Here is a 144179-nt window from a genome sequence, read left to right as displayed (position 1 = left end):
AACACAACATTGTAAATTAACTATATCTCAATAATGATAATAAAAAAAGAAACAGTGGTGGTTTGGACCAGGGTGGCCGGAAGTTATCAGACTGGGAATGCACTTTGAAGGAACAGCTCTGGACGCTACTCAGAGTTTACTGAAGCCATGGCACTAAAATATGGGAGAAAGGGGGGATTCCAGGGCAATGTCAATGTCTACAACCAGAGCAAGGAGAGAAGAGAGGCACTTACATGCCAACAGCGTAGCTGAGGACCTCCTATGAACCGGACACCGTTAGGTGCCAAGGACACGGGAAGAAGAAAACAAAATCACTGCCCTCCTTGGCACTTACACTTGAAGGGGGAAGGAAACTGACAGATAAGCCAACAGATTAGTAAGTCATTTCGGATCACAAGAAGCCCCCTGAAGAAAATAAAAAAGGTTGATGCGATAGAGAGGGGGTTACTTGGTACAGGGTAGTCGGGAGTTCTCTGAAAAGCTGACATCTGAAGGACTAAAGGTCTGGGGTGAAGGCACACCAGGCAGAGGGCACTGGAGGCAGAATGTGCATGGCATGTTTGCACAGGGCATGTTTACAGAACTGCAGGCAGACCAGTGCTGCTGGAGCGACAGGGCGCTGGACAGGCAGGTTGGGGCGCAAACTCGGAAGGTCCTCTGGCCACACAAGAGTTCAGATTTCACGTCCAGGGTAGTTGGCTGCCATTCGTGGTTTTAGGCAAAGAACAGTATCAGCTGATCTTTGGACATCTTCCAAGGATGTCTCTTGGCTGCCACGGGGGAAGGGACCGTGGGGGCATCAGGGAAAGCGGGGAGACCCCCAGGGAGGCTGTGCAGGTATCAGGAGAGGGGATTCCCTCTCAGGACCTGGGAGTCAGATGGGCTTGCATGATATAAAGAAGAAAATGCCACCAGCCAGGCTGGGGCCTCCTCCGCGCCCTTGCTGGGGTCACGTGGGTGTGTTCAGGCAGTGACCAGGCCCCGCTACAAGGCGTCTCGCTCCAGGCGGGCTCACTGGGAGCAGTGGCTCAGAAGCCCATGGCCTGGGGGTCGGCCCTGCCCTGTCCACCAGACCCCGGTCAGTTCTGTGAGTTGCAACAGCCATGGTGCAGTGGTGGGGTATCCCCAGAGCTGTGATCAGGCAGGCTCAGATTAGGGTCCTGATCCCGCCAGCCACACGCTCTAGCTCCCTCCCCTGTAATAATGGAAATAGGACCTGCCTCAGGGAGCCCAGCGTCTACAAAGTACTCAGCCCAGAGCAAGTACCCAGGAAATCACAGCAATGATCATCTGTGTGGGTGCTGAGATTCGGCCTTATGATTTATGTGTGCTGCCCACCCTCTTTCAGTTAAGAAACATGAGACCGGCAGAAGAAGGGGGCAGACGGGAAGGATAGACGATGGGTCTGTGTCCCTAGAGCTAGGATGCCTGGGTTGGGACCTGACTGAGGGCTCTTACGCAACTCATTTGAAATTGATGAACCTCAGTTTTCTCATCTGCAAAGTGGGAATAACGCGGCAACTACAGTCATACCTCATCTTACTGCACTTCATAGATATTACGTTTGCTGAGACAAATTGAAGATTAGTGGCAGCTCTGCATTTAGCAAGTCTATCGGTGCCATGTTTAGCAACATCATTTGATCACTTCGTGTCTGTGTCAGTTTGGTAATTCTCGCAATATTTCAAACTTTCATTGTTATTATTATCATTGTTATTTCATTATTATTGCTTGCCATGGTGACACGTGGTCAGCGATCTTTGATGTTACTATTGCAAAAAGACTACAGCTTACCGAAGGCTCAGGTGATAGTTAGCATTCGGTAACAAATAAAGTCCTTTTAAATTAAGGTATGCACACTGTCTTTTCAGACACACTGCTGCACACTTACTAGACTACAGTATAGGGTAAACATAACTTTTATATGTGCTGGGAAACCACAAAATTCATGTGACTCGCTTTATTATGACATTTGCTTTATTGCAGTGGTCTGGAACCAAACCCGCAATATCTGAGGTCTGCCTGTACTTCCAGGGTTGATGAGAGCCCTTCGTGAGGGGAAGCACAAAAGATGCTTAGCACTGCACCTGGCCATTAATAAAAAAATTATGAGGATGAAAGGCAATGATACTCTGTAAACTGTAGAGTCCTAATCCACATATTGGAATAGACTGGAATATGCTATTTCCATTTCCAGAAATACTGTTCTTATTTTTCTTATTCTGGACACTAAGACAGTACTCTAAGGGCAAGCCCCAAACTGACAGCATCAGCATCACCTGGGAGGCAGCGCCGGCTTCATAGACGTGCTTATGCAGTCATCCAGGCCCTACGCTCCGAAGGGCCCCCTGCTTGGTTTCATGTCCTGCTGTCACCATCTTGAGACTCTTAAACAAGGCACCATGTAAACTATGTAGCTGGGCCTTCCTGGAAGCTAGAGACGCAAACTCTCGGTTCCCACTCCAGACCTACTGAATCAAACCCTGGGCAGGGGCCCCGCCAGCTGTGTTTAATAAGCGTCATGTGCTTCACCATCTGTGGTAAGCAAGCAACAAGGCATCTTCCCGACCGCCTACGTAAGCCACGCAGAATTTCTCCACTGGGGCAAAACCACGGGCCAACTGGTGGGTTGAAGGGTCCTGTGCTTTCTGCTTCCAGCATCTACCTTCCCTCTGCCGACATTGAGAGCTGTCCATCCAGAGACAAACTTAACACGAGGCTAAGGATGTTTCAGCTTCCCTCACTGGCAAGGGCCCCTTCTGAAACCCAGTAACTGATTTTACATCTGTGATTCCGCCATCTTTTCTTAAAGAGGCCCACCAAATCGTACAAGCTTCAGGCCCTGGAGCACCCAGACCTGCTGTGGTCTAGACAGGCGGGTGGAATTATCTGAGCTGTGACATTTCAGTTGCTAAGTAACTAGGTGACACTGCTTCTCAGACGTCCTGTGCATCAGCATCACCTGGAGGGTTTGTTAAAATCCAGATGGCTGGGCCCCACCCTCAGTTTGTCAGGAGGCCTGGGTGGGGCTCGAGAATGTGCATTTCTAACAATCTCCGGGGCGATGCTGCGACTGCTGATCCGGGGACCACACTTTGAGAATCAGCATCTTTGAGGATTCTTCCCACCTCCACCTTGATTTCTGCCTCCGAGGGGCCAACCCCTGCTTGTCTACCCCCCTCCAGGAAACCCTCCCTCTCCTCCCAGGCTGGGCTTGGGGTGCCGTCTTTGGGCAGCCCTAGCCCTTTTCTCTCAAGCTATCTTGGGATGGTCAGTTGCCACCACCAGACCATGAAAATCTGTCCTTTAACTGGATTCTCTGTGCCCACCTCCACGCCTGCAGATGAACGGGAAGGCGCCACTCTTGGACTTATGGTACCCACTTCCTGCCCAGGGCCCTGCTCCATCCCCAGCTAGGCTGCTGCGTGAAGCCTCAGCCTCCTCCTGGGAGGACCTCCCAGTCAAGGAGAGAGAGGGGAGCCAGGTGGAGACACAGGTGCTGCAGGAGCTAGGGACGTAGAAACTGTGTCCCCCAGGCTGAGTTATTACCTGGGAGGGGGCAGCTGCTCCCAGCACAGCAATCTCAGCTGCTTCCTAATTAGGTCGCAGCCAGTGCAGGGGACAAAGGGACAGGGCTGCTGCTCTCTTTTCCGTGCACCCCTCCTCTCTCTCCAACAACAGGGCCCAGAGTGCGGAGCTTACGGTTTAAAAAGCCTTCATATCCAGCATGGGGCCTCCGGTCCCTCCTCCCTCTCCCAGCAATTCTGTCACTGCCTGTCCCTGCAGTGTCACAGGTGCCAGGGGTTCTCCTCTGCTTAGCCGTCACCGGCACAGGCTAGCCTTTGTCCCCTCGGCCACCCCACCACACCCGTCTTCCCCTCTCCTCCCTACCCTCCAGCAGTGAGTTGCGTCCGGAAGTTGAGTGAAAGCTCAGAGGCCTGGCCCAAGGCCGGGTCTCCGGGGTCACAGACACACGTCTTAGGTCCACGGAGCTGCCCCAGCCCCATCCGTGTCCCCCTGTGGATGGAGGGGTGGGGGGCTACTCACCTCTCTGGCTTCCAGGGACATCCTCCAGGGCCTGCGGGAGATCCGGAAGGCCCAGCCACAACCGGCTCGGGTCACGTGGGCTTTAAGCCTAGCCGGGTAATATGGCCCACACCTGGCGGAGCCCCGGGCCGACCCTCGGGCCAACTCGCGGCTGGCTTCTCAAGCCCCAGGGCCCGATCTCCATCACCTGGGTCAGATTCACCCGATTCCCGGCCACGCCCCCGCCCCCACCCCAGACCCACCGAGTCACGGCCGCTGCTGGTGGGGACTGGGGGCCCGCATTGTCACAAGCAACCCGACACACTCAGGGAACTCAGGACCACTGTTCTGAGATCTCCAGCATTAGGTGCCTGTTTTCAGGCTCTTTACTACCAGGCCATCTGAGGGGCCTCGGCTGTGAGGGGTGGGGGGTGGGGGGGGTTTCTTCTTTCTTCAGGTTTTATTTATTTGCATTGTCTTAATGAGCAAAGGTGGGGAATGGCATCAGCTCTTACCAGGAGCCAGAGGCTTCACAGACAAAGAAGCAAAGCTTTATTATTACAAACCACCCCTTTTAAAAATAGTGGTTCCCTCTGTTTATTCAAGTCTTGTACATCTTGCAAATTACATCAAATTATAAAAATAAAATGATAGTCACCTGTAATCCCACTAGCTACAGATACCAACATCATTTTGATATATTTCCATCCAGTATTTTTCCTAATGCCTGTATTTTAACATAATGGAGAGTTTACCAAATAACATTTTTCTTAAAAAAAAAAAAGCTCGATCAAGGTAAATTAACATATAATAAACCGCACATATTTAATGCGTATAATTTAAAATGTTTTCACATGTGTATACACACATGGAACCACCACCACAAAGAAGATAATGAACAGATCCATCACTCCCAATTTTTTAAATGGAGTTTTTATTTTGGAATTCTTTTAGATTTACAGAAAAGTTGCTAAGATAGTATAGAGAGTTCCGGTATAGCCCAGGCCCAGTTCCCCCTAATATTAATATCCTACATACCATGATACATTTATTAAAACCAAGAATTTAATATTGGTACACCGTTATTAACTCAACTACAGACTTTATCTGAATTTCACCAGCTCTTCCACTGACATCATTTTTCTGTTCTAGGATCCAAGTTAGGATACCAAATTGCATTTAGCCAAATGTAGTTTGATAACTTAGCTTTCATTACTTAGCATTCGGTGGTGAATATCTCTTGAAAAACTTGCTTTAAATGAATGCCTCATATTTCTTGATATCAATTTACTATAGTGCTTGACTTTCCAATTTTGCTCTTATTAACAATGTTGCCATGAAAATCTTTGTACCCAAATCTTTGTTCACATCTTATATTGCTTCCTTGAGATATTTTCCCTTTTTCTCCCCCAGCTTTATTGAGATATAATTGACATACAGCACGATTTTCCTTGAAATATAACTAGTAGGTCAAGGACTTCCCTGGTGGCGCAGTGGTTAAGAATCAGCCTGCCAATGCAGGGGATACTGGTTTGAGCCCTGGTCCAGGAAGATCCCACATGCCGCGGAGCAACTAAGCCCGTATGCCACAACTACTGAAGCCTGCGCTCTAGAGCCCGCAAGCCACAACTACTGAGCCCGCACGCCAAAACAACTGAAGCCCCTGTGCCCTAAGGCCCGCGTGCCACAATTACTGCACTTGTGTGCTGCAACTACGGAAGCCTGCGCCACCTAGAGCCCATGCTCCGCAGCAAGAGAAGCCACCGCAACGAGAGGCCCGCGCACTGCAACGAATAGTAGGCCCTGCTCACTGCAACTAGAGAAAGCCCACACACAGCTACAAAGACCCAATGCAGTCAAAATAAATAAATAAATTTGTTAAAGAAAATAACTAGTAGGTCAAGTCCTTTGATATATACTTGCTTTTAATCCTTTCAACAATGAGGTAAGATTTGGCAACCAGCATAATACTTGTTTCAGTGGAGAACTGTCAGTGGAAGCTAAAATGAAAGAGTGAAAGTTTGATAAGGAAAAGGATAGTCATATGGTCTCAAAATAACTCCCCACAGATTCCTGGTTGGTTACAAAGGCAGGAGTAGCCCACTCGACGGTGGAGAAAACCAGCAGGCACCACCTAAATTGGGCGATCAAAGTTAAGGACATCAGGATGAGACGAACCACACCGTGAGTCTCCTCCTCTGACCTGCAAAGAAAAACACAAGATCAGGTTGGGGCATTCCTGCCAAAGCTGCATTACCTGAATCTAACAATGAGAAAACGTCAGGCAAACCCAAATCGAGGAACATTCTACACGATAATTGGCTTGTACTCTGCAAAATGTCAGGGTCCTGAAAAGCAAAGAAAGGCTGAGGAACATTCTAGATGAAAGGCGATTAAAGAGGCATGACCACCAAATGCAATATATAATCCTGGGTTGGATCCTGAATGAGAAAATACAATTTAAAAATTTGTATGTAGGGCTTCCCTGGTGGTGCAGTGGTTGAGAGTCCGCCTGCCGATGCAGGAGACATGGGTTCGTGCCCCGGTCCGGGAAGATCCCACATGCTGTGGAGCGGCTGGGCCCGTGAGCCATGGCCGCTGAGCCTGTGCGTCCGGAGCCTGTGCTCCGCAACGGGAGAGGCCAGAGCAGTGAGAGGCCCGCGTACCGCAAAAAAGAAAAAAAAAAATTTGTATGTAAAAGACATTATTGGGAAAATTGATCCATGGATTGAATAATGGTACCACATCAATGTTAATTTCCTGACTTTGATAAATATTTTTTATGGCGGAAGATTCATGGACTTCCATCAATAAGGTATTCCAGAAAGACCCAATATTAGACTTTTTTTTTTAAGTATGGAGGCATATTATGATGCTTTAGAATTCAAGCTACAGAAAAGCTTTATTATCTCACCAAGGTGATGGTGAGATGCTTCCATAAAGTCTTGGAGTTTTCAACTTACATAAAAGTTGCACAATTATAACAAAGAACTCCCATACGCCTCTCACCCTTTGTGCACGTCTTGATAATTGCCCCGATGATGTTCTTTACGGCAAACCCATCCAATCCAGGATCAGGTATTATAACCAAGTTTCACACCCTTCTAGTCTTTTTCAATCTAGGATGAATCAGGAAGGAAGGAAAGAGTGGAGGGAGGGAGAAATGGTGGGTACAGATTTTTAGAGCATCCTTTTATCTTCTGAACATCACAGTTTCTGAGTTGGAAATTTTGGAAAACACAGCAAAGCACCAAGAAGAAACTAGCTCAGACTCACTCCACCCAGAGATAAGCATTGTTCAGTCTTTGATGAACCCCATTTTTTGTTCTTTGATAATATTTGAGATTATAGTGGATATATAACATCTTAAGAATGTACAGCATCTCTTGGTGAGCTTGTTAAAAATACAGATTTTTGGCCCTGGCCCTATCGCAAGTCTACTGAGTCAGGACCTGTAGGGCTGGGGTCCTGATGTCTGTATTTTTAACTAGATCCCAGGGATGCTGATACAGACCCGAGTTTAAGAATCACTCTTGGCATTCTATATTTGCTATTTACTATTATGTTGTAAACATGTCCCTTCACTGTTAGGAGGTCTTTTCAATCACTGATATGAGCATGCATTATTTATATTATCCAAATGATATTTTAAAAAAATCTTTTAAAGGCCAGCCTGCCTCATAATCCTGGTTAATAACTTGTGTTAGAGGATCTAGGTAGAGGTGGACACCTAGCAGGGGCTGAGGGAACGTTTGTGGAATCTCAAAGAGACAAGTTGGACCCACATATTAGGAAATGGAGTGAAGTGGATCCTGCCCCAGAGACTCTCACACATTTTGGGGAAAGAGTGAGTTGGTGCCATTGCATTGCGTGGTGATATCTACTGAAATTAAAAATACACTTAGCCATTGACCCAGCATTTCCACGACTAGGAATTGGTTTCCTATGGATATTCTGACATCAATCAAAGACGGATGATCTAAAGAGCTCATTGAAGCATCACTTGTAATAACAAATGATCGGGCAAAACATAAATATCATCAGATGACCTGGAAATCAAGAAGTCATGGGGTGCTGGGCAGCCATGAAAAGAATGTAACAGCTCGTCATGTGGTGTTATTCGGAGATGTCCAAAATGCCTTATGAACTGGGAAAAATTGTGTGTATGTGGTTTTTTTTTTTTTTTTTTGCTACACCAGGTCTTAGTTGCAGCACTCGGGCTCCTGTGTATATGTTTTTAAAAATTGGTGACAATAACATTTGCACATTTGTGTATGCATAAGACATTTCTGGAAGGACACACAAGAAACTTAAAACAGCCATGGCTTGGGAGGAGGTGGCCTCAGAGGTCTGGCGTGAAAGGGGGATCTACTTTTTGTCATATATCTTCTTGTGCTGTTTGACAATTTTACCATGTGGCTGTATTATCTGCTTGATTCAAAAAAATTACAGGGAACTATATTCAATATCTTGTAATAACTTATAATGGAAATGAATCTGAAAAAGAATATATATATAACTGAGTCACTTTGCTGTACACCTGAAGCTAACATAACATTGTAAATCAACTACACTTCAATAAAAAAAATAAAAATGATTAATACTTAAAAAAATACTAGCAATAAAGGAATGAATGCATGAATGAATAAATGTTGATGAAACACTAGCTGGGGTGGGAAGGCAGAGTTTTGGAGCGTGCATAGGTGCTGGTCCCAGCATGGAATTCCCAGGTGATCCTAATGGGTCTTGACACCTCCTCCTAATTAAAGTGGGTGAGCAAGGGGTGTCTGCTGGGTCCCGATACATCTGTCACCAGCCTCCATTGCAGGGGGTGGTTTGCGTGATGAGCGTGTAGAAGGCAGAGCCCCTGCCCTGCCAACTCGGAAGCGCAGGTCCAATCCGGAAGTTTCCAGATCAGCTCCCAGATCACTTGGCTTCTTCCCGCCACCTCCATGTAGCCCACTTGTCCTTTCAAACTCTTGACTCCTCCTCCTGGTTTGGGAAGTCACTCCCGTGCCTTGAAGCCGACCCCGTGTCCAGTCTAATGTGGTGGTTATAGGTATAAGCACAGAGGGCAGAGACAGCAGGGTTTAAGGCCTGCTTCCACCACTTACTGTATGACTTTGGGAAAGTGACCCAGCTTCTCTGAGCCTTCCTTTCCTCATCTGTAAGATGGCATTAATACTAATATCTATCTGAGTTCCCTGGTGGCCTAGTGGTTAGGATTCGGCACTTTCACTGCCGTGGTCCAGGTTCAATCCCTGATCGGGGAACTGAGATCCTGCTAGCCACTAGGCGTGGCCAAAAAAAAAAAAAAATTATAATATCTATCTGTCTTAAGGGGCTGTAAGTATTAAATGAGATAATCTCTAATAAGAGCTCACCAAATATCAACTATTTATTTCATTAACAAACATTTATCAAGCACCCTAGCCTGTGCCAAATCCTTTGCTAAGAACTGGGGATTAAAACAATTTTTAAGGTGAAATGCTCTTTGCTCACAGTTTAACAGGAACAGGGCCATACATAATTTTTAATAGCTTTTTTTTTTCAAAATGCTTCCAGATTTATCTTCTTTAATTTTGATTACAATCCTATGAGGTAGCTCTGATTATTCATATTTTATGGATGAGGAAATGAAGGCTCAGAGAGGACCCGAGCAGTGGGCTGGGATGAAGAGGAGGCTTCTGGAAAAAGCACCACTGCGTTTCTCCCCTGCTCCCTCACTGCTACCACATTTTGCTTCTAACACCAGATGTGTGGGTTTTTCACGTATCAGGCAATTCTCTGCAACACCGGCTAGGTATGCTACAATCCACTTCTGACACTACTCAGAGTTAGTGCAGACCCTACAGATTGAAGGATCCATCCCACATGACTGTCCCCAACAACTTCAGACAACAATCAAAAGTAGTACGTCCCCAGGTTACCCACAAAGTCTGTCCGACTTGGCTGCAAATAGGAGGTTCCCATAACCCCTTCCTTGGGTTCCATCATTTGCTAGAATAGTTCACAAAACTCAAACAACAGATCACAGGTGGCATCACAGAACACAGCTCGTTTGCAGGCTAAGAGATGCTGCAGTGTGTAGGGGCCAGGTACACGTGACCCTATGATCTCGCAAAGCTTCCTCTCTGCCTGGACCAAGTTCTGAGTCATGGGCTTTTCTGAGTGGGAGGGCTGCTGAGGGCATTGGCTTGGTAGTCAGGCACCCAGCTGTTTGTTTCCCCTTGGCCAGTCCTCCAATTCTCTTCTGAAAAAACGGTGCAATACTTTTGGGCTGCAAGTAACAGAATGCCTGGCTAAAAGTGGCCCAAACAACAAAGACATTTATTCTGTCCTTGAATGACCAGCCTGGGGGTAGGTGGTTCCAAAGTGCTTCATTCAGCCCTTTGACGATATCCACACGGACTCTGCGGTAGTTTCCCTGCAATTTTTGTTTTCTTTTGTTTTACCTCCCTCCGAGGATTGCACAAACGCCACAGCCTCATGAGGCCCAAAAGCAGGCAGGGAGGGAGGGGTTCCCTTGGAACACATCCTTCCTTTTAACCAAGGAGGAAACTCTTTCCCCAGAGCCCCTGCAGAATTCACCTTACAACTCATTGGCCAGAACTGGGTCACATGCCCCAGGCCTCAAAATTTCACCCTAAGCTTCTTTGCTGTAGATATCTTTGCCTCAACCATTTTTGCTGCAAACATTTCACCACATAACTAAATGGCCATCAGGCAATTTTGCCACCAAAGATAAAATAACTGGTTGACAGTGTGTTTTGACAGTTTGGTTATCAACTGGTTGAAATGTTTTAGCACTTCTTCCATCAGTGACGTTATTGATGGCGTTACTGAGCTGACTGATGATGAGGATTTGCCCAAGAGTTGGTTTCTTATTTTGAAATACACACATCAAAGAAGAAAGAGACTGAGGGCCTTTGAAGGACCAGAGTTGAACCCGCATGTCCCACAGAACTATGGAATGTCTATCGATGAATATATGACCATACGCCAAGAACACAAACAGTGTAGAAGGTTTTTGTGTTGCATTACAAATATGCATCCTAGTATTGGGAAACTGATACTTCTCAATGAAGGAAGAAATTTTAGCAAAAATGCATGATGCTGCATAAGGAAACAAATCAACAAACAAACAAACAAAAAAAAGCATAATATTACGAACAAAAGACTTGGAAGACAGCTGCTTTGGTACAACCCACAAAAAAATCAGTTTTTTTGCACATTTGCCATGAATCCACGCACATTTTAAATGTATTCAAATATTTTGTAGTTCATGATAAAGTCTTTTTAATTTTGTTAATCATTTCTCATGTTTCATCATGTCCTCTTTAATGTCCCTCTTTTATTTTTCATTATTTTATCTTTTACAGCAAAATTGCCTTACAGTCAATTGGTTACTCGGCAAAAATGTTTATGGAAAAATTGCTGCAGCAAAGGTGTCTATGGCAAAGATTCTTATGGCCAAAGTACCTAGAACCCACATGCCCGTGCCTGGACCAATCACTGGGTGCTGCCCGCCTCATCAAATGCCACTATTCCCATGGTGTTCCTTGCATGACATGGTTCCCTCCTGCTATAGGACCTCCTCAGTCCCTGTGTTTGGAGTGGTCTCCCCTGTTAATACCAATGCACCCTTCATATCACAATTAAGTTTTTCAAGGAATTTACTGAACCTCTCTATGCCTCACTTTCCTCCTCAGTAAAATGCATTCCCATTATTTGCTTATCTGTGGGGAGGCTGTGCTCAGCTGGGTGGTTCTTCAGCTGCTCTCACCTGGTCTCATGCAGTTGCAGTGCAATGGCGGCTATGGTGGTTCTGACAAGATGACCTCACTCGCGCGTGTGGTGCCTTGGAGGGGACAGCTGGAGGGCTGGCACTTTTCTCTCTCTCCTCATGTGGTCCTTTTCATATGACTTGGGCTTCTTGGATCCAGAACTGGCATGCTGTTACTTCTGCCATATTTCACGTGGTTAAAATGAGTCACAGGACCACCCCTGGTAGGAGTAAATGTCTGGCACGGGTGTGAGAGGGGAGATGATGGAAAGAGTGCCCCTTACTGGCCATTGCTAAACTAGATTTTCTTACAGGGTCTTCCTCGCTCTAACATTCCAGAATTATACATTCTTCCCTAAACCTTCAGCAGAACTTAGTGCCCACTTAATGATCTAACTCACGACACAATGGAAATATTTGTCTCTGTGTTCCTTTTAAAACCTTGTACCGTCTACTTCTTTCCTGATAAATGTAGAGACTATTGACTAGAGGGATTAACTTTAAAGCATTTACCCACATCTACGTGCATTTGTCCCGAAACTAATGATTTCAGGCTTGTGAGATGTGAGTCACCTTCTCTTCTTCTCCGGAAAGACACCGAAAAGCCACCTCTTGAGAGGCAGGGGGTCATTACCAACGGGAAAGGGAAGGACCCCTCTGTTTAATGTGTGGATAAAAGTGGGATGCTGGAAATAGCTTTTTAATATGTGACTGCAGAGGTGGGACAGGCTGTCACAGGCTTCAGCTGTCTTGGAGAGGAAGCCAAAGGTGCCACTGTGGGGAAGGGAAGCAGGGTGTGGAGCGGCATCCTCCCCAGAGCACCAGGAAGGCTGACAGCTCTCCCCCAGCTCTCCCCCAGTGTCCCTGCCGGGAATGGAGGGACGGGTCATGGGGCTGACCCCGGCTGCCATTTCTGACAGCTTTATAATTACACCATCTGTTCGTTAAATTACTGGTAACCTTTTGATCCTCTCACTGGGGAGCCTGTGTGTTTTTGATGTGTCTTTTATCTTAGTCTGATAGTCTAATCCTTGTTTTCTTTTTTTTTTTTCTCTCTCTTATCTTCTATATCATGTGGACCACAACCCTGGATTCTCAGGGCCCACTTGGCTTCTCTTTCCTTCTGCTTTTTCCTATTGTTGAATTACCTTGAATAAGCCTCATCACCTCTCTGAAGTCAGTTTCCCATTAATGAAATAAAATATTTTGATTGGATCATAAGAATTGGTGATATAGAACATCTGACTCGGCCTGCCATGTCTCTGTCCAAGTCCTCATCCTCTGTCATAGGTGGGACCATTGTCCGAACATCCCCAGATGGCATCCCCATGGGCATTTGAGCTCTGCCCCGCCCCCCCGAATCCAGTCTCCACCTGAGCCAGAGTGATCTTTTCAAACTGCAAATTGGATCATTTCACTCTCCCACACCATCCTCATACTTTCCAAGACCAACCTCCCTAACGTGTTCTCGGAGGCCCCACGTGGTCCAGCATCTGCCCACCTCTCCTACCTATTCCATGTCACTTCCTCTCTGTCCTCCAGCCATCCCAGCCTTTCAGGTCCCCTATCCTAGAACAGGGGTTCTCAAACGTGGCTGCACATTACAATCAATATGGAAAGTTAAAAAAAAAATCCCGATGCCCAGGCTTCACTTCCAAAGACCTTTTAGAGTCTTTGGAGGTACATTCTTGTCATCAGTACTTTTAACATCTCCTCAGATGACTCCAGTGAGCAGCCAAGATGGAGAATGAATGGTCTGGGGCACCTTGTTTCCTTTCTCCATTTCTCTTACTAATCATCTCCTGCCATCCCAGAGGCCGTTGTCAAAGTGCCACCCCTGACCCCCACCTATGTCTGAGTTAGACCTCATGTTATTCCTTTCACAAAACCAGGGTCTGTACTTTCAGAGCACACACCTCAGTTTTCAACTGTATATTCATCAGTGTGATATTTGATTACTGTCACCACGACTGTGGTGGCCAGCCTCCAAGACAGCCTCCAATACTCTCAACTTCCTGGTATTCACACCTTGTGGGGTCTATTCCCACAAGGTACCAGGATTGGATTCTGTGACCAATAGCATATGGCAGAAGTGATGGTAGGCCACCTTCAAGATTAGGTTTTAAAAGACTAAGGCTTCCCTCTTGGGGATTCTCTTTCTCTTGGGCCACTTACTTTGGGGGGTGCCAGCCACCCTGTCAAAAGGACCCTCCAGACAGCCTATGGAGAGACCCATGTGTTGAGGACTAGAGCCTCTGACCAACAGCCAGCAAAAAGTTGAGGCCTGGTGCTTCCCTGGTGGTGCAGTGGTTAAGAATCCGCCTGCCAATGCAGGGGACATAGGTTCGAGCCCTCGTCCGGGAAGATCCCACATGCTACGGAGTAGCTAAGCCCATGCACCACAGCTACTGAGCCTGCACTCTAGAGCCGGCGAGCCACAGCTACTGAAGCCCGCGTGCCACAGCTACTGAAGCCCACATGCCTAGAGCCCGGGCTCCGCAACAAGAGAAGCCACTGCGATGAGAAGCCCACGCACCACAACCAAGAGTAGCTCCCGCTCGCCGCAACTAGAGAAAGCCCATGCGTAGCAACAAAGATCCAGCACAGCCAAAAATTTAAAAATAAATAAATAAATTTGTAAAAAAAAGTTGAGGCCTGCCAAGAGCCACATGAGTGAGCTTGGAAGCAGATTCCGCAGCATTCAGATAACTGCTGTCCCAGACAACAGCTTGACAACAACCTCATGACAGACTGAGCCAGAACCACTCAGCAGGGGACTTCCCTGGTGGTCCAGTGGTTAAGAATCCACCTTCCAATGCAGGGGACAAGCTTTCAATCCCTGGACAGGGAACTAAGGCCATGAACCCATTAGTCTTGTGTGTAAAATGATGTGCAGATGTGCCTTGGAAGATGGAGGGATTCTACATGGCATCAAATTCTTGAAAGGAAGGCTAAGGACAACTGGCCTAGATGAATGTTACAGGTGAGTGCTGTGGACTGAATGTTTGTGTCTCCCCTACCCTTGCAAATCCCTATGTTGAAGTCCTAACCCCCAAGGTGATGGTATTTGATGATGGAGCCATTGGGAGGTGATTAGATCGCTAGGGTGGAGCCCTCATGATTGGGATAAGTGCCCTTACAAAGAGATAGGAGAGAGCCTGCTTCCTCTCTCTGCTCTCTGCCATGTGAGGACACAACGAAAAGGTAGCCATCCACAAACTAGCAAGCGGTCCCTCATCAGACACCAGATCTGCCAGCACCTTGATCTTAGACTTTCCAGACTCCAGAACTATGAGAACTAAATGTCTGTTGTTTAAGCCACCCAGTCAGTGGTAATTGGTTACAGCAGCCAAAACTAAGACAGTGAGGCAGGTGGTGACCTTCCAGTGCAGCCAGTTCCTATTCTTGTTGTGGGCAGAAGAACAGAATGGGGAGAAAACTGGACTTTAAATATTTGCTCTGACATCCACCATCTGCAGACTCTGGACAAGTTATCATCTAAAGCCTCGGTTTCTGCACCTGTAAGCTGCGTATAAGAGCAATGGCTTCATAAGGTTCTTATGAAAATGAAATAGGATGTGTATGTAAAGTCAGAGCCCAGAGCCTGCTGTCTAGCAAATGCTTTCTGACAGCTGTTAAGTTCCTTAATGGGGTGAAAGAGATTTGGGTTCTGATACCTTTTTTCTCAATATTTTTAAATGAAAAAATTTTCAAATATATCTTCTTTATCCATTCATCTGTTGATGGACATTTAGGTTGTTTCCATGTCCTGGCTATTATAAATACTGCTGCAATGAATATTAATCAGCCATAAAAAGAAATGAAATTGGGTCATTTGTAGAGACGTGGATGGACCTAGAGTCTGTCATACAGGGTGAAGTAAGTCAGAAAGAGAAAAACAAATACCGTATATTAATGCATATATGTGGAATCTAGAAAAATGGTACAGATGAACCTATCTGCAGGGTAGGAATACAAAGGCAGACATAGAGAATGGACGTGTGGACCCGGCGGGTAGAGGAGGGTGGGATGAACTGGGAGATTAGGATGGACATAAATACACTACCATGTGTAAAATAGATAGCTAGTGGGAACCTGCTGTATAGCACAGGGAACTCAGCTCAGTGCTCTGTGATGACCTAGATGTGGGGGATGGGGGGTGAGGTCCAAGAAGGAGGACATGTGGGTATGTGTATGGCTGATTCACTTCGCTGTGCGGCAGAAACTAACACAACATTGTAAAGCAATTATACTCCAATAAAAAAAAATTTCAAATATAATGAAATGTTGTAAAGGTTTTGCAGTGAACATGAACATACCCACCACATAGGTTCTGCCATTAAAGTTTTGCTGTATTTGCTTTATTCCATATCTATCCGCTGCTGTCTAGTAGACAGTGCTATTGCCAGACTGATGTTCTCAGACTGTAGTTAACTTTGATAAAAATCCTTACTCCTTCAAAACGCAGTGGAACCCTGCCACAGGGGAATTCAAATGAGTCCCCTGCTCTTTTTCAAAGAAAAGCACATTGTGAAATTTATCAGTATCAATTACTATTTGTACATGCTCTAATCCTTTAGGTGTTGGACGGGTTTCCTTTCTGCTGGGTTCAATTTCATGACGATAAATGGTACCCAGGGGCACGATGATTGCATTGGTGGTTTGATCCGAATTTCTGATGCTTGGCAAAATTCACCCCAAAGCAGACAATTGGTGTTAGAGCCCGTGAAGGACCCAACCTGAGCCAAGATCGGTGAGGTGTCCAGGACAGAGAAGCAGAGATGAGCTCCTAATTTCTAGTTCTCCAGGATCTGGTGTTATCACCTTCAGAAAAACACATCATGCACTGAAAGAGTGTTACAATTACCAGCCCTGTTGGGGAGATGGTGCTGAACTGTCTACACAGCATCAAAAAGCTTGTTTTCTTCAATGATAATTAGAGCATCTCCATAGGAGAGCTAGTTCATAAAGACGCTCCCTATGACATTGCTCCCTGCACACAAACAAGCCAGATGGGAAACTGCGACCAGGAGGGCAGAGGCCGCCACTAATTAGTCGTGACATCAGCATTTAGACTTTGCTGGCCAATTACGTCGGGAGAAGTGAATAAAGCTAATGAAACTTTCATCTGCGCCAGGAGCTGCAGCGTCTCCATAGGTGAGTGGGGTTGGCCCAGAAACCCCCTCTGCTGGAGATCTTTGGGGGAATGTGTGACCTTATTGCTAGAATTTGTTGGAGAGAGGAAAAAAATACCTAACTAAATCAAACAGTTAAATGGATAAACTTGGTTCCATGTGTCAGAGGAGACATAATTTTAGCATGGAAAGAATTTGCTTTCCAAGCTGACTCCAAGATAAGCCAGAAGGACTTGCACGTCCGAGGACAGGCTGGGGTCCTGTTTGGTAACACGGTCCTCCTTCCACTGCAGGGGGCTGGAGGCTTGCCCCCCTGCCAGCCCCCGGAGGACCACTTTGAGACCTGGGACAGTGTAGGGGTCATGGGTTCCGGAAACACACGGCTGGGTTTTGGTTCCCAGCTCCGCCACTTATGAGCTGTGTGATCCTGGGCAAGTTCCTTAATGTTTCTGTGCTTTCACTTCCTTTTCTGTAAAATGGGGATAATAAAAGTACTTACTTTAGTAGGGCTGTTTCCAGCATTCAGTGAGCTCGGGCACATTAAGCGATTAGAAGAGTGTTAGAAGAGTGATGGGCCACTTAGCTGGCGTCCCCCTGCCTCGGCTCTCCCCTCCCCTACCGACCAGAGGGCACTTTCTTTTTTCCTTTCGAGGCTGAATTGTAAAAACACCGACTGCTGCTCTGCTAGTCATTGCACTTGCCTTCCCTCTGCCCTTCCCCAGTGCCATGTCCATCCTCACTGCCTGTTGTAATGATCACCAACGATGTTATCCTGGGAATTCAGGAATATAAATCTATTTTTATTTTATTTATTATTACTTTTAAAATTATTTATTTTATTGGTTTATTTTTGGCTGCGTTGGGTCTTTGTTGCTGCGCGTGGGCCGTCTCTAGTTGCAGTGAGAGGGGGCTCCTGTTCGTTGCTGTGCGCAGGCTTCTCATTGCGGTGGCTTCTCTTGTTGCGGAGCACGGGCTCTAGGCGTGTGGGCTTCAGTAGTTGTGGCTCAAGTGCTCTACAGCGCAGCTCAGTAGTTGTGGCACGTGGGCTTAGCTGCTCCACAGCATGTGGGATCTTCCCGGACCAGGGATTGGACCCGTGTCCCCTGCACTGGCAGGCGGATTCTTAACCACTGCGCCACCAGGGAAGCCCCTATAAATCTGTTTTTAAGCAGTCACTCTAGGAGGCGCAGCCCAGGAGGGGCTGGGGTGGTGTGGGCCCTTCGTGGTGCACTTCTGGGCTGTATGCTGGGGTCGGGGTGGGGAGTCAAACTGTGAAGTCTGATGTTGATTAGCATCCTCGTTACTCTCTACAGGCGCACATTCTGCATCTCATAGGCTAACACATTGAAGAATAAGCTCATTTCATCTTTATGGGGAAGGTACTATATTGTACCCATTTTAAAGATAAAGGAACTAAGTTCCCCAAACAGGACCTTACCTGTCCAAGGCCACAGAGAGTGAGTGGCAGAGCCAGGACTCAAGCCCAGATGTGCTGACTCTGTCCCATTAACACGTTTTCCTCCCTGGCCTGGGAAGACATACTGGAGGCAGGGAGATGGGCTGGGAGGCTGCGGCCATGGTTCAGTGACCTGGATGGAAGCCGTGGCTATGGGGATGCCATTCACTGAATGCCCACTCTGTGCCTGCCACGAGCTTGACATGCATTGTTTCACTTAATCCTCACCCACATACTAGTATTATCCTACAGATAAGGATGTGAAGGTTTGCAGGGGCTTAAAACACCCAAAGTTGGGCAACCACTAGTGGCCCAGATGAGATGTGGATTCAGTCTGCCTTCAGGGCTGTCAACCACTGCGCCGAGGATCTGGGGGGGGGCACTGGGGTGTTGGGAGTCGTGAGAGATTGGACACAGGGCAGATGGAGAGGGAGAAGCTGGGTTCCTGATTCACGGCAGAGGGTGGGGGTGTTGGCGCCTGTCAAAACAGGGAACAACAGAAGAGAAAGTGGTTTCAGAAAGGAGATGGATTCAGTTCTGGAGATGGCGTGCCTGAGCCCTCTCTGGGTCTCTGTTATGCTGTCCGCTTGGCATTTGGAGGATGTGACTCATGGGCTTAGAAGTCGTCTCATCTTAGAAATGGCTTATGTGGGAATTGTCATCACAAAAGTGGCAACTGATGCTATTGGCGCTTATGCTTCCCAAGGACAGAAGGGAGCAGAGAGGGCTGCCCGGGATGCAGGAAACATCAATATTTAAACTGTCTCACTGCTCTCCATTCAGCGGCCAACAAGAGGCCGTCCTGTCCCCAGGGGCTCATGATCTTTTCTGACAAACAGCAAGGTGCAGGTCTACATGGTAAGTACCGTACAGTATCATTTACATGGCTTTTCAGGTAATCTGTGACAGGGAAAATAGGTGGTTTAGGGATACAATGCTCCAGTTTGGTAGTTTCCACAAAAAGCAAATCCAGTCTTTCGAAGACATTCTATAAGAGATGAAATGGATGAATTTCTCCATGAAATCTTGAAAGAACATCTTCAGAGCCCAAGGGGGAGACTTTGATAGGCCCGGGAGTAAGCCGCACCCTGAATGTGCTCTCCTTCAATGTCTAAGACACATCCCATAGGATCTACCCAGGGCAGAGATTCTGTGAAAGCCAGATGGTCACCAGTCTATGCAGACGGTGGTCTTTTCCTGACAAGACAGAGAGGTGAACTGAGCATAAATCCAGAAAGTCTCACCTCTTCACAATGAAGCACAAGCACAGAGCACCTCTGAGAAACGCATTCTCGGGGCTCGGAATATGCCTGTCAATCAAGCAACCAACCAGTCCATCAACCAACCAACCCCAAGGCTCCTCCACTCTTAGGGTCACCACCCTCTCCATCCTCCTCCCTCCTGTCTCACGGCCAAGGCTGTGCTCCTCTTCCAATGAATATCCCCGTTCCATCAGTAATTTCCTTTCCCATGTCCGTTTTCACCCTCCTTCTCTTGATGGCTGCTTCCTCTGTTAACATGCTCAACTCACACCTTCTCCACTTTGCTCTCAGTCTACTCCCCTCCCGAGGTCCCTGGAATAACTGGTCTTTGTGGATTCCCTTTTCTTTCTCACTATTCATTTTTTCAGCAACTTGTGGTGTGGCATCCATGTACTCAGTGAGGCGAGCGTTCATAGTCACCAACGGTCCTTATCCTCCCCGTATTTTTTGTGATCAGCGACGGCTGTTGGGTTGTATTGTTGGCATTTCTGGTTCTGGCCAAGGGGACCTATGGAGACTTTGTTGGGGTCTCCAGGAGATACTTTCCTCTCAGATAGAAAAAAGCAACTCTGTAGGTAAAGACCCACCTCATCAGCCCTGTCTTCCTGTCTTTGAACACAGTTCTATAGGGATGTGATGCTTGGAGCTGGGCAGCCACCTTGTCAATAGGCATCACGACGGCATCCTCGACATACAGACCTGACAGGTTGAGCTGATGGAACATCTCAAAACCACCGACTTCAGTTCCCTTTTAATGCTGAATAGTATCCCATTGTAGGAATGTACCACATTTTACTCATTCATTCAGTTATTGATGGACATTTGGGTTGTTTCTAGTTTGGGGTTATTATTACAAATAAGCTGCTATGGACAAATTTTTGGTGGAAATAGCCTACATTCTTCCTGGGTCAATACCTAGGAGTGGAACTGCTGGGTCATATGGTGGACTTTCATTTTTAAGAAATTGTCAAACTCTTTTCTAACGTTGTTGTACCATTTAATATTCTTGCCAAGAATGTATATTAGTTAGTGGACAGGAAAAAGGCTGGTTTTTCTTTACTCACCATTCACAGAATACTTCACTTCTGGTATTTAGGCTCACCATACGTGTGGGTTTCTTTTCCCCACACCAAGCAATTCTGCAACACGGGCTGGGTGTACTACAAGGTACCTCAACTCTGAGATTATCTACCTAGAGATCACATCAGATCCCAAAGGTTAAGGGTTCAGTCCCACAAGATTGCCCCATGCCCCACTTTAGATGCAAGTCCAGGTTGTCATGTGTGCTTCTGACTCCTCAGCTCTAAAGTGGAGGTTCCCACAATGCCCTTGTAGGGTTAAATGAATTTGGTAGAGAGCTCACAGAACTCAGGGAAACATTTTAGTTACTAGATCATCGGTTTATTACAAAAGGATATAACTCAGGAACAGCCAGACGAACAGATGCATAGGGCAATCTACAGCTATACTACCCTGAACCCGCCTAATCTCATCTGATCTTGGAATTTACAAAAGGTCAGGCTGGTTAGTACTTGGATGAGAGAGGCACAGGGCATGGTGTGTGGGAAGGGGCAGAGCGTCCATGCTCTCTCCAGATGTGCCACTTCCAGCACCATCACCCTGGAAGCTCCAGGAATCCCATCCTTCGGATTTTTATGGAAACTTTGTTACGTGGCATGATTGCTTAAATCATCATTTGCTGGTGATTAATTCAATTTCCAGCCTCTTGGCCCTCCCCTGAGGATGGGCAATGGGCCTGAAAGTTCCAACCCTCTAATCTGGTTCCATTAACATAAATTCAGGTGTGGTAGAAAGGGGTTTCTTAGGAATAACAAAAGGCATCCTCATCTCTCTTCCCGTTTAGGAAATTCCAAGGGTTTTAAGAACTCTGCCAGGGACAGGGATGAGACCAAATACATATTTCTTATTATGAATCGCAATATCACAGAGTTGTACCAAATTCTAACATTTGGTATTACTCTTTTCCATTTTAGCCATTTGGGTGAGTGACAGATGGCATCTCATTGTAGTTTTAATTTGCACTTGCATGTTGGCTGTGATGATGAGCATTTTTCATGTGTTTGTTGGCCATATATTTTCTTTTGCTAAGTGTCTGTTCAAATATTTTCCCCATCTTTTTCATTAGCCTTTTAAAAATTGAGTTGTAAGAGTTCTTTACATACTCTGGACACAAGCCTTTTATGTGATAAATGTGTTGTCAATATATCCTTCCCCCCTGTGGCTTGCCTACCATTTTCTTAGCGATGTCTTTTGAAGAGCAGAAGCTTTTATAAAGTCCAATTTGGCAATATTTTATGGCTCATGTTTTCTGTGTTTGCTGAGCAGCTGGAATTTGTAAACTTTTGTCTTTTACCAAATATGGGAAGTGGTTGGCTTTAGTTTCTCCACATAATTTTCTGCTCCATGATTCCTTTCTTTTGGGGGACTCATACTAGCTGTATATTAGACATTTTGACATTGTCCCAAAGGCCCCTGAGGCTTAATTTTTTTCCAACCCCTTTTCTCTTTCTCTTTAAACTGGTTGGTGTCTATTCCTCTATCTTCATGTTCACCCATCCCCATTGTGATATTAAACCCATCCAGGGGATTTTTCAAGTTCAGATATTGTATTTTTCAGTTCTGAAATTTCCATTTGATTGTTATTATTATTGTGTGTTTTTTTTTGCGGTGGTTCGCGGGCCTCTCACTGTTGTGGCCTCTCCCATTGCAGAGCACAGGCTCCGGACGCGCAGGCTCAGCGGCCATGGCTCACGGGCCCAGCCGCTCCACGGCATGTGGGATCTTCCCGGACCGGGGCACGAACCCGTGTCCCCTGCATCGGCAGGCGGACTCCCAACCACTGCGCCACCAGGGAAGCCCATCCATTTGATTATTTTTATACATTCTATTTCTCATGTGAGAGATCCTTTATATTCATTCATTTAAAGCATGTTTTTTAACTTTATCTCATTGAGCATTGTTATCATAGCTGCTTTACTACCCTAGTGTGATAATTCCAACATCTGGGGTATCTTGAGGTTGACTGTCTTTTCCTTTGTGAGTGAATCAAATTTTCTTTTGTTTTTTTTGTACATCAAGTGATTTGGATTGTATCCTGGGAATCGTGCACGTCATATTGTGGAGAATTGGAATTCTGTTATACTCCCCTGAATGTTGAGGTTTTTGCTTTAGCAGGAAGTTAACTTGATTACTTAAGTTGTAAGTTCTCTGTTGCTTGCCTTAAGCAGTAGTTCAAATCTCAGTTCAATTCTTTAAGCTTTTGCTGCTCTATCCTGCTCATGTACACTTAGAGGTAAGCCAGAGATTTGTGTGAAGTTCACATAGAAAATCAGGGGATTTCCATTCCCACCTCTCTGGGATTCCTCACTCTCCAGTGACCTGGGCTTCTTCCCTGGCTTCTCTGGGCAAAGAGATGGTGGGTTTTGGGGAAACACTTTATCCATCCCAGTTGTGTTGCTCTACAACTGTGGTTTGCTCTCAGGACAAAGTGGAACAGAGAGAGGGGAAGTTTCGAGCTCCTGGTTTTTGTTCACTCTCCAAATCACCAAGTAGGCTTTTTGAGTCTATAGTTATCTGCAGCAGTGCTGGTCTGCAGGGGAAAAGCACTCAGCGCCGAGTGGAGCCCATTCCTTTTTCTGTTTACTCAGTGTGCACCAGTTTCAACTTTTCAGAAAGATTCCCCTTCACTCCTTCCATGGCTTCCATCTTTCTCTTCTAGTGCTGAAACGAAGATGTTCCCTAAAGGTCTATTTCAAGGTTCTGTCCTTAGGTCTCTTCCAGTGCTGCTAAATTTTCTCAGGAATCTCATTCATTCACGTAGTCTCTCTGGGTATCACTTCCAAGGTGTATTTTTCACTTCTGAGTCCCACACTTGTATTTCCAGCCATCTCCTTTATATATTCCCATATAACCTTTAGTCTAAAATCAGTCCCTTCTCTGGGCTCACCTGCTTTGGTTACTGGCACAGCATTCATTCAGTGAGCAGGGCTTAGAATTACTAAGAGTCAAGAACACTTCTCTCTTTATCCCCAATTTCTTCACTGTGAGTGGAGAACCAAAGATAACACTGATGCTGTTATTTACTGACCTGTTGACAATACCTAACTTTGAGGACGATTCCCAAAGAACTACCACAAGGCTTAGGAATGTGGCCTCTTTCCCTTCCCTGTATTGTGTTAATGTTGATAATTAGTATTGCTATCTATCTTTACTTATTTATTCCACATTCATGGTATAAGTATTCATTGAGCAGCTCCTCTGTCCCAGGCAGGGTTCTAGGCATTGGGAAGAATGGCCGATGAGACAGACAAGGTCCCTGCTGTTCCGAAGCTTGCATTCGGGGGTGGGCGTGGGGGGGGATATAAAGATCAAGAAAAACAAGTAAATTTCTTAGTGACATGCTATGAAGAAAGTAAACAAGGGAGTGGGGAGGTGATGCCTGGGGCTGAGGAACATAACCACAGACAGGTGGGGAAGGATACTCTGAGGAATTCTGAGCTGAGGTCAAAATGATAGGAAGCCAATTCCCATCAGAGGAAACAGGAAGTGCACAGGGCAGTGGGACGGTCAGCAAGGGCAGGGTGGCAGAGCCGATGCTGAGAGACACGGGCGGGGCTGGGGCAGAGTGGGCGGGGCCTGGGAGGTCGTAGGAAGGAGTCTGGACTTTGTTGTAAGTGAGATGCAAAGCCCCATTAATGAAGAAAATTACTTTTTAAAGACAAATATCAGAACAGAATAATAAAAGGTAACTTGTGAATATTCACATTCAATACAATTTATTTACATAGGTTTTTTACTTACATTGTTGTTTTAGGTGTTATCTAAAGAAAAAAACCAATCTGTATATATTTGTGTGTGTATGTGTATAGTCACTAACGTTAAAATAAAAAAAAGGAAATAAAATACATTGAAGGCAAAAGATAATTTAGTCAGTAAAATGTTTTCTAGAAAGATGCTGGAAATCATTTATTATTCCAAGAAAAAAATCCTCCATTGTGCCTATATATAAATATACCTAAGAGCTCTCCAATGGTGTAAGACAGTATTTTATGAAATTATTAAAAAGATCAGTATTACCTGTCAAGTACTATCTCTTGCACGTGCAACCAAAACTGCTAAGGTTATCTGAACAAGAAATCCCTGGTGTCTATTACAGAGAGCTTTTAATAGAACTTGCCTTGACAATTTATTCCTAAATCTTCTTTTTTCCCCTTAGCTCAATACTATATTGCTACTTAATTTCATGACTGCACAAAACTGTTTTAGACACTACTTGGGGAATAAGTATTAAGAGTTCAAGTAAATGCAAATGATGTTTTTGCTACCTTTTCTCAAAAGATTTCACATTAGAAGACAGGCTATAATATTAAACTGTATTATGTGTATGTAGATTCTACAGTTATATGTAACTCAGTATCTTTTGCAGGTACATACGGTAAATGGTCCTAGTGTTTTTTTGTTTATTTTTTATAGTGCTGCTATGAACATAGGGGTGCATGTACCTTTTCTGTTTTTAATAGATCTTTACTGGAGTATAATTGCTTCACTATACTGTGTTAGTTTCTGTTGCACGAGGCTTATCAGCCATATGCACACACGTGTTCCCATACCCCCTCCCTTTTGAGCCTCCCTCCCACCCTCCCTATCCCACCTCCCTAAGTCATCACAAAGCACCGAGCCGATCTCCCTGTGCTATGCTGCTGCTTCCCACCAGCCAACTATTTTACATTGGGTAGTGCATATATGTCGATGCTACTCTCACTTCACCCCAGCTTTGCCCTCCCACCCCATGTCAAGTTCATTTTCTATGTCTACCTCCTTATTCCTGCCCTGCAACTACGTTCATCAGTACCTTTTTTTTTTAGATTCCATATAAATAAATAAATATATATATATATATATACTTTTAATAGAACTGTTAGCGTAGCTCTATTTTTAGTTTTTTAAGGAACCTCCATACTGTAATTTTTATTGGAGTCTAGTTGATTTGCAGTGTTGTGTTAGTTTCTGCTGTACAGCAAAGTGAATCAGTTATAGATATACATATATCCACTCTTTTTTAGATTATTTTCCCAGTCCTAGTGTCATCAGTCAGGCTTAAAACTAGTGTTTGCTTCATAACCCTCTCTTAGGGACTGACTAACTAGCAATGCTGAAAAATCAAAATATTATGAAATGTTCTGTTTGTTAGTGCCATGAAGTTTACATTTTCCCCCCCTGTTCTCCAACTTGAGGGGAAACATGACTGAAGACTTGAGATAAACTTACTCATTGTAAAAACCAAATGCAGTTAGATGATCATCTCCCCACCTGCTATCCACAAACCCACCCTTGAGTCCTGACAGTCCAGTTCTAGATCACTTTAAATAAGCTTCCTCCATTAGCAGCCCCTTATTTTTTTCCCAATTAAAATGATTAATTGGAGGGGGGGAGCATTAGGTGGCCCTCTCTGCCCTGAGAGAGATGCTGGCTTCCTACCTGCTGGGGTGAAAACTATAAACAAGGAAGGAAGCTTCATCTGATGAAGTGTTTACTGTTGTGGCCAGAGCTGTGTCCTGCGGCCCATTACGGTTCAATTCAGCTTTTCAATCTCCTCCAGTGAAAATTCTCTGCCTGGAACGACCTGCTCCTTGGACAGGCTTTTGCCACCGTGAACCTGGTGTCAGAGAAGGGGCTTCTGGGCCTTGCCTAGGCTTTACAAACGCTGGGATGAAGTCCCAGGGCCTCCAGCTAACTGGGTGCCGTGTTGGCAAGAGCGGGTACGAACCTCTCACCTGTGAAAAACGTTTTCCGGGAAAGAGGATAATGTCAGGGAGCGTAGGCTCAACAGCTGGACTGTTTGTATCTCAATCCTTCGCTCCTCACTGATGAGGTGGGTGACCTTGGCCAAGCGGCCCCACCTCTCTGAGCCAAAGGACTTAAAACAGTACTTAGCACCTAACAAACATTCGAAACCATAGCACTTATGATCATGGTGTGTTTTATTGTTTATCTCAGTATAAGGCACTTTAAAAAAAATATGTCTTTTTTTTTTTTTTTAAAGAAAAAGGACTCATAAGTGAACGCATTGGTAATTATTATCAGAATGATACACTATCATTTCCTAACTGCTTTCTGAACCTATCACCATTGGGGAATACTGCTGTTTGGTTACTTTAAAAATGGTGAGAATTTCATAGGATTCCCTATTCGTAGCATATTCTTGCTGTGTTTTGAATCAATTATCTTCCTTATTAGGTTTTTGGAGAAGGAGATTTAGAAGTTTCATTTCAATTACTTTTAATTATTCCCATATCCTTCCCCAAACCCAAGTGCCACAGTCTAGAGCATTTTGCACAGGTGACGTGACAAAGAGAGCTCCAGTCCGCGGTGATTAAACTCTCCCCGTTTCCCCCAGGAGACCCACATCCACACTGATGGTCCTGGTTCACACTGCTCACGTCCGATTCTGAAGTTACCACATCCCAGGCCTCAAACGCATGGCTTATTCGTTACGCCTCTTACTGAATTCCCCTTCTTGATCTCTTCTATCCCCATCTGTTGCAAAGAAAGAGGAATGCGAAGCAAGAATGCAGCAGAACTCTAAAACAGGAGCATTCTGATTTTGAAAATTTTTAATTTCTTGCCACATTAACAATGAGCTATGGTGTGTCACCGATCTGTAGTAAAATTAACTTCTTGTCTTTTGTTCCTTATGAATTTATATATCCAGTTATCTTTCTATTTAATTTCACATGGTTTTGCTACACTGACTGAAGCTTTTTAACATGAAAGTCTTTTAATTTAATGGACTTTGCAGTTCATTTGCAACCAGTTTTTTGTGTTTTTGTTTTGTTTTGTTAGAATGACTGAATGCTACTGCATAACGCTGTGAAGTTTTCCTGGCAGGATGGCGAGTACCCAGGCTCCCTGTCCACCAGGATGACTGCTGGAAAAGGTGACATGGATAAAATTACGCAGTGGTCAGGAGCCGCAGAGAAGCTGCAGCGAGGTAGATTCAACAAAGACAATGCTGATTTTAACCCATCCACGCTCCTTGGTCAAGGGATCCTGCACCAGCGCATCTAATCAAAATTGGTGCCAATTTAGATAACGTGGCTGAAAGCACTGTTTTTGCCCCACAGGAATTTCTGCTTGGTTTCTGAAGAACTCTGCATCAATTCCCATGTTTTCTGTCAAAGTAGACAGAGCTAAGAGTCTCATAAACGGAGGATGATTCCGATCACACGAGAACATCCACCTGCGGAGGGAGCTGCTGCAGCAGCGCATGCAAACGTGAGTGAATCAGACGTGCTTGCCTATGACTGCAGAGGCGGTCTTTTAGGGCTTCGGTTCTAGTCTCCGGGATGAGGTTTTTGAATATGGACGATTTATGTGCAAAGGTGACTTTTCTAGCCGCCATGAAGGTAAACTCGAGCTTTGACTTGTATCCGCTTCATCATCGGCCATAACAGATGTCCCAGACTTTAATAGTAAATGTTGGCTACTCAGCTCCTCAGCCAGATGAGTTTCTGGCTCTGGTAACGGAACACAATTATTTGTTTTGTTAGGAAGGAAAGGAGATGATCTTCGTTTTGCCTAGCATTTGGGGAGTTGTGACCACGGTTTACTATAATCAGATGAATTTTGTTCAAAGAATCATCAGAGATCACACTTGGATATCAGGGTGTGACTGAGATCGACAGGTTGACATTTACCATACGATGCCAGAAAACCATCTGATTCAGAGCAGAGTTGAGAGACACATCATTAGGAGAACTTATTCAATCACCCATGCAGAGAGATTCTAATAATATCATTTATTCTTTCATTCCCAGGCTCCTCCCCTCTCTTTTGCATAGGGAGGGCAGTTCTATTTTAAGTATCATTTACGACAGGGCCTAGCTCTCTGACTGAAGCGCAAGGACATAAACTCACAAATCTGCCTGGTACACTTTTTTATTTCAATATGGGGTTGTGTGCAGCTACTGTTCTTCCAAAATGAAAAAACAGTAGAAGTGAAAAGTGAATAAATCATAATCGGCAATCATTTTTTCTTCAACAAATCCATCAGATCGTCTTCTATTCCCTTCTCACTCAGCTCATCTAAACTGTAGTATCGATGGACGATCTTCTCAGCGGTGACCACCACGACTCGGAGCCCGTGGGTGTCTTTGCCCAGCTGGCATCCGATGGCAGATGATACCACCATGTCGAGGTCCTGGTAGGTGCCCCCGGCATTTCTGTGGTAGTGGCCTGAGAACACAGCTTTGATACCTGCAGGGAAGGGAAAAAACATTAGGGGGCCAAGGATTTCCATTTAGGTAACTTGGGGGTTCCAGTGGTTTCTTCTGTGAAGAACACATATTATTATAGTAAATGCATAATATTATTCAGCATATGATAAATAAGGAGGCAGCATACGTGACATCCACAATCTTTTCGAGGATAACTCATATATATATAATACATTATTAACCTGTTTCTTGTAACTCATACAGGAAAGTACTAGGGGACAAGGAGAGAAGGGAGAAAAGGTGAATGACCTTGGGAGAGATGAAGGAAATATTTTGAGGCCTATATAACAGCCATAGAGTAGAAGGTACATGTCTATGAAAAATAATGTTTATCAGAAATATAGATCAATGGAACAGGATAGAAAGCCCAGAGATAAACCCACACACATATGGTCACCTTATCTTTCATAAAGGCATAAAAGAAGGTTCTGAAGAACCTAGGGGCAGGACAGCAATAAAGACGCAGACACAGAGAATGGACTTGAGGACACGGGGAGGGGGAAGGGTAAGCTGGGATGAAGTGAGAGAGTGGCATGGACTTATATACACTACCAAATGTAAAATAGATAGCTAGTGGGAAGCAGCCGCATAGCACAGGGAGATCAGCTCGGTGCTTTGTGTCCACCTAGAGGGGTGGGATAGAGAGGGTGGGAGGGAGACGCAAGAGGGAGGAGATATGGGAACGTATGTATACGTATAGCTGATTCACATTGTGATACAGCAGAAATTAACACACCATTGTGAAGCAATTATACTCCAGTAAAGATGCTAAAAAAATAAATAAAGGAATAGCTGGATGGAAGGAGAAAAAGGTTTGAAATAGGAGAAGGGATAAGGAGGTGGACTTGTCCCTCTCTTTTAAACAGATACTTTTTACTCATTAATTCCTTCATATTTCTCAGGAATCCCTGAGTCCAGGAGCCAAAGACAGGGCCAGTGAAATAAGAAAACGTGAAGACATGTATGCAGCAAGGAGAAGGTACACGTTCCACACCACGAGAGAACAAGCTATTTACAAGCACTCCTTCAAATCTCTATAATTGACACCCAATTCAAATTCCCACTGTTATTCACTGTTCATAGGGTACAGCTTTATTTTGGAAGCTGCCGTGTTCTCATTGTGAAAACGGAGATGGGATTTAATAGGCAACATCTTCTCTGTTTTAAATGTCCTTCTGGTATTTTGCATGTGTAAAGCTGTTCTTACCCCCATCCAGGAGTCCTGACTCTAGGAGAAGCTGTTTTAACTTATCATTGGTTGCTTAGTGTCGCAGAGATCAGCCACCCAGGACTGGACTTGCTGGTTAGCCAACAGGCATCTAAAGGACTTTTGGTGTATCTTATTCATCTTAGGACGTGGAAAGTACACCTCAAAGAATTTTTAAAAGTGTAAATCATATACTATGGTATATGTAATCATTTGTTGTCTAGCATCAAGATTACTGACAGCTATATTAAAATCTTTTTGAAAAAAAATGTTTATGGAGTTCTAGTCAAGATAGCACAGCATGGTCAACATTTAATGTACCTCCTCCTCTCCAAACTTAGATCTATGATGGATAAAATATTTTTTAAAAACCCAAAGGACAGAGATAGCTTCAATACCAAAATAAATAGCTCTATGGACCAGGAAAAAAGCAGGAAGGCAGAGTAATGAGTGGGAGTTGAGCTCTTACAAGATAATCAAGATTGAAAGCACTTTCTCTGAGATGAGGCAATAAAGGCTGGCTCCCGGCTGGAAACAGGGGTGGTGTTAATAATACCTCCGTTTATGGAAGGAGACTGAAGAAAACCACCACTGCCCTGTTCCAGGGTGGTGGTGGGCTGGTACACCCTGGTACAAGCACTCCAGAAAAAAAAAAAAAGGACCTGATTTGTAATGTTTACTCATTTCCATGGAGTTAACATTCTCACGATGGCCGATTTCAAATGACCAACGTGATGTCACTGAACCAGAGTGGTCAAGAGATGCCCAGGAGCACACCCACCACCACGGAGTGTTCCCAACACACATACGAGAGCTGTACGCAGCCAAAGAGCAGGGGTGAGAATAATACGGAGCAAGATAATTAGAAAATGGTTAAGTGTCGAGTATGAGTATTTATTACCTTTGCGTCTTAATATAATTTACTTAATGATGAGTTTGTATAATTAAATTCTAACAATGGCTGTTTAACAACCAACTCACACAATTCTCTAACACTTAATCATTGGTTTTCATGTGTTGGTAGGAGCTGTCTCCAGCACAGCACTGGGTGAAGGCTTATAGCAACCCACGGGTCTAGGGAGGAAGGACAGACACAGGTTCAAGTCATGAAACTGAAACACGGTTTCGCAGGATGACTGGAGGGCTAGGACTCTAAAGCACTATCGTGAGGCCTGGTCCCCGATGGGGGCCGAAACCCCTGCACAGGGAGAAGTCGGTCAAGAGGAAAATTGAGGGAAAAACCACCGCCTCCCCCGCTGCAAATACCCCTTACCCAAACTGAACCTGAAATAAAAAATTCCACCATCCGTGAAAATTTCATGCTAAGTAAGACAGTCTTCAAACTCTTCAATCAGGAATATGAATTCACTTCAGGGGAAATCAATGATATAAACTGTCTGAGAAATACTTAAAATAAATGTTTAGGATATCAAACGTACTCAATAAAGGACAAATATCCATTAAAAAGAACAAGATGTTGTGAAACGAAACGGGCATGAATTGAATGAGAAGGGTTGGTAATGGAAATTTAGAAATGGTGGACATAAAACCTATGAATTAAAATTTTAAAACAAAACCCTCAATAAATGGGATAAATTCTAGACTAGACACGAATCAGACAGGGAATTAGTGAATGAAAAGGTAGAAATGTGGAGCTGAATCAGAAAACACAGACACCCAGACGTAAGCAATAAGAATGAGAAGTTCAAAGAACCCAAAGGATGGGTTATTTGGAATTTTCCAGAAAGGAGGAATATATGGGTCTTCAAATGAAAAGTACTAATAGGATAAATAAAAATCAATTTATACTGACATATGCCATGGTAAAATTATGGAGCATCAGAAAGAAAAGTCTTAAAAAGATATCATGGTGGGACTTCCCTGGTGGTGCAGTGGTTAAGAATCTGCCTGCCAATGCAGGGGACACGGGTTCAAGCCCTGGTCTGGGAAGATCCCACATGCCGCGGAGCAGCTGGGCCCGTGAGCCACAGCTGCTGAGCCTGCGTTCCAGAGCCCACGAGCCACAGCTGCTGAGCACGTGTGCCACAACTGCTGAGGCCCGTGCGCCTAGAACCCGTGCTCCGCAGCAGGAGAAGCCACAGCAATGAGAAGCCCGCACACTGCAACGAAGACCCAACACAGCCAAAAAAAAAAAAAAAAAAGATATCATGGCAAAAGTACTATAAAGGGATGACAATTAGACAGGTAGCAGGCATCTCAGCCATAAAAGAATCAGGGAGTAATACTTTCAAAATGCTGAAGGCAAGTACTTGTGAACCTCAAATTTTGTACCTAGCTAAACCATCATTCAAGTTTAAGGGCAAAACAGATACATGTTTGGACATATAAAGACTAAGAGTTTACCACTTCTCGAAACATTATGCCGAGTTAAAGAAGTCAGATGCAGAAGGCCACATATTGTATGGTTCCATTTGTAAGAAATGTCCCGAATGGGCAAATCCATAGCGAAAGAACGTATATTAGTGGTTGCTGGGTGAAGAGGGGAAAGAGAGAGTGAGAATGACTGCTAATGAGCACAGGGTTTCTTTGCAGAATGGTAAAAATGGTCTGGAATTAGACAGTGGCAATGGTTGCACAGTCCTGTGAATATATTAAAGCCACTGAATTTTGGAGTAAATTGTACGGTATGTGAATTATACAGCTCAATAAAAAAAGGTTGTTTTTTTTTTTTAAACCCGTATGGGAAGGGGAGGAGGCTAGAATGATCCATGTGGTAATGGATTAGAGTTGGAGACATCAGTATGAACTTGTGTTTACCTTAACGTGTAAACCCTGCTGACATCTGGAAATATATATAGATGTGTATGTACACAGGTTAGTAGAGAGACACACATTTCTTGCTCTGTCAGGTGCAAGTGCCTAGGAGCAAGGACACATGCTAGCAGGGAGCACACGTAGCAGCCACATCTTGGTTTCTACTTCTATTCTCCAACAAAAGGAACTATGGATCCTTGGAGAAATGGGTGTCTGTAAGACTGGGGCAGGAAATGTATTTAAAAAGCCACGAGTCTATACTAATACAAATAACTGACTAAATATATGTGGGGAAAAGAGACAAACATCCCATACAGAAGACTAACGGATAATTTATGTGGAAATTCCTCCTTTAAGGAGGTGGAGTATAACTCCCTACCCCTTAGGTATGGGTTGTGCATAGCGACTTCCTTCAAAGAGTGAAGAATAAAGAGGGGTTTGTTGTTTTTTTTTTTAAAAAATAACTTTACAGGGGAGAAACTGACGAACATCAACAGTGATGATATGTCAGGTTGATGGTATGTACCTTGATATGACTGGGATTAAAACAGTAATTGACCTGTGTGGTCTTCCTCCCTTAAACCCATAATTCTGGCATGAAAAAGACATCAGACAGATCCCAATAGACATTCTATAAAATACCTGACCAGTACTTCTCAAAACTGTAAAGGTCGTCAAAAATAAGCAAAGTCTAAGAAATGGTCACAGTCAAGAGGCACCCACACCAATGCAATACTGCTCAGCAGTAAAAAGGAATCAACTATTGACACATGCCACATCTTGAGTGGGTATCAAGGAGATTACGCTGATTTTAAAAAGCCAACTCAAAAGGTTCCATACAGTATGATGCCACTTACATAACATTCTTAAAGTGACAAAAATTATATAGTTGCTAGGAGTTAGGGACAGGAATGAAGGGGGCTGGGAGTGGGTGTGGCTACAGGAGGGACCCTCATGGTGAGAGAACTGTTCTGCATTTGACAATGATTCAAAAAAGGTATGAAGGAAATACGATCAAATTGTTTAACCCTTCTTGTTAGTAGGGTTCTGGGAGACTTTGAACGGAGCTCTGGAGACTACAGCCACTCTCCAGCAGCAAGAACTGAGACCCACCTGCGGGCAGGTGTGGGTCTGCCAGCCCTGGACCATGGCTAGGGATGGAAAGGAAGGTGACCCAGGTTTCCCTACTTAAAACAGCCAAGGGTGGAGAGAAACAGCTATTTCCGTCGACTGTTATTAGGATGCAAACAGATACAACTCATTTCAGAGGGTAATTAGGTGCTATTAGGTTCTGACATTTTGCTGTGCGTTCCCCTTGACCCAACACCACCATTTTCATATAAATTTATCCTTCCGAGATACCCAGAGAAGAGCCCACAGATGTAGGTGTGTTTGTGGGGACAAATAAACAGTGCTCACAGAGGCACTGTTTGTAATATTCGTTTATGGGAGACTGGATAAATTATAGTATGCGTACTAAAAAAAAAAAAAAAAGAGGTTGATTTACATGTACCGGCACTGAAAGGCACCCAATATATTATTAAGTATGAACAGCAAGATGTAAAAAGAAGTGTTGTGTGATCCTGCCTTTGTAAAATTAAGATAACGCCCATATAAGAGGGTGTGTGCTTGAGTTTGTACCCCCAGCTGAATGGGGGAGAAACAGACACTAAACTCACACAGGTGATTTCACCACCAGGGTGGTGGGGTGGGATTAGCAAGGGCGGGCATCACTTTCTATGTTTTTATTACTATAATGTTTGCAGTGATCATGCATTGATTTGGCGATCACAAACAAACATCAAGGTGACGTGGACTGGGAAAGAATGATGACAGGAGGGATGGAGGTGCTGCCACACCAGGGCCGGAGCTGTGTGGCTAAAAGCTGCAGCTGGAACCGCTGGGTTGGGTGTATCGCCGTTAAGTTGGGGAAGTGAACAGCTCCTGATCACTCAGGCTGCAGGGCCGTGAAAATGACTGCTTCCTCCACTGCCTTCCTGGGGTTTCCGAGCCTTACGGCCTGTGCCGTCAGACGCCCAAATGGGAGAGTGTGCGACTAGACCCACCTCGGGGACCTGCTAACGGCCGGTCGGAAAGCACTTAGTATTATTATTTGGTTGTATGCTAAATTATGTTTATGAAATTTGGCTCTTTAGGCCTAATTCATAGTTGCAAAATGTACTATTCTGGAAGGAATGTTTGGCAATTTTGAAAGTTGCTCGCATTAGCCGTAATTAGCTGTGAAAACTCATTTATGTTTAGACTTCACGCCGTTATTTGTTGGCATTCGCAGAGACAGGAGTGTTAACGGGGACTGTGCAAGTGACTGGCAGACCTTTCAGAAGGGGTCTCAGTGGACTGTGGAGAGCTGGGCTTCTCTGCCATCAGCGTGTCCCATCCATTTCCCGTCCCAGGTCCCCGGGGGCTCATCATTTACTGATAATGTCCCAAGTCACAGAAATGTGACCAAATGAGGATTTTTAGATGAGCAAAGAAGCCTAAAGAGGACTAGAAATAAAGATGAAAGAGCTGTCGGCAAGCAGAGCTGTTGTGTTCAGAATCTTCTTGCTTCTGGTAAAAGAGATCCCCACCTCCCCCCTGCCCAGTACAATGAGGAACTTGACATTTCGGAGTCCTGAACAGGAAATCAGGCAATGACCATGTGATAAACTTACAACGGGATGGTCAGGCAGGAGGCTAAAGTCTGTCTCAAAGCAGGGACGTATGAAAGACTCTCCACTCTCCTGGGTTCTGGTGCAGAGTTCAAGGCTCTGAGATATTCCCAGTTGGCACAGGGAAAAGCAAAACACAGGGATGAGACTCAGGTGGTAAGTGAGGGAGCCTCTTCTTGGGTTGGAACCGGACCCAGGAGCCTGGTATTTGGTAGTGGGAGTTTCTACTTCCCACCTCCTGGGAAGTCCAGGAGTTCTGAACCCCAAAAATGTCTCCTGATTCTGTCCCAAAGAAGGGCAAACACTGAGGCAGAGTGAGTCGAGGGCAGCAGCAGCAGCAGGACCCTAAGAATTTTTTATTTATTTATTTTTGCAGTACGCGGGCCTCTCACTGCTGTGGCCTCTCCCGTTGCGGAGCACGGGCTCCGGACGCGCAGGCTCAGCGGCCATGGCTCACGGGCCCAGCCACTCCGCGGCATGTGGGATCCTCCCGGACTGGGGCACGAACCCGTGTCCCCTGCATCGGCAGGCGGACTCTCAACCACTGCGCCACCAGGGAAGCCCCCTGAGGACTTTTTAATCCACCATCTCCTGAATCCTCCCAATAGAACTTTGTCCTAGGGACACAGGAGTCATCTCCATTTTACAGATGAGAAGACTAGGCACGGAGAAGTTAAGGAACCAAGGCAAAGTTACTCAGTTAGAAATCAGGGCAGCCAGGATCAGAACCATGGTACTCGGATGTAAGAGCTCAGGTTCTTGCAGACTCAGGTTCTGTCCTTTGGGACCTTGGGCAGGTTACTGACCTTTGTGAACCTCGACTTCCTCATTTGTAAGACAATAATAATACCTGTCTCACGGGTGGCAGAGAGGTTTGGATGACAGCTCGGATGCTGGCAACGTGTGCCCAGTAAACAGCAGGTGCTCATCATGCCCCGAGGCTCCCCTGCTGGAGTGGGACGCAGACATGACCAGCTGGCCTTGCAACGTTCAGGCCCTGCCACCAGGACTTGCAAGAAGTTTTACTTATGTTGGTTTTCTACTAGCTTTTTAAAAAATAATTAATTTCATTTTTGGCTCTGTTGGGTCTTCGTTGCTGCGCGTGGGTTTTCTCTAGTTGCGGCGCGCGGGGGCTACTCTTCGTTGTGGTGCGCGGGCTCCTCACCGCGGTGGCTTCTCTTGTTGTGGAGCACGGGCTCTAGGCACACGGGCTTCAGTAGTTGTGACACGTGGACTCAGTAGTTGTGGCTTGCCGACTCGGTAGTTGTGGCTCACAGCCTCTAGAGCACAGGCTCAGTAGCTGTGGCGCACAGGCTTAGTTGCTCCGCGGCACGTGGGATCTTCCCGGACCAGGGCTCGAACCCGTGTCCCCTGCATTGGCAGGCGGATTCTTAACCACTGCGCCACAAGGGAAGTCCTCTACTTGGGGACGCATTGATTCACAACTCGATAGCGGTAGAGAATATATTAATAAATCATGGTTTTCCTGACGGGGGATTGATTTTAGTGGTGTTTAGTGGTGTTTTTAAGAGTTGTGCAGAATTTCCATTCGGACTGTTCATCAGTCATCTGTGGCCGACATGCCTCTATGGTGCCTTAATTGAGTATCACGTATAGATTGTTTTTAAATTATGAACTGCTGTAAGGAGGTGACAAGCATCTCCTTAAATTACCACCAGGAAAATCCGCAGCAGAGACAGCCCCTGCATCAAGAGGACGCCCTCGTGGCATTAGCTTCATATTTATTTCTCCATGGTATCAAGTCATAAAGATGCTATAAAAGCAATTTTTAAGCTGCCCTGATTCAAATTCATTTCAAATCAATCAGAGGATTGGGATACAATCTCCATATAACTTAATACTCTAATATCAGAAATGTGCCTCAAATCAACCAGGAAATCGGGATGCACGCCGGTACAATTTGGGGCTTAAAAACTAATGTCCTTAATGTCTTTAGTGTTACTTAGGCTTGGAAAGTGTGAGCAGATTCTAACTGGGCAGTTTTTTCTTTTATCCCACCTGAGTATACACTTATGAAAATGCTTGGCATCTTTACATTGCCAGCTGTAACAGTGAAACTTGTGTCACAAATCATTAGTCACACTCAATTTATTCTGTCTCAGTGGTAAGGAAAAATATGGGACTCATAAAAGAGAAAAAGAAAAGGAAAATTTTAAAAAGGAAAAGGTTGGTGTGAACACACAGAAAGCAGGCATAAATAATCTCTCCTGCAGGTAAGGAATTTCCTCAGCAGGCAGCCAAGAGGCAGGCCTGGAGACGGTGATCCCTGCTGGCGGCCAGTGGCCTGGGATGGCTGTGAGGCAAAGGGGGAGAAGCAGATGTTTCTTAGGCAGGGCTGGAACGTCAGCTGCCGATCCAACATTGGGGTTAAGGCCCACCTGACTCATTCAGTATGACATTCTTCATATTAAATTACGATTTTGAGTTGCCAATTTGGGAGTTATAGATTCCAGTATAATCACGCTCAGAATTTTACTGGCAGGTATCTTTCCAGATGCCTAAGTGTCCACGGCCCGTGGCTGCCAGGGACTGTGGAGAAAGGCAACGGCCTGCTCCCCGTTCTTCGGCTGAGGCAGGATGCTGTTTCTTCAGCCAATTCGAGGCAATAAACATTTGCAGAGCTCCCTCCCGATGCCAGGTGTTGGTGGAGCCTAGCAGGGCACCCAGATCAACCATTCCTAGCAATCAAGAGCTTAAAGTCTACAGCTGCGTAGTACTGTAAAGTGCTTTCATAATAAAATGCAGAAAGTAAAAATAACACAGTTTAGCGGTGTTTTATTTACAGAATATCTGCTCTGAGCTGAGCACTTTGCACGTGCATCATCTCAGGTCAGCCTCATAAGGACCCCCACGAGGAAGATACTGTCCCCTTTTACAGATGATGGGATCAGGCACAGAGAGGTTAAGTAACTTGTCCAGGGTCACACAGCTAGGATTTGTTACCAGGATCAGACTGACTCAGAAGTAGATGCTCTGTCTACCACCCTGGAGGTCCAAAGTGCCACGGATCACAGATGATGCGGGGGCCCAGTAAGAAGGCTTCCTGGAGAGGGTGGCTTCGACCTAAACACACCCTCAGCTTCTTCCAGTTCTTTGCTTGTGCCTGACCTGGGACTTGAAGGGAGGTCATGATTAGGGTAGTAATAATAACAAGCAGCAGCAGCATCACTTATATGGAGTGTGCACTATCTGCCGGACATTGTTCTGAGCTACTTTACATGTTTTGTTTTTTTTTTTTTTGCGGTACACGGGCCTCTCTCACTATTGTGGCCTCTCCCGGAGGCCACAGGCTCCGGACGTGCAGGTTCAGCGGCCATGGTTCACGGGCCCAGCCGCTCCGTGGCATGTGGGATCTTCCCGGACCGGGACACGAACCTGTGTCCCCTGCATCGGCAGGCGGACTCTCAACCACTGCGCCACCAGGGAAGCCCCATGGACCTCCTTTTGAGGATCACCTGTAACTTAATTGACCCGGGGTCTGCCAACCTTTTCCTTAAAGGGCCAGATAGTAAATATTTTAGGCTCTTCAGTCTCTGTCGCAACTACTCAACTCTGCCTTCCTTTGTGACATGGAAGCAGCCGTAGAAAGTGTGTGAACACGTGTGTGATCCAATAAAACTTTATTTACAAAACTAGAAGGAGGGCCACCCCCAGTAATGGGGGAAAAGTATACCAACTCAAAAAATACATTTGGGTGATCAAAGGTCAGTCACGATTTCTTGATTCTTCAAAAACTGGAAGCTTCTGTGCTTCTCCCAGATAAAGTAAACAACAAAGGACAAAGTAATCTGTAGTTTAGTTTATAAAAATATGGATGCCATTCCAACCAGAAGACACCAGCATATTTGCCCAAAAGAGAACACTGATTTAAAGAACACAAAACTGGTCAATTATTCTATAAACAGGAGCACTTGTCCTGATGGTCAGAGACTTCTGTATCTACCTTAAACTAAGAGTGTTCACATCCTTCCATCTAAAAAAGTAATCCAGACCTGAAATATGGAAAAAATTGTTTGCTGACAATTTTTGCTTGAAATTAAGCAGCTAATGGACTTACAGAGTAAACAAATGTACCAATAAGGGAAACTATAAAATTTAACCAGCATACATTTTATACTCAATAAATATAAATATATGCTGTTGAATTAACCTCCTAGTTGTCTCTCACATAGACAACATGATGTGGAAAGAGCTCTGAGGTGGCACTGGTCAAAAAGAAGTGTAATGTGAGCCTCACCTGTAATTTTTGAATTTCCTAGCAACTCCATTAAAAAAAGTAAAAAAATAACAGGCGAAATTAATTTTAGTTATGTATTTTATTTAACCCAATGTATCTAAAATATTATCATTTCAACATCTATTCAGTATATAAAATATTACTAATTTTACATCCTTACTTCCACATTAAGTTCTTGAAAATTCAGTGTGTGTTTTACACTTAGAGCCCATCTCAAGTTCTTGAAAATTCACTGTGCATTTTACATTTAGAGCCTATATTGAACAGTGTGGGGCAGATGTGGAAATCCAATTCCAGCATTGGTACTTTTTAACTGAATGGCCTTAGTTTCATCATCTATAAAATGGGGATAATAACAGCTACTCTGCAAAGCTGCTATTGTGAGAAACAGCTCTGCTGTGCCTGGCACACAGTAGGCACCAAATGAATGAAAGCCATTTTTATATTAATTAATTAAAGCACTGACTATTTCTTTAATAGAAGTTCTTAATTATGAATATCATACAACAAGGCACAAATCCAACAAGGCACTTTTGCAGAGCAAAAATGATAACTACACCACATATACAAGTAGACAGAAAAGGCTGGCTCCAGGGTCATCAGTTTCCAAAGTTTACAAGGAGGTTGAACTGCTGGGTCAAAACACACCTCCCCCTTTTGGGTACAGCTTAAGGTATAACTGAAGAACCATAAACTGTGCATATTGGATCAGTTTTAACATATGTACACTCCTGGAAACCATCACCAAGATCAAGGTCATGAATGCACCCATCACTGCCAGTTTCCTGATGCTCCTCTGGAGTCACTCCCTCCCTCCATCCCTGTCCCAGACAACCACCAACTTGATTTTTGTTCCTATAGATTAATTTGGATTTTATATACATGTAATCGCACAGTATGCACCTTTTGGGGGGGGGTGGTTCTGGTGTCTTTCATCCAGCATACTTTTTAAAGATTTCATGAAAGAATCATGGAAGCATTAATTTTGAAAGATTCATCCATGTATCAACAGTTCATTTTTTCATTGCTGAGAACTATTCCATTGTATAGATATCCCATAATTTGTTTACCCATTCAACTGTTGATGGACACTGGAAGTTGTTTCCAGAACTGCCTCAGCACTTTTGATGAAAACTGATTAACCATATAAATTTGGGTCTATTTCTGAACTCTCTTTTCTGTTGCACTGATCCACTTATCTTTTAATACCAAATGCCTAACAGTCTTGAGCACTGTAGGTTCATAGTTAATCTTGAAATCAGATAGGATAGGTCTTTCAACTTTGTTCTTCTTTTTCAAAACTGTTCTTCTATTATAGGTACTTTGCATTTCCATAGATATTTTAGAATCAGCTTGTGGATTTCTACCCAAAATAAAACTGCAGGAATTCTGATTGGTATTATGTTGACTCTATAGATCAACTTGGGGAAAATGCCGTATTAACAAGTCTTCTGATCCATGAACGTGGTCCATCTTTTCATTTACTTAGGTCTTTAATTACTCTCTGTAATGTTTTATAATTTTTAGGGTAGAGAACTTAAGATATTTTTTGTTATTCCTAGGCATTTTATGGTTTTTGGTGCTACTGTAAATTGAATTATTTTTACAATTTCACTTGACAATTGTTTGCTGCTAGTATATATTGTACATAATTGTATTAAGAATACAACTGATTTTTGTCTATTAAGTTTATATCTGGGGACCTTGTTAAATTCATTTTTTAGTTCTAGAGATTGTTTTGTAGATTCCTACGATATTCTAAGTAAACAATCATATCATCTGCAATGATATGATATGACAGCTTTACTTCTTCTTTTGAACCTTATGCTTTTTCTTGCTTTTTGTAATGGCTGGAACCTCCAATAAGATGTAAAACAGGAGTCCTGATCTTAGGGGAATCATTTAGTCTTTCATATTCCCATAGTTTCGGCTTTTGAAATAACTGTCAAATGATCCTTCAGAAAATGAACCGATTAAAATTCCCACCAAGGGTGTGAGAGTTTGGTCACCGAGATTCCATTCCCTGCTTGATCTTTCGAGGAAGAGCCTTGAAGAGGCTAAAAAGGGACCCTGCCCAGGACAACATACGTTTCTGTTTACCCAGAACTTCTGAGTAACTGCTGCTGTTATTCTATTATGCTGGGTAATCCCTTTCATTTCACTCTTAACGAAGCCCATTCACACGATTTACTCTGCGGGACTCTAATGGCATCCCCACTAGGCTCCTTCACAGGCTGGTGTGTCCGTCCGCCAGTTGCTGGGCAGGTTGGCTGCTAATGGCTCACAGCTGCCCTTCTCTGGAGACCCGAATGACTGAACCAAAGCCACGGCACGCAAGTGGTGACCTCCCCTTGAGGGCTGAGGGTGGGGGAGCGGCACAGCCCACGACGGAACAACAGGAGCGTGCAAAAGGCCAGCCCCCAAACCATACATCGTATGACTCCATTTACACGACATGTCCAGAACCGGCACATCTACAGAGGCAGAAAGCAGATTTCTAGGGCAGGGAGGGAGGAAGGGGTTGGGGAGGAAATGGGGCAGTGACCGCTAATGGGATAGGATTTCTTTATAGGGTCATGAAAATGTTTTAAGATTGACTCTGGTGGTGGATGCACAGCTTTGTGGATATACTAAAGACCACTGACTGGACATCTTAAATAAGTGAATTGTATGTTAATGGTATGGTATGTCAATAGAGCTGTCATGAAAAAATAAAAGGAAAAAAGGGAAGAATGACTATAATAGTATTAGCTATCATTTGCTGAAGATCTACTACAGGCCAAGCACCAGGAACAAGACCCATTATATGCATTAATTTGAACTCTTCGACATTCTCAAAGTACATTACCGTATATGGGGGATGGGGGAGTCCCCACCACCACCACTCAAGGTGGGACCACCTCTGGTGAGATCCCTGCTCTGGAGCTCCCGCTGGATCAGGCTGAAGTCTGACTCCAGCTGAGCACATATCCTTCTTAGCTCTGTCGCCTGCCCTGTCCCGTTGTTACTTCCTTGTTCCCTCACATGTCCTCCAATCCCAGTCTCAGGCTCTGCCTCCAGAGACCCCGACCTAAGAGAGTTACTTCGTGTGGACCCCTTGCCATCACTATGGCTCTATTTGTGAGGCTCAAGGGCTCACCAGCCACCTGGCTTCTCCCATGGTCCCACCCACTTTAAAAATGACAGACTTTCTATTAGAGCCTCAGCTTGCTCTCTTCAGTGGTTTTAAATTTTCCATTTCACTAGTTATCTTTGTTTTTCTGCTTTCAAAAGTAATGCATGCCTGGGCTTCCCTGGTGGCGCAGTGGTTGAGAATCTGCCTGCTAATGCAGGGGACACGGGTTCGAGCCCTGGTCTGGGAGGATCCCACATGCCGCAGAACAACTAGGCCCGTGAGCCACAACTACTGAGCCTGCGCATCTGGAGCCTGTGCTCCACAACAAGAGAGGCCGCGATAGTGAGAGGCCCGCACACCGCGATGAAGAGTGGCCCCAGCTTGCCACAACTAGAGAAAGCCCTCGTACAGAAACGAAGACCCAACATAGCAAAAATAAATTAATTAATTAAAAGTAATGCATGCCTTAGGAGAGCAGTTGAACAAACTGTGGTACACTCACAGTTGTAAACAAACAAACCGAGGAAGATATCCATAAACTGATACTGAATGATTGCAAAGAAAAATGTGAATAATGTACAGGAAAGCATATATAGGAGCCTACCTTTTGTGTAAGGAAGGGAAAATAAAACACACATTGATGCATGCAACGTACCCTCAAATAGATCAGAAAAATATACTTGCAATATCTATTGCAAACAATAAAAAAATCAAGCAATTGGGGTAAAATGCCAGATAAATTCGGGTAAAGGGTATATAGGTGTTCTTTTTACTTGCAACTTCTCTGTAAGTTTGAAAATATTTCTGGACAAAAAGGTTTTTTTTCAAAAAACAAGGCATGCTTGCTAAAAATAAAATCAAATATTATAAAAATACAAGGCACTTTAAAAAAGGAGGAGGGAAATCTCTTGAAATCTCTCTTTCCATTTTAGGAGTTCCGTGTGTCTTGTCCAGATAATTTGAATGGCTGTACTAACAAAAAACAGATGTAAGATATAGGTCTATAGAAATACACACATACAAAAATACATATAATTTCACAAAAATGGGAGATGCTATCTGTGAATTTGATCCTTGCTTTTATTCACTCAACAATCTGTCTTTTAATTGTTCCCCTCAGGACATACGGCTCTATCTCAGAGCTGCCGTATAAAACCCTGAAAACTGTATCTGCAGTGTGTACAATCTAGGCTGTCAGATGATCATTCTATACTTTAAACTGGGAGGTCGGGACATTCAGAGCCTTTCGGCCCTCCAGGGACTGTTCAGGTACTTGGGGACACTCAGTGCAGCTTCTCAGAGAGCCTCGGGGGCCCTGGGTCAGTGACCCCGCAGGGAGGAAGGTGCCCATTTGCCCAGCCCCAATGGCCAGCTCTCCAGGGAGGGGCCCATCCATTCCTGTTTGCTGCAGGATCAAGAGCGCAAGGAAAGACTCTCTCAGGTTAAAAAGCACCCAAGCCAGGCAGCCCTGCCTCTGTACCACTCGACCTGGGGTAGGGGTTTGGGGGGCTAGCTGCTGTGGGAGTTGAACCCCAATCTTCTGAAGGGCATGAGCAGCCACAGAAGGCTGGAGATGACTTCACTGCCAGGGGCTCAGGTGCTCCCGGGCTGGGCCTCCACTGGAAGCCTGCGTGGGGTTCATGCCACCCTTTCTTTTGTGGGTGCTATGCAACACACAAACATCTGGCCACCTCAGGCATTTGCTCAGATGTCTGGTCCACATGCTGCGTGAAGCATCTGGCTTGTCCTGAGGATTCATAGCCTCCTCTTGGGATTTCTCCTCTCTCTCTTTTTTTGTTTTGCTTGGGTTGAAAGTAATGGCCCAGCTATTGAAATGACCCTTCACCCGAGGCCAAGAGATTTCTTTTCTCTATAGAGTAGGAGCTGGTGTTAGGCGAAGAGATTTCTTTTGTTTTAAATTTTCTCCCCAGTTTCGTCTCCTAAAAAAATAGCCATGTAAATTCCACTTTTACCTCCCCTAGATAATCATCAACAAAATGATACTCTTCCCTTCCCAAGGCTCCTACAAGAAGGTGGGAGGGTGGGGGGATGAAACCACAATTCTCAGTGGCAGAGAAGTAGCTCAGAGAACACCGAGGGGCTGTGCATTTCCAGCTCAATCAGGAAGGGAGTGGTTTTGCTGAAAAAGTTCCCAAGAAGAGAGGGTGGAGAGAGATCCACTGATCCGTCATCATGCCCACACGGGAGGCGGTGGGGAGGGCCCCGCTCCTGTTTGTCACACGCATCTCCACCTTCACCACCACACCCCCTCACGGATGTCAAGGCCTGCACTCCCGCCTTGGGAGAACGTGAGCTCCCAGTCCCGGGCACAGAGCGGTGCTGCTGGGACATAATTCCGCTCGGGGGCTGGAGATGCCTGGCTGCCCTCATGCGTGCAAAGCCTCCAGAGTCTGCAGTGAAGCATCGCTTCTCCACCTGGAGTTGAGGATTAATTATGCTCCTACCACCTTCAGACTCACTCCCCTTTATTCTTCTTCTACATGGGAAGTATGAACAACTTTTTAATTTTCCCCTTTCCTGATGACCTGGAAATTCAAAACCTGTGTGTAGTATGCAAGAGGAGAGCTGTATTTTCTTAATATTAATATTTGGTGGCTAGAAAAGCAGTGGCAGCTTGGGGCAGGGGTTCAGGAGATGAAGGCTTGAACCCCAGCCTGCCACTGCCAAGCTGTGAGCGTGGCATGTGCGTCCACCTCTCTGAGCCTCGGTTTCCCCCACTTGGAAGGTAGGACTAATGCCAACCACCCCCAGGTTCAGAGCTGTGCCCAAGGTCACACGGCAGGAAGCTGCATGTGACGTACTCAGGCGACGCTCAATAATTATACCTTCCTCTCATCCTTCTCTAAGATTCTGATCAGAAGATCTTTTTTTTCATTTGCACAAATTACATCTTTTTCGCTATTCACAATTTCCTCTTTATTTTTAAAAGAAGATGGCAGGCTTGTGTGTGAGCTGGAGCGTGGGGCACACAGTAAGGTTTCAATCCAGAATGGACAATTTTCTAGATTTCCATTACCCAGTTTCCATGCCCTATCTTAAACACAGCTGTCAGGACAAGAGGCTCATTAAAAAAGATTGTTTTGACTGACGGCATGCTCATGTATCAAATTGGAAATCCGTCCAAAAATACTGGAGGGAGGTAGACAGAGGTGGCAGCAAGCCACGGAAGGGAGATGTTGAGCAGCGTGGCTGAAGATGAAACTTACTCGGGAAAAGGGGCTCTAGCTCGGACCAGGTAGGTCCACGAGGGGAGCTCTGCACCATCGAAATATCAGGACCTTGGGAGAGTCAGCTTCTGTTTTAATAACCGGGGAAAGAAAGATTCCAATCAGGCAGAGATGCCTTAAAGAACACAGCATTTGCCTAATTAGCGTGCTTTTCCATGAGCCCTTTAGATAGCAGCCTTCCCTGGGCTCTGCCCATGCCCTTCTCTGCTCACTGGATGACCACAGCCTGTCGTGACCTCAGTCACCCCACCTGCTGACGACCCCGAATCATTTCCCGGCCCAGACTTAGTTCTCCCACTGCTCGGAGGACCTCTCTTCCTGATGTCCCTGCAAGTTCTGCAAACTCACTCTTTCCGCCCCATGCCTGCTCCTCCTTGTGGGCTTCCCTGGGCCAGCCCACAGCCACCTGCTCCAGGGATGCAGGCTGTGCATCCCATTGGTTTTTCTGCCTGAACATGCTCACAGCCCTTTCTGGTCTCCATCCTCAGGGCGGTCTTTGCGGCCACCTGCTCTTCCCTCCTTTCTGCCCCCAGGTGTGTCAGGATGACATTCAGCTGTCAGCGGCTTAAACAAGCAAAGGGTGTGCTTGTATTTACCTCTGATCTGTCCATCAGACAGGAGGTGGGCAGTCAGGGTGGGTGCAGCTGCTCAACAATTTCACTAAGAATCCAGGCCCCTTCTGTCCTGCTCTGCCATCCCCCGCTTGTGGCTTTGTCCTCAAGACTGCAAGATGGCTGCAGGGCTTCCAGGCATTATGTCCAAGTTCCAAGCAGGAAGAAGAGGGAAGGGCCAACGAACGCTTTCCAGGAAGCCCCACTTGCTAAATTCCAGGACTGGGACATGTAGCCACACTAGGTGTAAGGGGGGCTATAGGTGTTTCCAGCCTGTCATACGGTGCCCTGAATAAAACTAGGGAAAGAAGGAAGAAAAATGCATCCTGGACAGACCAGGCAAGGTTGTCTTTCTCAAACGCAAAACCCGATTGTGCCACTTCTCCACCTAAAACCTTTCCATGCTTCTCCATCACCTTGGGGCCGGATCCGGCTCCTGTTCCGTGTCATCCAACACCTGAGCCACACTCTGGTCACCAAGCAGCTCCAGTGCCAGGCCCAGTTCATGCCCGGCTGTTCTGTGGCTCCGGCCTCAGCTCATGCTCTGCCCTGTGTCTTGAGTGCCCACTTCCTGCCCACATCTGCCTGCTGAACTCTCACTCGTCCTTTACGACCCTGCCTGCTCCTCTCCGCGGGGAAAACATCCCTGGCCAAGGTGGACTGGGCTGATTCTCCTTCCTCCCGTGCTTTGCACATTCCTCTACTTTTGTCCTGAGGTTTCTTGCTCCCATCCTGGTGTCCCCTGCTGGCCTGTGAGGACAGAGACCAAGGCTATCTAACTAAATATCCATCCCTAGAATGAAGATAACAGGGCTGCTGCTCTATAAATGACTGTTGAAGGATGGATGGATGGATGGATAGAGAACGAATATATCAAATTTGTGGCAACTCATAAGCTGCATTTTAGTAGGTGTCCTGGAGGAGAAACTCAAATCTCCCCTCTGCTAATATTATCTAAGGAAAAGCAGAGTACCAGTATTTACTGATACTAAAAAAGAATTGCCATGTTCCTTATAAACGTCCGCTTCCCCAATTTTAAAAAGGGAGTGTTAACAGATCCCTCACAGAGTTGCTGTGAGTTTCAGAGATGATGTGTTTGAGCCCCAGCGCGGGCTCACTAACGCGCCCTGTGGACACAACACTTTTCGGTCCTGTTTCTGAAATAAAGTGTAAATGTGGGTCCGTCCTTCCTCGCTGTGGGAAGCAGTGCTGGTTGCCTCCCGATATCCATGCCTTTCCTTTTCCTCTTTGCTAAGAGGATCCTGATTCTGCTCTGGCAGGTCATGGGCTGCATCTGCAGAACCAGGATGGAGGCAGTTCTCTTCCTACGACCACCCACGGGGCTAGGAAAGGGTGTGTGGCCAGGTCTCGGTATGCCGCTGTGGAAGGATACCTGCTGAGGGTCCATCCTGGGAAAGGTGTTGCTTCTTTTTTTTTTAAAGCCCACTTTTCTGCCTCTTGGGGGTTGTTAAGTCTGAACGTTATGCCCAGAACTACAGCAGCCATCTGAGAAGGTCCAAACTAAAGAAAGGGCCACACTGGGTGTGTGTGTGCAAGGGGGGCGGTGGCGGGGACAGGACAGCAGAATCACAGTAAGATCCTGGTCCCTAAGTTAGACTTGTCTGAGAGCCTGAACCACACGAGATAATAAACTTCCTTACTCTCTGAGCTGGGCAGGTTGGAGTTTCCGATTACGTACAGCCAAAAGGAGCGAATACTATCCTATCCTTTTTAGAACAGTAACTCGTCTTTTGGAGTGACCAGTAATCTGCTTTTAGACACGACATAAGTTGGCCTTTGGAAGCTCTTACAAGATAATACAAAACATCCCAGGATGTTTCCTTCATAGGGTGGGGTTCAACAGGACTCCAGCAGAGTGTTGTTTTTTCATAGAAGTTGTGGCTCGCAGGCTCTAGAGCGCAGGCTCAGTAGTTGCGGCACACAGGCTTAGCTGCTCCGCGGCACGTGGGATCTTCCCGGACCAGGGCTCGAACACTTGTCCCCTGCATTAGCAGGCGGATTCTTAACCACTGCGCCACCAGGGAAGCCCCTGTCAGGGATCTGCTTGACATGCTTTCTAAGCCTTGTGAAACTGCTTTCTCAAGCATCAAGCACTCAACAGGACCCAAGGCACAGACCCAAGGCAGTGCCTGGCACAGAGGAGGGGGCAGGGCTCTGGGTAACCTTCAGCCATGTCTATATGACAACTTGGAGGCAATTTGGAAGTGAGAACCAGACAACACACCACAGAGTCAGAGTGTGCTATTATTAAAAGACCCAAAACATAGTCAGCTATAAAGAAAATCTCCTCCTCCCTTAGATTTTAGTCTTTCACTTGTGGGTAGAAGATATGAAGTGTGGAAAATGCTAAGTGGCATAATCTTTTGAAAATAATTGATGGCTCTGTAACTATTATCCTTAAATACAAGTGTCAGTGGAGATTGATCTTAAGTTTCCAGACCAGGGGCTGGGAAACCACAGCTCATTGTCTATTAGCTTTTAAGGGGTGTGAACTAAGAACGCTTCCCATATTTTTAAATGGCTCCATTTAGGTTTATATAAGCCCCTCTGTATTCTCTTCAGTTTTGCCTCTTGGCCCACAGGGCCTAAGATATTTACTATCTGGCCCTTTACAGAAACAGTCTGCCAACCCCTGACCCTGACTTCATTACAGGGATTCTTTTATTATTCTTTTTTCATTTTTTGAGAAACTTAGAAGATTCAGATGAGGAAAAAAAATAATGTAACATTTATATTCTCACCACCCACAAATAATAAATATTAACATCTTGTAAGATCTCCTTTTACAGTTTTTAAGAAAAAAAATTATAATTATATAGCTTGTATAAAATTATAACCCATGTCCCCTTTGACCAGCCCCTGCTGTCCCAGAGGCACCTGGCTTCACCTCTAAGGAATGGGCACCTTTGGCCAGAGGGTCAGTAGTTTCAACAAGGTTGAGAGCAGCTGTCCTATAACCTTGATCAGAAGATAGGAAACAGGGACACTAATCACAATGCTTCTGGACGTTGACGTATCGATCACACAGAAAGGTTTCTTTTCCTTGACAGCACTCTTTGCCATGATACGCAGGCTCAGCACAGGGTAGGTAAACTCCAATCTACTGGATTAACTGAATGAGTGCCCCCAAAGCAAACATTTCATGGAGCAACTTCATGAAGACACAGCCGTGAAGTAAAGGTTGTTATGAATTAAAGTAAAGGAAGGCAGCGGGGCGGGGGCAGGCAATGAAGGAAGAAGGAGAAAGGAAATGCAATGCAACTCACACAATCTTAAGGGAAACCACGCCCCTATCAAATAGGTAGCAAGCAAAGTACATACATATCTTTAAATGTGACTTATGGAGAGAGGAATTTAAATATTAAAAACAAATCTCTCATGTGTCAGGAAGTACCCACTCTAAGGCTTCCACATTGGTTGTAATTCTCTGGTTCCCTCCCAACTTTGCCCCTAGGATTGAGCTTAAGCTTAAGCTAGGATTGATCTTCTTGAGGGTAAGACCAAAGCTTACTCATCTTTGTTCCCCTAGTTTCCAAATGCAGAGAACATGTGCAATGTGTTCAAAAGGCAAAGATGAATGTGACCATAAGCAGTACGCAATGCCAGGGTCAAGAGCTCCATAACTCTTCCAGTCAGAGTGTCGAACCTCTTCAGCAAAACGTGACTCCAGGTCACGCCTGGCCTTACCATGACCAATTTCAGGCATTCGTTTCATAAATAAAAAACATGTAAGCGTACTTATTTTAAGATTTGGGCCTGTTTCTGCACAAAGAACTTCATAACAGTAGTATTTATCACAGAGAAAAATCAAACACAACTTAAGTGTCCAATAGTGGCAAAAGAGTTCAATGAACATGGTATGTCTACATGGTATAAAGCATCTGTGGTCTGGAGAATATTTTTAATGACACGAGATAATGCTCTGTATGACATAATCTTATGCTTCTAAAATGCTATGATCTTAGCTGTATGAAAAGAGAACTTCTTAGTAACAAGAAAACATTAATGAATGGATTACTTATAAACCAAGCCCCTACTAAACCCCACCCCCCAACCTGTACAACCAGGCAGAGGAAGCTTTCTGTTAAACCACAAAGACACAGGACTTTATATAAAGCCAGTGAAAAGTGGCACCAGGGAACTGCCTGAATCACAGGGGAAGTCATTAACAAACAAGGCTCTGGCAGAACACACACACACACACACACACTCAAGCGCAAACACGTTCCAGAGAAGGGCAATGACTGGACTACTGATAGATTCAGAAAAAGACCCTTGAGAAAACTGACGAAACCTGAAAATATTTTTTTCTCTTATAAAAATGACCCTCAATTATGCTATTGCCAATGTCAAATGCAGGATGCTGTCAAACAATTATTTCAGACAATTTAGGCCAAGGAAACCAAATCCCCACTTGATTCATTCTTTGTTCATCCTAAGAGTTGGTGCATATTTGCAATAACAACTAACATTTTATCAAACACAAGTTGAAATAAACTGATTGCCATAATTTGTCTCTTTTCTCAAGATAGTATCTCAAACCAACCTTTATTTTTATTTTATCACTATTTTCTATGAGCTACAGCTGCCATTTTTAAAATAAGCTTTTTCTGGTGCCCATAATCCTCTGATAGGAGCCCACTTGCACTTGTATCCCAGGGGAGCCAGTCAGAGTCTGCGAGGGGTGGGGGGTGGGTAGGGCGGGGTGTACAGATCCCTTCCTGTTTCAAGCAGCATCTCTGTCTGCAGAAGGCACAGTCCACCCACTCTAGATGAGAGGATGAGGTGAGGGGCTTACTCTGAAAAAAGATTGCTGTTTGCTGAGGCCAGAGAGGAATTCCACACCCTGAGTGGACTCCCTGGACCCTCACCCAGCAGGACCCCTTCAGATGTTGTGATTCTAAGCCTCCATGGCTGGCTGGACCAGCTCCTTCCCCGGGGCAGCCCATGAAGGAGCGCAGGTAGAGAGAGGAAGTGGTTTGCAAGCAGGTGGAAATCGTCCCAACACAAGCTGGCCTGGCTCTTCTCACCTTGCCCAAAGTGCATTCCACTCATTACCCTGAAAGCATGATTAACAGGCCAGGGGTCAGGGCCAGAGCCCTGGGACCGGAGCCGAGCTGTGTGAAGCTGGGTAAGCTGAGGTGTCTCTCTGTGCCTCAGTTTCCTTATCTATAAAATCAGAGCAACAGTACCTGTAGCATAGTAGTTAATACGTGGGAAATATTATTAGTATGTGAATGTAAAGTTAATTGTGTTTTAAATGGCTTATAAAGTAAAACTGATAGTCAAGGAAGTTGGTTACCGTGGGGTCTTTAGCACCCACAGGTGGCACATGGTGGGGCTGACTCAGGGACGTGGGACCCTGGTGTGGTGGGCAGAGAAGTAGAAGGAACAGTGTCAGAAAGACTTGGGTTCCAACTTCGGCAACACTCTAGCCACCAGCAGTGGGTGAGAGGTGTGAACTTGTGCAAGGGAGAAAATAGGTTCCTTACACATCAACTTCTCTGATGTTAGGTCACCTAAAATATTTTTATGATAATAATGAAAACGATGGTAGTAAGATGGATAATACTAAGAGCACCATCATCATTGAACACTTAACAGGAACCAGATACTGTGTCAAGGTACTGGATTATCTTATCTGATGCGCACAAAGAACAGAGATATTCTATCCCTGCTTCCTAGCTTTGTGACCTGAAGAAGTGATTCAGCCTCCAGGACTTTGCTTGTCAGTAAAATGGCAAGAACGCCAACACCTTGAGGGGCGCTGTGTAGCCTACGGTGACAACGTGAGCAGCCGCTGACAATAATGTGAGGAATAAAAAAACTGAATATTGGGCTTCCCTGGTGGTGCAGTGGATAAGAATCCGCCTGCCAATGCGGGGGACACGGATTCGAGCCCTGGTCCGGGAAGATCCCACATGCTGCGGAGCAACTAAGCCCGTGTGCCACAACTACTGATCCTGTGCTCTAGAGCCCACGAGCCACAACGACTGAAGTCCGTGCGCCTAGAGCCCGTGCTCTGAAACAAGATAAACCACTGCAATGAGAAGCCCGCGCACTGCAATGAGGAGTAGCCCCCACTCACCGCAACTAGAGAAGGCCCGCGCAGAGCAACGAAGACCCAACACAGCCAAAAATAAATAAATTAATGAATAAAACAAAACAAAACAAAAAACTGAATATTAGCCATGGCTCTCAATAAGCTTGTTCATCTTCTGCCTTTTTCAGGAGAAAAAAACTGCTCTATTAGGTGCCTTCAGTGGCATCCCAGAGGAAGTGAGGTTAGGAAGTGAGGTTACAGTCCCCCAAGGGAGAGGGACCACAAGGCCCCACCCAGCAGGTGGCCCGGCAGGAGGCTGGTTGCTGAGGCAGCATCACACCAGTCAGGACTCGGCCCCTTCCACCTAGGCAGCGGTGCTGCAGGGACTCCTCACCTGCACTTCTACCAGTGCGTAGGGGAGGGCCTTGCATATAGGAGACATATAAGAGAAGTTCTTTTCCTTCCTCTCGTGTGTCTGTAATTTAAATCTGAAATGGACTCAGGTTTCTCACTGCTGTGTGCTCAGGCTCCTCACCTGGACTGCAGACACCTGTACTCACAGGACCCTGGGTTGTGACGACAGGGCACATAGGAGGCTTTACCCAAATGGGTGCCGTTCTTTTACTTCCAAATGAGTCATCAATATGCAAACATTTCTGTTAAGTAAAACTGTAAAACAAAACTAAAGCAATTTCCAGCTTATTTTACGTAGCAATATTCTAAATTTTCATGTACAGTGTTAACCATCGTCGGGGCAAGTGCCTTTTAAGTGACAAGTCCAGTAAATAAAAGAATACTTGAACTAGTATAGGAAGTAAGAGTGTTTAGCACCAGAGGGCAGACAGCAGAAGAAAGAAGAACTACGATCCTGCAGCCTGTGGAACAAAAACCACATTCACAGAAAGAGAGACAAGATGAAAAGGCAGAGGGCTATATACCAGATGAAGGAACAAGATAAAATCCCAGAAAAACAACGAAATGAAGTGGAGATAGGCAACCTTCCAGAAAAAGAATTCAGAATAATGATAGTGAAGATGATCCAGGACCTTGGAAAAAGAATGGAGGCAAAGGTCGAGACGATGCAAGAAATGTTTAACAAAGACCTAGGAGAATTAAAGAACAATTTAGCCAGACTCATCAAGAAAAAGAGGGAGAGGACTCAAACCAATAAAATTAGAAATGAAAAAGGAGAAGTTACAACAGACACCGTAGAAATACAACGCATCCTAAGAGACTACTACAAGCAACTCTATGCCAATAAAATGGACAAACTGGAAGAAATGGACAAATTCTTAGAAAGGTATAACCTTTCAAGGCTGAACCAGGAAGAAACAGAATATATGAACAGACCAAGCAAAAGTAATGAAATTGAAACTGTGATTAAAAATCTTCCAACAAACAAAAATCCAGGTCCAGATGGCTTCACAGGTGAATTCTATCAAACATTTAGAGAAGAGCTAACATCCATCCTTCTCAAACTCTTCCAAAAAATTGCAGAGGAAGGAACACTCCCAAACTCATTGTACGAGGCCACCATCACCCTGACACCAAAACCAGACAAAGATACTATAAAAAAACAAAATTACAGACCAATATCACTGATGAACATAGGTGCAATAATCCTCGACAAAATACTAGCAAACAGAATCCAACAGCACATTAAAAGGATCATACACCATGATCAAGTGGGGTTTATCCCAGGAATGCAAGGATTCTTCAATATATGCAAATCAATCAATGTGATACACCATATTAACAAATTGAAGAATAAAAACCATATGATCATCTCAATAGATGCAGAAAAAGCTTTTGACAAAATTCAACACCCATTTATGATAAAAACTCTCCAGAAAGTGGGCACAGAGGGAACCTACCTCAACATAATAAAGGCCATATACAACAAACCCACAGCAAACATCATTCTCAATGTTGAAAAACTGAAAGCATTTCCTCAAAGATCAGGAACGAGACAAGGATGTCAACTCTCACCACTATCATTCAACATAGTTTTGGAAGTCCTAGCCACGGCAATCAGAGAAGAAAAAGAAATAAAAGGAATACAAGTTGGAAAAGAAGAAGTAAAACTGTCACTGTTTGCAGATGACATGATACTATACATAGAGAATCCTAAAAATGTCACCAGAAAACTCCTAGAGGTAATCAATAAATTTCGTAAAGTAGCAGGACACAAAATTAATGTATGTATGGACACCAAGGCGGGAAAGCGGCAGGGGGGGTGGGGATGGTGGTGTGATGAATTGGGCGATTGGGATTGACATGTATACACTGATGTGTATAAAACTGATGACTAATAAGAACATGCAGTATAAAAAAAGACCAAAAAAAAGAGAAAAAACAAACACACACAAAAAAAGAGTGTTTAGCTGAGCGAGGGATATTTCAATTTTACAAAGGAATCCCACCGCTCATTTGAAAATGACAGGAATTGCTATTTTTAAAACGTGACCTAGAAAGAAAAGATATAATATTTTGACTTCACACACTTAAACAGACATTGCTGTTTCCCATGTACTTGTGGCTCCTTTTTGAAATGCTGCAGTGGGATTTTTCAACAAGATTTTGAGTTTTTAGTTTGAGGGTGACCTACAATACTCTGTTTTGTGCGTTGCTGCCCTGGGTGCCCAGCACAGGGCCCAGGCTATTTGTTGAATGGATAAATGCTGACTTAACTTTGGGAACAGGCAGCACACAGATACACACGCCAGATTCCCAATTTATAAATAGTTACTATCAGGACTTGATTTTAACTTTAATTAGCCCAACTGTTAAGGATACGTCCAAAGTTAGAAATGTAATCCATCACTTCGCACCAGATGTAGCTTCCATAGTTGGTCTTTTATCTTGGTTTACAGTGAATGAAACACAGACATAAAATGACTAAAGCATGATGTTTTATGGTGAACTGATTGAAACATACAGCAGACCAAACCTGGAAGATGAATTCAAGACCAAATGTAAATTAAAGAGGGTAAAATTCCTCAAGCTGACATGCCCCCAGAAACTCTGAATTCTACAGATGCTCAAAAAAAGGACTGTTTGTTGAGTCCTCACTTGGAAGTCAGTTAAAAAAAGAACCAATGAGATAGATTTTTTAGTGTGCTTTAAACAGAGAGCATTGGGACTTCCCTGGCAGTCCCTATGCGCTTCCACTGCAGGGGGCGCGGGTTCCATCCCTGGTCAGGGAACTAGGATTCCCACATTGCCTGTGGCCAAAAACAAACAAAGAAACAAACAAAGGGTGTTGTCTGATGACAGCCACTGCCTTGTGGACCCACTTGCTGGATTCAGAAAAATCTGACTATGAGATTACGCATTCCAAAGTGTGTTTATTAGCACATTAATTGGTGAGGTGTGTGCTTTAAAAAAATAAATGCAGAGTCAAATCCTCTAAGTTCCATAGGAATTTTCCATCTAGTTCAATGTTTCCCAACCTTTTAAACTAATACCCCTTTCGGCAAAACTGAAAATAGTGTACATTCCTCATTCACCCCGAAAAACCTCAGACTCTGAGGCACAGTCTATCTTCCTGCGTAGCCCAGAAGCCAAGAGGTTTCTTGTCTAGCTTCACTTCCTTAGTTTGTATTCTAAAAAGAATTGCTAATTCCTCTCCCTTTTTCAATATATAAAGTTATGTTAGCAAACTGCAGGCACGTCCCCAGACTCGACGTGCCTCTCCGTGCTTTGTGCCCCCTCACGTACACCCTCCCAAGAAGACGCTGCCTGCTCCGGGCAGCACCAGGAGTGAGAAGCGCTGCTCTCATGAAAGGAAGCCAGACCCCGGGTAAAGCTAACTTGCCAGTTGTGGGCCCGCACCACGGTCCAGGGCCAGGTGACGACAAACCACCCTTCATCAAGCACGTGCCACGCCCCAGGCATGGGGCTAAGTGCTCTTATACACGCCTCCCTTTACTTGATTCTCACACCAACACTATGGGGTTGGGACGAGTACCCTCCTTTAACAAGTGAGTAAACTAAGGCAGAAAGATGTTCAGCATATTACAGGAAGCCGCTTCACCGGGGAGTAGCACCAAAGGATTTGAATCCAGGTCTGTCTGAAGCCAAGCCCACCTGCTGACCTGTGACCGTAAACGGTCTTATAGCCCACCCTCATGAGCATGGCACCCCTTGTACCACCATCACAAGTTCGGCCTTACCCGCACACCACCCATGCTACCTGTCGTTTATTATTTTTCTTTCACTTGATGAGCTAGTTATAGTTTTTTTTCTAACACATGTTAAACACCCAAGCATTTGATTTTCAGTGCCCCAGGAGCCCTCCCACCTTCACCACATCATGGGCCTCCAGCGGGATGAGCTGTACCCAGGCATGCTCTCCACTGAGGAACCCGGGGCCCCTTCTGGGCAGACCTTCGGTGAGTCGGCAGTTGTGACAGGGGGGTCATCAGAAGCAGCCTGGAATTAGACGTGTGCATGTTGTCTCACGGGAGAGAAAGAGCCTCCCGCTGTATTAGGAACGTCTCTTTGAGCCAAGGATGGGAAAACTATGGCCTGAAGGCCCACCACCTGTTAGTGTAAAGTTTTACCAGAACCCAGTCACACCCACTTGCTGACGTACCATTTGTGGCTATTTTCATGCTACAGAGGCCAAGTTGAGCAGTCGCTACAGAGACCACAGCCCAAAACGTTCACTGCCTGACCCTTTGCAGGGAAAGTTTGCTGACCCCTGCTCTAGGTGATGCATTTCCCATCCAAAAGTCAGCTGGTAAATACCAATCCAGAGGTAACATGGACATTACCTGTGATTCTGCTGATTAGTAGATATGAATCAAGTTTAACTCAATTCCATATTTATTTATTGAGAGGCTACTATATGATAGTCTAGGCTAGGGGCTGGGTTTACAGAGGTGAACAAAGCTGGGAATCCATTTCCTGGAGGAATCAGGATGGAAACAAATAATTTCAATACAACTCAATATTAGATGTCAGAGTAGGATTTGATGTTTCATTCTTCCTGTGAAGTAGACCCTGGAAACCTGACCTTTTTGTTCTTTAAAACTTTGAAATTCTAAAACCATAACGGTACATGGGCTAAGATCTCTTTCTAGTTTTTTTTTAAAAAGCATAAATAGAGGTGAAACTATAATTCTGTGAAATTACTCATTAGCTTTTACAGGAAAGATCAACTTACTGGAATTTTTCATAATTGCCAAATTCACTCTGGGCTTTCTACTACACAGTTCTAATCTCTATGTTGAGAATGGAAAAAAGAAAAGGTATCGAGACATCAAGGGAAACAGGGTCAGTTAAAGAGCTAGACTTTTGTTTTTTAAGTTGAGTTTTTAAATTGAAATCTGTATTAACTGGGTCACATATTAACCTTCTGCTGAAAAAGGCATGAGGGATACAGACAATGGCCAGGAGGTTCGACCAAGATTTCATTATCTACTGTCTTTGTAACTCCAACTAGGTATCAGGTGAATTAAGGGGAAAACCAATTTCTGCATCCCGTGGATGTGATGAAATTGATTATCCTCAGGCAGAGCAAAGAAGACGGAAAATAACTGTGCCGCTTCACATCTGTGCATCTGTCCTGCCCCGATAACTGTTTATTTGTACTGGCTATTGACAACATTTTCGCATCATACAGAGAAGGTTTTTTCATTGAGCTTCAAAAGGAGAAACAGAATGCATCTGTTTCTAGGGAAACCTGAGCTCGGAGGCTGGAGGCTTTGATTCAAAGAACGCATCCCTACACACATGGTGGCCCACTGTATAGTAACAGCCCTCCTCCTCATTTACCTCATCCCGTTTAGAAAATTAATGCCACAATGTGAGATGATTGTTGATGCTCATTATTAAATCATTTATTCATCCCACACAATGATTCAGAATTATTCATTAAGCTTGCTGGAAGGAAGCTGGGTGTTACCTCCATGGTGGTTTGAGGAGGGATGTGCTCTTTAAAAGGATATTTTATAACAACACAATTATCATAATTAAAAGCTACCCTGATATTCTGATAAGTTTTTGACATATTTTTGAGTACTGGCATTTTAGCACAAGGAGATAAATGAGACTAAAATAGTATTAGGGAATAATATTGCTGTGGGGAAAAAAAGCTGGAGGCAGTATTAAATACCATCTGCCATCATCACCCCCAATTTGATCATGGTCTTTAAGTTAATGAATTTCACAGAATGTCACCTGAACTTCTGGCTTTCCAAAATGAGTTCAAGAACTACATGGCTGTGACCTGAGCGATCTCTGGCATTACTGAGTCGTGGGGGCCTGCATGCCCCATGAGAGCCCACCAACCTGTGCTCCCAAACCAAGCTGGCCCCTCAGGCTGCCACGGAGCTGTGACTGCATCTGATCCCGATATCTTCCCAACGCTGCCGATGCTTTGTTCTGAGTTTGAAAGGCCATTAAGCAAAGGGCCTGGTTTGGGAAGCCACTCAAACTGACAGGTGACTGCAGGAAGGGCACTCTTCTCTCTGCTTTTGCCTGGTCAATCAGGTCTAAGGGAAGATCCTAAAGCCAGTGACCAAGAAGAGAACACCTGCCTATAAGTGAAGGTGGTACCTGATGGGAACAGCAGGGGGCCACTTGGGAAGAGAGCAACTGACTGCTGGGTGAGCCTGGAAAGTCAGCATGTGGGTCAGAGCAGAGTCACACGCATGGCCTGACCCAAAACCGAAGGACCAGGAGGCTGCATGATGTGTGCCCGACACTGGGAACACACCACGCAGAGGCTGTGCCCAGGAGTTCCACCGAGTGGGACCTGGTCTGCTCTGTGCCAGGTGCACAGTGGGTGCTAAACAGAGAAATGAGCTGGGCTGGTTGGCCACCGAGGGAAGGAGCCTGCATCAGAGGTTCATCCTTCACTCATTCCACAAACACTGATGAAGCATTTATTATAGGCTAAGACCCGAGCCAGGCCTCCCCTGCACTCAAGGAGCTGAGAGTCTAGGGCGGCTTCAGACAGCTTGACACTTACAAATGCACTGGGAGCAAGGGAAGCTGAGGAAGAATCTGGCGGGGCAGGGCTGGGGGCACCTCATACAGAAAGTTGAGGCGGCGTTGGCCAGATGAAATGGAAGAGGCAGAGACAGTGACAAAGGGTGAGGACAGCCTTATCCTATGTATGAAGGGGCCTCAGAAGGGTAGATGCTGTTGGGCTACATACACCTCTGGATGTAGTGGAGAATGGACCAGAATGGGGCAAGAGTGGGGCAGGGGGACCAAGTCAAAGCTGTTGCTACCACCCAGCTGAGAGGCAATGGTGGCCTAAAGAAGTGGACAGGCTGGAGAGCTATTAAAGAGGTAGAATTAAAGGCACATGAAGTATCAATCTTCCTGGGCAAGGAGGCCCTACTGGAGAAGAATCCATCAGAGTTCCAGAACCAGAGGCCATTAAGAGCTGATAAGATTATTTACAGTAGCCAAGACATGGAAGCAACTCAAGTGCCCATCAATAGACAACTGGATTAAGAAGATGTGATACACACATACACACACACACACACACACACACACACACACACACACAAGAATATTACCCAGCCATAAAAAAGAAGGAATACTGCCATCTGCAGCAACACGTATGGACCTAAAGACTATTATGCCCAGTGACATAAGTCAGACAGAGAAAGACAAATACTATATGATATCACTTATATGTGGAATCTAAAAAATAATGCCAATGAATGTATATGCAAAACAGAAACAGACTTACAGACACAGAAAACAAACTTGTGGTTATCAAAGGGGAGAGGGAAGGGAGAAGGGACAAATTAGGGGTATGGAATTAACAGATACCAACCACTATATATAAAATGCATAAGTAACAAGGATATACTGTACAACACAGGGCATTATACCCAATATCTTGTAATAATTTATAATGGAGCATAATCTGCAAAAATACTCAATCACTATGTTGTATACTTGAAACTAACACAATATTGTAAATCAAGTATACTTCTGTTGAAAAATAAAGAGCAGATAAGAAAACTAGTCCCTCTGCTCTGTCTCATGCTCGGCAAGCAACCTCCTGATTATAACTGGGCCTCCCACGCTGTTTTGCCTACGGGAAGAGACTGCACTGCTAGGGTTAAGGGGAGGATTTCAGCCTTGCTCTAAATTAATAAAATGTAAAATAGATAGCCAATGGGAAGCAGCTGCACAGCAGAGCGAGATCAGCCTGGTGCTTGGTGACTACCTAGAGGGGTGGGATAGGGAGGGTGGGAGGGAGATGCGAGAGGGAGGAGATATGGGGATATGCGTATATGCATAGCTGATTCACTTTGTTATAAAGCAGAAACTAACTCACCAATGTAAAGCAATTATACTCCAATAAAGATGTTTTTAAAAATTTTTTTTTAAATTAATAAAATACCATTCTGGTGGTAGATATCAGTCTCTGTGAGCTGGGGCAATTGGAGCCCACCTCCGAGACACAGACCAGCTCTGGGGGTGCCGACAAATCCTCCCTGAGCTTATAGGGCTGCAGGCCTGACGGGGGAGGTGGCTGGTGCATCCCAGATGCGATGTCATCCTCTGGGGTTCCTGGTGGGTGGGCAGCAGGATTCCCCCGAGGATGCGCTGTTAGAGCGGGGATCACCCTCTTTATAAACATCTCCAGGTCTCAGTATCTGGGGCTGCTCCTGGACTGCATGTGCTCCGTCCTACAGTGGGAAACCCAGAACCCCATGCCACTCAAGGATGTGGCTGACAACAAAGAGCAGCCACGGGGATGGCACTTGCATCATTTAACAACTGATATAAAAGGAATCATTTCAGTGGCACTAAGTGTTCTCTCCAGCATTATTCTCTGTTACAAAATAGTCTCTGTGGTGGTGCTGATGCCATCTTGACACTTCATTTCCTTGTCAACAAAAACAAAAAAAGTTGGTTTTCTGCACCAACTCAAGCATGGCATAAAATTTCAAAGGCTTTGATAAAAGTTTTCCAATTTCATCTCCATGGAACAGTTGGAAAACGTCTCCAATTATGCAAGCTTTTTGTAAAATGTCTCGAAAATACAGAAGGGCCTATTGTACTTTTCACAAGTAAATGTGAACACATTTAATGATCAAAGGTGAAAAGAGTGCCAGGATTTTTTTTAATGAATGCTTGCTACTTATTGGGTCAGTCCCTCTCCCTCTCCCTACCCCCTAACAAATAAAAGAATGCATTTATATTTTAGAGGCGTCTGATGAAGTACACTCTGGAAAGATCTGAAAGGAGGCATTAGGACCAAAACAAGAGACACAGCAGCCGTCAAAACTGGAATCCTGCCAAGGCAGTGGTAACGCAGGGAACCGGCTGAGAACGCACCATTTCTCGTGCGAGGAAAGCTGCAGGTGCTCCCAGGAGGAGAAATGAGGTGTGTGGGCTGGCGGTGCACACAGCGCCACCGGAATTGAGATCTCTAGAAATTGAGTGTCCTCATTGTGTGTGTGTGTGTGTGTGTGCTCACGTATGTGTCATATGTATGATTAGCTTAAAATTCACAGTAGGGTTAAGGTCAGACTAAACAGATTTCTCCTCTTACTTCTGGAGGAGGACTCAGTCCACCTCACTAAAGGAACACTGATGAGGCTCCAGGACCTGCCCTATAGCCACGTTCCAGGATTTCCCGGGTTACATCTAATACTGGTAGGGTTTGGCTCTTAAATATCATCTGCCCTTGGGCAAGTTCCTGCTTCCCAGAGGAAAGCAGGGGCACATACAGCCACACTCAGACCAGACCCGCCCGGCCCCCCCACCCCCCAATAACCCCCAACCTGCAGGGTCCCCATCCTCAGCTGTGAGCAGCTATGACTTCAGTACTCAGCTTGGGGCTGTTCTAATCCTGTCCAGGCCCCTTCTCACTGAATCCTCACAGCCACCCCACGAGAGAGCTGCTTCTGCTACTCCTACTTCACAGACGAGGAAGCTGAGGCTCAGAGGGCAAGGCAGCTCATCTAAGGCCACACAGCCATGAGTGCCAGAGCTGGGATTAGAATCCAGTCCTGCCCAAAGCCCCATCCTCTCTCCCCTTTGCCAGGCCGCAGAGGGGCAGGAGAAGGATCTGGACACCTCCTCTCCAGATCACCCAGACACCTGGGGTCCCAGGCCTACCTGCTCGGGAGAACTTGTCTGCCATCTCCTTCCGCACCAACTTGGTGAGGTTGAAGTAGTTGTCGTCCTCGTCGATGCTCTGCAGGAAGAGCGGGATGTGCTGGAAGACGATGGCGTGCTGGCACTTCCGCTGCCCTGCGATGCTCAGCTGCTGGTCCAGCCACTGGTCCTGGGCCTGCTTCAAGGCAGGGCACATGGAGGCATCGTATAAGAACTGGGAGTTGAGGACGAGGAACAGGACGCCCCCAACCCAGAAGCTGAAATAGTCATCTCCCCAAGTCCGCTGGAACTCCGCGATGGTCTCGGGGGTGGGGACATTGCCCACGTCATGGTTGCCGCTGACAAGGACCAGTGGGATCTCGCTGTCCACGGTCCTGAGCACCCGCTGCAGGTCCTCCGTCTGCTCCTTCCGCCAGGGCGTCCCTGGAAGAGTGAGGGTCATGTCCTGAAACGGCTGAGGCTGTTTGTGCCTTTATAATATCGAATTAGAGAATAATCTAGAAATCCACTCAACTGGACACATGGAAACTGCAAAAAGCAGTCATATGTTAAAAACAAATCAACAAGTGAGATGGGAACTTCTGTCCTCCTTCCCCTGGAAATTCAGTGTCTAACTGGCCATCTGACCCAAAACTGCTGATTGAGCGATGGTGTAGAGTCATTCTAATTGTAAATATTAGTGAAGCTGAATTTCTATCTTTTATTTAGAAAATAAATATAAATAGTTGTGACTTTTCTGCCCTGTTTCAAGGGGTCATCAAATGCACCCCTGAGGTGTATGGACCCAGCTCTGAATGCTAACCTCAAACGACAGCTATTTAAGATTTTCTTGCCATACACACGACTGTGCAGACTGTGTGACCACTTTTATGGGAAAAATTCTTAGAGTCCAAACGGCTACATCAACTGGCACGTGTATCTTGCCAAACCTTCCCCATACAGCGGAAGAGGCATTTTATATTCTACTAGCAGTGTGTTAGAGAGCAGGGGCTCAATGCCTTAATATGAAGCACATTCCCCCTGGCACTCAGGAGTCAGTGTGGAGATGATTATTTGGACAAACAGTGGGTTCCCTCCTCCCTCAGATTCCTGGCTTAAACGCTTCCTGTAATAATGTATTAAAACCTTAATAAATGGGCTTTGAGATGACCAATTTAATTCCAGATCTGGTTTTTTTTTTTTGGTGCTAATTTATTCAACAAATATTTATCGAGTACTGACTACGTATAAGGTACTGATTTAGCTACCAGGGTCAGCTGTGAGTCAAAGAGACACAAACCGTTCCTTTCAAACTAGTGAGTCAGACAATCTGTCAAGTAAATTATAGAAGCACACCCATCTGTATCAGATGTTATTAAGCATGATTGAGAAAAGCAAAGCGGGGAAAGGACATGATTCCTGATAGTCCTGCGGAATAAGCTCAGCATCCTGCAAAGACAGCATATGAAAAATGATGAAAGAGAGAAGCCCACCGTCACGAGGGATGATAAAATTTCACCTGAAAAATGCTGCCATGAGCAGACGAAAATCAGACCCCACATTTCATTTCCATCATGAATTAAAAAGAAAGCAGCCAAGTCTTTACAAAGCAATTACAGCTAAGAAAGAAGAACATAAAGCAGAAATAAAGGAATTCAGTTTAGATGGTCAGAAAATAGGCAGATGTGAAATAGGAACTGGTAGAACTAACTCAGGAAAGACAGAGAGGGAAATGACAAAGCCACTTCAGAAATTACAACCACAAGATTAGCAGTGAGATTTCCTTTACAGCAAGTATATGCCTGCTTTTCTAAACATCCCATGAGACTGTGTACAGAATGTGCACTCTGTTGAATACAGAGTCCCTCATATTTCCACTCAATCCAACTCGTTAATGGGGTGATTCAAACCTCCTATGTCATTATTCTTTGCTTTTGGCCTATTGACCTGCATCAGTTTCTGAAAGACCTGGTTAGGTCATCACTCTAATTATGGATCGATTGATTTCTCTTGGTAATTCTGCCAAGTTTGGTGTTCACTTACTTTTAGCTTTGTTGTTAGACACTTAAGAGTTCAGAACACCCATATCTCACTGATATATTTTTATATTTAATCCTAATAAAATAAATAAATGAAGAGAAAATAAAGAGGTAGATCTGCACGGATGTTCTGGAAAGATCTGTAATATATATTAAATTAAAAAGGTAAGACATGGAGGAGTAAAAATCACACATAAATTTTAAGAAGGCTTACACATATTCATATATTATGGATAGAACTTCTCCAAAGATACAAAGGAAACTATCAACTCTGCTTAAATCTGGGAAACAGAAGCGGGGAGTGAAGGAGACTTTCACATTTGGTTTAAAACCTTTTATACTATATTTTTAAAGCTCCTTCCTTTCTTCCTCACTTTTTCCAAGCTTATGTATCAGTTTCATTTTAAAAAAGAATTAAATTTTAAAAAGCTTATGTATTATTTTCAGTTTTTAAAAAAGAATTTAAAAAAAAATCCTTAGCCTCAGGATCCTAAGGATTAAAGAAAATTTAGGGGAGGCCAGTCAGGTGGCTACATTTCCAGTAGACCCCAATCTCGGGGGTGAGTGGAATTTACTGGGGAAAGGCTGGCTGATCCCCACAGAAAGAGCTCAGGCGAGGGGAGAAGCAGGTTCTGCCTAGCACTGGGGACCAGGAAGCCTCTCCCTCGGTGGTGCTGGGGATTTGCCTACAGACAGCATCTGCTTCCTCACTGGTCTGGGCTGGCCCTGGGGCTCCTGGTTTGAAGAGGCCATTGACTGATGTTGCCTCCTTAGCTGAACTTGGACTGTGGGTATCTGTGTTGACTCTAAACCCCTCTAAGACCCCACTGGTCTGTTCTTTTCCCATTGGAGAACTTGAACTTGGTGCTCCAGCTCAGAGTGCTGCCTCTCATTACAGTGTCCTGGTCACAGTGTATTATGAAGTCCTGATTCACAGGACAAGGACTTTATAACACACTGGGGTGCAGAGTGTCTCCCATTCTTGATTTTCAAAAGACACTTCATCACAATGCTTCATACACTGACTGAGGAAGACACAAAGAATGTTCAAGTAGCTAATGACCATACACAGAAAAGTTAAAAATGAGCACCTCAAAAGACAGACTCAGGGGCTTCCCTGGTGGTGCAGGGGTTGAGAGTCCACCTGCCGATGCAGGGGACACGGGTTCGTGCCCCGGTCCAGGAAGACCCCACATGCCGCGGAGCGGCTGGGCCCGTGAGCCATGGCCGCTGAGCCTGCGCGTCCGGAGCCTGTGCTCCGCAACGGGAGAGGCCACAACAGTGAGAGGCCCGCATACCGCAAAAAAATAAATAAATAAATAAAAAATAAACACATATAACTAACTGCATGTATATTAATTACACATACATCACACTGCGTGTACGCACACACACACGTTTATGTTTCTAATCAGAAAGTCATTAGAACTGAACAAAACTGGATGACTTTACATAGATGCTGGACAGGCCCAGACGTCTTTGCAAGGCTCATCATCTTCAAGGGATGTGCAGTAGGTTTGGTGAGTACCTGGCATCATTTTTCTCCCCAAGGGATGGCACCCCAGAGAGACTGATCAGAGCAGTGTGGGACCAGGCTTTTCTTATCTGTGGCTTTTTCCACTGTGGAGAAGGAAGCCTGTGCCCTTAAAAAACAAATATTGGATTCTCTTCCGTATTCTTCTTAACTGTCCCTGATATCAGACACCTATGTGTGGCTTGGCTTCAGTTGCTAGCAAGCCTTTCTCAAAGAGCTGTTCAGGGTCTGTGTTCTCAGCGTTCTCTCCCAGGGATTTGTGTTGCAGCTAAAGAACCTTCTTCTTCTCGGAACTTCTGACATTAACTTGGGTTTTCAATTTTATACAGGTCTATCAAAGCTTAGTTTACAGTTCAACATGATTAAACAAAATTGTATGTTGTTACTAGGATAAAACTCCCATGCCCGGTTCATTTATTCCACAATTAAACTCTTGCGGGCATGACACATTAAAAGTAAATATCAGAATGTACCTGGGATGGCTATTCGTGGAATATTGCCATAATATTTCAGAAGCAATGGTAAAACCCTTGGAAGGATGAGATGAACTCTTGGCCATGTAGCTTTTCTTAGGATTGTAACGCATTGCAATTTATTGTTTATTGAGAACCCAAGTGGTTATTTCATCTCCAAGAACAGAGGTGTCCATGTTATTGCCATTTTCCACCCCCAGACTAGGGCTCCAACTCCTGAAGGGAAAATAACCACCACGCGTGGTGAGATAAAAGTATATCTCAACCAGAAGTGCAGGCAGCTACTGCAGAAATTTTTGTGCGTACCTGCCAAGCACAAAACATCATGATAATACACATTTGTTTCCCCCTTTGGGGGTAAAGGAAAACAGAAGCTGCTGCAAAGCACCGGAGAATATAGCCTGGTTACAGAAAAGATAGAACAAGAGACAAGCATTGAACTCACGTGCTTCCATTTCCCTTGAACCACCCACCCCAGCCAGCAACACGTAGTGATGCAAAATCTCACCAGCAGATTACTTACAAGAACCATCCACCTCTGAGACCTTCACAGCATTTTCTCTCCCCTGTGGAGGTCGTCTAAAGAAGAGATACTGCGAAATGATTTCAACAGGGTTATGAATCTATTCGCTGTTTTAGTAAGAAGTTTTTCTTCCTTTTTTAAATACAAACAAGGAAACCAACGTTCTCTGCAGCAAAGTGACAAGAAAGGATGTTGCTTAGTTAATGAAAATAAGACCTCTATATTCCCCAGTCCCTGAAGGCACAAGAACTCAAACGAGAACTGATGATAACACACTCAACCACTGGCAGGAAAAGTTGAATGAAATAGTGGAAGAGTAGAGAAACAGTCAGGTGAGGTAATGGGTTACTCATTCAGGGGGATCTAGAGTGGACTTCCCAGTTCAATACCAGCAGCAGCGAAAAGAACAACAAAATCAATGCGGCCCTGGAGTAAGCCCATGCTGAGCAGTTACTTGCAAATCAAACGACTTCTCCAGCTGAGGCAGGCGCAGGGGAGGCAGGTGACTCAGCCTGTGATGGGGAAGGATTTCCTGGCAGAGAGACCCTGCTGCTGCACTCTGTCAAATCCTTTCACACCCACAGAGCCTCCTGCCTGCCCCAGCTCCTAGGTGTACCCTCCCACCTGGGACCTCACACAGACCCTGGCTTCCCCACAGCACCCTCAGGCTGGGCTGTTAAGTGATGGGTGGTCTCCAGCAGCATTTTCTTTGCACAGTGAAGATGCTTGGTAGATATGTGTATGGATTTGGTCTAATTTGACTGAATACAGAAATTAATAGGAGGGACTTCCCTAGAGGTCCAGTGGTTAAGACTTAGCCTTCCAACGCAGGGGGTGCGGCTTTGATCCCTGGTGGGGGAGCTAAGATCCCACATGCCTCAGGGCCGAAGAATCAAAACATAAAACAGAAGGAATATTGTAACAAATTCAGTAAAGACTTAAAAAAGAAATGGTGTACATCAAAAAATCTTAAAAAAAAAAAGAAATTAATAGGAAGATACTGGGATATGCACGGAACACCCATTTCTCATCCCTCCTCTTCCTAATTTCAGCAGCAGGTTATTGGCGGGGCAGCCTTAGAACCCTTGCTCCTCAGTCCAGGCCTTCTGACAAGAACAGAAGTCCAGCAGCTTCTCTACCCAGTTGCAAACCAACTTCTACACACACACACTGTTCCTCTGGTCTTCTAAAGTCTCTTTTCCTAACGGAGTTGTGGCCAATCTTTAGGCAATTGAAGGCATGACGTATGGCTTCCTGCAATCTGCGAAGCTGTAAACAGGTAGCGGCATCTGCCCCCTATGGACCGAATTGCTCCCACACCCCCCAAATTCATACACTGAAATCCTAACCCCCTGTCCAGGAAAGCTAACCCTTTCTCCTCTACTTACATTCCTCTCTACCCATCCTTTCTGCATCCTAGAACCGGCAAGACCATGTTTCCTCTCCCCTGGTTACAGCTCACTGCCCAGAGGACCGCAATACCCTCCTGACCGGCCCATCTGCCACGAGCACCCCTGGACAAGGTGTTCTCACACGGCCATCGGCATGAGTTTTTTTTTTTCAGCCAGGCCACCAGCGTGTTGAATCATTCACCTCTCCCGATCACAAACTATTCAAAGTTTCATAAACTTAATCTCATCTTCTTATACTTTATCCCATCTGATCCTCACATTGTCCCTTTGGTGGCCCAATGGATGGCCTTGTGGCACCTTACGCAAGAGACATCTTCTGAAAACCTTGCCCAGTTCACAACTTGCATATTTCCAGACTACGCCTGAAACAGAATGGTCCTTCTTACCAGCTGAAGTGTCCCTGCCACTTTGCAAAAGCAACCAAGAGTTTTGTACTTACAGTAAGTCCCCTACATGTGAACCTTCAAGTTGTGAACTTTCAAACATGCTAACATGTGTTCGCATGTCCAATCACATAAGTTAGCTCACGTGTCTGGCGCACATTGTCACGAGCGTGTATCCTCTACGAGTGGTTGTGCTTTTGTGTACTTTACTGTATAGCAGTGTATAGAGTATAGTAGTATAGTATCCTTATTTCAAGTCCAAGATGTCCAGAAGCAAGCATAAAAGCAGTGGTGATGTAGCTGGTAGTGCTAAGAAGTGCCAAGCAATAACGATGGAAACAAAAGTGAAAATAATTAAGGGAGTGGAGTGACAAGAGGAAAAAGAAGTAACTGCAGCACTGAAGAGATTCATGACGCAGGAAATGGCAAGGGGACTTTCTTTATTTGAGGAGGCACTGTTAGTTCTTGAGGCACAGGACCCGAACACAGAACGGTACATGAAGGTGGCAGCAGCCGTTCAGAACGCAATCCAGTGCTACCGTGTCATCTGTGACGAGAAAAAAAGAGCTACGACCCAGGCGTCACTGGATCATTTCTTCAAGAGAGTCAACAGAACTGAATCCACCAAGGGACCAGACCTGTGCCATCAACGTCAGGTGTGAGTGGAACTGCAGCTTGCCCTCCGTCTCCTACTGCTGAGGATCCTTCAGCTCTACCATCTCCCACCTCCTCTCCCTCCTGCAGTCAGTAGCTCTTCTTGCCTGTTCACTCGATGCCAGCCCCCGTGTGCCAGCTGTTGTACTGTACTTTTCAAGGTGCTGTACTGGAAGATTAAAAATGTCTTCTTTATTTTTTGTGTGTGTTTGCTTTTGATGTATTATTTGTGCGAAAAGTTTTATAAACTTATTACAGTACAGCACTATAGAGCCGACTGTGTTAGGCTAACTTTGTTCGACTCACGAACAAACTGGACTTAACGGACGCGCTCTTGGAATGGAACTCGTTCATACGCAGGGGACTTCCTGTAATCATCAACAGCTTCACCAGCTCTAAAATGGCACAGTTCTTGACAAAGGTTTGATTTGAAGGGATTTGTATTACTTCAAAGCTAAAGCATAAAGAGAGGCTTTTTTTTTTTTTTTGGTATCACACTATTTGGGGTTCACATAGCATCCATCCCATTGTTCTGTTACCACTGTTTACAGGCAAGCAAAACCAAGGCTTACTGCAGTCACAGGGGGAGGGGACAGGGCGTGAGGACTCAGAGCTGAGCTACATGGAGCCGGGGCTCAGCCATGGAGGACTGGCCTGGGAATGGGACCATCAGTGGGGCTCACTGCTGGGGACTCAGGGAGTGGGGAGACTCGGTTCTAAATCTCACTCTGTGACCAACTGGCTGTGCTCTTTTGGCAACAATCAATCATAAACATGGCCCTTGCTATCATCAGTGAGGGTTTCTACCTGCCAGGGCACCAAGGAAAGCACTTCACACATAATATTTCATCATGACAACAGTCCTGTCACCATGACACCACTTCTTACTTAACTGTGTGCTGCCCTCATTTCTCCAGGTATAAAGTAGCAACAGGAAACCTGCTGTATCTACTCTCAATGAATGGGAAAAAACAAAAAACAATGACATGGGACTTCCCTGGCAATCCAGTGGTTAAGACTTCGCACTTCCACTGCAAGGGGCACGGGTGCGATCCCTGGTTGGGGAACAAGATCCTGTATGACGAGCAGTGTGGCCAAAAAACGCACACAAGATAACCGATGACATAATGTGTACACAGCTAGGTGGCCTGGATAGTGTGAGGAATGAGATGGACACAGTCCCTTTCCTCATGAAGCTCAGCGTGTGTACACAAGGTTATGCTGGAGCCATCCGGAGGAGGACACTCCTTCCACTTGGTGCTGAGAACCATCCTCGTAGCACCGATCAAGGAACCATCGATTCAGTAATAAAGAACAAATAGCTTTCAGGCTTTCAGCCATAAACAACTTGACCCCTGGGTTTATGAGGTATGGTTAGTACATCCAAATGTGTGCCAAATATAGGGGGATTCTAGACATTCTTGAAATATATCCATTTAATCTGTTTAATCATTCAGACAGGCACTGCAGGTCGTGGTAATAGGGAATATAGAGTAGCAAATCCTTTGACCAAAGCATCAAATCTGCCAAAGGGAGGTCGCTGGAATTGTAGGGGAGATTCTGGGTATCAAAACCAATCTTTTTAAGCATTCCATTCTGATGGAGTAATGTCATTTCTCCAAATAAAGATGAGGCTCTACAGTTTCTGAATTCATCATAATTCTGTACTTATGAACATTATAGTATGCATTTACTAACTTGCAAAGTTTATACATTATCCCCTTTGTAGCATCCAGCAGTATTAAAAGAAAAGGGGAAGACACTAGAATTATAAAACTTTTTTTTTTTTTTGCGGTAACCAGGCCTCTCACTGTCATGACCTCTCCCGTTGCGGAGCACAGGCTCCAGACGCGCAGGCTCAGCGGCCACGGCTCACGGGCCCAGCCACTCCGCGGCATGTGGGATCCTCCTGGACCGGGGCACGAACCCGTGTTCCCTGCATCAGCAGGCGGACTCTCAACCACTGCGCCACCAGGGAAGCCCTATAAAACTTTTTTTAACCTCTTAGAGTGGTCTTCATTTTAAAAATGTACTGTGGGGGGACTTACCTGGTGGCACAGTGGTTAAGACTCTGCACTCCCAACGCAGGGGGCCCAGGTTTGTTCCCTGGTCAGGGAACTAGATCCTACATGCACACCGCAACTAAGAGTTTGCATGCCACAACTAAAGAGCCCACATGCTGCAACTAAGGAGGCTGCCTGCCACAACTAAGACCCAGCACAACCAAATAAATAAATTAAATAAATAAATATATATTTTTAAAATGTACTTTGGGGACTTCCCTGGTGGCGCGGTGGTTAAGACTCTGCAGTCCCAATGCAGGGGCCCAGGTTCGATCCCTGGTCCGGGAACTAGATCCCACAGGCATGCCACAACTAAGAGTTCGCATGCCACAACTAAGGAGCCCGCCAGCCACAACTAAGACTGGGAGCAAGCAAATAAATAAATAAAATAAACAAAATAAATATTAAAGAAAAATGTATTGTATGCAGAAGTTCGTTCATAAACTGGCTGTTTGAAATGTAACTAGGGTTTGTCACAGAAATAACACTGTAATTGGTGATTAGATCTCAGGCCAAATCACAAAAACCTAGTTTTTTTCATCACAACACGGATGAATGTATTAATTCAACTACATAAGAGTTATAATCAAGCTTTTCTCCCTAGCCACTCTGTTTACTTTCTAGTAAAACATTTGAGATTTCTGTTTTTGTTGCCAGATTCTGTGTCTTTTCTGCCCTTCAAAATTCTCTTACCAGCTAGCATAGGAAACTAACCACTATTTATACCCATAGGTAACAATGATCATAAGAGAATTTAATATACTAGATGAGAGAAATGTATTATGTAAGGTAGTAAGTATATTAAATGCATCTGATTAGAGGGTCGATAAAGGTATAATCGTGGTTGTTTATACTTCGACATATTATTTGTTACATTAGAAGTAAGCTGTATGAAATCAGTGGTTTTGGGATAACATATCTCTGATATATGATGAAGCAGGGAAGATAAAGATAAAGGGTCTGCAGGCTGATTATATTCCTGAAACTCTGAAGAAAGAGGTAAGCCAAGGTCACTATTTGAGTTTGACCAAGTGAAGCATATAACTCTCCTGGTTACTCAAAAGCTCACTCTATAAGAAGCACTAACAAACATCATATCAGCTCTCATTCATGGAATTCTAACCATGTGCTAATTAGCACCTGCATGACTGCACCCCGACAGGCCTGTTACTTTACTACAACACGCGACACATCTGGTTGACCAGCTGACTGGGGCCCCTCCTCATGCTAATACTATTCTAATGAGTAAAACCATATCAGATGAAGTGAACTGTAACCAGGGGATAAGAAACATGGTCGTGCCAGTTCTGTGATGCAGGAGGGATGGATAAAGAGGAATTTAAGCACAGGACAAAGGGTTAGCTCTCCTGAGGAAGAGCCTGAGTGGTAAATGGACGGGGACATCCAGAGTCTGGGAGCTTGGGAGCACCTCAGGCACTGAAGGTGCCTGTCACCTTGTCTGCCTCATGGTCACCACCACTGTCAGCAAAGATGTCTGGGACTCCTTGCTGCCATCCTGCCCTGCCAGTTGCCATCTCTGCATAGGAAGGAGGCCCCACAGGGGGCCCAGAGGGTCAGTGGGGGTCAACATACACCACTGGTTCTTTGGGATAACATGATCTGACTCCCAATTCACGGCTCTAGGAGTTCCACTGTGCCTCCTGGTCCTGGTGTACAAACAAAAATGGTGAAGAAGTTTCAAGGGCAATGGGAACACCTGGGACACACGCTTGGGATATTACAAGATTAAATGTTGGGATGCTACAAGGTTAAATGTTGGGATGCTGCAAGGTTAAATGCTGTGATACTACAAGGTTAATGTTCGGATACCACAAAGTTAAATGTTGGGATGTTACAAGGTTAAATGTTGGGTTATTGCAAGGTTAAATACTGGGATACTGCAAGGTTAAATGTTAGGATGCTACAAGGTTAAATTCTGGGATGCTACAGGTTAAATGTTGGGATATTACGAGATTAAATATTGGGATATTACAAGGTTGAATGTTATAGTATTTGGATTTGCCTGGACATGGACATTATCTGATCAGCTTAAAAATCCTAAATACAATAGTATACTCAGAGTTTTACAAACTGAAGAAAAAAATTTAAGGGAAAGAATCCTAACAGACTATACCTTCAGTTTGTGTTCGTTATTAATCACTATATATGATAAAGACATGGAATCATAATGATCTTATTATTGTGTTCACAATGCAGAACGCAGAAAATAATGTCTACAGTAGCTGTGAAAGGCTGAGAGTCACAAAACCACGTTTTTATAAAACCATTAAGCAGAAATGACTCAGAAAAAACACAGGGATAATTATGCTTGGTGAGACTGAGAGAGCTAAAAGCCATCTCAAAATCACAACAGAGGGGCTTCCCTCGTGGCACAGTGGTTAAGAATCTGCCTGCCAATGCAGGGGACATGGGTTCGATCCCTGGTCCGGGAAGATCCCACACGCCGAGGAGCAGATAAGCCCGTGCACCAAAACTACTGAGCCTAAGCTCTAGAGCCCACGAGCCACAACCACTGAAGCCCACGTGCCTAGAGCCTGTGCTCCGCAACAAGAGAAGCCACCGCAATGAGAAGCCCGTGCACCACAAGGAAGAGTAACGCCTGCTTGCCGCAACTAGACAAAGCCCAGGCGCAGTAACGAAGACCCAACGCAGCCAAAAATAAATAAAATGAATTTTTAAAAATTAAAAAAAAAAATCACAACAGAGGCTTCCAGTTAAAGATGGTGGATTGAAAACACACACGTAGCTCTGTTCCTTCCACAAACCCTACTGCAAAGACAGTAAATTTCCCAGGACAGAGATAACAGGGGAAGAGAAAACAGCCACAGATATTTGGAAACCAGAAAGCAGATGGACAAGTGGTAATGGGCTTAGCCGATTTATAAAGTTAAATATTCATCTGGCAGTGGGAAAGGTCAAGAAGCAAATGGCTTGGTACAACCACTTTGGAAAACACTTTGGTGGTATTTACCAAAGCTAAACCTACATCTTCCTGATGGCCCAGCAATTCCACTCCCATGAATACACTCAAAGAAAATGAGTGCACAGGTCTATTAAAAGACATGAACAAGAATGTTTATGGCAGCTTTATTCATAGGAGTCCCAAAAGAGAAATGACCCAGATAACCGTATCAACAGTGGAATGAGTAAATAAGCTATGATATAATAACTAGATGGATACTATATAGCAATAACAAAGAACTAATTGCTGCTACATGCAATAACATGGATGAATCTTCGACATTATGTACAGTAGAAGCCAGAAGAGTACATACTGTATGGTTCTGTTTTTATTAAGTTCAAGAACAGGCAAAACCAATTGGTAGTGACAGAAAGGTTATTGATAGAGAAGAGACACGAGGGAGGATTCTGGCATGTGGCAAATGTTCTCCATCTCTGAATGGTGGCTAAGGGTGGACTCACATTTTCAAGCTCTTCACTTCGCATTGATTGCATTTCACTTTATTTATACTAAATCTCAAATTTTTAAAAAAAGTAAAGAAAATGAATGAAAAGAAAAAACTTTGCTTTGGGATGTCCCTGGTGGCACAGTGGTTAAGAATCCGCCTGCCAATGCAGGGGACACGGGTTCGAACCCTGGTCCGGGAAGATCCCACATGCCGCCAAGCAACTAAGCCCGTGTGCCACAACTATTGAGCCTGCATTCTAGAGCCTGCAAGCCACAACTACTGAAGCCCGTGCACCCTAGAGCCCACACACCTCAACTACTGAGCCTACACACCACAACTACTGAAGCTCACACGCTCTAGGGCCCGCGAGCCACAACTATTGAGCCTGCGTGCTGCAACTACTGAAGCCCACACGCCTAGAGCCCATGCTCCAAATAAGAGAAGCCACTGCAATGAGAAGCCCGTGCACCGCAACGAAGAGTAACCCCCCGCTCACTGCAACCAGAAAAAGCCCGCATGCAGCAATGAAGACCCAATGCAGCCAAAAAAATAATAAATTAAAAGAAAAAAAGGCAATAAAGTTAATCAGCCCCTAATACCTTGGTGCACTGATGAGGAGGACACAGGTAATTATAAAAACAAAACAAGGAAAAACAAACAAAAGAACTCTGCTTTACATTACAGAAACCTCACAGGCCCAGGAATTTGTGGTGACAGGTATTCTTGGAAATGGGAGTAAAAGAGCCAAAAAAGAAAGACCTACAGACACCGATACTGGGGACAGGGGGAGCCTTCACTATGGTGAAGATCATGGAATACAAGCCCTCCTACAAAAAGGGTCCAATCAGCTTTCTAGTGCTGCACTGGTTTTGTGTGTGTGCTACACCCTTAAACTAGCAGGCAGCCAGGTCAACAAGACACCTAAGGAAAGTGTACAACAAACAACCAAAATGGGAGGAAACAGACTATTTGGAGAAAAAATAAAACTATCATTAATATTCTCAGAGAGGGAAAAGAAGATATTGCCTCCACTAAACAATGTGGTAGGATGCATTTTTTTTTTTTTTTTGCTGTACGCAGGCCTCTCACTGTTGTGGCCTCTCCCCTTGCGGAGCACAGGCTCCGGACGCGCAGGCTCAGCAGCCATGGCTCACGGGCCCAGCCGATCCGCGGCATGTGGGATCTTCCCGGACCGGGGCATGAACCCCTGTCCCCTGCATCGGCAGGCAGACTCTCAACCACTGCGCCACCAGGGAAGCCCCATAGGATGCTATTTTTAAAAGGCATTTAATGACCAAAAAAGCTCTTGGAAATAAAAACTATGGTAGCAGAAATGAAAATCTCAGTAGAAAGCTTAAAAGATAAAGTTGAGGAAATATCTCAGAAAGTACAATATGCAAGGAAATGGAAAAACAGGAAAGAATATTTGAGGACAAGTATAGGAAGTGCAACATCCGAAGAATTCAAGTACCAGAGACTATAGAAAAAAATCACAGAGTGAAAATCATCAATGAAATAATTCAAAAAGATTTCAGAACCAAAGGCATGACTTTAAACAGAATAAGCAGATTCACACAAGGTACATCACAGCGTTATTTTAGAATCCTGGATACAAAGAGAAGATCCTACCTGTTGCCAATGCCACATAAAGGATCAAGAATCAGAACAGAATCAAACATCTTAATATCCATACTGAGCGAGCAAAGGCAAGGAAGCAAAGCTTTTGAAATTCTGAGAGAATGATGACTCCTTACCTAACATTCTATACCCAGCCTAACTACCAATTTAATGTGAGGGTAGATTGAAGATATTTTCAGATATAATTTCTTCTCCAGAAGCTGCAAGAGGATATAATCCATCTACAAAGGAAAGAAAAGAGGATCCAACATGAGAGAGAGGTAGTCAGTCCCTCGAATAGGAATGGAAATCCTAAGATGACAGCTGTTAGAGAATAACCGGTGAGGAAACAGAGGGCTTTAGGAGAAATTTCTCCAAGAAGCTGAAACTGATAGAATGCCTAATATTTTTTTAATGTATTGACATATCTTCCAAAGGTATGTGCACTTAAACCTTTTGAAGGAGAGATTGAGGTTGATCCAGTACATTTAAAAAACTAAGAAATTTTATTTTAAAAATGCAAATAAAATTTGCAGGAGAAATAATCATGGCTTATTAAATGGCTCAGCTGTGAGTAGTGTTTAAAATACTGTACATATAGATGAACTATTAGAAACACTAAATACCAGTATAACCAAAATTAGGATTTAGCAAAGATGCAAATTCAATAAACAACAATAAGGAGATCCAGAAATAGCAGCATAAACATGTTATTTAGAATTATGTATGTGATTGTAAACAAAATTAGCTAAAATCATTGATAGTGGTGGCCTCTGGGAAGTGATCAATGGGCAGGTGAGAAGTCGTAAGCTATGCTTCTCACCACATCCTGTGTACGATTTGACTCATTAATCTGTGTGCATATATAACACTGACAAAGATGAAAAACTAAATCAATAAAAGCAAAACTTTCTATTATAACTCTATTTTTGTTTTCTATAAAATAGCAAGTCTATAACCTACATAAACCACTACACAATAATTTTTATAATTAAAAAAATCACTTTCCTGTCCCGGAAGGCATGTAAATGTCTGGCTCCACAAGGTAGTTCAACTCCCCGAAGTGTCTGTAGGGTCCCCATGACCCCTCATCAGAGCAGATGAGGAAAGCGGCGGAAGCTGAACACAGGGGGTCACAAATCACAGTGGGCACCCCATGAAGACCACAAAGCAAGTGAGCCTCTGGGCAAACAGAGATCAGCCAGGGCCTGAGATGAAAGGGCTCCTCTGTCTTACCTGTGCTCAACCACTCTCCTGCACCCAGCACCAGACTTCAGAGAGCAGTCAAGGCAGGGAAATGCAGGATGTGGGGTGAGCCCTGCCAACAGGCAGAGAAGTGGGGTCTTCTGAATGTCTGAAGACTAGAGTCACTGCCATCACAGGTATACAGATGTCTGGGAGACCCTGGGTTCAACTCCTTTTCATGGGCCTGAAAATCTGCTTCTCTGACGCACTCCATGGAACGATGATTATTTTTCCCTTTTCATCTCTTGGGAAAAGAGAGGGGATGAGCAGCCTATGACCACAAAGCAATTTGCACCAAGATCCAGGTGCCCCTTCCCCAAAGATAAATTACACGCAGTGTAGCATTATGTCTAATTATACTGCCTGCTTCATAGGACTGTTACGAAGATGAAGTGAGTTCATCCTGGCAAAGCACTTAGAACAATGCCTGGCACCTAGCAAGCTGTATAAATGTTAGTTATATAAATAAAATAAAATGAGGGAAGAGAATATGGCGTGTTTGCAAAGGTGTTATGAGAAGTCTCCATCCACAGGCTGATGAAGTGTTTCTATAAGAGTTTAAACAGGGCCTGCCCCCTCAGGGCCCCAGTGAGCAGAGAAAGTTATACTTGGATTAAACCAAATGGTGGAAGAGAGGTAGGCCTGGATAACATTATGGGCCACCGTTTCAGCCCTAGGGGGAGGTATAAGTACAGCAGACCACTTCCCAGCTTCGAAACAAGAGCCCCTGGGCCCTTGGTGCCTGACTGAAGACTTCTGTGTTCTAACTTTGTTGCACTGAGGTAGGCATGGGAGAGTGGGGGCTGGGAGGGGGCCCCTACGTCCAGGGTGGCTTTGACCTTCAGAGAACCATCTTCCCAATCAGTGGGCTACATATCCCAATATTGCTTAGCACTGTCCACAGATGAGGGGAAGCCTTAAATACCTTTGGATTCTGGCTCTTGTGGTCTAGAAACTTCCAGTGTTTAAAAGAATCAAAGTAAATACCCAGAGAGAAGACTACATACAAAGAAAATGGAGGAGTGACTTAGATTTAATACTCCCCCATCAGCTTAATAAAAATTTACTAAACGACTACTCTGGACCCAGCACTATGCTAGGCCCAAAAACAGAGATGAAAACAGAACAAAGGAAAATTCTTGCCCTCTTGGAACTTACACAATAGTGGAGAGAGAGCGAGACTATCAGTACAGTTAATAGGGACTTCCCTGGTGGCACAGTGGTTAAGAATCCGCCTACCAATGCAGGGGTCCGGGAAGATCCCACATGCCGTGGAGCAACTAAGCCCGTGCGCCTGCACTCTAGAGCCCGCGTGCCACAACTACTGAAGCCCGTGCTTCGCAACAAAAGAAGCAACTGCAATGAGAAGCCCGCGCACCACAACGAAGAGTAGCCCCCGGCCCCGCTCGCTGCAACCAGAAAACCCACGTGCAGCAATAAAGACCCAATGCAGCCAAAAAAAATAATAATAATTAATTAATCTTTAAAAAAGTATGCTTTAATAAGTAAAAAAATGTAGGATGTTAGATGGTACTAACTGTTATGGAAAAAAATCAGGCAGGGTAGGTGTCAAGGAGAGCCGGTGGGGATGGGAAGAATTATAATTTTAAAATCAGAGACAATCTCAACGAAAAGGTGACATGAGAATAAAGACTTGAGGGTAAGACAACAAATAACTGGAGGATAGGCAGGAGTTCAGGTACCGGAGGAAGGGAAAGGAGGAAGATGGAACAGTTTTCAGGAAGAGGGAACGGTATGTGTGAGAACAGAATGTCAAAGGAACGCGGCCCAGTGAGGAAGCGAAAAGCAGTTGGTATGGCTGGAGGCCAGAGTGCTCAGGGGAGAGGGACAGGAGGTGCAGCAGGCAGGGCCAGATCAGGCAGAGCCTCGTGGCCCACCTTAGGGACCTGGCTGGATTCCAAGAGCAATGGGCAGCCCCCGAAGGGTTTTAAGCAGGGATGGGCATGTTCAGGACTGAGGTTTCAAATAAAAAAGAACTAAATAATGCCATCTGTAGCACCAGGGATGGACCTAGACATGATCACACTAAGTGAACTAAATCAGACAGAGAAAGACAAATACGTGGTATCATACATATGTGGAATCTAATTTTAAAAATGATACAAATGAAACTGCTGTGGCCTCTCCCGTTGCGGAGCACAGGCTCCAGACGCGCAGGCTCAGCGGCCACGCTCACGGGGGCAGCCGCTCCACGGCATGTGGGATCCTCCCGGACCGGGGCACGAACCCATGTCCCCTGCAACAGCAGGCGGACTCTCAACCACTGCACCACCAGGGAAGCCCCAGACTCACAGATTTTGAAAACAAACTTATGGTTACCATAGGAGAAAGGGTGGGGGAGGGATAAATTAGGAGCTTGGGATTAACATACACACACTACTACATATAAAATAGATAATCAACAAGGACCTACTGTAGAGCACAGGGAACTCTACTCAACATTCTGTAATAACCTATATGGGTAAAAACCTGAAAAACAATGAACATATGTATATGTATAACTGAATCACTTTGCTGTACACCCGAAACTAACACAACATTGTAAATCAACTCTACTCCAATAAAATTAAAAACAAACAAAACTCTCCAGCTGCAATGCTCTTACAGCCCACAACTTTTCTGAAAAATGAAAAGTTAACAGAGGGTCTAAGTTTACCGTTGCCTTACCAAAGGATTCTATTAACCACGTGAGGCTGCAGGGACCAGAGGGGCCGGCTGAGCCACAAGAAGAAAAGGGACACTGGAGATGGGTGGCAATGGAGCTTGAAGCCACCAGATGGAGACCAGATAGGAAATGGCGGAAGGGAACAGCTGGAGGAAACACGTGAGGAATTTTCTGACTCCCTGGTATTCATCCTCTTGGTGTCAGGGGACACCTGCCTGCAAGACTGAAGGATCTGGCTGGTTTTTTAAATATAAAAATTACCAAGGAAAAGTCATCATGACAATAAGAATGACTGATGCTCATCTGTGATACATTGTTAACATGGTATTTGATGCAGTAGAGGACCTGTTAGCAGATGTGTCAGGATGTAGGTTATTCTTCCTTTGGAAAACGTTAGCAATTCAAGGCTCACATCACAACATCCATGAGATAATCCAAACATGTATCAATAAAGGAGGGTATGTTTGGGGAGTGGAGGGTGAAGAGGAGTTCCTTAAGCTATGGATATGGAATGGCACCCTTCCGTTATAAATAATTTTCTATAAAGAGCCAGATGCGGTGCCAAAGGCAGGAATAAAGGAATGCACAATTCAAAGGCTGTGCTCACTTTCGGTAAAGACAGCCTCAGACCACTCTATGCTCACCATCGAGCCACCCTCTGTAGCACCCGAGCCTGCAAATCTACAACCTCATCCCCACGATGAGAGAGGAAAGCATGGCTGGTTTGTAGTCACACTATTCTCTAAGAGACCAGCCGCCTGGAAAAGCCCAGGCATGCCCACACAACAGAGCAAAACAGGGAGGGATCTTGAAGTTCTTGTCAATGCCTGGTTAGTAACAGGCCCGGGAACTGGACTCCCATGTACAAAGCCACTGGAAGACTGGCAGGCTTTCTGCTAATGAACATGTGAGTTACCGGCAGAGAAATCATCAGACTCAAGTCTCTATAAGGCAGCAGTTATTTCTGTGTTGGAAACAACCACTTGCAAACTCCAGAAGCACTTTAGGCTATCTGGTAATAGTGATGCAATCATATGCAGGTTCATATAGGCAGAGAGAAAGAAAATGAAAGGTCACAGGCAAGAGCTCGGAACTGGAAGAAAAACACAAGGTACCAGTTCTTAATTCTTCTTCATAACACAGGGCTGGGATACACCCTGCAGATTTGTTGCTAAAAAAAAAATCACTCCTCAAATTACACATTCCACATAGGAGGAAATGATGTCTTTTGAAGGAAATAGATGACATTTTTTTCTAAAAATTAAAAAAATCTCTCATCCGATGGGTTCTCATAGTTGTAGCACCCGTCATATCACAGAGTAGAATACATTACTTGCCAGGGCTTGAACTGCAAAACCAAAACAAACATAACCCAAAATATTTTCTCCATACTAACTTTAGCATCAGCCCCGGCCGCGGAAATTACAGTATCCCTCCCCAGACATGCGCTGCACTTACTCAGAATTCTAGTAGCTGTCAGTTTGGTACTCTGCAGCTCTGAGGGCCCTGGTTCAGGTGTTTGTGAGTCACTCTATTTGGAGGTAATTTGAACAGAAATGTTGGGAAGAGGAAAGGAGGAATGAGGATGGCCAAGCAGAGGATGCATTTTCCCACTGCTGTCTTGGTAAATTTGGACTTGAGGTCAGCACCCTAGTGCCTGCTGGGCAGGAGGAAATCAAGACATATAAAACGGGCCAAGAAGACAGGAAGCAATCACAGTGAACCATAAAATGAGGAAGACACCGAACATTCAGAACGAGAACAAACATTGCTGGAGTAAAGGGGACACTGGCAAAGAGAGGACGATACCTACCTTAGTATGAACCACCACAGAACACACTTTTACCAAACCTTCTTAAAATGAAAAGGCAGATCCTGAAGCATATCTAATCAAGAAAATGTTTCTATTTTGAAGTATAAAAAATAATATTGAAAATATTTTTACTTAAGGGGATCTACCATTGTTAGTGAGCATTTAAATAAAAATTATGAATGATGGTGTGTCCTTAATGAAGAAACATTATGCAGCCATTCACAATGATGCTTATAATAACAAGGAGGTTTGTTTATGTTCCATGAAAAATCGCAGCACATAAAACTGCAAATAATGTATAAACTCAGCTGTGCCAAAAAGATTTAAGAAAATATTAGGAAGGACATATGCCAAAAATGTTAATAGTTACTGTCTCTGGGTAGTATAGAATTATGAGTGATTTTTCTCATTATTCTTCTTCCCGAATTTCTTTCAACTGAGCATCTATTACTTTTATAATCACAAAAACCACACACATTAAAAAACATGTTGCAGGGATGAAATGTCTCTACATATTTTAGTTCACAAATGCATAACTGTAAGCTGTGAACATGAATATAGATGATGCCTGTTTCATTTATCCTGAAATAAGAATGCTGGGGTTTTCCAGAATAATAAAGGGCAGAAGCTCCTGGCAAAGTGCCTTACCTACGTAACAGGAAAAGATTATGCAAATTACTTAGTCTTAAAAGAGTATGGACTAACCATGGGGTAAATGCTTATTAACTAGCCTACCATACAAGGCCCTGTACTAAAAATTATAACCCTGCTCATAGAATGAATGTCACCTCATTAGACCCCAAATATCAAATTACAGCTGCAATATTATTAGTGACCTGTTTTTGCCAAAACATGTTTAATGTAGAAGCTTAACTCTGTCAGGCTAACAATCATTGCGCCCTGGTAGAAAAAAAATCAAATGCAGGAGTCTTCATGGGATCAGCTGTAATCATCCCAGAGGCAGTGCACCATCGTGGAAGGTGAGACCCGGAGGGATGGAGGGAGGGAGGGAGGGAGGTTCGGGTTTGAGCCTTGGTTCTGCCACTTACAGAGCTTCATAACCTTAGGCCAGTCATTTATTCTTCCTGAGATTCCATTTCTAATTGCAAGATAAGTGTGATAATGTCTACCTTGCCAGAACTGCCATGAGAATAAGAAAAATGTATCTGAGAGTGGCTAACGGCTGGCTCACACTGAACAGTGGATGAGTGAACAAAAGAACAAATAACCAAAGCAGGTGGGTTCTTCCTACTCATCCACTAACACCAAAGTACTTGTTCTGGTAAATACTGGGGCAACCGGGGTGGGGCAGACCACTCCTTGTGGGCTAGCCTAACTCCCATTTCTTCCCTTTTTCTCCCTGTTCACTTCCAGTAGAGAGGCTGGAAAAGCTACACACGTGGTTTCCAGACTCCTTTCTAGCTAGAAATGGCCAAGTAACAAGGTGACATAAACAGAGAGTAGCTGTCTCCCTACCTTCTCTCTTCTCTTATATATGGAGGAGATGGCTGGGCTACAGCACCCATCTTGCAACCAGGAAGAAAGTAACAAGAACATGGCAGAGACCCCATCATGACAGTGTTAAGCAACTTAATCAATGCCAGGAGCTGCCTATCTTTAGGCTTGTTATTATGTAAGAAAAATAAGCCCTACCTTATTTAAGCTACTAAAAAAAAGAAAGAAAAAAAAAAAACAACCCTGCAACCAAAGCATTCTTAAATATAGAAATCATGAGTATAATGGTGCTTGCTCTCATGGAGCTTACTGTCTACTGAGGATAAGGAAAATAAAAAGGGCTCACAAATAAATATAAAATTAGAATGTACAGTCAGCCCTCCGAATCTACAGGTTCTAAATGTATGGATTCAATAGATGGAAAATATTTGGGAAAAAAAATTCTAGAATGTTCCAAAAAGGAAAACTTGAATTTGCTGTGCTGGCAACTATTTACATTGTATTTACAACTATTTTGATAGCATTTACATCATATTAGGTATTATAAGTAATCTAGAGATGACTGAAAGTATACTGGAGGACGTTAGCAGGTTATATGCAAATACTACATCATTTTACAGAAGGAAATTGAGAATCCACAGATTTGAGCATCTGAAGTGGAGAGGGGTCCTGGACCAAATCCCCCATGGATAACGAGGGCTGACTATATTATTAGTGTTTGAAGAAGGCGGGGTGCTTGAAACTCTCTCCTTGATATATGAGGGCATTTGAACCTGCTGAGGTGGTCAGGAGCAACTTCCTTGACTGGGTCATGATGATGTTGAGGAAGGAGGGGGTAAAGGACAGGATTCTCAGCAGAGTGAAGAGCAGGTGCAAGGCCCTGTGGCAGGAAGGAGAGTACAAAGTATGAGGATCTTAAAAAAGGACTGTGGGCTGGTGCACAGAAAGCATGGAGAATTACAGTACAAGATCAGACCGTGGAGACGGGCAGGGTCAGACCTCTTTGGACCTTGTATTTATTTTAAGTATTTAGTGTTTTGGGTTTTTTGTTTTTCTGTATTTTGTTATTCCCTAAAAGCAAGGGAAGCTATGTGAGTCTCGCAGAGGGGTGACGTGTTCAGATTTGATTCTAGTGGTTGTATGATATCTATCTGCGGGTGTGGTGTGGTGTATGAGAGAAAGAGAGAGATTGAGAATACATATCTGTGGCCAACACTAACACCTGTGTACCCAGTAGCCATCCTCCGTCCTCCCTTGCCAACAGAAACCCAATTTTGTTGAGGGCAACCATGTGCTGGGCCCAGCTAAAGAGCAGTGATGGGTCCACACCAATAGGCACATTCCTCTTTCCAGCTTTCCAAGACTCCCTGGGGGGGGTCCATGAATGGCCACATGACCCAGATCTGCCTGGTGAGACCTCAGCAGAAGTCTGCCAAGCACTGGGGGTGAGGTGAGGGTAGAGGTGTGTGCAAAGGGCATAGTTCTAGGGAAGCTATAAAAGGGGACCCATATGTGGCCAATACAGCCAACTTGAGACAAGGTAAGAAGCAGGAATTTGAAAGCCAGCATGCTAAGGATGATGGCGCTTAAAGTTAGAAATACTCTGGGTCCCTGAGGGCACTGCTTGGGCTGCTGAACTGCAGACCCCTATTTGTTTAGGCTGCCAATACTTGGGTGGTCTATTAATTGTAGCCAAACACTTTCCTAAGTGGTATACCAGCTTTCCTCACCTAACTGAAGGAGAAAAGGCTAAGGGTCCACACTTATTCAACATGCTTGAAAGTAATTTGCTTAATAGCTCTAAGGAGCCAGCACGGCACTAGGTAACATTCCCATTTTGAAACCAGGAAAACTGTCTGACACAGCAATATAACAAGACCCAATTGTGACAAAATACAACAGTAACTTCAGGTCAACTAGCTGGATGATAATTATAATACAGAACAGAAGAGTAAGTCATCAGAAAGAACTATCCTGTCTCATAAATGGCACCTGAGATGCTCAGAATGGTTTTATATCAGACTTTTTAAAAATGGGCAGAAAAAATAAATCCTCCTTTGGATGTTTTTCTGTAGGATAAGTGAATTGAGACAGACCTGTTTCTAGAAACCTGCAGAGAATCACATGTGATCAGAGAGACATGGCAGTTGTTCAGAGTGATAAAGAGACTCCGTTCGCTGTTGGTGTGATTTAAGGCATTAAGCTCAATTCAGAGCAGTTTCTGAAACGGGCGTGATTATTTGCTTCCCCTCATTAGGGGAAGAAATTAGTTGGGCACTAGTGATCTCTTCATACAAGCCGCCAGGGAGAATCACTATCAAAAAGCAGGTTGGGCGTGTGAATTCCTATGAGACAAAATACACTGAATGGACAAATAAGACATCTCTCAGAATTTTATAAGAGGGTTCACAGTTAACCGTGCTGCAACTTACAATTTCTAGTATGTAATGCCAATCACTGTACATGTGTTTACCTCACATTTATGGTCAAACAAAGTCAACAGTATTTAAAACATGACAGAATAGAGATGTTCTTATAGACACACGAAGAGAAACATGTAGAGATGACCATAATACTTGTAGAAAACATATTTTAAATAACTGTAGACATGTCTTTCAAAACACGTTAATGAAATCGCTTAACTAATAATGAACTACTACCTACAGAAACATTACATGAATAAAAGCAGCTGGTTGGATGAACAGCTGGCTTGCTATGTTAGCAACATAGAGACAAGTCTTAGTTCAGCTGCTATAACAAAGTGCCACAGACTGGGTGGCTCATAAACAACAGAAATTTATTTCTCACAGTTCTGGAAGCTGGAAGTCTAAGATCAGGATGCCAGCCTGGCCGGGTTCTGGTGAGAAACCTCTTGCGGGTTGCTAACTTCTGGCAATGTCCTCACATGGCGGAAAGAGGAGTAAGAGAGCTCTCTGGGGTCTCTTTTATAAGAACGCTAAGCCCAATTATGAGGGCTCCATGCTCATGACCCACCTCCTAATATTATCACATTGGGGGTTAGGAATTCAACCTGTGAATTTGGGGGGGACACACACATTCAGTCCACAGCTGTACACAAAGGCAGAAATGTGAAGCATGTTGAATAATAGGATTTTAAATTCTCAGACAAGGTTAAGAAGATAGAAAATTCCTAACTTGGGATATTACAGGAACTATAAATGTTCCAAGATGATAAAAAAAAATTATGATTGCTAACCTTAAATAGATATGGGAAAATTTATTTCACTAATTGCAAAAACATAAAATATGCCCATCTGAAAGATTTACAGCTGAATATTTAACCTTTCTCAAACTACCACAGCACTTCACCTATTCCTTTCTTACGGTTATTAATGATCATTTATTGAGTGATAAACACCTGAAAGCGAAGGCGGGCTTAGATGTTTAGATAAAGAAACGAATGTTTAACAGTAGTTAAGAACACTGCCCAATATCTGCTTCTCAGGATTATTTTAACATCAGCAGGGAAAGGACAGTGTGTTGGGGGTCCTCAGGACCACCCCCGGGTTTGATGACTCGGGAGGAGGACTTACAGGACTCAGCACCTAGTACTCACGGTGTGATTCATCCCAGCAAAAGCATACAGAGCAAGAGCAGCAAAGGGATCAGGTGCGTGGGGTGACGTGTGCAGGAAACTAGGTGCCAGCTCCCAAGACTCCTCTCCCAATGGACTCACAGAGGATGTGCTCACCTCCTCCAGCAATGAGCTGTGACAGCACATGTGACATGTCTGTATCAAGGAAGCTCATTAGAGACCCTGCGCCCAGGCTTCTCACTGGGGGCTGGTCACGTAGGAGCCTCTGCCTGGCACAGACCAACATTCCAGACTCGCAGAAGGAAAGGGGGTGTTCAGCGTAAACCACATTGTTCGTGCAATCCAGGCACAGTGAGGCCCTCTTATCAGGTCTGGGAATGGTGGGAACCCGCCCAAAATCCAGGTTCCCAGACGCCAGCCAAGGGCCTAACTTGTGAACAGGTCTTTCATATGGGAAGTCTCAGGCCTGCTGGGCTAAGTCTTTTCTGCACAGATAGACTATTCATTAAACAATGATGGAGCAACTGGTAATCCCAACTGGAAAAAAATAGAATAAATTGGGTCTCTATCCCTATCACACACAAAAATCAGTTCCAAATGAATTAAAGACGTAAATACACAAAAACTTTCAAGCTTTCAGAAGAAAATATTAGTAGAATATCTGAATAACTTCAGGGTTAAGCATTTCGTAAATAAAATAAAACAAAATGTACTGACCTTATTAAAGGAAACTGACAAACTGGACTATATTAAAACTTTAAACTTCTGTTCATCAAAAAACAATATAATTTTTAAAATGAAAAGATAATTAAATCTAAGAAAAGTTAGCAACAACCAATTTAAGCTGACAAAAGATTAATCTGTAAAATATATAAAGAACTATTCCAAGTTACTAGAAAAAGACATATGTATTTCAATGGGAAAAAACAGGCTGAGATGAACATGTGGTCAGAAAACATGTGAAAAGATGCTTAATCTCTCCAGTAATTACAAAAAGGAAATTAAAACCACAATGAGGACTCACTTCTGCTTCCATCCAAGGAGGAGGAACAGACACCAGGTTTACCTTTCTGCCTGGAACTATTAAAACAATGGACAAACTATACGACCTGATGGCACTCAAGACAGTGAACTGGGCCATGGCCCTCAGGGACCATAAGAGACAGGAAGCAAGTGAGGTGAGCCCTACAACTGCCCAGATACTGCATGGACAGTTTCCAGGCCATGCTGCAGGGAAGGGAGACTCAAGTAGACCCAGTCTCCCTAAGTTAAGAAAACGGAGCTGGGAGTCCAGGCACCAAGAGTTGCAGGGCAGAGAACAAGCAAGGAGAGTCTCACTGACAAAGAACCCCAGATATCTGCTGAGTGTCCCCACTTGAGCCTTCGGTGAGAACTGATCAAGGCAGGTGAGGAAACTATCCCAGGCCAAGGAAAGAAACACTTGAAAGGACTAGTGGGAACAATCCTCAGTGCTCACACAGGGCCAGAAACAATTCCCATTCCCACCCATCAGAGGGGAAAACCTCATAATTCATGGGCAATCGGGCAGAAGACCTGAAGAGGTTTGCTTTAGTAGTGGGGGCAAAATTAGTCCCAAACCAAACTCTGCGCTGGTCCTGCATAACAAACTTAAAAGCAAGACTGAAAGGATTAGCTGTTTCCAAATAACTTAACTGTGTCCTAGAACTCCTCAAAAATATTTATAGGGACTTCCCTGGTGGTGCAGTGGTTAAGAATCTGCCTGCCAATGCAGGGGACACGGGTTCGAGCTCTGGTCCGGAAAGATCCCACATGCCGCGGAGCCACTATGCCTGTACACCACAACTACTGAGCCTGCGCTCTAGAGCCCATGAGCCACAACTACTGAGCCCATGTGCCACAACTACTGAAGCCAGTGCGCCTAAGAGCCCATGCTCTGCAACGAGAAGCCACCGCAATGAGAAGCCTGCGCACCTTAACGAAGAGTAGCCCCCGCTCACCGCAACTAGGAAAGCCCGAACGCAGCAACGAAGACCCAACGCAGCCAAAATAAATAAATAAATTTATTTATTTATTTTAAAAAATTTATAGGAAGATAAAAATATCTAGCATCCAACCAGGTAAAATTCACTATGTCTGGAATCCAACTAAAAATTACCAGAATTGCAAAGAAGTATGAAAACAACACCCATAGCAAGAAGACAAATCAATCAACTAATTGATTAATAGAATAGAAGAGAATAAATATAGTAGCAAAAAGCTGAAAACATCTTACATGTCCAACAACAACATAATGGATAATGGTAAATTATGGTACAGTCATATACTGGAATACTCTACAGCAGTAAAAAGTAAATGAACCAGAATGATCATGTGAATGTGGATGACTTTAACATACAGCTGAATGAGGGAAAAAAGCAAGCTGTGGAAGAACATATACAGGATGCAATACCATTTACATGAAGTTTAAAAACATGTAAAATAAGCCTATATATTTCTGAGGGATACATACACATACAGCAAAAATATAAAGAGACAATTTTTTAAAAACCTCTTAATTTAGGATAGTGTTTACCTCTCAAGGAGAAGTTGCCAGTTGCCTACCTAATAACCCTTCTTTTCTTACCAGCAGAACCTACACTTTGATGACAGTGAAAATGATCTCTCCTGATAATTACTGCTTCCAGTACAATTCTGGTCTCTGGGATGAAAGTCATTGGATGGGCCTTCCTGAAAAGCCCTTTTGCCAGCAGTGTTTCCTCCTTCATGGAACTCGAATGTGATGGCTGCAGCTCCAGCAGCCATTCTATTAAGCATGGAAACAAGGGCCACAGCCTGAAGATGAAGGAGCACAAAGCTAGAACAACCTGGGTCCCAGGAATGCCTGCCCCAAAACTTATTACCCGAGAGGAAAATATATACTTGCCACTTTTATTTGGATTTTCTGTCACATGCCCTTTATCTCTTAACTGAAACTGGCACACAGGGGGCTTCAACAGTGTTGTTAATGTTTTATTTTGTAAGCTGGCTGGTAGATACATGCGTATGCATTATATTAATCTCTAGGCTATTTTTGGTGTTCTTTATGCTTTTTCGTTTTTCAGTCTTTCTAAAATGCTCAAATTTTTAAATGCTCATTTAAAACTCTTAGCCCAATACTTAATCCTCAGTAAGATTTTGAAGACTCGATGATAAAATATATGAGAAATGCCTACAGTAGGCAACTCAATGAATAAACTGAATCGGAAATAAAAAGAAAGCTTCCTAGAGTCACCAAGCTAGTAGACAGTGGTGCCAGAATTCAAACCCAGTTTTATCTGACCTCCAGTTCCAAGCAATTCCCAATACACCCTAAATTAATGAGTAAACACACTTTGCCTTGAAGATAAAAGTGTCTCATAATAAACTAGTTCTGGTTTATAAAAATCAACAGGAATAGAGCAGAGGTTAAAGTGCTATTTTAAAATGAAAAGGCTCATTCTTTCTTTAAGAAAATCTATTCAAAGAACATCACGGGCTGTAACTGGATTTTGGCAAAAAACATTCTTTGGATCTTAAAAAGCCTACTTGATGTTAGTTTATAACATAAACGTGGCACCTGAATTGCTGTTTGGGTTTTAATGAGCTGGCATGCAGGATAAGAAACTCTCATGTTGTGTATTACTCGACCACACAAATAGGGAAGCTTTGTTTAATCTTGACAGCTCCCACTTAATTCTCCCTAACTGCCTTCTGTTCAACCACCTTTGTCTTCTGATTGGTGGGAATAAATCAATTTGCATCAGCTTGAGTAGATCAAATTTATTAAACTCTGAAAACCAGTTACTTGAGGGCTACCCTGGCAGGTAAACAAATGAATAAACAGAGAGAGACTGTTTGCAATGGTATGAAAAATTATCTATATATTTTATTCTGCCTGGGTGGCAATACCAACTTCAAACTCTCTTGCCTTTCAGATTTACAAGCTGAAGACAGCAAAATGAAGCTTTCCAAGCAAATCTGAACTGTCTGAACTATCATAAATTCAGTACCATGTGAGTTTATCTTTAATCTTTTTTTCTTATTTTCCTATTTCTTTATCAAACACCAAAAATATTTCTCTGAAAAATTACTGGATTTCTTAGCATGCTGTTATGGACTGAATGTTTATGTCCCCCGCCAAATTCCTATGTTGAAATTCTAACCCCCAATGTGATGGAATTAGGAGACTGGGGGTGGCGGGGGCTTTGGGAGATAATTAGATCATAAGGGTAGAGGTCTCATGAATGGGATTAGTGCCCTGATAAGAACTGACCCAAGAGAGAGCGTGTTTCCTCTCTGCTCTCCACATGTGGGGATTTAACGAGAAGGCAGCTGTCTGCAAACCAGGAGAAGGGCCCTCACCAGACCTCAGATCAGAACAATGCATAAGCAGAGGCACCTGGACAGCAGTGCCGTGGAGAGAGTTTCCATTAAGCTCTGCTTCCCAGCTCCCCAGAGCTGGTCAGTTCCTTCTGCTTTCCAGATGCCTATTTTTCAGCTTTTCCTTCAATCCTGTGAACCACCTCTTATTCTTTCCATTAATTGCTTTTATTTTTTTCTTCTTAAATTGGCCACCGGGTTTCTGGTGCTTTGCAGTCAAAGAACCTTGAGCAATAAACTGAAATGCCCTCCTCCCTCCTCTAAGCAGATTCCTGGGATACCTTCTGGTAGATGACACCAGCCCATTCCCGCCTTCCCGCCTCCACCTGCACACATTTATGGGGACAAGTGCCTGTCGCCCATGTCTATACAGCATGAACTTAAGCACCTGGCAGTGGCTGGGTGGTGTCGGGAGACATCTGACCCCAGCTGAGCCAATCACACGTTCTCTTCTGGGAGTCTGAAATTGGACCTTTTGATATCGATGCATCTCAATGAAGAGCTGAGATGTGAAATAACGTGAAGGCAGACGGGGATCATCCTGTACGTGCACCCAAGCCGAGAAAGCTGTCTTCCACAAAGCAGAGGCCAGGTAGACCCAGGGATGCACAAGTCACTGACGGATGCCCTTCCTGTCTCTGTCCCCACACTTCCTTGCCTTCCACGGTCTCAATGCACTCCTGCCCTTGGATTCCATGAAATCCTCCTGAGATCCAACCCCCTGCCACCCCTACCCTCAGTGCTTATTTTTTTCTCAAGCTAGTCTGAGTGGGCTTCTCTTTCTTATAATAGAATCACTTTTCTTCCACAACCTCATAAACTCCCTCTTTCTCCAAAATCCCCCACGCCCACCCCACCATCCTGTCCCCACTACATAGGCTGATTTGAACACAGGCCCTATTTTCTACATGGAGCCTGTGCTTGCTTTGCCTGGATCACACGCCCTGTGGGAGCCCCTCACCCCCGTATGGTTAGAGTCTAGCCTTTGGGAAATCGAACCCTATTTAGTGACTGATCCAGGAAAACAGGAAATGCGGATGTTCCTCCAGTGTGGAACAGGTTCTCATGGAGAACCTGGACAAGAATGAACCAAAACAGCCAAGAACGAGGCTCTGCGTCACTGGAAAGTTTAATTGTGGTCATTTCTTTTATAATGCATGCAACCTCCCTGGGGTTCTTGACCCCTTTCCTCTCTGGCTGTAGGTTCTTTAAGGCTCTGATTCTTTCTTTCTTTGTGTGGCACTCTTTGTCAGATAGAAGAAAACAGAGAGATATTTGGTCCTCAAATTGCATCTCAATAACGGAGAGCCACTCCCAGGTACACTGTGCCCCTTGAACTCAGTCATTTGAGGTTTCATAGTCTCAGTGTGACGACAAATGAAATAGTAAATATAGGTCTGAAAACCTGCTTTGTCTCTAGATCATTTTGACAGGATGCTTTCAAGCCAAACCAAAACCAGATTGAAGCCCTCTTAGTTCAAGGCAGCTTTCACAAGCAACTGCTTGTTGGTTTCGGGGGGAGGGGGATGGGTTCCTCCTCCTATGAGAAGCCTCCCCCCACACCGACTGACAGCAGTCATATTCAATACACTGTTGGGGGGAGCACAATTTCTAAATCTGATTAAACAAACTGAGGGGATGGGTGCACAGTACAAGTGCGTTCTTGGCCTTACAAAAGGATAAAGTGCAGAGACCCTCTGAGATCCTCTGTTGCACTCTATTTATATTATAAATAGAATTTTCACAGGCACTTCTCTACTGCCTGTGAGAAAGAGGCCAAGAGGCAGAAAACCAGCTCTTCTGTGACCTTACAGTAGATCAAATTAAAGAAAGTATTAAAGTACAGCAGGAAAAGGTGGGGTCAGACTCGCTGTAAAACTTCTGCACGCTGGAAGTGGTGGGGCAGGAGCCATATTCCAGACTAAGATGAACAGTTTTCTCTCTCTTTCTTTCTCTCTCTCTCTCTCTCAGGCATGAGGCAGCAAAAATGGGGTCAAACTGTCTCCAGTGGGTGTCTTTTGGCATTGAAGTTGCATCATTTTTATGACTACTATCACAGTGACCCTCATGGATTAACCTCTGAAATTCTCTCAGGGTGACCCTCTTACGAGTATTTCAATACACATCTTTATATATCTACCAGCTATGCAGTTAGATCACTTTGGGAATGGGTATAAATACTTTTGAGAAGGTTCATATCCATACAGTAAAATTAATTTCCTCTCTGTTGCTTTATCATATGAAAATGGCTAGACACATTCAGCAAATTTGGAAGATATGTTTCAGACAGTATGACGTAATACCCAGGTTAAGTGGCATATTTGAAATTTGCACTAGGGGCTCTGCCAGGTGCCTTGAAGAAGCAGAAGTGGGTTCAGATGCAGACCCTCTGAAGTAGGTACAATGATACGTCTGTAGAACAGGCGATTGGGAAGGCATGCTGTCCATACTGAGAAGCTGTGGACGCAGGCAGCTGTGGTTTTAAATAAGAGCCCCAAACGGAAAGTCACAAGGGCAAAGGCGGCAAATGAGAGGATCGATTTGCAACAGAGCTGCGTCTGTGCAAACTGCTCCGGGTGAAGCAGCAGCAGAGACGTATTTATTTAACCACAGCTAGTGATCCTCCCGAGAAATGCCAGGAAAGCCAGCCATCGACAAAATAAATCAGACAAAAGTAAGCAATTAAAGGGTATTATGGGAAGCTTAGGGTACAACTTTAACCCTTGAGATGGAAGTTATAGACCTCAACTACGCTGCTCTCCCAAAATACATCCCTGATGGGTTCTTTTCCCTATAGAGTGGTGAATATTTATATTAAATGCATGTATCAACCATTTTCCAGGTCTCACTTCTGAAGTTTTTAGTTACAATGCCCTGAAAAATGTTTTTCTTCACAAACTACCATCTAGGTCTGGGAGAACCCTACTGTCACACATCGAGGATGACCACCCATCTCAGGTTGCCCAGAACTGAGGGGTTTCTCAGGATGGGAGACTTTTCGGTACTATTACTGGGATAGTCCTCATCAAACCAGGCTGGCTGGCTGGCTGGCTGCCCTAAATTGGAGCAATACAGAACTCTAAAGTACAACTACACACATCACCACGGATGCTAAAAGAGCATCATATTTTGCAGTCTGCCTATAGGGTTTGCCTACCTGAATGGTACAGAAGGACCTTAACACGCTTGAAAACAAAAACTCGTAAATAAGTCTTGGGAATGTAATGTACAGCATGGTGATTATAGTTAATAATGCTGCACTGCATATTTGAAAGTTGTTAAAAGAGTCGATCTTAAAAGTTCTCACCACAAGAAAAAAAAACTGTGTGACTATGTGTGGGGACAGATGTTAACTAGACGTACGATACATGCAAGTATCAAATCATTATGTTGTATGCCTAAAACGAATATAACATTACATGCAAGTATACCTCAATTAAAAAAAAATATTCAAATTCAAAAATGAAAACAAACAAGAAAATAAAGGCCCACATGACTTAATGCCTTGGGTTATTTTATAGATAGAGCCTCAGACCCCAGGCACTAATATTCCACATGGGGGTCTTAGCAGCAGAGATGTCGTGAAGGAATAACAGTTTACACTGGTGACGAGCTGCATTCCATCCAGATCAAACCAGTCCTAGTGATCAACCAAACCAGTCCTAATGGCAACCTTTTAAAAAGTCCTCCTAGCATGCTGTCAGATGACGCCAGATGAAAACACTGTGGCATCATTTACAGGAGATGGTGGTGTGTCAGAGCATTTGGCTGAAAAGACCATGTTTCCAGATAAATTTGGTAGCTTGCTAGGGCTGCTTCAAAGCACAGCAAAATCTATGGCAAGGAAAGGCAGAAGAGGAACTAGTCATTTGGGCGAATCATGTGATCAAATACCCAGTTTTCGTCACAGGGCTCTCTTGGCTGTTGTTTTTCCATGTAAGCGTTCAGAATATTCTGAATAAGAGCTGGAAGGTCAAAGAAAGAGAAAACAAAGCCCCTTTCTATTTCTCACATTTCCACTTCCTGCAGGAAAAAGGATGGGGTACTACTGCATGGTCCAGCATGGCATCAAGTGAGGATAAAGGAAAACAAGCCAGGACATCACTCTCTTACTGCTGCCACCAAGGTCTGTCACAGACTCTGTAATTAACAATCTTGTTTGATCCTCCAAACAACCCAGAAACATAGATACCATCTCCTCTGGCTTCTAGATAAGGAAGCAGACGCTCAGTGAAGTCTATGACCTTGCCCACAGCCAAATAGCTCTTAAATGACACCTAGTCTTTTTTTTTTTTAATTGGAGTATAATTGCTTTACAATGTTGTGTTAGTTTCTGCTGTACAATGAAGTGAATCAGCTCTATGTACGCCTATATCCCCTCCCTCTTGGACCTCCCTCCCAACCCCCACATCCCATCCATCTAGGTCGTCACAAAGCACCAAGCTGAGGTTCCTGTGCTTTACAGCAGGTTCCCACTAGCTATCTATTTTACGCATGGTAGTGTACATATGTCAATCCTAATCTCCCAATTCATCCCAGCCTCCCCTTCCCCCACCCCCCATCATGTCCACATGTCCGTTCTCTACGTAAATGACACTTAGTTTTTTGGTTTTGTTTTTTTTGCGGTATGCAGGCCTCTCACTGTTGCGGCCTCTCCCGTTGCGGAGCACAGGCTCCGGACGCGCAGGCTCAGCGGCCATGGCTCATGGGCCCAGCCGCTCCGCGGCATGTGGGATCTTCCCGGACCAGGGCACGAACCTGTGTCCCCTGCATCGGCAGGCGGACTCTCAACCACTGCGCCACCAGGGAAGCCCAATGATACTTAGTTTCAAACCCAGGTCTCCCTCCTTCCAAAAAGCTTATATGCTTTGAGCACCTGCCATGTGTCAGATACTGTGGTAGGTTCTGGGATACAAATGGATAAATGGCAGAGAACCTGTCTTCAAGAGGTTCACAAGCTGGGAGAAAATACAAGAAGCACCATAACAGTCATTACAATGATGGAGTGCTTATAAGGTGCCAGATACTGTGCAAAATGTTTCCCAGTCAGTATTTCAGTTAATCCTCCCACCTGTTCATGGATACAGCTATCACTTTGCATGTTTTACAGAGTCTGAGGCTTAGACAGTTGAGTAACTAACCCAAAGTCACAGCATGAATTAGTCACATCTTCTGACTCCAAAACCCAGACTCTTCATGGGACGGCACATCAGACAGATGCAGAGGATGGTCTGAGCTTAAAACCACATCAGTGAAGCAGACCACCGAGTTTAAGGCAGAAAGAATCACTAAAAAACTGGTACTTCTAAGACAGGAAGTGGAGCTGAATCTCAAAAGAAGGTGTGATGATGAGGATGGCAATGACGGCAGCATAATGAAGACCGAGGGTGATGGGGGGGGGGTTCAGCCACTGTTTATTCAATGCCTGTGTTGTGCCAGCCCTTGTATCAATACGTCCAACAACTCGCCTCATCTCCACAACTAGCCTCTAAAGTGGGTGCCGCTGTCAGTCTCATTTAACAGAGGAGGAGGCCAAGGTCACATGGCCTGTGCTCTTGACCAGCACCTCTGCGGACACAAGGCGAAAGGAACAAGGGAAACACACTCCACCTCTGCACGGGAGAGCTGCGAAGGCATGCTGCAGGGTGAGCTGCAGGGCTGAGGCCATTTTGTGATAAGAACACTACAAGGGTGATGAGGCTGAGTATGTGACACTGAGGAGGTGGAACAGGTGGGCAATGAATGGGACCGTTTGATGAGGGGCCACCCTGTAGAGAGCGCACAAGGAGGCAGCTGCACGAGTCCTGGCGTGAGTGTCTGGGGCTGACAGGACAGAGGGGGAGCAGGGCTATAGGGGCATTGGGCAGGACTGGGCAGGAGTTGGGTGTGGAGGGAAAGATGGCTCAAGACGGCTCAAGGGACTTCCCTAGTGGTCCAGGGGTTAAGACTCCGCACTCCCAATGCAGGGGGCCCAGGTTCGATCCCTGGTCAGAGAACTAGATCCCACACGCCATAACTAAAAGAGCCCACATGCCACAACTAAAGATCCCACATGCTGCAACGAAGACCAGGAACAGCCAAGTAAGTAAACAAATAAATAAATTTTTTTTTTTAAAAAGAATGAATTCAAAAGGGTCACATCCTTATGACTGAGGGAACAATGAGAAGGAAGCTCTAAGAAGAGAGAAGGTTCGGTTTTCACATGATGACACTGAGGTGGAATGGAACACCTGGGGAGAAGCACAGAGCAGAATCTGCCCCAGGGTGGTAACTGGGCAGCACTAGAAGAAGGCGTCGTGGAAGCTTCCATCAGTCAGGTTCTTTGTTGCACACAACTGACTCTGGCTAGTCTGAATAGAGAAGCAATTTATAAAGGATATCAGGTAGCTGGGAGTCTTACAGAGAGCTGGAAAACCAGGTCTCGAGGCTAAGAAGGCAGCACCTCCAATCACATTCAAAAATGCTTCCAGGGAGAAGCGCTGGCCTGGGCACAGACGCTCCCAGGCTGCCCGCTGACACAGCCGATGGTGATGCTGGATGCGAATAATGCTGGGACCCCGGCCACTGCTGCCCCCTGAAGGTAGACGCAGCTGCCAACCCCTTCACCGGGACAGATCCTGCCCCCTCTGTGTCAACAGCTGAAGATTCAAAATCTGCTTCAGGGGGGTCTGGGTGGTTGGGACGGGGTCACAAGCCCGAGTCCTAGCTGCACGGGAAGCTGGAAAGAGCAACAGGGCACCTGGCTTCAGTCACAGCAGGTGGTTTCTGCCTCCCTCCAAGACACACACCGGAGGGAAAGTGCAGTTCAAAGTAGTGGAAGGTCAAGACGAAGGACAAATGTCCATTGCAAGTGCCTTGTTCTGTCTTTTCTAAATAACTGATGGCTAAATTTGCCTTTCACAGGTAGAAACATTTTCTATGTTTAAGAATGAACAAAGAGTTTAAGATGGCAATGCTAAGATTTGGGACCTGATGGCAACGTTCATCTTCAGAGGAGTCTGGGGGCTGCTGTAATGATATGGTCTGTTTTTCTGCTGTTGGGGGCCCAGTGGCCCCGGGGCGGCAGGCCTGGTCACTGAGAATAACAAAGCTGTCTTCTGCTCAAAAGTGTTGCGAAGCTCTCACAGCATTTGCCAGTGTTTGGAGATCCCTGGATTAGGGACTCTGGGGACTACTTTTAACTTACCGACAAGGAGAATTTTTAAATGTGCCATCTTTGAGTACCGCTGCCCTGGTCTATTAAACAAAGAGGAGCAATTCTCATGGCAGTATCGTCCTAGTAACCTAAAGCTGAAATGCTGCGGTGGCCCAGGGCTGGCAGGATGGCCTCGACGGCGACTAAGCAGCACTTGTTTCCACTCACAGAAACATGGCTTCACCCTTACTACAGGGCTGCATCTGGAATATGGAGACAGACCATCTTAGATTTTGTAGTTTTAGCTCCAAAAGCACAGCTAGGGCCGTCATCAGATTCCCCCAAGGAGGGAACACTTGTCCTCCCCCTCCAGCACCTCTCTCCCTAGTTTCATGCGGCCTTGGCCTGTTGGTGGGCAGCAGATAAGGAATTCACCCTAGGACGGCTGTAACTCCTTGAGGGTCCAGTAAAGGGTGTCTAGGCTCAGAGTTACTGAATGGACCTCAGCGCCAGCATCACCTCCCCAGCAGGCGGAGCTGGGCAAGCTGTCTGACCTGACAGTTTGCTCATCTGGAAAAAGAGATAAAAGCACTATTCTTTCATCATAATACAGCTACCTTAGTGGCTCTGCACTACCACGAGCCCTACTCTTTAGAGTACACGCTCTTCCCAATTGCTGGTGGCCACTGAGTTGACCTAACGATAAGGAAGGAATCAAGGAAGACTGTTTTTTGAAGTGATTACATAAGAAATAATAGGCGGCTACAGATACTCAACTAAACTTAGTAAACTTGCTCTTTATTTCCCAAAAGTTTGGGTTTTCAGACAAAAATATTCTTAATAAAAACTGTGGGGCTTCCCTGGTGGCGCAGTGGTTGAGAGTCCGCCTGCCAATGCAGGGGACACAGGTTCGTGTCCCGGTCCGGGAAGATCCCACATGCCGCGGAGCGGCTGGGCCCGTGAGCCATGGCTGCTGAGCCTGCGCGTCCGGAGCCTGGGCTCCGCAACGGGAGAGGCCACAACAGTGAGAGGCCTGCGTACCGCAACAACAACAAAAAAAACTGTGAAAAAATGAAGAGTTAAGAATCTTATAAAAAAAAATAGGCTCTCAGCTATTTGAGATGGCAAACTGGGGTTTGCCTGAAGGTAGGGAGACGGCCCACTCCCCATCGTCTCCCTTCTACCTAGTGACCAGGGTAGGGATATTATTTAGTAATGGAATAAAAATATTAAAATATAGGGACTTCCCTGGCGGTCCAGTGAGATCCCACAAGCCACGGGTCACAGCCAAAAAATAAATAATAAAAATTAAAATATATTAGTTGAGGACTTCCCTGGAGGTGCAATGGTTAAGAATCGCCTGCCAATGCAGGGGACATGGGCTGGAGCCCTGGTCCAGGAAGATTCCACATGCCACGGAGCAACTAAGCCCGTGTGCCACAACTACTGAGCCTGCACTCTAGAGCCCGCGAGCCACAACTACTGAGCCCACGTGCCACAACTACTAAAGCCCGCGCACCTAGAGCCCATGCTCCACAACAAGAGAAGCCACCGCAATGAGAAGTCGGTGCACCACAACGAAGAGTAGCCCCCGCTCGCCGCAGCTAGGGAAAGCCCGCGCGCGGCAACGAAAACCCAATGCAGCCAAAAATAAATAAATAAATAAAATATATTAGTTGACCATATATTAGGACAAAGGCCTAATTTCCACTTTCCTTAATATTAACATTTGGTTCAACAGTCTATTTCTAAGAATTCATCTCACAGAATAACAACAAAAAGTAAAAGTAGGTAAATGAAATGCAGTCTATCCCTACAATTATTCAGACATAAAAGAGGAATGAAGTACTGACACCTGCTACAACACAGATGAACCCTGAAAACATCATGCTCAATGAAAGAAGCCAGTCACAAAGGATCACATATTACATGATTCCACTTACACAAAATGTCTAGAACAGGCAAATCCATAAACACACAACGTAGATTAGTGGTTGCTAGGGCTGGGGATGAGGATGGGGTGGAGGGATATGGAGAGGAGTGGTTAATAGTATGAAACAAGGCTTCTCTTGGGGTTGATGAAAATGTTCTGAAATTGATGGTGGTGCTGTCTGCACAATGCTGCCACTGAATTACACATCTTAAATGGGTGAATTACATGATATGGGAATTAGATCTCAATAAAGCTTTTATTAAAAACAAAAACAAAACCTAACTAGTGGAAGTAATTGTAGTTACTGGACGGTATTAAACGCCAGACAGTGTTCTGAGCACTTTAAGCTTTATGAGAAGCCTACCAAGTAGTATCATCATTATCTGCATTTTACAGATAAGGAAACTCAGCTACTGAGAGATAAGGTAAATTGCCCAAGGTCACCCAGTTAATAAACAAGGGACCCAGGATGTGAATCTGAGCGAGCTGACTTCAGAGCCACATCCTTAACAGCTGCTCGTGCACACAGAGGTGCACTGGTCACCGCAGAACACAGGGCACAACATAAATTGCCCCCAGTCGGGGGCAGTTCAAACACAGGCTGGTATCTTGTCCACTGAAAAGAGTGACGCACGTCTACACCTCCTGCTATAGAAAGACAACAGAAATGACATAAACAGATGCTTTGTCTTTTTTCTTCCATTTGTACTTTTTACAAAACACTCTACATGCAAGTGTACATAAGCTTGACAATTTTCTGCCATTTTTCATGAAAAATTAATAACCATGGGTTTCCTCTAAGAAGTACGTCAGTGGTGGCTGGAACGCTTTTATTTTCCTGAATACCTTTTAGTACTGTTTGATTTGATTTGATTTTTTGAACGATGAGCAGGGCAGAGGCTACGTAATATTCCTCCGGTTTCAAGGCAGCCTTCGCTAACCCACCGATCAGGGCTGCATCCTGCATCTGCTCACAGCACCACGCACCACGCCTGGAATCACTCACTAAGGCTACTGCTTTATTTCATTTATAGAGATTCTTGCTTCCCTCCTCTCTCCCTAACTGGAAGCTTCCTGAGGACAGGCACTGGGCTTGTTTCTTGCTAAGCAGTGTCAGGCACATAAGCAGACCCTCCACACTTATTTGCTATTATTGATCAGACAAACAAATGAGTAAATGAATTAGGGTCGAATTACCTAACTCCAACTGCCAATAGTCAAGGGCACGAGCAGTGATGATGGAACAGGTGGACATCTGGCTGGAAAACACTAGGGCTAGGGACACAGTGGCACAAGCAGCCTTGAGCGGAACTTAAGAAAATGATTTACTCCTTCAATTAAAAACATTTACTTTCATCTAGTCCCAGAGAATTTATGGAGCCATAATCCTTTCCATCTCAAATCCTTTCCATTATCTTTTCCTAATTAATTGAGGTATGTAAATTCATTTGATCTAAATCTTTGCGAGCATAAATGTTACTCACGTGGTGATTCGGCAGCACATAGCTAGCAGATCAAGTTTAATCTGGTTCTACTGGTTTTTAAATTATACATGATATTAAACAAGATTCATTTAACTTTGCATCTAACAGCTACAACTGATTACACTGGCTGCTCCCAGACATTTATAGCAAATCACTGTTGAATCTGTACCGTGAACCAACTTAGGATACAATTAATAAAACAAACTGTTTCACATTATAGGAGCTTTTGGTATGATATAAAATTTACTTTAATATTTTTTGGGGAAAAAAAGATTAAGGAAAGTATATTATCCAAGTGAAATTTCTAAAGCTGCCACCTTACAGATCAATACAAAACCTCTTCACAACAGTATTTATGGATTATGACAGCAGTATTTCACCCAAATAATACATAAAGAAAGGAATGGTACATTTTTTATACAACCCAAATAACATATATTGAAAAGAATCTACCATGGTTTTCCAATAAAGTATTTAGGAACTGAAGGGAGTGATACAGAATTCCAGACATGCAGGTGAGTGTCTAAATTATGGACGTTACAAAATAGGCATCCTCAGCAGTTTTGGCCTGAAATGTGCTCCCTTTTCTAACCTCTCATTATTTTTTTCATTTCACATTCGGATCACTTGACCAATTAACTGGTAATTGAACTCCTTTGGGATCCTGCTTCTTTTTCCTATTTCATTTAGTTGCAGATAATAGGCCTATTAAGGAAGTGAAATGTCCCAATTCCAGAAAATGAGTATTCAGAGCAAAAACAACGAAAGGAAAGATGTAACTATTCCAATCAGCTAAGCACAAGCTAGAAAGACGTTGGTTTTGTCTACACTGTATTGGTTTGCCAGGGACTCTGCAAGCTTCTGTAGCATCCCTCTGCTGCCTCCAGGAAACCCCCCAGGATGTGGGGGAGGGTGGAAGTGAGCTCCCTAGCTGTTCTGCTCAGTGGCCTGTGCCACTCAGAGGGCTGGCCAGGGTCGCGGAGCAGACTGCCACAGGTTCTTTGCCTAATGGCCTCTACAATCATGGTCTGCTACAAAGCGAAGAAACGGAGATCCAACCTGAGAGAGGTAGTCAGTCCCTAGAAGAGGGATGGAAATGCCAATATGACAGCTGTTAGGCTTAGAGAATAATGAGCCAGGAAACAGAGGGCTCTAGGAGAAATTTCTTCAAGACGCTGAAACTGATAGAATGCCTAATAGTTTTAAATGTACTGACAGGAGGGCCTTCTCTGGTGGCGCAGTGGTTAACAATCCGCCTACCAATGCAGGGGACAGGCGTTCGAGCCCTGGTCTGGGAAGATCGCACATGCCGTGGAGCAGCTAAGCCTGTGCGCCACAACTACTGAGCTGCGCTCTAGAGCCCATGAGCCACAACTACTGAGCCCATGTGCCTAGAGCCCATGCTCCCCAACAATAGAAGCTACCGCAATGAGAAGCTCGCGCACCGCAACGAAGAGTAGCCCCGGCTCACCACTAGAGAAAGCCCACGCGCAGCAATGAAGACCCAACGCAGCCAAAAATGAATAAAGTAAATAAATTTACAAAAGACAATTGTTAACTAGCTCCTGTTACTCAGCTCATTTCTTTTCAGGGAATAATCAGAGGTCCACATTTTCCTAGCTACAATTAAGAAGCGTTTTAGCCTTTAATTCAAGGTAGAGTTTCTGCCATTGAGTTTATACTGTGGGCAATTATAATATCCATACACTAACTATGAAGAGAAAGCTCTGACTAGTCAAACAAGAGTATATCCACATGTGCACATGGATAAGGGCTCTTAACCTGGAGTCCACGGGGATCTGTGAACCTAGATGGGGAAAAAGCCTACATTTTCACTGACCTATAACTGACATTTAGCATTTCCCTCTACTATGAAGTTAGGCAGAAAGCCACACAGGTATTCATGCTCCTGTGATTCTGTCCACCAACAGAAATCATGAGGATTTTTCGTATTCCATTACAGTTGTTGCAATACCTCACAACGTTGCTTAAGCTCAAGCACCACTTTGAAAATACAGTAGTTATTAGCCTTGCTGTTAGACTGTATTAGATAACAACAGATCAACAAAGAGGCATGCATTTTACTCTATCAAATAAATTTTAAAATATTTTGATGACTATATTTCAATATAATTGGTTTCTGAGAAACCCCATGCATTTTATTTTATGCATTTAGAAACATTATTATGAGAGGTGGTCCAGAGGCTTCAGCAAGCTGCCACAGGGGTCTGGACACAGAACAGGCTGAGATGCCCAGCAGCGGGCACAGGGCCTCTGCCATGAGGCCACGTGGCAGATGCTGGCGGGGGCAGGAGGGCGATCACCGCTCCCAGCAGTGCTGCTTCAGACCACACACATCAGAAACAGTGGCATGGACATATATACACTAGCAAATGTAAAACAGATAGCTAGTGGGAAGCAGCCACATAGCACAGGGAGATCAGCTCGGTGCTTTGTGACCACCTAAAGGGGTGGGATAGGGAGGGTGGGAGGGAGGGAGACGCAAGAGGGAAGAGATATGGGGATATATGTATATGTATAACTGATTCACTTTGTTATAAAGCAGAAACTAACACACCATTGTAAAGCAAGTATACTCCAATAAAGATGTTAAAAAAAAAAGTCACAAGAAAAATTTGTAACTATGTATTGTGACAGATGGTAACTAGACTTACTGTGATCCTTTCACAGTATATACAAATATTGAATCACTATGTTATACACCTGAAACTAATATAATGTTGTATGTCAACGGTATCTCAATAAAAAATCCTCTCTCCATGAACAAGAACAAAAAAGAAACAACTCTGCAAGTAATGCTCAGAGTTCCCTAATTAGTAATATCAGGTAAATTAGTTCAAACCACTTTCAATCAGCCCCAGCAGAAGGGAGGCATTGATTGTTCCTGATCGCCTGGATGCTTCAACAGCACTTATAATGCATGTGAAGGAGCCCGGGAGCCCGGGGCTGGCTGATTGCTCCGGGTCACCACGGCTCAACATTTGGCCCGCACACAACCTGCTGGAAGAGCTGAAGACAGCAGCCCGGCCCAGTCCAGGGCCTGGTGATATTTCAACCAAGGCGGGTCACTTTCTTGCACCCACAGAACCCCCCTTTAATGTTTCTGTATGTTAAGCTGTGTGGTAAATTGTCTTTAAATCATGGCATTTCTTGGAGCCTGGAATATGCACTTAAAAATAACAATGCAAGGCTAATTATACAGCCAAGGAATTGAACATGAGTTAACTGAGCTTCTTTTAAAAACAACAACAACAACAGGAACAAATCCTGTTAATAGGGACAAAAGGGTTTCCGTTCAGTGGAAACTTTCTGAGTACCTAGGGTGTGGTGGGCAGTGCAGGCAGAGATGCTGCTGCACAGAAGAGATGGTACAGAAGGAAAGTGCAGCCAGTTCCTGAGAGGGGTCCTCCTGGGAACTGCAGAGCGAACTGCCCGGTGTTCACTCCCTCCAAGTGCTAGAGCAGGTCCCGAACCAGCCAACCCATTTTGACTTCAAGCCTAAAGAAAAGCTGACCTGAGTACACAAGAAGAACCTCTGCTAGCGGCACTGTTTAGATTATCACTCCTAGTGATGGTGAGGAGAGAGGACTAATCAATTAGGAGATTCCAACCCACGGAACTCACCGCAGTTATTAAAAGCCTGACATAAACCTCTGTGTATCAGCGTAAAAGCGTTTTCCAGATGGATGCAAGGGGAAAAAGCGAGGCACAGAACAGTGTTGCACAGAATGATGACATTTATTTAAGACCAGGCTGCTCACCAACACACATACTTTTAACTATGGTGACCCCAAGGGATGGACCTGGTTGGGGGTTACAGTTTATTCTAGATACAGATTTAAAATCTTTACAAAGAGAACGTATTCACATATTACTCGTATAATTTAAAAATCTAATAACAAAACAGATCCATAGCTACACGAGTTTGAATCCTACAAAAGATAAGAATGAGAAAAAATAATACTTTCATGTTTCCATGCGTCCCTATTCCTTATTTACAGGTCAAGCACAGGTTTTGATCTGTTCTATTCACTTACGCAGCACGGGCATCTGGAACAGTGCCTGGCTCAGAGTAAGCACTCCACAGAGATTTGTTAAATAAATGAATTGATTACTCATCTAATCCAGAAATTTGTACTGGGGGCCCACCACGTGCCAGCTACTTGCTAAGGACCCCGGGAAACACTCAGTGATTCACTTGACCTGCATTCATTCACACCGTTCACATGCCCACAGTGTCGGGCGCTGGATGTAAATACACACCAACACAGGTACACACACACTCGCTGCCCTTTAGGAACTTAGAATTCAGCTTGGGGGAAGGTGAATCATAGAGGCTGGAGGGCAGACATAAGGCCTTTTCCTGGCCACAGCCTTAATCCTGGCTTTGGTTTTCAAAAGTGTGCCTCTGAGGCTTTGCTTATCATAGTCTGTCTTGTACCAGAATTACATTCACATGTTTGTGCCTGCCCAGCTGGGGAAAAATAAACACCAACCTTCCTGGATTGTGTGAACACAGAAGGACAAATGGCTTATTCTCTGCCTGAAGCCCACCGTACCAAAGCATTCCATCTTGCTTTATTTCCCAATTCTACCCACTCATCATAGAATTAGAAATCTAAGTGGGGAAGGAGCCTTGATGGCCATTTAGCCAGGGCTACTCTTATCTGGACCTTGGCCTAGCCCTTCACATCTAATTTAAGGTGAGGGGCTACCAAACTAGATGAAATAGAACCTTTCAGGTCTCGCTTGGGTCTTGCAGGAAAACCACAATTCAGCCGTTCTGCTTTACATTCCCAGAGCGTCTCCCATCCTAAACACCATGCCACTAACCCCCTTAATCTCCAGCCTTTTGCGGCCATATCTGCAGAAGCCCAGTCCTTCTCTACCCTGAAGTGAAGATTTTTCCACCTAAGTGGATTGACTAGTCTGCACTTACCTGTAGCAAACATCACCTTTGTGTACATACCCTCTCTTTCAATTTGTCAGAATGATTTCTGAACGCAACTCCATTTTCATATTCAGTCACTTTGGTCCCAACAGGAATGGTCCCCAAAATTCAAATATAAGATGCCTGGGAACATTTTTAACTTTGAAACTAAAATGTGGCCACTGTGCAATGGGCGTACACAAGTGAGCTTGGGGGTGTGACATTAAGTGGGAAGGAAGGAAGAGCCTTCTGCTTCTAGTGATGAAAGGTTTCTTCATCTATAAATTCCAAATCATCAACACTGCAGATTCATGTGTTCTTATCCAAAATGCTTTGGGCCAGATCTGGTTTGAAATCTGGAGTTTTTCAAACTTAAAAATAGCAATACCAGGGGGGCTTCCCTGGTGGCGCAGTGGTTGAGAGTCTGCCTGCCAATGCAGGGGACACGGGTTCGAGCCCTGGTCTGGGAGGATCCCACATGCCGCGGAGCAACTGGGCCCGTGAGCCACAATTACTGAGCCTGCGCGTCTGGAGCCTACGCTCAGCAACAAGAGAGGCCGTGATAGTGAGAGGCCCGCGCACTGCGATGAAGAGTGGCCCCCACTTGCCACAACTAGAGAAAGCCCTCACACAGAAACGAAGACCCAACACAGCAACATGTAAAAATAAATAAAAAAACACTATTAAAAAAAAATAGCAATACCAGGCAGAGGGCACATATTAAATAATGCCTCCAGCTGGGTCTCAGGCACCACCCCATCATGGAACACAGTAATATTTCACTAGCAAAATATATGAATGTCCTAAGTAGGATAAATAGAGACTATAAATAGCTTCACGTCAGTTCAGGTCAGTTTTGCTGCCAACTGAGTTAGTTCCAAACTTAAGCAAAAAACGCTTAGTGTTCAGAGCTTTGTGAACTTTGGAATGGCAGATAAGGGATCATGCACACAGACAGGACCCGAAGAACCAGTGCTAGCCCTCCTGACCTTTCTGCATAAAGATACTTTTAAAGCATATAGGTGTGGTTGCTTTCCTGAATATTTCTGTCAGGTTCTGTTTGGGAAGCCCTGCATAGCAGAGGTCATTCGGCTTTAGTTATTCAAACTGTTGTTTAGAAGGCAAAATAAAAACCTACAAACTTAAGGCATTTCCCTTTGAAGCTGAGCACCATTATCTTTAAGAGCTAAAGTGAATTTTCACAAACGACTCGCACACACACAAAATGGTACATAGTACACAGAGAAGCCAAACACCCAGGCACTGTGCAAATCAGTCTATTAAGTGCTTCTCAGACTTAATTGTCCATAAGATTCACCTTCGGATCTTGTTGAGATGCTGATTATGTCTCATTAGGTCTGGGTGGGGCAGAAATCCTACATTTCAAACAAGCTCCTGAATACAGCTCTGAGGACCAGCCTTTGAGTAGCAAGGCTGCAGCAGAAGTGCATTAAGTTTGGAAACAGACGGACCTGAGTAAGATCCTGACTCCACCACTTTACAAGCTAAGTGACCCTGGGAAAATGGAAATAACACTTTTTCAAGCCCATAATGAGTGAGCTAGCAGCACAGTTCCTGGCACATAACAGACCCCGAATTCATCCTTTGCCAATCTGTGGTTGGCTGAATAATGGTCCCCCAAAGATGTCCACATCCCAGTCCCCCAAATCTATGAATATGTTACCTTACAAGGCAAAAGGGAATTTGCAGATGCGATAAAGTTAAGGATTTTGAGATGAAGAGATTATCCTGGGCTATCTGAACAGGCCAACATGATCACAAGGGTGTTGATAAGAGGGAAGCAGGAGGATAGGAGTAGGAGAATATGAGAGGGTGAATCAAAGGTCAGTGAGGCGAGAAGATGCTGTGTTGCTGGCTTTGAAGACAGAGGAAGGGGCCTTGACCCAGGACATGTGTGCAGCCTCTAGAAGCTGGAACCTCCCAGAAAAGATGCAGCCCTGCACACCCATTTTATACTCTGTCCTCCAGAACTATAAGAGAATAAATGTGTTGTTTTAGACCACTAAGTCTACAGTAATTGTTTACAGCAGCCACAGGAAACTAATACACCACCTACTGAAATAATGCTAATGCAGGCTTGCCTCACTTTACATAACAGAGGACTTCCTGGGGCATTGAATCAACTGAAACATCATGTAACAGCTGCCCCAGTGGAGGTCAGTAAACAAAGAACTCTTCAAGGAGACTTTGTATCAAGGGAAGAATTCCTCCCGCTTTATCTGTTTTGTTTGGTTATAGCCCTTGCTACCAAACAGGGACAGACACACCAACCCATTCCAAAGGCTAAAGGGACTCTCCTGCTCTCTAACTGTATCATCACATTCCAGCTTCTCATGTAATTGTCGAAACCTAATAAGGCTCCTGGGGACAGCATCAGTGGGTCGATGCCTCAACATCAGGAGGACTGAAGAAAGTCATCCTGGGCTCAAGAGTGAAGGATTGAAAATCAATGGTCTCAATATTTGTACAAGTCTTCATTTGCTACTTATAATGTGGTTTATCCCACAGAGACGCTTTATAAAATAAGAAAATACCAAGATAACCCAAAAGACGCCTGCAGAATGAAAACTGCATATGTTTCAATACTAAATGGGCCTTGTCCTGCATTTCTTAGGCTTTTTCCTGCAGGCCTTGGCACCAATGGCACCCCTTAACCATCCTGGGTTTTACACTTCCCTTACCAGACTCTAAGCTCCGTGGAACGGCTGGTCACTCATTTCTAACTATCGTATCCACAGCGTCTGTAACTGACACTTAGTTTGCACACAATAAATGTTTGTAGATGAACGAATATTATGATGGGTATTTATACTAGAAAAGCATATTCAGACTTTCATTAACAAAAGCATTACTTGTAAAGTTCTTTTTCTCCAATTTGAACTTAAAACTACTTGGCCCAAGATATTATTTATTTATGGTGGAATTAAAAGTATGCTCTCCGATTTTATCTGCCTATTAATATATGCATTTGATAATTAACAATGTGCTAAGCAGTCAAAGCAAATAATTACTTTTCTAATGTCTGCCCCTGCATATGAGCTAAATGAGGGGGAAGCCACTAACTGCATATTAAAAAATGCAATTAAATGCAAAAAGAAGGTAACTAGATTCAAAATATTTTGTTTAAACCTCAGACCACAATATTCAAAACAGTTACAATCCTTTCACTGGGTCAGTGAGAATCCCACAAAACAGTCCAAATCTTCAGAATTCTGTTCGGGTCACAATGAATATAAAACAAGTTCTCAAAAGTTTGTTAGTTCACATTTTCGAGGTCTTCTGACCAACTGGTAGGGTTGATCATAAAAACTCTATCTTTTAATTTACTTATGTTCAGTACACTTTATTTAAGAAGCAGTGTAATCACACGGAATGCTTTTATTTTAAACCTTATTTTGAAATATGACTGAATACATTAACATAATTCAGAACAAGTCAGTAAACATCTACAAGAACATGTTATATAATTCTAGTGAGTCTCATAATATTCTATTTTCAAAGGAAAAAAAAAAAAAAAAAACACTTGACAGAAAAGCAGTAAATTTGGAATCTGAGGGTTCTCCCTGCTGGCCATACTCCCTAGACTTCAAGGAGAGCCATTCTGAGCAGCCCCTTCTCCATCCTCACACGTTCACTCTGGGATTGTTCTAGATAGGTAGGTTACCAGACAAGTGAGTCCTGGAGGGGAGGAATTAATGTACCCAGGCTTCCTGCAGAGTGCCTTGGCTTCTAAAGACATTAGAAATCATAGCAGGACTCAAGAGTCTTGGTTTACAAGGTAACGTTAGCCAAAAACAAACACCCATAGCAACTAGAGTGTTTTCTGCAATGGTCTTTGGGTCATCTCTGTCCACTAAGCAGAGACTAAGACACAGACAAGAGTGGTCTTGGGTGCCTGCTCTGCCTCCCAGATGGGCAGGGGCGGTTTACACTTTCTTATACTTGCTCACTGGGCTTTATCTTTGCCTGGGAGAGAAGGATATCAAAGGAAAGGGGAATAAATAAAGGAAGCGAGTTCTAAAAAGGACCTGTTATGTTCCCGTTCCTACTATCTCACTTTTCTTCAGGGGAACCATCCTGTTCTTCTGACCACTTGGCTGCAGGGGAGCTGACCCCACACCCCGGCTTCATGGGGCTATGTGAGCTGGATGGGTGCTGGTCTGTAACTCTGATTGGACCACTAAGAATAAGGCACTTTCAGGGGCTTCCCTGGTGGCGCAGTGGTTAAGAATCCGCCTGCCAATGCAGGAGACACGGGTTCGAGCCCTGGTCTGGGAAGATCCCACATGCCACGGAACAACTAAGCCCGTGGGCCACAGCTACTGAGCCTACACTCTAGAGCCCGCGAGCCACTACTACTGAGCCTGTGTGCCACAACTACTGAAGCCCGCGTGCCTGGAGCCCATGCTCCGCAACAAGAGAAGCCACCACAATGAGAAGCCTGCACACCGCAATGAAGAGTAGCCCCCACTTGCCACAACTAGAGAAAGCCCGTGCACTGCAACAAAGACCCAATGCAGCCAAAAATTAATTAATTATTTTTTTTAAAAAAAGAATAAGGCACTTTATTTCTGTTGTGGTTTCAGTAAGAAGGACATAAACCTAAAGCTCCCAGGAGCCACTACCTGGAAAGAGCCTGCATGAGAATAAATTCAACCCAGAGGAAAGCAAGGCTGAGCGAGGAAGAGACCAAGCCCTGGCAGCAACCTCTGAGCCCCTGGATCCGGCCATACCCAAAGCCCAAATCTGCCCTTGGACTTTACAGTCCCATAGGGTAACACAAACTTTAAAAAAAAAATTAATCTAGTTCAAGTTAGATTGTCATTTGAAACTGAAAAAGCACTAACAAATACAGGAGAAATAAAAGCACAAGAAGAAGGGAAACGAAAGGAGAAGATTACGTTTATGGATATGGGATCTGACAGTAGTTCAAGTTTGCCCCCTGGAAATGAAGAAAGGTGACACATAGGAAACTGTTCCATTTTTCATAGTAAGCTCAGACCATAAGAACTGTAGCTCTGCCTAATTACTGTGACTAATCTTGCCAAATTCTAAAAATAAAATGAGCGTGTATTTTCTGATGTTTGATGATACTGCAACCGTCGTGAAGAAAAGAATGAGCCGTTACTGAATAGAGTCGTCTTTTAAGACAAATGATTTTTTTCTGGCTGTGGGGAGAAGACAAGGTCACAATGACGACCCCAGTCTTACCGGGCATGGCATGGACGAGGTCCCCGCACAGAACAAAGAACTTGGGCTTGGGGCTCAGCTTGCTGATAGCCTGGACGGCCTGCTCAGTCAGACGGATCTCCTGCTTCCACTCGTCGCCACCGCTGTCACAGTTCCCAGTGGACCAGGCCTTCATCAGTCCGAACTGTGGGTCTGCACCTTGGATGAAGTAGAACGGGCCTTTCCATTCTCTTTCCTTTTCTTTAATTAAAAAAAAAAAAAAAAAAAGAATGAATGAAAGGAAGGAAGGAAGAAATATTATAAAATCTGTCAGGGAAAGCACCCAGGTTACCCTGCGAGTGGATACAATATTTTTCTTAAATTAAGTAGGTCATTTTAATAAGCTGCTGTTCAAACACCATTTTCCTGTCATCAGCCAGAGGATTTTGGTTTATACTAATTATGCCTGGACCTGGTGATTCCCAAAGGCCAGGGAAAAACCACATGGGCCGTTAACAGCTATGCAACCAAGCTGTCTGTTTAAAAGTCAGATGGCCAAAATGGAGCACAGAGGCACCACGGCACGCTATATAGAGGATATTAATGTTCAATAGTTTTTTAATTAGAATTGAAAATACCCCAAATTGAAAGCTGCCAGAAGTATTATGTTTAAACGACGAGGTGAAGTGCTTTCAAATCGTTTACGCCAGGCTTAATGGCACAATTTACACTGTTTCAGGGGATGTGACAGAAAAACTTGGAGCTCAGAAGCTCCGGCTATCTGGTGGGAAAGGCGGGGCCAGAAAGGAAATCTTAATATGGAAAAAAAAAATGATGCTAACATTTCCAAGGCAGCATGATGTGGGCATAGGTGAGGTGTGAGGCTGCAGGGCAGGGCTGGGGGGACGAGATTCTTTAATTCTTTATGTCCCTGGAAAGCACTTAGGTCACCTGAAGGTAAACTATCAGGCTGCTCTTCCTATTGGTTCTGCCAAAGCTTCAAGGGCCGTGGGTCTCCACCCTAATCTGCCCAAAAAACTGCCACCAGTGTCTGCATTTACAGAGCTGGAATGCCCATCAGTGGGTGTGTGGGTTTCAAACTTTGCTTTGGCCACAGAATCCTTTCTTCAAACAAAACCACAAGTGGCTGACCAGTGTTGAAAACACGTAGCCTCCTCTGCCTGAGTGGGTTCTGGGGACAGAGCAGTCTGAACACACCCACTCATCAGCCCAGATTTTATCCTCAGCCCAGAGAGGTGACGTGACTTGCCTCATGGACACCGGCCATCAGCTGCAGGGACAAAAGTACCCCACAACCTTGAGACTGTTTTCTTCTCTTTAACAAATGAACGTATTTTGCAGGTGAGCTGAATAAATGGCATTTCCTTTGGAAGTCATGAAGATACTAGAATTTCCCAAAAGCTCCTTGAAGTCATTTCTCATCTTTGTGTTCACGTCACTCATTTATTCAGTATTTACCGAAAGTCTACTGTTTGCCGGGCCCTGTGCGAGGTGCTGATGACACACAAGTGGACCAAGACAGGTGAGGTCTTGGCTCTCGGGGGCTTAGTTCTCACAGAGGGAGAGAGAGCAAACAAGGAAATTCGCAGAGAATAGAGCCGAGGTTGCTAGGGGCTCTGCGAGGATTACGGCGAAAGCAATGGTTAATTTAAATTGGATGCACAGGGAAGGCCTCTCTGAGGTGGGGTCATTTAAGCTGAGATCTAGATGTAGCATATAAGCTTTTAAAATTCCACAACCACCCTCCCACCCACCATGCCTAGCTTACTATCATCTCAGAATGGATCTCAGGCTTTAGGCCTCCTTTCCTTAATTCCTCTTCCAGAACTTAAGAAGACAAGCATGGAAACAAACAAAATTACCTATCCGTACTTTCCAGAACAAATTATGTATGTGTGTTAACCTGCCAGTTCTTGAACTACAGCTTAAAATGCTAGCTGTTCAGTCAAATCACAACCTACCTAAACTCACCCTGAACAAGGACTGCAATGGAACCCTGTTGTGTGCATCTCAGTGCCAAGGACAGCGACCCAGCACTGCAACGGATCTGACTCATACTCATTGAGCCCTTACTACATGTGGCAGAAAGACTTCAAAACGCACCCCCCCAAGACCCCTGAGTCCTGATACTCACATCCTGTGTGATCCCCTCCCCTCGAGTGTGGGCTGGACTGCTTCTAATAAGCAGAATACAGTTATGGGATGTGCCTTCAGAGACTGGCTAGACCAAGATATGGAAACAACCTAAATGTTCCTCAGTGGATGAATGGATAAAGAAAAAGTGGTATATACATACAACAGATTTAAAAAAAGGAAATCCTGCCATTTGGGACAAAATGGATGAACCTGGAGACGCTAAGCTACCTGCAATAAGCCAGTCACAGAAAGACAAATACTGCCTGATCCTCAGCTTGTATGCAGAATCCAAACAGTCAAACTCAAAGAAGCAGACAGTAGAACGATGGCTTCCAGGGGCTGGGGGGTAGGTAGGGGAAATGGGGAGGGGAAGATCAAAGTTTCAATTATGCAAGATAAGTGCTGGAGATCTACTATACAGGATGGTGCCTATAGCTAACAATACTGTATTGGACACGTAAAATTTGCTAAGAAGGTAGATCTTAAGTGTTCCTATCACACACACACACAAACAACAACAACAATAAAGGGGGCGGGAAGAAACTTTAGGAGGAGATGGATGTTTATGACAGATGTTGATGGTAGTGATGGTTTCACAGGTCTGTACTTATCCCCAAACTCACTGAGTTGTACACATTATATATGTACAGCATTTCATGTCATCATATCTCAATACAGTGGTTTTGAAAAAAGAGAGAGAGAGAAGGCTAAAAAAAAGACCCTGACTTTCACCTTGCTCACTCTCCCTCACTCTCTCTCGGAGCACTTCTCCTGGAGGGAACAGGCTGTCATGATGAGTAGCCTCCTGGAAAGGCCAACATGGCAAGGAACTGAGGGAGAGCTCTGGCCAACAGCCTGTGAAGAACAGAGCCCCCCGCCCCCCCATACAACAACCTGAAAGAAACCAAATCCTGCCAACAAGGATGGGAGTAAACTTGGAAGAGGATTCGCCCTAGGTGAGCTTTTGGATGAGACCACACCCCAGGTGACACCTTGACGGAACCCTCATGAGACCCTGCAGCAGAAGGACCCAGCTAGGTTGCACCCAGATTCCTGATGGAACTGGGAGATAGATAATGCACATTAGTTTTCTCAAGCTGCCAAGTTTCTGGGTAATTTGTTACACAGATCCGACTTAAAGATAAAGGGCCAGGAAGGAGTCAGCAAAACTTCTTCGAGAGCTCAAGGTTGGTGTCATGAAAAAAAACTGAGATTCTGATTTGAGTTTTAAAGTTAATTGTTGGCACTGTTCATTTATTTTACTTTAATAATAACCATTTTGCACTGATGAATGCTTTTAGCTATGCTCCTGTTTCTGAGGCAGTTTGCAAAGCTGTTTAAACTGGATAAATTAATCAGGGAGATGACTGTCACCCCAAAGTTGGGGCACAAATCAATCTGCTACAACAACCAGAATTTAGAAAGTTTTCTACAGTGAACCTTTTAACAGTTATAGTTGCCTATCACAAATAGTCACAGTCTCGAAAAGTCGTCTTTGGAGGTATTAAATCTTTCATTTTTACTGGTTTACTAAGTAAAATCTTAGAAAGAATCTCAATTTTATGATGACAAGGCACAAAATAAACAGATTTGACCTAAAATGAATGACAGCTCCATGTCACTGTTCCATCTACCTTATCTATCTAATAAAGGCAACCTGCTGACTCGGGGTTCTGCGTTCTCAAAAGCACCTGGAGCCTCTTAAAGTTCCTGCTACAGAAGTTTGTGGTGTTTGGCCTCATCTTAATTTTAATCAAGGCTGAATTTAAGATATTTGAGGCTTGTAAGACTTAGTGCTAGATGGAGGGATCTTTTGTAAACTTATACCTCCCCCACCCCTCAGAAGGGCAGACTTTTATATTAGGAAAGCGAATTCTTAAAAAAATTTGCATTAAATTATTTCACCGAAGTCCAGAACTACCCCAAGGACAAGGCATAGGTATTAGCTGACTGACACCTACAAGGGCCTGAGAATGCTTACGTGATGCCTCCCTTCCGGGGCAGAGCAATTGTCTGGCGCCAGCTTCTCTCTTTAGACTCCGGAAAGCACTGTTCTGGCAGCTTTAACTGTGGAAGTCTAGATATGGTAAGGACCATCCCTAAAGCAACCTGATACACAATCAGGGCATTTAAAAACCACTTAAGGGTCTGGTGGTTTATTGCTTGTTGTTTTGTTTTGTTTTTAATTTTCCTAGTCAAAGAGCCTAAAGGTGAGACAGCCTGGTAAATGACTGACAACCCAAATTAAGGAGCAGAAGTACCTGGAAATGGAGGCTGAGGGAGAAGGTGAGGATGACGAGAGAGCAGCATTATGCAGGCCGTACTTGGGCACAGGGGCCTGGGCTGGGCCTCCACATCAGTCCTCAAGGTGTGGCAACAGACCAGCAACATCACCATCACCTGCGAGCTTAGGAAGCCCGCCCCAGACCTACTGAGTCAGAATCTGCACTTTAACAAATTCCCAGGTGATTTTATGCAAATCCAAGTGTGAGATGTACTGGCACGCAACTAATCAAGGACCTGTTTAAATGTGTTTTATATCAAACAGATGTAAAGTGATTGTTTCCCTAAATTGAAACAATGTCTGGGAGGGGTTTTGCTGTTGTTAGTGGCTGTGTTTTTTGTTTCATTTTGTTTTTGTTTTGCATATTTTGCTATTCATTCTGACATCCTGCCTATGTCCAGCTCAGGTATTTGGTCCTAAACATCTCTTGGTCTTATCCATTACTGTCTAATCAACTCCCTTTAAATCACCTTTCAAAATCAATTCAATTTTCTTGGTAAGAATTCCAAGATTCCAGGTAAGAACTTACTCAGGGAATTCAATACTAATTAGTGAGTTCTAACACTTTAGATTTTCACATGACATCATGACATACAGTGAAAGCACCTGCTAGCAACTGTGTGTGTGCAACATACACAAATGTGTGTTTTCAAAAGCACAACAGAGAGGTAATTTTCTTTTGTCCAAATTTGATACCAGAATGCAGTCAGGGACTCTAATTGACAACTATGAGAAGACCAAGGTCAAATTTTTGAGATAAACTAAGTATTTTGAATGAATGGATTAAAGAATAAAGTGAGTTGATTAAATTAAGATCTCATTTCTGACCCTGATGGTGCTAAAACCAGACTGTAATCTTTTGAAACATTTGACACAAACCTCTGGATAATGCCTATATGGTTCTTAGTGTTAAGACACAACAATGCATATATTCATTTAACTAGAACACTTCAATCTGCTATGAATAAGAATGTCTACAGTGAATATAATTTTTTCAATGTTAATTTTTTAAACAAATTCAAAGAGATGGTGTATTAGCCATCTACTATGTGACAAATCACCACGAATGCAGCACCTTGAAACAAGACACATGATTTATCTCAGTTTCTGTGGGTCAGGAATCTGGGCACAGCTAAGCTGGATCTTCTGCTCAACATCTCTCAAAAGCTGCAACCAAAGTGTTGGCTGGGGCTGGAGTCTCATCTGAAGACTCAGGTCAGGCAGGATGTGCTTCCCCGCTCACTTAGGTGGCTGTGGACTGAGGGACTGAGGGCACCTGTTCCTTCCTGGCTGTCAACCAGAGGCCGCCTATTCCTTGACACGTGGGCCTCTCCAACATAGCAGCTCATAACGTGGAAACTTGTTCATCAGAGGCGGCAAGAAAGAGGGTGTGCTAGGAAACGGAAGTTACAATCTTACATAACATGATAATAGAAGTGACTGCCCATCACTTTTACCAGGTTCAATTCATTACAACCAAGTCGCTAGGCCAGCCCACGCTCAAAAGCAGGGGCTCATGCAGGGAGGCGGGTCCTGTCTGCCACAGATGATAATATTAACTAACATAATTAACTAATCTCAGGTAACCGCAAGTTTAACGTGACCCTCCTGTACTGAGCTGAGTGAGCTCATTTGTTGCAGCCCATCCTATGAAGGCTGAAGGCCCACCTTATACAAGCCCACCTTTTCCCCCTAAAGAACTGGAAATTGTGCCGGAGGGATTCTCATGGTTACTTTACCCAACACTCTCATTTAACCAAGGAGGGAATACTGAGGCCTGGCTAGGGATCTTAGTCATGGCTCAAGTTCAAGGTTACAGTTTATGAGCAGCAGCCTCTATTGTTCAGCATCTCAGTGCTGCCGGGCTGGCCTGGAGAGGAAAGAGCCATGAAGAAGACAGAATGTTCCCTAGGCTGCCTGCAAGTTGCCCACCTCCATAAAGACATTTTTTGTCTCCAAAAAGCATTTCCTTTAAATGGCACATCTTGATGAGTACGAAGACAGTACACAAAGATAATGCTGACAAGGCTCAGAGCCTTTCCCCAGGAAGCTGTGATGCTCACAGACCCTGCCAACAGCAAAGGGCCCAGGACATCTATTTTCTGTGGGATGCTAACTGGTGATCTCCTCAAGACATTACAAACTTTAGGTCTCTTGATGCAATCTGACTAGCAGGTGTATTCTGTTTGGCACACACAGTGTTTATAAAATTTTGAATTTGTTGCCAACAATTTAAATGCATGAGTTTCATCTATACAACTGGCTTTCTGGATTCTCATGGAAAATCTGGCCACACCAGGCCCAAATGGAGTGTGCCAACGATTGGCTGGGACTGAGCAGTAACTGTCCCTTTACTGGCATGAAGGCTCTGGAATTCACTGCGGTCCACACCTGGCCCCATTCTCCACCTGGCCCCTGAAGACATCTGGGATGAGAAGCCCTTATCCACGGTAACCCTTCCATTTTGCTTAGAGGTACAGAAGAGGAGACTCACAAGGTCAAGGGTAAATAACTTGATCAAGACTAACAAGATGTGAGGGGCAGAACCAGGCCAATTACACCACAGAGCCCTGACTTCAGGGCAGGTGATCACGCAAGTGAGATTAAAGAAAAGACTCATCCGGCTAGGAGTGCCAAGGTCTGCACAAATGACAAGCTGGAAGAAAACAAGCCCCAAGCTACCAAAATAAATTGCCATAATTTAGTATGTTACCATAGCCTGAATCAAATTTTAAGATTAATTGAAAAATACTTTTTAAAGAAAAAATGGGCCTTAGAAAGAAATCTGACTCATCCGTCATATACAGAGTAACAAGATTTGGCCACTTCCAACTTTCAGCTAATGGATAGAGACTGTCATAGAAACAATCTTTCAAAATCGAGGGATAAAAAGGACATTGGATTTTGGGTGGTATTAAATCATGGTCAGGAAAGGCCTGTGAGTCTCCTTTAAGCATTACTGAGTACAAAGCAACTGTATACAGAAAAGAATCTTAAAAACCTTTTAAAATTCACATGATTCTTTACCATTAAGCCTTCCTATGAGATTCTGTTTATGTGCCAATATCTTGCCTGAAAAACAGACATTCCAATTGCAATTGTTCTTTACAGTTTGCACCTTTAATATCACGAACTAAATGTTTTCTTGAATTTGTCTCTGACAATATATTTCCTCTCACTCATTTTTATCATGCCTTTTGGGCACATTTGTCAATTGTTAATGAAAGTTGACTTTTTAATATACACCAAGAATTAGAAATCACATTGATCCTTTCATTCTTACCAGTTAATCAATAACTAACTATAATGAACGCACCCCCCACCCCACAAAAGCAAATGAATCACTACTTCCATCACCCAACTAGGAAAAGGCCTACGGGAGTCAGCCATGTCACTAATTAATACCTAATACTCTAATAATTTATATTTTCATGATGTGCTAAACCTGCCACTTTATAGGCAACCTCAAATAATTCAAGGTAGAATACAATGACAAAAGCTTTCTTAATTTCTTTTTATAAATAAGAGTCTCATTTTCTAAATCTAGTTTGACTTTCGGAAGACAGAATTAAAATCACAAGATAGTGGTTAAGAAGTGTGAGAGCTACAACACATCACTACATTGTAAGAATATTTAAGAATTCAATGTTCTGACTCCTGTTAACGAATCTGACTCAAAATAATACATAAATTGGGACTATAGAGGCCACATTTCTCCACTGGACTACAAAGTTAGAGAATTAACTCAGCATTAACTGAGAGCGTCACTGCCTTGGGTCAGGCGTCCACCATCCCCACCTGGAGCTACCAAGACAGCTCCATGCAGGACTCCCTGCTCGGATCCATCTCAGTCAATCACTGCCATCGTGACTCTATAAAATGCTTACCCTGGTCATCAAACTCCCTCGCTGAAGGGCCACTACCTTCTAATCTCCATAAGGAAAGGCCCACACTTGCTTTCCCTTTCCAGTATCCTGTCAGCATGTTATCATTTGGTCCCTGGCAGGTGGGAGGCATTCAGTAAACATCTGGTGAAGGGATAAATGAAGATGTCAGTGGATCCTCGCTCATTCCGGCACCTGGTGCTAAAACACAGCCCGAAATTTTTCCATCTGTACCGATTACTGTTCCCACTAGACCAGTGGCTCTAAACCGGGGATGATTTTGATCCCCAGGGCACATCTGATATCTGGAGACATTTCTGGATATCACACTAGGAGGGGGATGGTGCTTCTGGCATCCAGTGGACAAAAGCTGGGATGGTGCTAAACATCCCTCATTACACAGGGCAGCCCCACAAAAGAATCCAGCCCATGTCAACAGCGAGACTGAAGAACCCTGCACAAGACATACCACAGGATCCCACCACGTGGACCCTTCTCTGCTCCTCAAACACGCCCCATGCTTTCCCGCCCCTTCCTCCAGGGGGTGCTCTCCATTGTAACAGCTCCTCCTGCTGAGGTGCTGTCTATCCTTCCGGGCCCAGCTCACATGCCACTTCCCCCGCCCCGGCAAGCGGATGCAGCTCTGCCTCTTCCCCTCATTCAGAAAGTTTGCTCTGAGGACGGGTGTCATGTTAGTCACCAGACATTCAACTGGTGGGCAAGGCCACAGGTCCCATTCCTTAAGACCTTACAAGGACTTCCCTGGTGGCGCAGTGGTTAAGAATCCGCCTGCCAATGCAGTGGACAAGGGTTCGATCCCTGGTGCTGCGGAGCAACTAAGCCCGTGCGCCACAACTACTGAGCCTGCGCTCTAGAGCCCACGAGCCACAACTACTGAGCCCACGTGCCACAGCTACTGAAGCCCGCGCACCTAGAGCCCGTGCTCCGCAACAAGAGAAGCCACCTCAATGAGAAGCCCGCACACCGCAACGAAGAGCAGCTCCCACTCGCCGCAACTAGAGAAAGCCTGCGCGCAGCAACGAAGACCCAATGCAGCCAAATAATAAATAAAAATAAATTAATTAATTTAAAAGAAAAGACCTTCAGAATGGTGGTGAGGCAGAAAACGAACAGGTCAACAACTAAGCTCATTACACACTGTGCTCCTTGGTACCGCAGAAGTAATCAGGGTGATCACGGACGGAGCAACTGGTGGGTGGGAGAGCTCTGTGGTAGATGGAGGAGTGAGGCAACACAGGAGATGAGATCTGAGGACGAGACAAAGCCAGGCGGGGGGCTGGGGAGATGCACCCCAGACAGAGGGCACAGCAAGGACCAGACTCTGAGACCAGGGGTAAATATGAATATTGGGGATAAAACAGATCATACCCGGACATGTGGGCTTGGGGAAGGGCTTCAAGCCCCTGTACCACTTTGGGCCTCCATCTCCCAAAGCCCTAACCTTGTCCCAGGACAGCCCAGACTCTGAGGCTTGAGTGCCAGGATCAAATCCCATTTCCACCCTTTACCAACTCTGTGACATGATGCAAGTTCCTTAACCTCTCAAGGCCTCAGTTTCCTTATCTGTAAAGTAAGAATAACTCACCTACCTCAAAAGGGTTGTTGTGAAGAATTAACTGAGTTAATACATGTGAAGCATTTGGACTTGGCACATAGTAAGCAGTCAAGTGTGCGCTTCTATTACCATGACTGTTATCCACGGTAACTCCTACCCCTGTCTTAGCAGACAGCGTTCTCAAAATCTTACCCATTTCTTTGTTACCCATAGCACATAGTGGGGCTCAGAAAATATCTGATGGTATATATATATGTATGTATGTATGTATGTATGTATGTATGTATGTATGTGTGTGTGTGTGTGTGTGTGTGTATGCTTTGGTCTTAACATCTTTTCCTTTATATACTGTGGATATTGCTTTGGTTATAAGATGGCAAAGATGGGCTGCTTTACAGCTGCCCAGAAGCTTTCTAGCTAAAGAGCAAACGCCAACGAAATGCAATTTTTGCAGTTTCTCACAGCAGCGATCTGCACAGTGAATCACAGTCTAAATGTCTTCAGCAATGCCCCTCATCTTCTCTGGGGACTAATCTTATTTCAGTGGTTAAAAAACAAAAACACACAACAGTAGCAAAACAATCTTCACCGCTTTGGGACTCTTTCTGGTTTAACAATCCAAATGTCCCAAAGGTAAGACTGCCAGAACTTAATGCAGCAGCTAACAGTGTCTTTCACTGGTGGTTGCCTAGGGCTGGGGGGATGGGGGTGGGTTGGGGGTGACAACTGAGGGGTGTGGGGTTTCTTTTTGGGGTGGTGAACATGTTCCAAAATCTGTGGCAATGGTGGTACAGCTCTGTGAATAGACTAAAAGCCACCGAATCGTTCACTTTGAAAGGGTGAATTGCGTGGTATGTGAAGCTGTTTAAAAAAGTAGTGTCCTTCAGGGACCCTCCGCCCCCAAAATAATTCAGTGCGACAGCAAAATACTCAGAGTCTCCAAATTACGTTTCCTAAGTACCAAAGTGAATTTACCCAACCTCTTTTCTCAGCCCACACGCATCCAAAAGGTAGCTTTTTGAGATACGCAAAAGCTTCTGAGTCATAGCTTGGCTGCCACGCTTGCTGTCTGGGGATGAGGGGCCTGCCAGCATCTTTATCTGCAACCCTTCAGAGAAGTAAGAAGGCAGATGCGCCAGGACTACTTGGCCAGGCGGCTTTCAGCATTCCTGGCTTCGGCCAGCGCTGTTCTGGACAACGTCTAAGCGGGGAAAAAGACATTTTCCATACCTCTCTCACTTTTCAAAAGCAGAACTCCATGGAGGGTCTGCATGTTTTGGGTGGAGGTTTGCTATGACTTTTGCGCCATTCCCCATGTTTCACTGCCAAGAGAGCCTGCGGCTGCTGGCCCAGGGGGTGGTGCTTCAGGGAGAACTGGAAGAAGGTGCTCGCTCTGGACAGAGGCAGCCCTGCAGGCACAGGCTGAGCAAACGGAGGCCCTGGATGGGAGGAGAAGGCCACCCTTACTTGGGGCAGATGCAGCTCCGAGAGGGGGCAAGGAGAGGAGGGACCCGCCTGGGAACAAGCACCGGCCCCAGCAGGTGCCTCTGAGTAAGGCACCAACTGCCCAGTGGTGCATGGTTTGCAAGGGTCCTGTTGATTGGCTCAATACCTTGGTTTCTGTTGGTTTTGTCCAGAGAAAACATGATGTGTGTAAGCTGTGGGTTAGGTGGATACATACACATGATCCCGTGGGCATTGTACTCATTTTCATTCATTTATTCACATAATGAAAGGCCACTGAAGGTCCACTACTACCAGACACCGGCCTAGGCCTGGGCTTCCTGCTCCACTCCCAAGGAATTTATCACCTACAGGCAGGAAAGGACATCAAAGTCAGAGGAGTAAAGACACAACTCTAAGTTGTAACGAGTATCATAAAAGAAAAGAACGGGTGAAGGCGAATGGCAGTGGACCTAACTTAGAATAGGAGAAGCAGCACAGGCCTGAAGAATGAGGAAGAGAGGGAAGAGGAGGGGGACAGAGAAAAGCCACGGCAAGGGCTGACAGACCCAGTTTTTGTTTCAAAGACATGACTCTGGATGCTGTCCAGGGAAGAGACTGGAGGGACAAGAGGGACTCAGAGGCTGCTGGGACTGTCCGGGTGAGAGGCAGGGTAGGTGGGGTGGCCGGGCTCACGGTGGTGGGAGCCAGGAAGCAGAGAAGTAGATGAAGCCCAGGTGTGCCCTGGGGGTGCGTGGATGGGACTGTGGGCGGCCGGGACACGGAAAGGAGGGCGAAGCAGAGGTCAGGAGCGACTCCCAGGCTACTGGTCGGACAGAGCTAGGGGAGACTGGGAAGGGGCAGACTGGGGGGAAGACGAGGTGCTCCGTTCTGCTCCAGTGTATTCTGGGGGCGGGGCCAGAGGGCAGGAAGCCTGAAGAGCTGCGTCCTCCTCTGGATCCTCCCACTTACTAGTTTGGAGCCTGAAATCACCAAAGTGCCCCCACATAGATGAAATCAATGCACTCGTCATCCTGGCTGCTCCTTAAGACAGATCTGGCCAATACTCGGCCTCCTTCTTACAAATGAGGACCTGTGCCATTAGCTTGACAAAGATTTTTCTTCTTTTCCTTTAAACAAGGCTATGTGGGGGAGTCTGGACATTCTTTCGCTCAACAAATATTTCCTGGGTGTCTGACTCTACATTCTCTTGGTCCTGAGAGTGGCTGGCAGCAGTTCTGGGCCTTCTGGAGTCTCCAGGTGCCCTGGCCCCGTGTTACTGCCCCTTGCTCGTTGGAGGGTTTGACAAAGTTAAAAATCACACACTGCACAAATATAAAAAGTTGTCAGTTAGTCCTCTCTGTGAAGAAGATACTCTCTTAACAGACGTCCACTAGACCAATGTGAAGGAGTCATCAACACTCTCCATGCCTCCACGAAGGCTCTGACCATGGCCCAGGGCAAGCTGATGGCCTTCCCATGCTCTACGCACCTCTGCCCCGCCCCTCATGGAGTGTCTGTCAGGAGGTGCCCCCAAATCTGTTCATGCTAGCACTTAGTTTTAAATCACCTAATTTAATCAAACATGTAAGCCAGAGAAATACAAATGTAAAAACGGTTGTTTCTAATAAAGCAACGATGGATGCTTTGGGAAGACTCAATAAAAGCAAGCTGGTAAAAATAAAATACTATTGAATTAGGTGTCGGTGAGGCAAGTGTGAAAGATCTGATGAAAAAATATAAAGCTAGAAGAATCCTTCGCTCAGACTGCTCTCTAGGTGATTTTTAACTGACTGCTCCACTGCAAAAAAACCCAAACTGGAAAAGATTCATTATGGGTGCTGTTTATGCAAGAAAGGCTCCCGGGCAGGCCCATCTATAAACCCATGCTCCAAGACATGACCTTGGCCTGACCTCAAAAGATCAGTAACTGAATTTACATTTATAGTTTACATTAAAATGAAATGTCAAAAATGTGTAATTTTTTTAACGATTCCCCTCTATAGCAATTTTTTCTATTCATTGACAAACTACCAGGCTTCTATTGCAGTTAAAAAAAAAAAAAAAGGAAAACTTCTAATAAGACGCTTACTCCACATCATATGTAAAAATTTATTCAATATGGACCCAGACCTAAATGTAACAGCTCCAACTATAACACTCTTAAAAGAAAACACAGGAGTAAATATTCACAATTTGGGTTTAGGTAAAGATTTCTTAGATATGGCATCGAAAGTACAAGTAATAAAAGAAAAAGTTGATAACTGGGACTTCATCAGAATTAAAAACTTGGGTCCTGCAAATGATATCATCAAGAAAGTGAAAAGACAAGCCACAGAATGGGAGAAAATATTTTCAAATCATATATTTGACAAGGGACTTGTAACTAGAACATATAAAGAACTCTTACAACTCAATAATAAAAACAGAAATAACTCAGGCAAAGGATCTGAACAGACATTTCTTCAAAGATTACAAATAGCCAGTAAGCACATGAAAAGGTGTTCAACATCATTAGGCATTAGGAAAATGCAAATCAAAACCACAATGAGAACTTTCCCTGGTGGTGCAGTGGTTAAGAATCTGCCTGCCAATGCAGGGGACAGGGGTTTGATCCCTTGGTCTGGGAAGACCCCACATGCCGTGGAGCAACTAAGCCCGTGCATGCACCACAACTACTGAGCCTGAGCTCTAGAGCCCGCGAGCCACAACTACTGAGCCCACGAGCCACAACTACTGAGCCCGTGCGCCTAGAGCCCGTGCTCCGCAACAAGAGAAGCCACTGCAGTGAGAAGCCCACGAACCACAACGAGGAGTAGCCCCCACTCACCGCAACTAGAGAAAGCCTGCGTGCAGCAATAAAGACCCAACGCAGCCAAAAATAAAATAAATTAAATAAATTTATTTAAAAAAAAACCACAGTGAGATTCCACTTCACACGCATTTGCTTGGTTATAATCAAAAAGACAGACAATATCAAGTGTGAATGAGCATATGGAGAAATTTGAACCTGTATGCACTGCTGCTGGGAATGTAAATGGTGCAGCTGCTTTGGAAAACAGTTTGGTGGTTCCTTAAAATGTTAAACACAGTTACTTATACGACCCAGCAATTCCAATCCTAGGTATCTACCCAAGAGAAATGAAACATATGTCTATACAAAAAGACCTCTAGGGCTTCCCTGGGGGCGCAGTGGTTGAGAGTCCACCTGCCAATACAGGGGACACAGGTTTGTGCCCTGGTCTGGGAAAATCCCACATGCCGTGGAGCGGCTGGGTCCGTGAGCCAAGGCCACTGAGACTGCGCGTCCGGAGCCTGTGCTCCACAACGGGAGAGGCCACAACAGTGAGAGGCCCGTGTACCGCAAAAAAAAAAAAAAAAAAAAGGACCTATAATGTGGATGTTCATAACAGCTTTATTCATGATAGCCAGTGTCCCAATGGGGGAATGTCCGTCAATGTCCAAAAAATATCGAAATGTTCACCAACAAGTAAACGGATAACAAAATGTAGTAATCCATACACTGGAATACTGTTCAGTAACAAGGAACAAAGTGCTGATACACACTGCAACATGGCTGAATCTTAAAAAGATTATGTTAAGGGAAAGAAGCCAGTCACAAAAAACCACAGATTATATGATTCCATTTATATGAAACGTCCAGAAAAGGCAAAGCAGGGAGGTAAATTAGTAGCTGACTGTGCTGGGATTGGAAACATAAAGAGACTGAAAATGGACACAAAGTATCCTTTTTTGGGGAGACTGAGCGGTTCTAAAATTCTGATGTTGTACCACTCTGTAAATTTATTAAAAACCAGTGAAACTTGAAATGAGTGAATCCACATACTGCGGAGCAACTAAGCCCGTGCGCCACAACTACTGAGCCTGCGCTCTAGAGCCCGCAAGCCACAACTACTGAAGCCCATGCGCCTAGGGCCCATGCTCCGCAACAAGAGAAGCCACCACAATGAGAAGCCCGCGCACCGCAACAAAGAGGAGCCCCCCCTCACTGCAACTAGAGGAAGCCTGTGCACAGCAACGAAGACCCAATGCAGCCAAAAATAAATTAGTTAATTAATTTAAAAAATTAATTAAAAGCATTCATTTCATTTCCTTCATTGATAAGTTTGAATTTTTTACGCGACAATATTTTCAACCCTCTTCAGACTTGAACAAACATTTCCAGGCCTACTGTTTCTAGAGAGGTTCTTAGGTGAGACCTGGAAGGGATGAAGTACATTATTCTTTAGAGATTTCACTTATTCTCTGCGAGAGGGTTTCCAGAAGGGACCAAGAAACATTGAGAATCAGTGAATAGAGTTGGCTCCTCTGAAACAGCTGTGGAGGTTTAAAATGTCCAAGGAAATCATCATTTTAGGTAAACCACTGAAGATCCCTGTTCTCTATGGGGGGAAATATTCCAGTGGTAAAATGAACTGGAAAAACTGATTAGGACCTGAAAACAATTAAAGATAGGTAATTCTGATACATATTTTATCTTGATATTTCTCCCTTTGAGAATTTCTTCAAAACAGATGTTGTAAACTTTTCAGAAAGACAATTATTTGTTAGGAGAAAGTAGTCTTAATTAGGATACATGTCAAGGAAATATAATTATTAATTTGCCTAATTAAAATGAATATTTGAACATGCCTGAGGATTGTGAGCCTTCTCAGGTGAGACACGTACAACTCACTTTCTATAAACATCTGTTGACAGAGCCTAGCAGGTTGTGTTAACAGGAAATGGATGACTGAAGCCAGGCCTCACATACAACACTCCCGGAAGAAGTGCGTGCGAATACTGTTACTCAAAAACTATCGGGGAAATGGTGTTAAAGTGCTTGCCAGGGACTGTTTGTGTCCCCCCAAAATTCTTACATTGAAATCTAACCCCAAATGTGATGATATTTGCAGATGGGGACTTTGGAGGTGATTAAATCCTGAGGGCTTAGTACTGGGATTACTGCCCTATGAAAGAGACCCTAGAGCACTCACTCCCGCTTTCCTCCATGGGAGGACACAGCAAGAAGACAGCCATCTACTATAATGATGGTTACATGTTATCATACAGTACATGTACATTGTACCTAAAACGTACAACTCTAAGAGCGCACTGTAAGGTGAACTGTGGACTTTGGGTGATTAAGTTGTGTCACTGTATGTTCAGCTGTAACAAACATACCACTCTGGCGGGGGATGCTGACGATGGGCAGGCTGTGCATGTGTGTGCACAGGGCATGTAGGGGAACTCTCTGTACCTTCCGCTCAATCTTGCTATGAACCTAACACTGCTCTAAAAAATAAAGTCTTAAAAAAAAGAGAGAGAGAAAAAAAAGACAGCCATCTATGAACCAGGAAGAGGGTTCGCACCAGACACTGAATCTGCAGGTTCCTTGACCTTGGACTTCCAGCCTCCAGAGTGTGAGCAATGTATTTCTGTTGTTTTAAGCCATTCAGCCTATGGTGTTCTGTTAGAGCAGCCTGAGCTGGGTAAGACAGCACTCTTCATTTACTTGACAAGCTTCACTTGAGAAACAAACTGTTTAATTCTGGAGGGGGCTTCCAGGAGGGAGTGTGAGGGTTATCAGGGTTGTGATTTGAGGCACAGTTGCTTGAGTTCAACAAAACCTCTTTGAGAGGCAATGTGTATTTTGGCAAGAGACAGAAAAAGCCAGTTCCTTTCCTTTCTCTTCCAAACCTGCCCTTGGGGCAGCTCTACCAGCTTACTACCTGCCCACAGAGCCTGAACTGGCAATGGACCCTCCAAGAGGATCGCTCAAAGTCACCAGCAACACTAATAGGGAACTAGGACCCAGGTAAGTCAGTGACAGCAGTAGAGGCAGCTCAGGGGCAGACTAGGTGCTCAACTTCTAGTGAAGGGTTCTGAGCCTGACCCTCCAAGGCCGGGCCTCTAGAAGCCCTGAGCTGTATGATGCATACTGGGCATGCCCACTGGGGCTGCTCAACCCACAGAGGAGACCAAGTGCAGGCCCCACTTCTAGAAGTCCTGGATCATTTTCCCTCCTCCTATCTCAATTTATCTTCTCAGTCTCTCTCCACCCCCTCCGCACCCCACTCTTTTCCAGGTGAGCACCTCTCTTGCTCTCTGGTCCCACGGCAGCCCTGGGGCAGCTCCAGTGGGCTAGGAAGTTTCACACCTCAGCGCCCCCATCACCTCCACCAGAAGCCCCCCACCACCACCACACGCCCCTCCAGCTGCTGGAAGTCAACAAATTCAAAGTGAACAAATGTGTGCCTTGGAAATGCTGCTTCAAGACGAGTCGCTGAGCTCCAGCTTCCAATCAGATTGCACCCCAAGTTCCTCGCAAGCAGAGACTCTTCTGTTGTTACTGCTGCAGCCAGGCCATTCTTTCCAAAATGGAAATCAGATCACGTGTCCTTGTGTCCTCACACGTGCAGCTTAAAGACAAAACCTCCCCAATGACCCCTTCCCCATGCTCCAGTCTCATCCTGCACCACCCAGCTCCAGACTCAGGGGCTTCTTTCTCCCCTCACCCTTCCCTTTCCTGTCCCACCATGTCAGACTTTCACACTTGCTCCACCTGTGGTCTACAACGGTCCTCCCCCTCCCTTCAGAGCCCAGGAACCTCCTACTCATCCTTCAGCAATCAGATGACACACCCCTTCCCCAGGGGAGCCCTCCCTGCAGGGCCTTATTAAGATGCCCCTCACTTCCTGACAAGTGAATCTCCTCACTTCCCTGACACTTGCCACAGCTGGGATTTATGAAGGTTTGTGTGATTGGCAGGTTAATGGTAGGCTCTCCAAGTAGCTACATGCCAGAGGTGAGGAATCATATCTGGTTTTCACTCATCACTGTACTCTGGGATCTAGCACAATGCCTGGGACAAGGGAGGTGCTTAGTACATTTGATGAGTGGGCAAATGGATGAACCAATAGACAAATGGATGGACAGACAGATGAAAAGATGGACAAATGATGGACAGACTGGTGGATGGACTGTCTGGTAGATAGATGGATAGACAGAAAAACAGTTAGATAGAAGGAGGGAGAGATGGTCGAAGAAGAAATTTGTTCCCAGGGCCAACCCCTCTTCTGAGCCCTCAATGCCAGCTTTTCCCATCTCCTCAGATATTGCTCTCCAACAATTATCCTGCCTTTTGCATTTTTCAACCCCAGATCCATCTCAGACCAATCATGTGACCTTGGGCAAGTTGCCTAGCCTCCCTGACACTGATTTTCTCCCACTGTAAAAAGAGGGTAACCCTAATAGCTAGCTCAACAGGACTACTTTGAAGATTACATGAGATAATCCACATACAGCACAGAGTATAGTGCCTGGCACACCGTAAACTCCTGATAAACGTTAGATGCTCCTGCTGTTCTTATCACCATTAGTACTACCGCAAACCCTTCAGTCCTCCTTCAGCATTGCTCCTCCTTCAAACTGCTACTACCCTATGTCTACCCTGGATCACCAAACGGCTCCAAACAGAATCCTGCCTTTGCTGACTGCACATCCTCAATCTCCACCATTCCTCAAAAGCCATGCACCAGGCTTCCTCCTACAACTGTACTGAAACTGTCCTGAAGGTGAAATAACAGACCTGCCATCCTCTGCTCAGCTAACACTCACCTAGATGTCTGCAGCATCTGAGCCTGTGGACCACCCTGCCTTAAGCCCTCCTCCCCAACTTTGGTACCTTTGGTACCAAGGCTGGCTCCTGGATTTATCTTCCAAAATTTCTGGTTGTTTCCTGCTCTGAGACCTTCAGTGTGTCTTTTCCTTCTTCTGACCCCCTAAACGATGGCACATCCTAAGGTTACACACACACACACCCCGTCCACTATTCCACACCTTGCCCCTTAGGAATGCCACCGACTCCTACAGCGATATCATCTACTTGCCTCTCTGTGGATGGCACCCACACCTCCATCCCCAGCTGTGCGCCGCACCCTGCAAGTTGCCTCAGATTTCCTGACTGCTCCTCAAAGCCACCACTTCCCAAATTAATCCCATCAAACCTGGCCCAACTCCTTACTCCCTGATTTCAATTAACAGTCTCACCATCACCCAGGACCAATGCTTAAAATCCCGATTCCCAGGCTTCCCTGGTGGTGCAGTGGTTAAGAATCTGCCTGCCAATGCAGGGCACACGGGTTCGAGCCCTGGTCCAGGAAGATCCCACATGCCGCGGAGCAACTAAGCCCGTGCGCCACAGCTACTGAACCTGCGCTCTAGAGCCCGTGAGCCACAACTACTGAAGCCCACGTGCCTAGAGCCCGTGCTCTGCAACAAGAGAAGCCACCGCAATGAGAAGCCCACGCACGGCAACAAAGAGTAGCCCCTGCTCGCCCAACTGGAGAAAGCCCACGCACAGCAACAAAGACCCAACACAGCCAAAAATAAATAAAATAAATTAATTAAGAAAAATAAAGCTTAAAAAAAAATCCCGATTCCCACTGCAGTGGCCTACAGAGCCCACCAGTTGCCGAGAATTATTTTTTGTGCCACAGCTCTGTGCTTAGATTATGAGCCCTTGCCTTCCCCTTGACTTTTTTTTACTCATCACAAGATACTACAGAGTGCAATAGGAACACAGTTAATACCTCCTGAACTGAACAGAGACAGTGCAGAGTCACAAGGAACTCTCATACCCTGCTAGTGGGAGCATAAGTTGGTGCAAACATTCTGGAAGGCGATTTGACAAGACCTAGCAAAGCTGGAAAAGATCATACCCTACAACTCAGAATTTCGCTCCTCTGGGCACATGCCCTGGAGAGATGTTTCCCGGTATCCACAAGAAGGCTTGTACCAGAATGCTCATAACAGCACCGTTACCAAGACTGAAAAACAGAAATAACTGAATGTCCATCATACCAGGATCCTAGCAGGAAATAGCTGGCATACTCAAATCAGGATAATTAAAGGAGCGTTCAGTAGTCCAACACAGAAAAGCAGAACTACATCTGAAAGGAGGGAGAAAGTGGTTACCCAAATCTGAAAAGAGAGTTCCAGCAGAAAGCCTACCTTGAAAGAAGCAGTGAATTTCAGGTAAGGAATAGTCAGATTGAGGCAACCCCACAGGGACTAAACCAGGGGAATAAACACCCTGACAACTGTTTTCCCCACCCTCTAATCTCCAGTCAGGACGCCCCACCGGCTGAACCCAGCAGCAGGCCAGAGGGCAAGGAGCCCCCAGATGAAGCCCAAAGATGTCAACCTCCTGGGGCGTGGCAGAGCAGGGAGAGAGTGGATATGGAGAGGCAAGAAGATCCTCCGCATATCCAGCAACAGAATGTATCAATATATGCTGATACAATGGCTACTGCCCAGCAGGAAAATGAGCAGACTAGAGCTACTTAGACCAATATGGATAAATCCCCAAAACCTCACATTGGTTTGAAACTGAGTGGGACCCTGTGGGGCCCGCCAGGGCACAAAAGCCCTTCCACCTCTCCCATTTCTAGTTTGCAGATAAAGGCTTTAGTATCCTAGACCTTCCCTGAGCTCCAAGGGCAGATTCAAGGAGTTACTAATTAGGGAAGTGAGGAAATGCAGAAACAAAGGAAAAGCAGTCAAGAAACAATAGTTCAGGGATAAAAGAGTCTCAGTTCCTAACTGGACAGATACATGTAAAAGAATGAAGTTAGAACACTCCCTAACACCACACAAAATAAACTCAAAATGGATTAAAGACCTAAATTTAAGGCCAGACACTATCAAACTCTTAGAGGAAAATATAGGCAGAACACTCTTATGACATAAATCACAGCAATATCCTTTCTGATCCACCTCCTAGAGAAACTAAACTAACACACCACTGTAAAGCGATTATACTCCAATAAAGATTTTTTTTAAAAAAAAGAGTCTTAATTCCTTAGTCTTTTTTTTTTTTTTCCCTTTTTTTTTTCCTTAGTCTTATAGTTCCCTCAAGAGATGTGCCTAACAATCTGATACAGTCTTCACGTTCTGCAGGCCCCCACCCAGGTGAGGGATGGTAAGTACCTGCCGAGACCCCAGATTGGTCAGAGCCAGAAGGCTGATGCTTGAGATTCCTGGACCACCATCCTGTTACCTCACCAGCAACCAATCAGAAGAAAGTCATTCACCCTGCAGCTGGCACCCCAAATGTTGCCTTTTAAAACTCTTCCCTGCTTCTCCATTGGGGATTTCCCTGGCGGTCCAGTGGTTAGGACCCTGTGCTTTCACTGTCAGGGCCCGGGTTCAATCCCCGGTTTGGGAACTAAGATCCCACGGGCCACGTAGCGTGGCAAAAACAAAAACAGAAACAAACCTCTTCCCTGAAAACTACAGGGAGAGGTCGGGTCTTCTGAGTACAAGTTACCTGTTCTCCTAGCTTGGCCCTGCAATAAAACTTTCTCTGCTCCAAACTCTGATATTTTGTTTGTTTGGCCTCACTATGCATGGGGCGCACAGGCTTGGGTTTGAAAACAGGTTGAAAAAGGTATATTAAAATATTTAGAGAATGGTCACCACAACAGACTGTATTTTCTAAAATCCACCTCAGCTAGATTTCTGGCCTTACATGCTCTTCCAGAACCTTGCCACCCCCCACCAACAGCTGCAAAGAAAGAAAAGAATAAGGCTTTTGGACAGGAGTTACAGGAGAAACCCACTTTAGTAAGGGTAGCCAGGGAAAATCTGTCTGAGAAAGTGACTGAACTTTAAATAAAGTGTGAAGGTTGAGAAAGTGCTATTAGCTAGGCGAGCAAAGAGCAAGCACAAAAGCCCTACGGAAATAAAGGACTTGGACTTTTAAAATTGGAATTAAGAAAACCAGTGAAGCAGGAGAACTGGGCAAGGGGAAGAATGGCGAGCATGAAGCAAGAAAGGTGAGTACAAGTCAGATCACGCAGCGTGTCTGGGGTGACTGCCCCGGGGTGACAAAAACTGGAATTTGACCACGCAGCAAAAGACGCAGGGAGGACCAATAAAACGGGCAGCAATGGTCCCTTTTATAGCTCTAGGGCTAACATTCACTTAGCACCTAGCCTATCAGGCACTTGGATACAGAAATCCTTTTAATCTGCTAACCCTCCCCTATGCGGTAAGTATTAACAAACCCATTTTCACAGCGAGGCAGATTATCTAAATCCAAAATCCAAGCACTTAACCCCACACGGCTCTTCTGCCTCCCCTCTCCAGTTCTGATGGGCACTGCTAACATTTTGGTGGATGACTCCTATTATAGAAGGTAACCATGATTATGGAGTATAAACTACATCGTGGTGAATGACCATAATAAAAATAACCGCATCTCACGTGCACCCAGCGCTTATCCTGTGCCACACACAACCTCGCTGCGATTACTCCCCTTTTACAGATGAGGAAAGTGAGACCAATACTCGCTGAGCAACGTGTCCAAGGCAGGGCTTTGAAACCAAGTCCAACTGCAGAGCCCACGCTATTAACTATGCTTTGCTGCCTCACTCTATCTTCTCTCAGGGAACCTTGGTCAAGGCCAGCGAGGCTCCACGACCGTACCCCTTGCCCATACACTCTTCTTTCAAAAGCGCCCCTGGAAGCCCCAAGTGCGGGCGGTGCGGCCTCTATTGCGGTCCCCAGCCCCCGGGTGCAGCCCCCGCTGGGGTCCGGCTGGAGGCGCACATCCCGACCGAACGTTCCCGCCAAAGGTTCCGCAGCCCTGAAACCACCCCCTTCCCAGGCGAAGGGCAGGCAGTACCTGAGGAAAACGCGTCCAGGGTCCTGCCCCGAGCTCTGCGGAAAACACCTCCCGCCTCCGCAGCCGACATGGCAAGTTTTCCGCCTCGAAGGAGTCCACTGCGTAGGAGGGAACGGCGCGACTCCTTACCGCTCAACTGCCGCTTGGTGCCTGCCCGGCTGGGGGCTGCGCCCTCTGCTTGGGGCGGGGCGGGGCCGGCGGGCGCGCGGGGCTCGGTCGCTCGGGGCGCCACTAGTGCTGCCTGAACGGGGCGGAAGCGTGAGGGGCCCCTCTGGGATCGACTGGGGCTCCTGGCGAGGGAGCCAACTTGCCTGGCGCCTGCGTGAGCAGAGTGAGTGCCTTTGGACTCAAGGTTTGGGGGGGCAGCCATTCCCTAAAAGTGGGGTCTTCAGGTTTAACAAGAATACAGGACGCCTAGTTAAACTGGAATTTCAGATAAGCAATAAATGATAAGTATGTGCTATGCAATTTGGGAGATGCTTGTGCTAAATTTTTTGTGGTTTATCTGAAATAATTTAAGTGGGGACCTGTATTTTATCTGGGAGTCGTACCTTACGGTCCAAAGGACCCGGCCTTGTCCTTGGAGGACTCGACAGGACAGTCCTCCGAGCCACCAGGTGTGATCTCTGTCACAGTTCTGAGGCATATGCAGTTTCCTAGTCATCATCACCATCATTCCATTTAAAACCAAGTCCCACTAAAACTGAGCTCCCTTACTGAATTATGATTAATCTCACTATGCCAAATTTTATTCTCTTTCTTGTCTGGCCCCTGTTCCCCTCAGGATTGAGGACTGTCAAAGAAAAGGGGAGATTGAAACCAAGCAAGACATTGTAGGGCCTTACCGGGTACAAAAGCCCCACTGTGTCCCCTGTTGCTTTTTTTTTTTTTTTAATTTTTAAAAATTTTATTATTTCTTTATTTATTTGGCTGCGTTGGGCTTCTCATTGCAGTGGCTTCTCTTGTTGCGGAGCACGGGCTCTAGGCGTGCGGGCTTCAGTAGTTGTGGCTCGCGAGCTCTAGAGTGCAGGCTTCCTCAGTAGTTGTGGCACACGAGCTTAGTTGCTCCGCAGCATGTGGGATCTTCCTGGACCAGGCCTTGAACCCGTGTCCCCTGCATTGGCAGGCAGATTCTTAACCACTGTGCCACCAGGGAAACCCCTGTTTCTTGTTTGTAGAAAAAAAGGCTTTAGACTCCTATGCCTTTCCTGAGTTCCAAAGAGCAGGCTCAAGCAGTTGATGAGTAAGACAATAGAGTCACAGAACTCCTAGTTCCTTCTGAAAGGATATAGATAACAATCTGATGGATATCAAGACCCCCCACCCAGGTGGAGGGTGGTAACTACAAGCTGACCACAAGCCTCGACTCCAAACTGGTTGGAACCAGAAGGTTGAAATTCCAGAAACATCACTCTGTTACCTCCCCACCAACCAATCAGAAGAAAGTCCAAGAGCTGATCACACATCCTATGACCGACCCTCTCCCCTAATACTGTCTTTAAAATCCCTTGCCTGAAAACCATTGGATAGTTCAGGTCTTCTGGGTATGAGTTCCTTGGTTGGCGCCCTGCAAATAAACCCTGACTTTGCTGCAAACACCTGATGTCAGAGTGTGGCTTTCTGTGCCAAGGGCACAGGAGCCCTTGCTTGGTGCCACGTTACTGTGATCATTGCTCCCTAAGCATCAGGCATTGCTCTGAGCACTTTGCACCAGCTCACTTAATCCACTTAACAGCCTTAGAAGACGGTACTATCATTAGCTTCATTTATCAGAAGGGGAAACTGATGCCCAGACGGGTGAAATTGTGTGCACAAGGTGACACACATCCAGGAAAGTAGTGAAGCAGCCACCCACCCAAACTGGAATCTGTCCAGCAAAAAGCCATTGAACTGAACTACTAAGCCAGTGTTTGTCAAACTTGCTAAAAATACAAAATCCAGGGTGGACCTACTGAGTCTAAATCTCCAGGAGAAGCTTCTGTTTCTAACTCCTCCAAGAGTTCTTATGACATGCCAAGTTTGGGAAATTCTCTTAACTAGCTGCCTGCATCTGAAGCATTGTTTGGGTGGCTAACATGACCAGGAGAACTGACCTCTAATCTTAGATAAGAGGCAGTAAATCATAGCGGTTAAGAATATAAGTGCCTAGGAGTTCTGGAGTCAGACTGCTACCACTTGCTTGTTGTATGATCTTGAAAATTACTTAGTTTCTCCATGCCTCAATTTCCCTATCTGTCAAACAAAAACAATAGTAGTATCTTGGTCATAGAGTTGCTGGGAGGCTTAAATGAGTTGGTGCATCAAAGTGCTTAAAACAAAAATGGTACAGATGAACTTATTTGCATAGCAGAAATAGAGTCACAGATGTAGAACACCAACTTATGTTTTCCCCCAAAGCGGGGGGGGGGGGCGGGTGAGATGAATTGGGAGATTGGGATTGACATATATACACTACTATATAGAAAATAGACAACTAATGAGAGCCTACTGTATAGCACAGGGAAATACTCAATGCTCTGTGGTGACCTAAATGGGAAGGAAATCTAAAAAAGAGTGGATATATGTATATGTATAACTGATTCACTTTGCTGTACAGCAGAAACTAACACAACATTGTAAAGCAACTCTACTCCAATAAATTAAAAAAAAATAATCAAGTGTACTGGAATGAAAAAGTGCTTAAAACAATAGTTCTAATAGCAAATGGTAAGTACTCAATGAATATTGGCCATTATTATTATCATCATTATTAATCACTGTATCCCTACTCACTGCCCATGGCCTGGTCCAGCAGGAAATTCTCAGGAGATGTTCAAGGAAGGAATGAGTAAATGAGGATCAAAAGTCCTAATGTTGGCCTCTAGGCCCTGCGAGATCCAGCCTGCTTCTCACCCACTAACTTTGCAGTCACTGTCTTCCTTAAACATGTTCCTTAAACATGAAAATCCATTTCCCTCTTTGCCTTTTTGGTTCCTTCTGTTGACAGTGTATCTGCTCATTTGAATATCAAGGCCTCTGCTTAACTCATACGTCCACGGAGAGACCTTACCCTACACACTTGCACACATTCTTCAGAGCTAAACCAGGTCTTCCTCATTCTTGTTGTAGCACTCGGCCCATGATCATCGTAGCCCTTTGCACAGTTGGTTATCATGTGTTTACAGATGTAACGATTGGTTTATGTTGTCTCTCCCAGTTCAAATGTAAGGTTTGTGAGGGCAGTTACTTTGACTGTCTTGCCCATCAAGCAGGGGGCTTAACGCATAGACACAAATGGCTGTTGCATGAGAAATAAATGGATGATGACTATCTTGGCAAGATAACCCTGTTTTGAACCTGGGCAGTGATGGTGAGTAACATCAGACCTGCATGGGTGCCACTTCCTGGTAGTTATGGCCGCCAAGTACACTTTGTCCACCACTGGGACCAGCAAACTCTGAGCCTCATTGCCTGCCACATCCTCCCCTGATCACTGTGCAGCTCAGTGTTTCCACTCTCCCTCCCTGTGCTCTTTCAGCCCATACACTCTTATTTTCAGCTGTCTGCCTGGAAGGTAAGAGGGGGCAGACAAGCACCATAAGAACAGCATATTCCTGAGCAGCAGGCTGACCTGTTCAGTCCACTTCTCAGCTGTGTGACCTTCGGCATGTCACTTAATCTTTCTGAGCTTCTGATTCTTCATCTAAAAGGAGTTTCCTGGCGGTCCAGTGGTTAGGACTCGGCAATTTCACCATGGATGTGGCCCGGGTTCAATCCCTGGCTGTGGAACTAAGATCCCGCAAGCCATTGCTGTGGCCAAATAAAATAAAATAAAATAATACAAATAAATACATAGAGATAATCACAGCACCAACCTCATATGGTTTTTGGGGGTTTTCTTTAACATCTTTATTGGAGTATAATTGCTTTACAGTGGTGTGTTAGTTTCTGCTTTATAACAAAGTGAGTCAGCTATACATATACATATATCCCCATATATCCTCCCTCTTGCGTCTCCCTCCCGCCCTCCCTATCCCACCCCTCTAGGTGGTCACAAAGCACTGAGCTGACCTCCCTGTGCTATGCGGCTGCTTCCCACTAGCTAGCTATTTTACATTTGGTAGTGTATATGTCTATGCCACTCTCTCACTTCGTCCCAGCTTACCTCATATGGGTTTTGTGAGGAGTAAATGATCCTCTAGACAGTTTCTGGAGCATACTAAGTGCTTGATACATTTTTGCTGTCATTGATACTGTTAATATCGTTGTTGGAATACACTTCAACTCATTTTTTTCTAGTCAAAATTCTACTCTTTCAAGATTCTTTTAGGGAATTCCCTAGTGGTCCAGTGGTTAGGGCTCAGCACCCTCACTGCCAGGGCCCCGGGTTCGGTCCCTGGTTGGGGAACTAAGATCCTGCAAGCCGTATAGCACAGCCAAAAAAAAAAAAAAATTCTTTTAATCAACTATACTTCAATAAAAAATTTAGGGACTTCCCTTGTGGTGCAGTGGTTAATAATCCGTCTGGCAATGCAGGGGACATGGGTTCAAGCCCTGGTCCGGGAAGATCCCACATGCCACGGAGCAACCAAGCCTGTGCGCTACAACTACTGAAGCCCACGTGCCTAGAGCCTGTGCTCCGCAACAAGAGAAGCCACCGCAATGAGAAGCCTGCGCACCGCAATGAAGAGTAGCCCCTGCTCGCCGCAACTAGAGAAAGCCCGTGTGCAGCAATGAAGACCCAACGCAGCCAAAGATAAATAAATAAAATAAATAATTTTTTTTTAAAAAAAGATTCTATTCAGGTGTCACCTCTTACATCAGCCAGGTATCATTTCACTGCAAATAACAAAATCAGTTCAAATTGGTTTGATCAGAAAAAGGAATTCATTGGCATACATAAATGAAAACTCTGCTATGTGTGGCCAACACAGTGGAGTAGGAAGACCGAGCTCACCTCCTCCCACAGGTACACCAAAATTACAACTATTTACCCAGCAACTACTGATGAGAATGACCGGAAGACTCAAAGAAAAAGATCCTCTACGACTAAAGATGTAAAGACAGAACCACAACGAGATGGGTAGGAGGGGTGGAGATGTGCTATAGTACAGACCTTCCACCCTCGAGTAGGCAAACCACAAGTGGGAGGATAATCACAATTGCAGAGATTCTCCCCAAGGAGCGAGGAGTCTTAGCTCCACATCAGGTTCCTCAGCCTGGGGGTCTTACACCGGGAAAATCAGCCCCCAGGATGGCTGGCTTTAATGGCCAGTGGGGCTTGCATACAGGAGAGCTAAAAGTTTGTAGGAAACAAGAACTCCACTCTTAAAAGCGTGCACACAAAATCTCATGTGCTTTGAGTCCCAACCCAGACTAATTTGAAAGGAGTCAGACCTACTTGCTGATCTTGGAGAGCCTCCCAGAGAGGCAGGAGGCAAATGGGACTCCCCCTGGGGACATAGACACAGGTGGCAGCCGTTTGGGGGGAGCTCGTTCTACCACAAGGACACTGGTGCTGGCTAGAGCCATTTTGGAATCCTCCCTCTATGGCCTATGGGGGCTTACCCACCCATCAGTGCTCCAGCATTAGTCCAAGGACACCGTGGACCCCACAGCCAGCCAACCCAGAACCCAGCCACTTCCACCAGCCCCAGGACTCCCTGGGCTGTGCAGCTAGTCATGCTAGGGCTCAGCCCTGCCCACTAGCAGACTGGCAGCTTCCATACAAGGCATGGCCTGGCAGACACCTGGGCCAAGGGCCAGCCTTGCCTACCAGCATGCCCACAGTAACTGGCTCTGCCACAACAGAAGGGCCCGTGCAACCCACGTAGGGGGTACCCCTAGAGCATAAGGCTCTGGTGACCAGAGGGCAGTGTGCTGCTGGGCATCATATCAGCTAGTGACTATTATGCCCCCTTCCCCACCCTTTAAAAACTGCCCCTTTTCTTCCATCCTCCCCCTTGTAACAGCTAATCCAAAAGTGCTGTAATTTAGAGACTTAGGTATATTACTAAGAACATCAGTTGCTGTGCTGGCCTGTATTACAGCCTCACTCCAGGAAGCAAGCAGAACCGTTTGTCCTAACGCTCAGAGGCCCTATAGGCAGATGAGCTTTTTTTTTTTTTTTTTTAACATCTTTATTGGAGTATAATTGCTTTACAATGGTGTGTTAGTTTCTGCTTTATAACAAAGTGAATCAGTTATACATATACATATGTTCCCATATCTCTTCCCTCTTGCGTCTCCCTCCCTCCCACCCTCCCTATCCCACAGCCAGGACATGGAAGCAACCTAAGTGTCCATCAACAGATGAATGGATAAAGAAGTTGTGGCACATATATACAATGGAATATTACTCAGCCATAAAATGAAACGAAATTGAGTTATTTGTAGTGAGGTGGATAGACCTAGAGTCTGTCATACAGAGTGAAGTAAGTCAGAAAGAGAAAGACAAATACCGTATGCTAACACGTATATGTGGAATCTTAAAAAAAAATGTCATGAAGAACCTAGGGGTAAGATGGGAATAAAGACACAGACCTACTAGAGCATGGACTTGAGGATGTGGGGAGGGGGAAGGGTAAGCTGGGACAGATGAGCTTTCATAGATCTTCTCTGTCCTCCTCACTGTCAGGCCATGAGCTGTCCCTTCTCACTGCTCTGGCATCTGCCTCCAGCGGGTCCTCACACTTTACATTCTTCCCTCGTTTCTCACCTGCCCAGGTTTGTAAAACCAGACAATAATGGTTGTTAGGATTCTGAGCCAGGTTGGTTTATGGATTTCAGCCAGTAGGCTTGGCCTAAGAGCCTGAAGCCTCATTTAGAGAAGAATGCCTGGGCTTTACTTTAATGAGCATGGTCATTCCTGGTTAGATTACGTGATAGTTAATTTTATGTGACAACCTGGCTGCTTTCCCACCCCCTCCTTGGACCCAGATATTTGTGCAAACATTATTCTGCATGTTTCTGGTTCTTTTTTTTTTTTTGGCCACGCAGCGTGGCATGCAGGATCTTAATTCCCCGACCAGGGATTGAACCCTTGCCTCCTGCAGTGGAAGCCTGGAGTCTTAACCACTGGACCGCCAAGGAAGTCCCCAATGGAATTTATTCACATGAATATTTTTCCATGTTTATACATATATATTGACCTTATTACTCTTAACAGTTGCCTATTATTCTATTGTATGGATGGACCACACTTTATTTAACCATACTTCTTTTTTTTTTAAACCATACTTCTATATATGAATATTTAGGTTATCCCAGTTTGTCTCTTGAAAAACAAAACTGGAGTAAGTATCAACATACACGTATTTTGAGTCCTGAGTATCACAGGTACACTTGCGGATACACCCTAGTTTACTTAATTGGACACATGAGCCAATATGTGTCCTACATTTGGACACATTTTCCTACAATTGGACACATGAGCCATTTCCAATTTTTTTTGTATTTTCCATGCAGTGGTTTTATTGTTAACAACTATTTGTTTGAAACTTTTGGGCTATGTGGGGGTTATTTATTTAAGATAGAGACTCCAACATGGTATTAATGGATCAAAGGGTTTGGGCATCTTCAAGGCTGTTGATGCATGTTGGCATGATTCTATTTTATAGACTCCTTTTTCAGCAGGAATTCTCCTGGAGTCTGTGGTTGTTTTACACAGAGAGTGACAGGGATCTGAATTGCCCATCATCAACTATTCTTCCTCAAGGCTATCTAAGGAACCAATCAATCTAGTCATGAAAAAGCTCAGTTAATACTGATAGACTAATTTTTTTTTAGTAGTTAGCATTTTGCTTATTTTCTTTAGTTTTATTTTCTAGGCATTGATGTATTTCTTTGTTTTTAAACAAAGTTGTTACACTGGACACTTTACACATAAGATTTCACACCTGAATTGGCCTTGAGCCCAGTAGGGCACACCTACTGGGTTTCCCTGATGAGTTCTTTCTTACTCTCCAAGACAATAGTCCCTATCTTCTCCCCTCATCTTCCCACTGCCATACCTATCACCTTCCTGCATCCGTACCACTTTCCCTCTATCACCTCCCTGCATCTGTACCACTTTCCCCCTTCCCTCCCTGCAATGATAATGATGGGACAGACTGTGATACCCACAAAAGGAACCCCTTACCTTGTGCACTGCATCCTCTTCCCTCTTCCCTGTTCAGCAGGTAGTAGTTCTCCTTCTTGCTACTCTGTCT

General features: G+C 44.8%; 1 protein-coding gene across 2 annotated transcripts; it reads right to left on the bottom strand.

The window, feature by feature from the left end:
- Positions 1–28465: 28465 nt before the first annotated feature.
- On the bottom strand, positions 28466–136162 carry CPPED1 (calcineurin like phosphoesterase domain containing 1). 2 transcript variants are annotated; one of them, XM_024744481.1, is made up of 4 exons: positions 135991–136162; positions 112997–113215; positions 63019–63441; positions 28466–28941 (listed from the first exon to the last, which is right to left on the bottom strand). In XM_024744481.1, exons 1-4 carry the CDS (start codon positions 136058–136060, stop codon positions 28712–28714), a joined length of 942 nt encoding a protein of 313 aa, XP_024600249.1. In that variant the 5' UTR covers positions 136061–136162; the 3' UTR covers positions 28466–28711. The 2 variants fall into 2 exon arrangements, with proteins under 2 accessions (XP_024600249.1, XP_024600250.1); XM_024744482.1 differs by lacking the exon at positions 63019–63441.
- Between the last annotated feature and the right edge of the window lie 8017 nt (positions 136163–144179).

Source organism: Neophocaena asiaeorientalis, unplaced genomic scaffold (genome assembly GCF_003031525.2).
Source record: "Neophocaena asiaeorientalis asiaeorientalis breed wild unplaced genomic scaffold, Neophocaena_asiaeorientalis_V1.1 scaffold91, whole genome shotgun sequence".
Lineage (NCBI taxonomy): Eukaryota > Metazoa > Chordata > Mammalia > Artiodactyla > Phocoenidae > Neophocaena > Neophocaena asiaeorientalis.
This window is presented reverse-complemented; position numbering and strand designations above follow the sequence as displayed.

Coding starts and splice junctions, on each gene's coding strand:
- CPPED1 (XM_024744481.1), bottom strand. CDS start 136,060: ATGTCGGCTGCGGAGGCGGGAGGTGTTTTCCGCAGAGCTCGGGGCAGG. Junction 113,216..135,990: donor CCTGGACGCGTTTTCCTCAG/GTACTGCCTGCC, acceptor TTTTAATTAAAG/AAAAGGAAAGAGAATGGAAA. Junction 63,442..112,996: donor CCTCGTCCATGCCATGCCCG/GTAAGACTGGGG, acceptor TCACTCTTCCAG/GGACGCCCTGGCGGAAGGAG.